A 120,922-nucleotide genomic window follows, 5' to 3' on the forward strand; every position below is an offset into this window, starting at 1 on the left:
CTCCTGCCTCGGCCTCCCAAGTAGCTGGGATTACAGGCATGCACCACCACGCCCAGCTAATTTTTGTATTTTTAGTAGAGACAAGGTTTCTCCATGTTGGTCAGGCTAGTCTCAAACTCCTGGCCTCAGGCAATCTGCCCTCCTCAGCCTCCCACAGTGCTGAGATTACAAGGGTGAGTTACCGTGCCCAGCTCTGGCTCTGGTTCTGATGGTGCACAGCCAGTTGTGCCCACATTGGTAGCAGCAGGAGTGGAATCTGGGTTTGATGCTATGGCTTGATCATGAAGTGATTTTTATCAGGGGCAGCAGATAGGGTTTCTGAAATCTGATTCCCCTAGTCGTCTTTTCTGGGTGAATGTGTTTGTCCAAGGATTCTGGGATTTCTTGGTGTTTCAGAATACAGGGTTGAAGAAGTTGTTTAGAGTCTCTATGACTGTTAGAGTTCTCTGTTATATGTGTTTCCATGTTGACATTAGTAGGGGTTCTTTTCATTCCAAGCTCAGAGCTTTCTTCCTCATCCCTAAGTTCTGGCTTTTAAAGTTATTATGGTTCAAATAGCTATTGATAGCTGCAAAGATAAAATTCTTATAGCTAAGATCAGCTATAGGAAAACCAGCTTTAATTAACTTCTCTAAATAATTAAATGATGCTTGGTGCAGTGGCTCATGCTTGTAATCCCAGCACTTTGGGAGGCCAAGGCAGGAGGATCACTTGAGCTCAAGAGTTCAAGACGAGCCTGGGTAACATAGTGAGATTCTGTGTCTACAAAAAAAAAATTTTTTTTAATTATCCAAGCAGGGTGGTGTGCACCTGTAATCCTAGTTACTCGGAAGGCTGAATTGGGAGGATCACTTGAGCCTGGGAGGTTGAGGCTGCTATGAACGATGATCGTGCCACTGCACTCTGGCCAGGCATCAGAGAGAGGCCCTATCTCAAAAATCGATTAGGCCAGCTGCGATGGCTCACTTTTGTCAGCCTAGCACTTTGGGAGGCTGAGGTAGGTTGAGCACTTGAGGCCAGGAGTAGTTCAAGACTAGCCTGGCCAACATGGCAAAACCCTGTCTCTACCAAAAATATCAAAAAAATAAAAAATAAAAAATTAGCCAAGCATGGTGGTGTACACCTGTAATCCTGGCTATTCAAGGAGCTGAGATATGAGAATTGCTTGGGCCTGGGAGGTGGAGGCTGCAGTGAGCCAGGATCACACTATGGAACTCCAACCTGGGTGTCAGAGCAAGACTCTATCTCAAAAAAAAGTTCATTAATTAATCAATAAAATGATTCATAAATAATGTCTCTTCAGAAATTTTTATATGAGGTTAAAAAGGGAGCATTCTTGCAAGGATAGGGACATAAAAAGAGAGAGATTGTGCTGCTAAATTCAGAAGATCTCCAAATTACTCAGATTTCAATAGTGATATTTCTTCCAAAAAGACCTAATGGGGCTTAATTAAATGTCTTATATGTCGTTTATCTCAAATGTTGTCTCTAGGTGTAAATATCCTTGTCAGTTGGTGACATTCTTACCCATAAAGATAAAATTAAGGCCCTGGAGATTTGTTAATGTCCCACTCTCTCATATAAATCAATTGTACATTATACCTTAATAAATGACTCCATTATCCTCCGTCGTTGCTGATTAACAAGAACCATTTAATTTTATTATGCATGGATGATATTTCCTTTTCCTTCCATATACTAAAGGTTCCTGCTACAAGCTAAAGATCAGGAATTCCATATTCTGCAAGGAATAATAAAAGAACATCAATAAAGAACTAAACTTGGCAATCTCAACTACTGATACCTCTGGACATAAACACCCATGGGTACAGGCTTCTCTCTATAAGCTGGCATTGGACCTGTTAGACTGAAGCAAGGGACTGACTCAGATTTCCTAGAGTGGTTTTGGTCTAGGTTCTAGAATAAGGGTCTGCAAACTGGCTGTCAGTTTTTTTTTAAATAAAGTTTTATTGGAACATAGTCATGCTCTTTGGGTCAATATTCTCCATGGCTGCTTTCCTGCTGTAAGGGCTGTGTTGAGTAGTTGCATACAGAATGAGAGCAACTGATCAGAAAGCATACAATTTTATAGAACAAAGTTTGGTCTACCTAACCCAAGACCAACAAAACAAAAATGAATTACTTAAGACTAAGTGGAACAAGAATTGATTTTATTATGATTGATATTTTAATGAACATAAGAAAAACTCTCATTCTCAATTTAATAACGTATTATACTTATACAAACTGGAATAAGTCACTCTTCTTAAAAAGATATATATATATATATATATATATATATATATATATTTAATTTACTTATTTATTTATTTTTGAGACAGAGTCTCACTCTGTTGCCATGCTGGAGTGCAATGGCACCATCTCAGCTCACGGCAGCCTCCAACTCCCTGGTTCAAGTGATTCTCCTGCCTCAGCCTCCCAAGTAGCTGGGATTACAGGCATGTGCCACCACGTCTGGCTAGTTTTTGTATTTTTAGTAAAGACAGGGTTTCACCATGTTGGCCAGGATGGTCTCGATCTCCTGAACTCATGATCTGCCCGCCTCGGCCCCTCAAAGTGCTGGGATTACAGGCGTGAGCCACTGCACTCAGCCAATATATTTTATTTGACCAAATATATCCACAATATTAACATTACAACATGTAATCAATCTAAAAATTATTAATGAGATAGCTAACCTTTTTTTTTTAACCTATGTCTTCAAATCCAGTGTTTGTTTTTATACTTACAGCATATGGAAACACTCTTGAAATGTCACTTTGTCTCAATTGAACTTTCAAATTAAAAAAAAATCCCATAGGAAATCTTAATATAGATTATAAACTAATATATCATGAGGACCCATTTTAAAAGAAGGAAAAAAAAAAAACCCTGTATTTCCTGGCAGGCTAGGAATAGTAACAAATACGGAAATCTTAAAGAAAATAGCACTGATATAATACTTCACAGATAAAAGTAATTTTTTCCCAGCCCTAGGGGCTTTACAAAGCCTTCAAACAGCAGTTCACTGTACAGCCTGATCAGATTATAATGACCTGTATCGACTGGCCTTGTCTAGAGAACAGCACTCATAACTCCCTTCTTACAATCTTGTGTTCTATGTTTGGGGGTCTTAGGCCTCAGAAGCAGGCCTTAGACAATATAAATATACTCGAATCTTTCCCCTTCTCTGGTCACAAAGAAATCCCCTGACTTACCTTGTTGGATCATAGGTCCTCAGACTCCTGTTTCAAGAAAGAGCCTGCCCGGTTCCTTGGAGGAAGGAATGCTGCATAAAGAGGCCAATAAGAATCTGAACAGACAGGCTTTGCTGGATTTCCCTATTTCGTCTGCTAGTACTAGACCACACCCTTCTCATCCAGCCACATTTCTACATGGTTGTCAATCATAACTACCCAATGAAGTCTCCATAAAGGCCCATGAGGACGGGACAGAGCACTTCCAGGTAGATGAGCAGGTGGGAGGTTCCTGGAGAGCAGCACACCCAGGGAGGGCATGGACACTCCGAGCCCCTCCCACTACCTCACCCTGTGCGTCTCTGCATCTGTACTTTGTAATACCTTCTTTTTGAGATGGAGTCTTGCTTTGTTGCCCAAGCTAGAGTGCAATGGCATGATCTCAGCTCACTGCAATCTCCGCCTCGCAGGTTCAAGCAATTCTCCTGCCTCAGCCTCCTGAGTAGCTGGGACTACAGGTGCCCGCCACCAGGCCTGGCTAACTTTTGTATTTTTAGTAGAGATGGGGTTTCACCATATTAGCCAGGCTGGTCTTGAACTCCTGACTTAGTGAAACGCCAGCCTCCACCTCTCAAAGTTCTAGCATTACAGGCATTAGCCACCATGCCCGGCCTGTAATATCCTTTATAATGCACCAGCAAATGTGTTTCCCTGAATTTGGTGAACTGCTCTAGCAAATTAATCAAACCTAAAGAGGTGAGTGTCGGAACCCCAACTTGTAGCTGGTCGGTCAAAAGTTCCAGAGGCCCAGACTTGTGGTAGGTGCCTGAAGGGCAGGCAGTCTTGTAGGACTGAGCCCTCGGCCTGTGGGATCTGCAGGCCGAGAGCATCAGAACTGAACTGGAGGACACTCAGAAGGTGTCCACGGCCAATGCTTGCTTGCTGACGGGGAGAGACCCACACACATTTGGTGACGGAAGTCTCCTGTGTTGGTGGTGGTCATTGTGTTGAATGAGAGAACGGAAGCAGAGCTTGTGTTTTTTCCTCTCATCAGTGCTTTTACAAGTTCCTTTACTTTTTTTTTTTTTTCTGAGACGGAGTTTCACTCTTGTTACCCAGGCTGGAGTGCAATGGCGCGATCTCGGCTCACCACAACCTCTGCCTCCTGGGTTCAGGCAATTCTCCTGCCTCAGCCTCCTGAGTAGCTGGGATTACAGGCACACGCCACCATGCCCAGCTAATTTTTTGTATTTTTCGTAGAGACGGGGTTTCACGATGTTGACCAGGATGGTCTCGATCTCTCGACCTCGTGATCCACCCGCCTCGGCCTCCCAAAGTGCTGGGATTACAGGCGTGAGCCACCGCGCCCGGCTAAGTTCCTTTACTTTTTATGATCAAATATCCTATGTTATAAATTTGAGGGGGAAAATCGTAACCAAACGAATTAATACAACTTATCCACTTCTAAATGGAATGAATGCTTATGATCATGTAGATTATTTATATAGATTCAACGAGAATCTGTCCTTTTTCTTACCAGAAAATAATTGGACATTGACCATGCCAAAATTTCATTTAATTAGGTATGCGTTAAAGAAGAAAATTATCCAATGCCCCTTGTTAAAGTATGTAAGGAAGTCTTTATTCAAGATCATCATGATAGGTACAGAAACCAGGGCAGTAGGGTCTTGCAGTCGCAGAGTGGGGATTGGGCTCAACTCTGAATACAGCGTGGCCAAGAGGAACTCAGTGGCTAAGGGCCAGGGGGTCAGTGGATAGAAATTACCAAGAGGAAACAAGAGTAAGGGGGATTCTGGCTAAACAGACCTAGCAGAATTCTTGCTGCAGACAGGCCAGGGTGATCAGACATCCTCTGGGGCATGGTGGAGGACAAGGAACCTGGTCAGATGTCAAGGGTGATCAGACGTTGAGGGTCAGGGGTTCTTGCTAAATTGACTTAGCAGGGCTCTTTGCTCAAGTTGGATTTTACAAGGATGTGCGCAGATGGGCCTACGAGAAGATTCAGAGCTCAACTGAAATTTGGCCAAGCAAAGAATTTTTGTTACATGATAAGCCACTGTTAAGGAATAAAAATACATTTTACATGTGAAAATGACACCTATGAAGTCCTCTAGAAAACTCTGGTATGGCTTTAGAGCTGATGATATTCCAGCCTTAGAGGTAGTTAAAAAAAAAAAAAACCTACATTTCCTGGCAATCTAGGAATATTAACACATATGGGAATCTTAGAGAAAAGGCGCTGATAGAACACTTCACACATAAAAGTATTTCTTCCCAGCCCTAGGGGCTTTACAAAGCCTCCAGATAGAAGCTAACTGTAAAGCCTTAATACCATGTGGCTCTGGTTTTGCTAGCCATACAAAAAGAAAGTATTTATTTATTCATCAACACTTCCTGTTATGCCAATAGAAATAAATTTTGGTCAAATAAAACAAAATATTGATTTGATGATGCTGCATCAGGAAGTTATTAAGCAACATATATGGTTAAACCCATGCCTCACTGGCAAGGACTTACCCACAAGGAAGGAAAAACCACAGAAGCAAAACCCAGCTCTTCACTCTGCTGGCTTCATTCGTGACCAAGTACCACTGAGGGGTAGGGATGGGGATAATTTGCGTCTGTAGATAAGCCAAAAATAACAAGTTATCCTAACTGGTTTAGGACTCCAAAATAATAAGCCTTGACTATTTCCCATAAATTTGGATTCCCGGCTGGGTGTGGTGGCACCTGCCTATAATCCCAGCGCTTTGGGAGGCTAAGTCAGGAGGATGGCTTGAGCTCAGGAGTTCAAGGCTGCAGTGAGCTGAAATCACGCCACTGCACTCCAACCTGGGTGACAGACTGAAACCTTGTCTCAAAAAAAAAAAAAATTGAATTTCCCCCAAAAAACGATTTCATCCCTGATTTTTGCTATGCTCATAAGTGAAGATGTGTTGTAAAAATGATGCTGATCTCCATCAAACGTGATAACCTTGACTTATTTTTTCCCCCCTTCAAATACCTGTTGCATTTTGTATTTCACGAGCCAGTCTTTCTGAAGTCTGACTCGCTTCTGCTTTTCACAAGCAACTGTTTTCCTCTCTAAGTGTTTCTGCTTCTAGGTCTTTGACAGCTTCTACTGTGTGCCAGCGCCACCACTGAGCTGAGGATTTGGAGATGATTTGAATTCCTGCCTGGCAGAAGTCCATCATCTGGAGGAAGAGACTACCCGTAAAAGAGAGAGTTCTCCTCAGGTGTTTGGTGGGGTATCAACACCACCTCTGTTTGCTCTGACACGCCATGAAAAACGAAGGAATCCTCAAAACCACTGTGCCCAAGGAGCCAGCCCAGGTCCCAAGAACTTGTTGTCTGAGTGGTGGTAATGTCCATCTTCTGGCTCCTGATCCAGCTTCATCTTGTACCTCCCTCGAGCTCCTTCCCTCTAATTTCATGCCCCAACCCCTCTTGAATTCTTCTGGTTCCCAGAACATAACAGCCTCTTCCTGTCCTGGTTTTTTTGCACGCTTTTTTTGGAGGGTGGGGGACGGAGACCTACCCTTCCTTTGTAATACATTACTTGCTATTCTTTGTTTAGTGTCCATCTTCTTTGCCAGACTGCATGCTTCATGAGGACAGGGACTGCCTCTCTGTTCCCACTCAGCTTTCTGCCCCTACTGTCTACCTCAGTGCAAGGCAACTAGTCCAGTATAATTGCTTAATAAGCACTGGTGGAGCACTATCAATGTACTGTGGTGCCTTGGGAAATTTAGTCAGGACGCTAGTTTTGTGGTTTCATGGCACCTCCTGAGTCCATTCTTCGCAGAGTAACAAGAACTACTGGATGAGATGAAATGTTGAGAACATCAGAGTTTAAACTCAAAATACAAGAGTATGAAGTTATGTACCATTTGAGATCATTAGTTCATTCATTCATTCAGTGAGTATTTTACTGAGCATCTACTATGTCTCAAGCACTGGGGATAGCTACAAAGGTGGATAAAATGACCGAGCCCTTGCCTTTACTGAGTTTATAGTCTAGTAACGGAGGTAACAATAAAACTTCCACTCCGACACACAACATATAAAATTACAAGTGAGTCAGGTATTAAGGAGAGAGGTACAAAGTGCTGGGACAGCTCGATAGCGGGTTTTCTGTCACCTGTAGACTGTCTTTTCTGCAGACAAGGTGCCTGCTGAGCTGCAATCTAAAGAATGAGGTGGTAGAAGGGCAGTGGCAGGCATTAGTTCTCCACTGTTGCCTGCATTTCCTGCACAGCTTATGGGCAGAGGCACAGCTGCTTTCTTCTAGGTAATCTTTTTAGTGATGTTTGTACAACAAACGGCCTTGGAAGATAGAAATCGTGTTCCTCTCCAGAGCAAAAGGCAGATTCGTTTACTGTCCAGTAATAAAGATAATGTCTCCCTTATCCTGGGCTGGCCAAGGTGAGGAGGGCTTGCTACTCATCAGGAAAGATTTGGTTCCTTAAACTAGGGATTCCTCTGCTGTGACATAACTCATGGCATTCATAGCATCCACCTGGGCTCCTCCCACATCGCCCTTGTGGAACTTGGGGGCTAAGGGGAACTGACTCAAACATGAAGTTCCTTCTGCTTGCTGTGCCATAGATAATAAAGTCCTTTGTCTCTGACTTAGGAGTCTCGTGTCTTCTGCCAACATCCATGAAACTGTAGCTGAAAGCATTAGTTTGCAAGTAGCATACAATCTCAGATCTTTCATAGTTATTTACAGGCAAGTGGATGGCATATACAAAGGCCCTGTGGTGGGAGGCAGTAGAGCAAATGTAAGGATCTAAAAGAAGACATACATGCATGGGTGGGATACAGGGAGTGCGGAAGTCATGGCCTGAGATGAGGCTGGGAGGTGGCGAGCCATGGGACCCTTGGCCAATCCTGCTGACGTGTATCTTGGCCATTTGTTGTAACAATGCTGCCTTCATACAGAAAATGTAGAATTAATAAGCTGAGCTTGACGGAGCATAAGGAAGGCTTGGGCCAATCTAAGCCTACGAAATAATTTGTAACAAAGGAAAAGAGTGAAAATAGAAGGTGTTTTCTTAACATCCTGTGCTCTGTGATGAAAAATTTTGCATTCTCATGCCCCTTCATAATATCACTGCTAGAAATTAGAAGTTGCCCTCTCAGTGCCCCAAATGAACAAGATGAAGCTCTCATTCACTATCATTGCTGTCAATCATCTTGGGCACAAAAGGAGAGAGTCACCTTAAAAAGGAGAAGTCGACCAGATTCAATGGCTCACGTCTGCAATCCCAGCACTCTGGGAGGCAGCAGCAGGCAGATCACGAGGTCAGGAGATCGAAACCATCCTGGCCAACATGGTGAAACCCCCATCTCTACTAAAAATACAAAAATTAGCCAAGCGTGGTGGCACGTGCCTGTAATCCCAAGTATTCAGGAGGCTGAGGCAGGAGAATTGCTTGAACCCGGGAGTGGGAGGTTGCAGTGAGCTGAGGTTGTGCCGTTGCACTCCAGCCTGGCAACACAGCCAGACTCCATCTCAAAAAAAAAAAAAAAAAAAAAAATTATGCTCCTTTAGTATTCACCGAGCATGATTCTGGACAATTTGTCCACCCCTTTTACAATGAAAGGAAGGGACTGGTTGTGTTTTAGGGAAAGAGAAAGGGAGAGATGGAGAGAAGAGGGAGCAAGGAGAGAGACTTCACCAAGAGAGGGCTGCAAAACCGGCCTGGACAAGTCTGATTATAACCTAACATTAGTGAAAAATAAAGGAACTTTCTTGAGAAGCCCTTGGACCCATGCTGGCTCTTGGAGTTCTGAACTTTCTGCTCACTGCCTATTAATTAATGTTAAGCCTGCAGAGAATGGAGTTGTCCTGGATATTTAGCCAAAAAAAAAAAAAAGATCCACAAACAAGGACTTAATCAGGCAGAGAGCCTTGTTAAGGAGTTTTGTTCTTGTCCTAGGAGTGATGAGAGATCACTGAGGGATTCAGAGAGGGGCCGTATCCTCAGGCTTGGGTTCCAGTGCCTCCCTGAGAGAGCCGGGGATCCGATGGATCTGAGATGCTCCGTGGAGATGCTCTGTGCCGGGGATCCGATGGATCTGAGATGCTCCGTGGAGATGCTCTGTGCCGGGGATCAGATGGATCTGAGACGCTCCGTGGAGATGCTCTGTGCCGCTGCACTGCAGGGCCTGTATTTCCTCCACGGAGCCTCATGGCAGCACCGGGCTTGCAAAATATCTATCTCACTCATCTTTACGGGAATTTCAAAATGGAAACAAAATAGCACCAGGGCTTAAAGCATTCTTGGGAATTTTCCCTTCCTCTCCCGGCTTTCCCTCTAAATAATTAGCACATAATTTGCTTTTTAAAAAAAAAAAAAAAAGCAGACACGGACCCAAAAGGGAGCCGTCAGTTTTGGGCTCTTTCCTTTCCTTCCTCCCAGGGCTCTCTGGCCATTACCCAGCCTGAAGACAGACAAAGCATGAGCGGGGTGGGGTCGGTCAGGCAGGGCGATGCTGAGCCTGGGAAGAAAACAATAGCGTTGTTTAGGGCACTATGGCTTATGTAACTCAATTGTGCCCAGTTTCACCCTGGCCAGGGGCCTGGAGTGAAGGCTGAAGATGCAAAAGTAGAAGCTGCCAGAAAAGCCAGGAAACCGCTGGCAAGAAGCACCAGTGGTGGCGTGCAGGAGCGGGAGCGAGGCCTGGAAATGCGGCTGAGTCACATTCCCGGAAGCCCCCCATCATTACCCCGGTGGCTCTTCTGCTGGCAGGTGCCTCATGAAGACCTAACCCAAAGTTTCAAAACTCCGCGGTTTCTCAATCCTCCTCTAGTAAACCACAGGACTCCTCTCCCCTCCTCGTCCCTCCGCCCCCGCCTCCGCTTGCCAGCCATGTGATTCCTTCATTGACACATAGCTCAGTTCCCATAAAAGGGCTGGTTTGGGGCCGTGGGGGAGTGGAGTGGGACAGGTATAAAAAGGAAGTACAGGGCCTGGGGAAGAGGCCCTGTCTAGGTAGCTGGCACCAGGAGCCGTGGGCAAGGCAAGAGGCCACACGCTGCCCCGCTCTGCTGCAGCCAGAATGGGTGTGAAGGTGGCTCAAACAGGTATCTGGGCTGGCTGAGGTCAATCCATCAGAGTTGTGGGTTTTCAGGCCCAGAGAGCCCGCAGAGCCATCCACCTGCTGGGTGGGGGACTAAGGGAGTGGGGAGATGGAGTGGGGGAAGCAGAGCCAGGGGAGGGACTAAGGCTGCAACCAGGAGGGGCGGGGTGGGAGTTGGGGGGGCGGGGTTCTCAGTTGCTTTGGGGAGGGAGCACGGTGGAAGGGTAGGAGGTATTTGCCGGCGTCTGACTCTGGGTTTCTCTTCAGGCTTCGTGGTCCTGCTACTGCTCCAATGCTGTAAGTAATCCCGCCACCCCGACTTGAAGTCCAGAGGCGTGGCGAGGGCACAGGCCTCCACGTGGAGGAGGTCTTAGCTCCAGGGAAACGCTTTTCCAGTTTCTTCTGTACTTCCCATGGCTTGGAAATATTCACATTTGCTCAACTGGAGGGAGGAGTATATGGATATTTATTATACTATAACCTTCGGTATGTGTGAAAATTCTCAAAATGAGAAACTTTAAAAGGTCCTGCTTCAGTGAAGGCTTTGACTAACACCCGTGGGAGCCGCTAGCACAGTAGCGCCCAGTAGCTGCATGGATGAGTGACGCCCACATTGTTTACAGCAGGAGAAATTAGAATTAGAGGCGAGGAAGAACTTCCTGGTCCGTTGTGATATTGTGCCCCAGCATGGGGACACGCTGAGGGAGTGCAGGGCTGCCATTCTGGGTGGATTACAAGTCAGAGGCACTCCCCCCTGGAGGCAGAGAAAGGTGGGCCAGAATCCCTCATGGATGAAGGACCCCACTGCAGGTCCCTAAAGGTTCCAGCCTAAAAGTCAGGGCCATCTGTGACACCAGCTGTCTTGGGCCTTCCCCTCCCACAAAGCCACTGCCTCCAGGAAGCCTGCTGTCTTATTCACCAGCTCCCGCCCTTCCCACACACAATGCCGTGGTTTTAGCCTGTAGTGTGTTCATCCCCCACATGTGATCTTTTCTAAGCATTTTCAGAATAGGCCTTATTTTCACCAGACAGGGAACTCCCCAGAGGCAGGGGGACCTGAACCAGCTCCTTCCATTTAAGAATTCTGACTTTGGGCCAGACGCGGTGGCTCACTCCTGTAATCCCAACACTTTGGGAGGCTGAGGCAGGTGGATCATGAGGTCAGGAGTCCGAGACCAGCCTGGCCAACATGGTGAAACCCCGTCTGTACCAAAAATGCAAAAATTAGCCAGGTGTAGTAGCGGGCACCTGTAATCCCAGCTACTCAGGAGGCTGAGGCAGGAGAATCGCTTGAACCCAGGAGGCAGAAGTTGCAGTGAGCTGAGATCACGCACCTGCACTCCAGCCTGGGCAACCATAGCAAGACTTCATCTCAAAAACAAAAAGAATTCTGACTTTGCTCATAATCTGCACCCCACTCCTCCCCACTCACCCCCACACCCCATTGGCACTCAGCTCTGGGCTCAGCCTGAGGTCTCTGGCCGAAGCCCAGCCCAGGCCCCACCCCAGACTTCTCCTTCAGGCTCTGCATACAAACTGGTCTGCTACTACACCAGCTGGTCCCAGTACCGGGAAGGCGATGGGAGCTGCTTCCCAGATGCCATTGACCGCTCCCTCTGTACTCACGTCATCTACAGCTTTGCCAACATAAGCAACGATCACATCGACACCTGGGAGTGGAACGATGTCACGCTCTACGACATGCTCAACACTCTCAAGAACAGGTCGGCCAGGGCTGCCAGGAGATGAGGGACCAGCTGGGCTTGTCCCAGGGCAGGGCAACCTACCCAGGAGGATGGGCGAGGGCACACTGTACTCACCTATGGTTGGAGAATGAGAAGGGTTTGGCTTACACGGGCGGAGGTGATGACAGCAGGTGCTGGACAGTATTAGGGCTGATGACAGACTGTAGATGGAAGCGCAGCTGAGCCCTTCTGGGAAAGGGGAACCCTCTCCTCCCTCTAAGGTGCTCTCCAGGGAGCACGAAAATGTCCATGACTCTACTCTGCCACACCTTGTCTTCTCCACTGGGGAAAACAAAAATGGACAGCAGACCTCAGAGTAACTCCCATGAAGCCTGTGACCCCTCAGAGATCACCTCTATGAATCTCTAGGGATTCCCATGTTGTCCTATGGGGGGACATCCACAGCCTAGCCCAGCCTCACCCAAAGCGGGAAACCTACTATGGCCCCCCAGACATGGGGCCACCCAGTGTCCTGACAACCTCATTCCACCCCTGCCCTCCCCACCTCCCTGTGCCCCACAGGAACCCCAACCTGAAGACCCTCCTGTCAGTTGGAGGATGGAACTTTGGCTCTCAAAGGTAGGACCCTGTCCCCAGGGGCAGGACTGCAGAGGATGATGACAGAGGAGTGAGGAGCTTGGATCTCCCCCACCCACTGTATGGTCCAGGGGCTCCAGACTGGTTAGGTACGAGGCCTAACTGGTTGTCAGGGGCCTGCCTCATGTGTAGCAAAGAAAGCAGAACCCAGAGAGGGAGAGGGACTTGCCAAGAGTCACACAGCAAGTTCACAGTGGATCCCCTGATTCCCTACCGATGCTGCATTTACCACCTCACAGGCCCAGAAATACAGGACTTCTGGGGCTACTGCCATTAGGATTGGAAAGAGAGAGATGGAAACCACTGGGGAAATGGAGGAGTGGGGGGAGCCTGGCAGGAGTCTTTGGGTTAGGTGGGGTTGTAGCAGGGCTTGAAATGGGGGTGGGTATGGCCATCGTTGGCACCCACATGCTGGGTGCTCTCTCTGTGTCCTGCACCCTGTCTCCCCATGATTCCACATCATCCTTACAACAGCACGATGAGCTGTTATAATTGTCCCCATTTTACAGATGATGAAACTGAGTCTCAGGTATAACCTTTCACAGTGACTGGTTAGTTAGTGATAGAGCGGGCTCAGAAACCAGGAATGCCTGGCCCTAAAGCCCGCACAGGACTGGAGGCGGCCCCTATCCCAGTCAGACGCCCAGCTCTGCAGGCCCTGGAAACCCCACCAGAGGGCCAAAGCACCTAGCATATCTGTGCCCAGCACACTACGGGGGTGATTTTGATCCTAGATTTTCCAAGATCGCCTCCAACACCCAGAGTCGCCGGACTTTCATCAAGTCGGTGCCGCCATTTCTGCGCTCCCATGGATTTGATGGGCTGGACCTTGCCTGGCTCTACCCTGGACGGAGAGACAAGCAGCATTTTACTACCCTAATCAAGGTGCTGGGCAGGTCAGGGACAGGGAGGGACATGGGGAGGCACGAGGGAATGGAGTGGGCTATTCCCTCCCATGGAGAGGAGGGACCAGCTGGGTCCACCCTACTCACCTATGGTTGGAGAACTAGAGGAGCCCGGCTGCTCTAATTGAAGCTGACTTCAGCTGGGTCCTCCTGAGGACTGGTAAAGAGGGACTTCAGTGGCCTTGCTACAGTGTCCTGGGACCCTGTGCCCTGAAGATCTCCCACAGCAAGGAAGGCTTCTTGTGACCATGGTGGACGGTGGGTGTGGGATTCCAGGAGGTGGAAGGTTATGACTGAGTGTGGCACCCACTCATCACTACCCACTTAGTGGAACAGCCGTTGTCCACCCTTCCATCCCACACTAATACCACCCACACCCAGCGTGCCCTGTGTCCGGAGGCACTCAGCTCCGCCTGGGGGCAGCCCAACCATCTCCAGTTACTGGGGGCAGGAGAGTCTAAACAAATTGTTCACGATACCACTAGAAATCACTTTCACTTTGGGATTTCAAGTACCAGCTAGAACAAAGCACAAACTGAAAGGCAAATGTCTCCCAAAGTCACCTGCGGGCTGACAGGGGTCACTCACTTTCCCAAGCTCCCTCCAGGAGCGAGTCCCCACCCCAGGACAGCGAGTCATTGAGTGCTGATGGGTGTGCATGGGATTGGGGACAAGATTGGTCAGTTTCTTAGGAAAAGGATGGGTGACCTGAGGATGGGACTACTGATGAGCCACTTTATCCCTTCCAGCAGGCCCCAGGCAGGTTGGGGATCACAGCAAATGGGGTGCACAGAGACTTGGGCCCCCCTCTTATGCCACCTGGGACCCTTTCTCTCACCTCCCTGTCTCCCATCCAGGAAATGAAGGCCGAATTTGCAAAGGAAGCCCAGCAAGGGAAAGAGCAGCTCCTGCTTAGTGCAGCACTGTCTGCGGGGAAGGTCACCATTGACAGCAGCTATGACATTGCCAGGATATCCCAGTGAGTCCCCTGCCTAGGCAGCTCCCCAGAACCTCGGCCAGCACTCCTGCTTCTCTGCCGCCCCCAGCCCTAGCACTCCATGTAGATGCAGGACACTGGGCTTCCAGTCCCAGTTCTTCCAAAGCCTCAGTTTCCCCATCTGTCAAATGGGGCATTACAATCCTTGCCCTTCCTTTGTCATTTGGGCTGTTATTGACCAGTTGAGAGAGTTGCTATTATAGATTTTTGTTTTTTTTTTTTTTTTTTTTTTTGACACAGTTTCGTTCTTGTTGTCCAGGCTGGAGTGCAATGGCGTGATCTCGGCTCACTGCAACCTCCGCCTTCAGGGTTCAAGCGACTTTCTGGCCTCCACTTTCCGAGTAGCTGGGATTACAGGCATGTGCCACCAAGCCTGGCTAATTTTGTATTTTTAGTAGAGACGAGGTTTCCCCATGTTGGTCAGGCTGGTCTCAAACTCCTGACCTCAGGTGATCCACCCGCCTCGACCTCCCAAAGTGCTGAGATTACAGGCCTAAGCCACCGCACCCAGCCACTATCAAAGTATTTTAGAAAGGGAAGTAGAAAATGTTATACAAACCCTCCACCATTGCGAGGTATTTTCTCCATGCCAGGCTGAGCAGAGTGCTGGGCCTGGAGAGGCCGTACAGCAGCACGACTCCCTGTCATTTCTAGAGTGCTGGGGAGTCCTCAAGGCTCTCTCACACGCACAGGCACCCACCTTTCCTGCTGTCCCCATGCCTCATCCTCACCCCGCCTCCGTGCCTGTGAGAAACAAGGAACAGCCAAGCACCCTCATCTCTCCCAAGCACAGAGCCCTGGGTCTTGGGAAACGCAGGAGTAAGGAACAGAGACTCTTCAAAATGACTTTAGAGCTTTCTTTAGGATCCCAGGGAGGTCTAAACTCAGTACTTCATCAAATGGATTCTTTAGAGGGTGGGAAACAGGTGGCTGTCAATCATTTGCCCCATACATCTGAAGCTCGTATTGATGCAGTCCACCCCCGTGGGCTCACCGGTGCGGTGTGCAAAACCTCCTCCCACCCCAGTGCCTCTAAGGCTCAGGTCATCCTTTGGCCCCACTCTTTCCCCACCAGGCTGTGTCTGTTGACGCTACTTTTAATCTGCTTTCAGTAAAATAAGCATGGCAGGAGTGGTGGAGGTAAGGTGGGATGGAGGCAGCTCTCAAATGTACGCTGGGCATCACAGAAAACCCCATTCTTGACTGAAGTGCCCTTGTGGGACCCTGAGCCCGCACCCTGGAGTGGCACAGGGAGCTGTGCCAGCAATGGGGACCATGATCACTGGGGACTGCTGGAGTTCAGGCTAGTGGCCCGTTTGCTTCCCGTGTTCATGCACTGCTGGAGCCTTACATGGGAGCCCAAAAGCTTTTCTATGAATAATTTCCTGCCTCACCCTCCACCCACTTCCTCCTCAGACACCTGGATTTCATCAGCATCATGACCTATGACTTTCACGGAGCCTGGCGTGGGACCACAGGCCATCACAGTCCCCTTTTCCGAGGCCAGGTGGATGCAAGTCCTGACAGATTCAGCAACACTGTGAGTTCCCAGAGGAGGGAGGGCCAGGAGGGGCCGCAAGGCCTGCCGCCTGCCAGCGCTCACACTCCAACCCCTCTACTCCTCGGTATAATCCTGCAAGAGGGGGTTATGACGCCCATTCCACAAATAAGAAAACTGAGGCCCAAAGTCTGGGCCTGCTCCGTGGCTCTGGGAATGTGGCCTGGAGGGTAAATTGAGTAAAGGCAGCGGGGGCAGAATGGAGAGAGGCTGGGAGCTGAGGAGGCAGGAGTCACTGCCACCAGAGCCATCACCCCACCCGATTTCTGCATCTGTCAAATAGTAATAATCCCTTCCTATGCCTAAAAGGATTTTTTTTTTTTTGAGAATGAAACTATAAAATTCATGTTAAAGTGACGTGACCAGTGCCCGGAGGGACAGAGGATCCCCAGTGCACCGTGCGCCTCTAACCCCTGTCAAGACAGCAGTAGGAACTGCTCAACCTTCTGCACCTGCGCGCTAACTGCTCACGTTGTTCCCACCCCGCCCGGCCCAGGACTATGCTGTGGGGTACATGCTGAGGCTGGGGGCTCCTGCCAGTAAGCTGGTGATGGGCATCCCCACCTTCGGGAAGAGCTTCACTCTGGCCTCTTCTGAAACCGGTATTGGAGCCCCAGTCTCGGGACCAGGACTTCCAGGCCATTTCACCAAGGAGGCAGGGACCCTTGCCTACTACGAGGTAATGGAGTTGGGGGAGAAGGTAAATCCCCCCCACAACACCGGCAGCCCTGGGGAAGGTGATTACCCACCGCGTTCTTGCCTTTTCTCCTTTGGGAATAAAGAAAATGTCCATTTGCCCCAGCATGCCTGAGGAAGCGGATGGGAGAGGTTGGGACAGTTGCTGCTGGAAGTCTCCAGCAGGCACGGGCACCACTAGGCCCCGGGGATATCCCTCCAGTGATGGAGCTGAGGTCTTCCTTCCAGCCCAGGAAAGAGCAGGGGCCAAGAGGCAGACTTTTTGTATCAGTCCAGCGTCCGTTGCTCTGTGTGGCCTTGGGCCTGTCCTCAGTGCCAAGCAGTAGGCTTCACAGCTCTGTTTAAATGGGGGCAGCTAAGCAGGGCCGAGGCAGCCACAACCTCTGGGACATCTGTTTCCGTTTTATGTAAACTTGTGTGTCGCATGCAGCCTGCAGACCCCGGAGGGAGTGAGGCCTCAGGATGGAGCAGGAGCTAAGAGAGATTTGGAGAGTGACCTCTCCTGGTGACTGCAAGGTCTCTGCCTGACTCCCCACACCACCCTTCCCCTGTTACCTGCTCAGATCTGTGACTTCCTCCGCGGAGCCACAGTCCATAGAATCCTCGGCCAGCAGGTGCCCTATGCCACCAAGGGCAACCAGTGGGTAGGATATGACGACCAGGAAAGCGTCAAAAGCAAGGTAGGCTTTCCCAAGGCCACACCTCAAGACCAAGAGGAGGAGGGAGGCCCCGCTCCCAGCAGCCACATCCCCGTCCCTCGCGCGGAGGGCTGGGCTGGGCTCACAGAGCACATGCGCCCCTACACACTCTGGCCCAGGGAACCCAGCCCTGCTCCTCTGGGCCTTCCCTGCCAGGTGCAGTACCTGAAGGACAGGCAGCTGGCGGGCGCCATGGTGTGGGCCCTGGACCTGGATGACTTCCAGGGCTCCTTCTGCGGCCAGGATCTGCGCTTCCCTCTCATCAATGCCATCAAGGACGCCCTCGCTGCAACTTAACCCTCTGTTCTTCTGCACACAGCAGGGGGCCAAGGATGCCCTGTCCCCTTCTAGCTCCTGCTGGCCAGGAGCCTGATCACCTGCCCTGCTGAGTCCCAGGCTGAGCCTCAGTCTCCTTCCCTTGGAGCCTATGCAGAGGGCCACAACACTCAGCCCTGGTGGGCAGAGGTACAGATGGGTCTGTGGGGATAGTGAGGCATCGCAATGTGAGACTCAGGATTAGTATGAACTTGTTGATTAATGGAAATACTTGCAGACTCCCAAGTCTGGCAAAGGAATTTCTTCAACTCCCTGCCCCTGAGCCCTCCTTATCAAAGGACAGTTATTTTGGCAAGCTCTATCACCAAGTAGCCAAACATCCTACAAGACGCGGTGACCATACTAATTATACCCTCTGCAAAGCCCAGCTTGAAACCTTCACTTAGGAACGGAATCGTATCCCCTGTCCTACTTCCCCTTCCTAATTCTGCAGCTGCTCAATAAAGTACAAGAGCTTAACAGAGTGTTAGTGCTACCTTTGGTCTATCTTTGTGGACCCACTAAGCCCACTGAGCTCACCTCCCCCATCTCTTCTGGATTCCTTCCTCTGAGGCTTGGGACCCCTGAGCTTGCAGAGATGAGGCCACCATGTCCTCTGCCTAGGCACACAGAGCCCCAGTGGGAAGCCAGCGTCCTCAGATTCACCCACTTTGGACTTAGCCCAAGCATGGCTGATTGCCTTCCAAATAGTAAAGTCATTGCCATGCAGACTTCTAAATTAAATTCCTTGTTGAAAGAAACTTTCTTCTGTTTCCTGAAGGCTAACAAGCACTGAGAAAGAAGCCCTCTCACCCCAACACTCCATCTCTTCTGACCTAGGAGAAGGTGGTGGGAGCTCATCACAGGATCAGGTTAGAGAACCCTGAACCCTGGACCCTCAGGGCCAGCAGGAAATGCAGATGTCATCTCACGCATCCTTCCTGCCTCCCGGGGCTGGAGTCCCTGCAGAGTGCTTGAGAGAAGGCCCTCTAGCCTCCCCCGGCTCCCAGTGAGGGGCAGCTCGTTACCTTGGCGGCAGCCCATTCCGTGCCTGGCCTGAAGTCTGTCGACGATCCTAGTGCTGGGCTTAGCCCTTTGTTCTCCTCATCCCTCCATTACCATTCATCCCTCAACCCATTCAGAGATCAAAGCACCTCTGCTCAAGCTGGCCTGAGACAGGAGGTTGGGAGGATGTGATGGGGTGGCTCAGAATAGACAGCTTTCCAGCCTTTATGAGGTGGTGATGTTCTCATCAGGCTTCTGTTGAATTCCCAGGGCCCCAGGAATGCCTTTATCCAAAGAGAGTCCAGATACACACCCCAAAACTAAAGAGAATTGATTTGTGGATTCTCTGATGTTTGGATTATCTGTGACTTGGGATAATCACAGGCTAGCCTGACGGTTTGTAACTCTGGTTTGAGGTGGAGGGAAGGAGGAAATATCTGAAATCTGAACCAGCTGGAGCTGGACAGATGCTACTGATTCCAAGGTCACAGCCCTGCTGAAGGCAAAGAAAGCAAGGGCTCAGCAAGGTGTGGGGTTGGGGGTGGGAGGGGCACACCTGGCGTTTCACCTCTGGCTGGTGGGGCCAAGCATTCCCTAATCCCTGCTACTGCCCACCACCCCCCAACAAGGATCTTTGAAACCCCAGGGCTGCAAGCCCTCGTGGACAGCCAACCCCCCTCCTCTAGGGCCACCCTTCCCCCAACCTGGGACAGGCTCTCCAGGGCTGACTCAGGGTCCTGCTAGGTTAGTCACATTCACTTATAGCTGCAGAGTCAGAGGCCAAGGATGGAGATCGGGTCTCTCGGACCTGCTCCCTGCCTGGCAAGGCACTGAGTCACCTAGCAAAGGACAAGGACATCCAGGCAGGGCCAGATCCAGAGGCTCCCAGGTTCTGCACTGCGACTCTCCAGCACAGACAGCAGGGTTGAGAGGCAGCCACATGCTGGTGTCCCCTGTCCCCAGGAAAGGGGAGAGCATGCATGTGCTGGGGGCCCTGAATAAGTCACGTGTACCTATTTTTAAACTGTGAATATATCTTACATGCTAAAGAGTGCACAAATGTATTTGTTTAATTTGAAGAATGACTGCGTAGTAAGTACCTGTACAAACCACCACCCAGGTCGAGAAAGGAAACCTCATTAGCAGCCCTGCAGCTGCCGCGATCACATACACCCCTCTTCCTCCAGCTCGAGGCAACTGCCATCCCAACTTCTGCACTGATGCTGGCCTCAGCTTCCTTTCTGGCCTCACCACCTACAGGTGCACCTTGAAGAAGAGAGCCTGGTGCTGACTGCGTTTGGATTTAATGAGACGTGCCATTTCTATGAGCCTTGCTCCTCTGCTCGTCCTCGGGGCTGTGAGTAGCTGAAGCTGCTCATTTGACCTCATGTTTTGCTTTATAGTTGCATAAACACTCCACAGTTATTTATCCATCCCACTGTTGCGGGACAGCTGTTTTCCCCACGTTTCAACAATTACAAATAACGCTACCATGAACCTTCTTCTCCGTGTCTCCACGGGCACGTGTGGGTATTACATGAGCAGCACGGCTGGGTCACGGAGTGGGCGCCTCATCCATTTTACTAGGCACTAGTAAAGCTTCCACGCTTTCCAGGGTGACTACTGCAATACCAGCAGCAACAGTTCGTAACGCTGTCACTCCTTCCTGACACATGGTGTTTTCTGGCTTTCCAGTGATTCCCAGCCTTAACATTTTATTGAATAAACAAATCAATGACTAGAAATTTGCCCCTATCTGCCTCCTTTTGCACACTGAGAATGCCCATGCCCACAGGCTTCTTGGAAGAGTCTAGAAGCTCCAGGATGCTCTCCTCCACTAGGGCATCTTCACAATCTGCCATGAGGGCACCACACCTGGAAGGGCAAGGGGTTCTCTGTAATAGGTAGAAAACGGAGGCCCACAGCAGGCACAAGGGAGACCGGCTTCTTATCGGCTGCCCAACAGAGACAGGAGCCAGGGTGCTTAGACCCCCTTCCTGGGGTTCCAGTGCTGGAGGACCGGCCTCTGAGCAGCCCCATCCTCAGCATCTCAATTGTCTCCCTCTCTAGGACCCTCAGCCTCATACAGCACAGGCAAGAGTCCCTGGGAACTGTGGGAGCCAGGGGAGTTGGACTCCAGAGGCAAAGCTGGGAGCACTCACAAGGAAAACTGTCCCAAACCGTCAGGGCCCCAGCACCCTGTCTGAGACATTCCGGGCACAAGTGGCCCCATAGAAGCCAGACACACAGAGCCTGAGCTGGGCTTATTCTCCAGTTAGAACCTCTTCCTCCCTTTGCCCTGACACCTGGCACGGGGCCCCCTCGATGTCCCATCTCACCCATCTGCACCCTCCCCCAGCTGGGCACCAGCACCCTGGCTGTTGAGGGCCAGTCAGGGTGATGGATGAGGGAATGACTCCTCAAGGGGCCCTTGTGGTTCCTCCCCCAGAGCTATTCCTGGCCTGGGCGCCTCTCCACCCTCCAGTCCTCCTGCTTGACCTGACCCCACAGCTGGGAATCGTTGGCTGGGGGTGGGGCAGCCCCTGACTATATAAGCCTGGACCTAGGTGTCCCCAGGCACCCTAGAGGCCCAGGTCCCCCCACTGCTGACCCCTGCACCCTCCAGCCTGACCCCCCAGCCAGTCCAGCAATGACGGGAAAAAACACCTCCGAGGACCCTGCCTGCAGTCCAGAGGAGACCACATCGGAATCTGCCAAGGTGCCCGCTGCAGAGCCTCCCGGAGAAGTGGCAGCATCAGAGTCCATCGGGGAAGAGCAGGTGCCCAAGCCACAGGCCCCTGCCCCTCAGACCCCTGCAGCCCCCGCAGCCACTAAGCCTGTGCCCCCAAGTGAAGGTGACTGGAGCGGGGGCAGGGGGAGGAGGGAGGCAGGCATGTCCGGGGTGGAGGAGAGCTCTGGGCCATGAACCTCTTCATCTCACCAGATGTCCCCAGTGCCCCACTGCTGCTGACACTGGAGGATGTGAGCAGCAGTTCCGTGACTGTGAGCTGGGAGCCCCCAGAGAGGCTAGGGAAGCTGGGCCTCCAGGGCTATGTGCTGGAGCTCTGCAGAGAGGGAGGTGAGTGCTGGACTAAGTCCTACGGACACCCAGGGAGGTTTTCACGGAGGGCTGCAGGGTAAGCGCTCAGGCCCTGTGGTTGGTCAGTCTGGGAGAGATACAGAAGGAGGGGACGCAAGCAGTGGCCTCCCCAGCTCCCCACCTAACCTTTCTTGCAAGGTGCTTTAGCCTCAGTCCTCCCCTCGCTCCCCTCCCAGAGCTGATCAGGTTTCAGTCTGTTAATGGCAGTGAGTCATTTGAGCAAGAAAGGGTAGGTGGCGGGGTGGGGTGGGGGGGTGGGTTGAGGGGCTCCCTTGTCCTCAGCTCCAAGGAGCCTCTGAATAAGAGAAGGGTAAGGGGACACTGGATGGTCCTCTGGCAAGAAGGGAAGGAGGTGCTAAGTCTCAGAGGACCTCACAGTGCAGGAAGTGGAGAGGGAGGAGCTGGAGGGGGGGGATGCTAGTGTAAGAGGCAGTGAGGAGAAAGAGGGAATGGGGTGGGGGGAGCTGGCCACTTACCTGCTCCCACTGTCTCCCTCCATGGCCCAAGTCCAACCTGGCCTCTGCCTCTGCCCCTACCTTGCTGAGAGACTTTGCAAGTGTGTCCAACCCTCTCTGGGCTTCAGCAACCTCATCTCTGGCCACAGTTTCAGGGCTCTAACATCAGGTGTCTTTAGGATGCCATTTGACAAGGAGTCAGGGAAGGCAACCAAGGGGAAAATAAAGCCCGGAGAGGGAGGCTGACTTCCCCAGATCACAAGTAGGAAAAGAAGCCCCACGGAGAGGGTGCTTGCGGCCACACCGCCAAGACCTCACACTCTCTCCACGCCTCAGCCTCAGAGTGGGTGCCTGTGAATGCCCGGCCCATGATGGTGACCCAGCAGACTGTGCGGAACCTCGCTCTGGGAGACAAGTTCCTCCTGCGTGTGTCTGCCGTGAGTTCCGCAGGGGCTGGCCCGCCGGCCGTGCTGGACCAGCCCATCCACATCCGAGAGAACATCGGTAAAGCCCATCCTGGCCTTGTGCTCCCCAGCCCTTCCCAGACACCTTATCTAATGGAGAAACTGAGGTCAGCAGGCAGAGGGAACCAGGCAGTCATCTCCCCCGTCGCACGCTCACATGCACAAGCCACACCCTATCACCGTCTTGCCTTAAGAAAACTCCAGGTTCCTCAGCAGCAAGGAGCCTCTGGAGGTCTAAGAAGCCATTGCCCTGAGTGGTCCAGCCCCAACACCTTGAGGAAGGGGCTTACTGATGCTCAGAAACAAAACGTCAAGTTCCCTGGGTCACCTGCTCAGTGCTAAGAGTCCATCTGAGCTTTTTCCCATCTACTCTTAAACCCTCCAGTCATTTTCTGCCCATTTCCTGTGGGCTGGGTTCCAGATTCTCTCAAAGGTTTTGGAACAGAGAGAAGGCCCTGCTTGCCCCTTCTTCCACCAAGGCCCTAGTGGCAAGAAAAAGAGTGTCTGTTAAAGGTCCACGAAGACTTCTCTATCGCAGAGGGTGCACCTCACTGGGGCCTAGCAGGTCAGCTGCCATCCCCATTGCTAATATTTCTATTTGCAAGGTGCATTAGCCTCAATCCTCCTCTCGCTCCTCTCCCAGAGCTGATCGGGTTTCAGTCTGTTAATGGCAGTGAGTCATTTGGTCCGATCTGAGGTCTTTGGAGACAGCAGAGTCCCCCAGGGTGAGGAGAGACATGGGCAGGCAGGTGGCCTGAAGCCTTCTCCACCTTCCTTCTTGTTCCTCCACCAGGGGATGGATGGTTCCCAGAGGAAGCTACACAGAGCCCTGTAGTTCTAGACGAGGCCTCCAGAAGGAGAGGGCATCCACAGGAGGGGTCAAGACTGGATTCACAAGGAAATGCTCAGCTCTGAGGCCTGAGAGACATGGAGTTAGGGAGCTGAGATTCATAGACTATTGCAACCAAGCCGATCCCAAGGAGCCCAGGGCCTCCTTTGAGGTCACCCAGCCTTTTACTGGCAGTTCCAGGGTCTGATGCCAACACAGGACCGCTCATGCCCCACTGCACTGCAAGGCGTCATCTCTGATGGCACCCAAAACCCAAGGACATTCCCAGCCTTTGGCTCTGGGTAACATGTGGCCCTACCTGGCAGCTGCAGTATGGCCGTGTTTACTTAGAGGTGCCAGGAAGCCCTCTTGGTTGGGAGGGTGCTGGGCCTTCCCCAGGGAACCAGGGAGCTCAGACTCTGAGAGGCGCCCCTGAGGCCCAGCGTTAACGGAGCCAGCCAGACTCAGCACCCACTTCTCCACTCAAATTCCTCTGGCAGGAGAGAAGGGGATTTCCTGAAGAGAAGAGGGAGAGGAGGCCATGAGCAAGCGGGGAACAGCCAGGCTCTTCCTGGGCAGGGCAGGGTGGGGGCAGTGTCCAGGATGCCTGGCTGCTCAGCTGTCCCTCCTCAGCCACCTGGAGCTGCCAAGCATTCCTGGCCCCCTGCAGCTGTCCCTAGAGCATTCCATGCCTGAGCTCTCAGAGCCAAGTGCCTGCTCAGCTAATCCTCCGAGACACCGTGTTCCTTCTCACTGTCTCATCCTCCTCCGCCCGGCATGCCACCAACCAACTGTGGCCACCTGTTTGCTGCAGAGGGGCTTCAGTCATGGCCCCAACGCCCGCCCCGGGGGACAGGGGTGGTGGCCACTGCAGCTTCCCTTAGAAGCCCAGGGGCTTCCGTGGTTGCCCCTGACCAGAAGAGGGTCAGAAGGTCATTCCTTAGCATAGCAGGCACCTGAAATAGGACTTCAGGAAGAACTTCCTAGCTCTGAGACTAACAATTATGGGAGAGGGACAGAGGAAGAAGTGGGTATACCTGTCTGGGCTTCATTTAGGAAGGGAAAGATCCTAAGCCTCTCAATAGGGCCTGGAGACAGAGGAATGGGCAAACACGGGTTCAAAAGGGCTTTTCTGAAAGTCCTGGGCTTGCGGAGGGTGGGTGGGGGTATTAGAACAGGGAGGCAGCAGTTGCCTCCCCTTCCTAGAAGTGCAGCCTGACAGGTGCAGCACCGGCTCCCCAGCAGGGGGAGACAGAGAGTCAGCTGGGGTCCATCTGGTGCTTGGGAATGCCTGGGCTGCAGGGCAAATCCCGTCCTGGCAGAGTCGAGGTGCCAAGGGAGCGCCCGGGATGCTTACCAGTTCACACCTTGGAGGAGCTGACCTCCTGAAACCTCCTGCTCCCTTACAGGATTTGGGCCCTAGACCTCAGGAGTGAGAGCTTCTTCACCCTTCCCACAAGGAGGGAGCCCATGGCAGCCAGACCACACCCAGGACCCTCCTCCCAGCCAGCATCCCTCACCAGCTGTCCCCTGCCCCACCGTAGAAACCCCAACCAGCCACCCCACTGCACTGCTAAGCCCAGACCCTTGCTTTGATCCAGAGGCCCCCAAGATCCGTGTCCCCCGACACCTCCGTCAGACCTACATCCGCCAGGTGGGAGAGACAGTCAACCTGCAAATCCCCTTCCAGGTGAGTATTCTCCCGAACAACAATAAGAGCCTGAGTGGGAACCAGGGCCCCCACGTAAGGGGAGCCTGGGAAATAGCAGGATCTCCACGGGTCCCCCTGGGACCCAGCAAGAGGGGCTCATCCTCCTGCAATCATGCACATGACTCGGGGGTGATTCTCAGACTGGGGATGGGCTGGTGGGCCCCCAGGGTGGGCTGGACACCTGGAGGATGTGGCTCCAGCCTCTGCTGCCCTTCCTGAGAAGGGCCAATGGAGCAGGCTCCCCGGGGCACAGCTCCAGAGACTACTGGAGTTAAGGGGGGTGTGGGGACACTGGCACCTCCCTACACTCACCCTAGGGGCTCCTCCCTGCCAGGGAAAGCCTAAGCCTCAGGCCACATGGACCCACAATGGCCATGCCCTGGACAGCCAGCGGGTGAACGTGCGTACCGGGGACCAGGACTCCATCCTCTTCATTCGCTCGGCCCAGCGCTCCGACTCTGGCCGCTATGAGCTCACCGTGCGCCTGGAAGACCTGGAGGCCAAGGCAGCCATTGACATCCTGGTGATTGGTACGGGGCCAGGGGAACAGGGCTGCCTCATGGGAGAACCAGAGCCCCCGATCTTGCACCCCAGAGCTGATGGCTGATGGCAGCAGGCCAAGGGAGTGTGGCAGGAGCCAAATCTTGGGTGTGGGGGCTCTGTAGCTGGCCTGGCCCCCACGCTCACTTCCCCTTGCACCCTGGGCCTGCAGAGAAACCTGGACCCCCCAGCAGCATCCGGCTCCTGGATGTCTGGGGCTGCAACGCTGCTCTTCAGTGGACACCACCCCAGGACACAGGCAACACGGAGCTCCTGGGCTACACGGTGCAGAAGGCAGACAAAAAGACAGGGGTGAGGCTGGCTGGGACAGAGCGGGGTCGGGGTACGAAGTGGTCAAGGTGGCGGGGAAGGCCCATCCCACAGAGTCTAGGGACAGAGTCTAGGGACAAAATTTAGGGACCGAATTCTGGTCTGCCCACTGCTAACCTGATGACCTAGGGGGCCCTTAGCAAGACTCTTCCTCTCTGGATCTCAGATGCCTCCTAAAGAGTGCGAGGAGGGCTGGCCTGGGCCATCTGCAGCCTTTCAAGCTCTGGAGCCCGCTTCCCAAATCTTAATGTGTGCATGAGTCACCAGGGGAGCTTGCTAAGAGGCAGAGTCTGACTCACTAGGTCCAGGGTGGGGGCTGAGAGCCTGCATTTCGAAGAAGTTTCCAGGTGATGCTGAAATTGCACATCTGTGGGCCATACTTTGCCATGAAGGCTCTAGGAGTCTCTGAGGATCCTACAGAGGTCACCTGAGTGACCCAGGGGCCCCTTCTCCCAGTTCAATGTCCCTGAGTCCCAAAGCTGGATAGTTCAGCATCCCAGGGTTGGGGGCATGGAATGAGTTCCCATGAAGAGAGGGCTTCAGGGTAAGCAGGGAGGGCAAGAACAGGGGTGAGAAACGAGGGTGACACCCGGGGACCCGCAGCAATGGTTCACAGTGCTGGAGCGCTACCACCCGACCACCTGCACCGTCTCCGACCTCATCATCGGCAACTCATACTCCTTCCGGGTCTTCTCAGAAAACCTGTGTGGGCTGAGCACCTCCGCCGCCGTCACCAGGGAGCTCGCCCACATCCAGAAGGCAGGTGGGTTTGGGCCAGGTCTGGCTGTGCTGACTCTCCCTGTCCCTGCCTCTTCCTCAGCGTCTTCTCCACATCCCTCTCTCTGGGCTTCTCCTGGGCGTCTGCCCCTGGAACACCCGCTGTCCCCTGACTCCACAGCTATGCATGCACACGCATGGAGTGGCTGCAACGCAGTGAATGTGGTTGGTTGACTTTAACAAACACATCAGAGCAAATCCACACAAATGAAAGATGCTCCTTGGGAGGCCGTGTACTTATTGCAAAGATGCTTGTGGCTGCCAGCATCACAGCAGCCATCAAGTCTCAGGCAGTGAGTGTCCCAAGAGAATCTAGAGGGTGACCTGTGCATGGCTGAGTAGTGTACTAAAACGGGTGAGTTTGCTAAAACAGGCCTTCCAACCCCCATACACACCACATAGATGGACAAGAGAGATAAGAGTATTTACTGTCTCCAAACAGGCACTGACCCTCTTGCGTCAAATCCTAAACCCAGGCCCTTTTCCCTGTCCCCTGTCTGCCCCGAGGCCCTCCGCGACCCACCGTCTGTGTGGGTTCCAGAAGGCAAACTTTATTTAACAGCAGCTTGAGCTGCACAGAATTAGGAAGAAATGTTTGCTTAAAAAAGGAAAGCCGGTCAAGTCTCCAAAGACAAACGCAAAGGAAACGTGGTGACTGAGTTGTGAGCCTCCACCTTCTGCCAAGACGGTCTCATCGCTCTGGTTTTTCCTCCTCTTCTCTGCTCACCACCCTGACCCACCCAGCCTCAGTCTCCGCCTTCTCTGCCTCTTTGGGATTGTCCAAGTTGCTGTAAATAAGTCATGACTTGCTATAGATCTAGGATCACAGTCAGTCCTAACAGGTCTCCTTCACTCCTGGAAGCTCAGACTCACCCGACTTTCTCCCCTGAACCCAGATATTGCCGCCAAACCGAAAGGGTTTATTGAGCGAGACTTCTCAGAAGCCCCCTCATTCACCCAGCCCCTGGCTGACCACACCTCCACCCCTGGCTACAGCACACAGCTGTTCTGCAGCGTCCGAGCTTCACCCAAGGTGAGGGGCCAGGCCCTGCTGTGCCCTGGGCTGGTGGCAGCAGGTGGGAACAGCAGGGCTGAGGAATCCTCCGGGCATCCGCACCTAAGCCTGGGGATGGCCTATAAGAGTCCCGCCCCAGTCCACACCTCCCCAGCTCTCTTCTGACCATGCCTCCCAGCCCAAGATCATCTGGATGAAAAATAAGATGGAGATCCAGGGCAACCCCAAATACCGCGCTGTCTCTGAGCAAGGCGTCTGCACCCTGGAGATCCGGAAACCCAGCCCCTTTGATTCCGGGGTCTACACCTGCAAGGCCATCAATGTGCTGGGGGAGGCATCTGTGGACTGCCGGCTAGAGGTCAAAGGTGAGAGTTTGAGGCTGAGAGAACAGGAGTCAGCACCTCTCTGGAGGCAGCAGAGAGCTTAAAATCAAGGCAGAAGAGAAGGGGTAGTAAGATCGAGGTCAGGCCGATTACTTTCCAAGCGGGAGTGTGGGCAGGTGTAGGGGAGGGCGGGCAGGTGTAGGAGAGGGAGGGAAGGTGTAGGGGAGGGTGAGCAGGTGTAGGGGAGGGCGGGCAGGTGTAGGAGAGGGAGGGCAGGTGTAGGGGAGGGCAGGCAGGTGTAGGGGAGGGCGAGCAGGTGTAAGGGAGGGACTGTAACCATGAACCTTCTCAGTTCCCCGACACTTCCCCCAAGCTCTAACTGCAGCATCTCTTCCAGCCTCAGCCACGCACTGAAGAGCCACAGGAGGAGGCTGTGATGAGGAGCCAGGTAAATGGCCAGACCCACCCCCTCTGCTGCCTCTGCCGGTGGCACAGAAGCAGAGAGGAGGCCGGCAACAGGGGCTGGGGGTGAGAAGGGAAGGTGGCAGTCAGCTCTGGGGACAAACTTGTGGACACAGGCAACTAGCACACATCTCCAGACTCGCAGTGACATTGCAGGGCCAGGCGATGCTGGTGTGGCCTGGAAGGGGGCGACTCCGTGGGCCGCCACATGATCAGAGTCTACTCCCAGCTCTGAGTGACCTTCCACAAGGGTGTTCTCTTTGGACACATTTCCTCATCAGAAAAGTGGGGATAACCACCTTCCCCTGCCTTCCCTCCGCTGGTGGTTCTGAGGCTCTGCATAAGTATGGAAGTATCTAGAACTGCGGTGGGCAGAGCTCAGACCTGGGCCTGAGGAGGGAGGCCTGGTGAGGAAGAGGGTGCTGCTCCCCTCCCCTCTCTGCACCTCTCTGGCCTGCAGCCAAGCTCACACCAGGGCCTCAGGAAGCACATCCTCCTCCAGATCCCCCAGGCCCACCATCGAACTCCAGAGACACTCAAGACCCCGGCTTCCATAGCGACGGCTGAAGGAACTGCCCCTGGTACCTGCTGGCCCCTCTCTCCCAGAGGCTGGTGTCCAGAACTCAGGAGTGGGCCTGGTAGGCCCCGGGCCAGGCTACCTGGGCTCAAGGGGTCCCGGAGGGTGCAGAGATGGGAGTGCTCTGGGTGGATCGGAGCCGCACTGGGTGAGAAGCACTTGAATAAAGATGTGTGGTGTCACAATGCGGGGCCTCTGTGCCAGTGAGCGACATCATCTAGGGGGAGGCGCTGCATCACCAGGAGGGGGTGTCTGAATCTGTCACCACGAGGGGAGTCTCCAGATATGTCACCGTGAGGAAGACGCCAGCGGGAGGGTGAGGTCTCAGGATGTCATGGGTCTGTGTGTGGGTGGGTCGGGGGGGGGGGTGGTTCTGGACATGTGAATTTCCCGGATCTCGCTTCCTGATCAGGGTTTGCTACCCCAAGTGCGTAGCTATGGAAACAGACACACCCTCTCTGGAACCCTCCTTGCCGGAACGCCTCCACATGCCCCCGTCACAGCTCCTCCCAGCTCCAGCCATTGCTTCCCCTCTGCTAAGGGTGTCCTGTTGCTCTCAACAGCGGTGGGGGTGGGTGCCCAGCAATGTGCGCTCCACAGGGTTCACAGTTTTTTTTTATTAGTCACGTGGGCTTCCCTTGGGAGCCAGGGCATACCCCATTTCCAACAGAGGGAAGGGCCTGGAAGCAAGGCCTGGGGTTGACACTCATGTTCAAAACCCGTCAACTCGATGGCCATCTCCCCTCCCCCGCCTCGTCCCTCTACGCAGGGACTCCAGGCTTGGCAGGGCATGGGTTGGTCCTTCCCCCAATCCCTAAAGTCCTAGACCCCCTACACCTGCAACAGAGCTTCTGAAGCCCCTGAAAATGCAGCTAAATACTAGGGGTATTGACAGATTCGCATGACAGCAAGACCATCCCCACACTCTCAGGAGCTGGCTATACTCCCCAGGAGGGCCACAGTTCACCCCGTCCCCAGGCAGGCAGGGTGCTCCCAAGAGTTGACATGTCTAGGGTTCTCCTCTCCATCAGGCCCAGAAGCAGCAGAGATGGGGTCACTTAGGAGAGTCCAGGCCTGGCATCGGGTGGCCAGTGGCACTGGTGGCCCAGATCACACTCCAGGCTCCTCCCTGGAAAGCTCAGGGCAAGAAGGAAGGCTCAGAGCTGCCACCTCCTGGCGGTTTGAGGCCAGCACCTACTGCACCAAGCTCGCTCCCCAGGGCGCGGAGTCTGCACTCCAGAAAATACCAGAAATGATTTCTGAATTGCTTGAACCCAGGAGGTGGAGGTTGCAGTGAGCTGAGATCGAGCCATTGCACTCCAGCCTGGGCAACAAGAGCAAAACTCCATCTCAAAAAAAAAAAAAAAAAAAAGAAAAGAAAGAAATGATTTCTGAACCTACCCTTTCTGCCTCTCCCACACACAATCCCGGGTAGACCCAGGGCAAGGACAGCAGGCACCCTAGCACCTGGTATGGCCTGGGGCCCAGAGTCCTCAGAGGCGGGAATGGAAGCTCCTTGATTTCTGTCTGTTAGCTGGCTTCTGGCTACCCTCTGCTACAGAACAGGAGAGACAGCCAGGCCAGTGCATCCCCCACCTCTCTTCTCCCATCTGTCTCAGAAGGGATGCTCTCCTCTCCTTAAGCTGGGCCTGGGGCTGCACCACCAACACCAAAGCAAGCAGACCCACTGCCTCACTGCAGAAGCCCAAGCACCTTTTCCCAGCCCAGGTGGCTCCTCTGCAGTCTCGGCCTCCCCAAGACCTGCCCAGGCCTGAAGCGCTGGACTGCTCGTGGGATGGTAAGGCAGGTGGGGCTCAGAACACTCTCACCTCTAGACACCCGGTCCCTTCACAGGATCCTTGCCCTCCCAAGCCTCCTGCAGGGCCCAGAGGTATAGGGTAGTTAACTCCTAGTGGAGGGATCATGCTCTGTGGGTATCTCTTCAGAGCCTTCCCAATGCCCCCCACCCACAGCCCAGCTGGGGCAGGCTCAGGGAGACCCCTGGGACAGCGAGCAGGGGAAGACTGGACTGAGACCCCGCTGGATGTGGGCTGGTGAGAGCAGAAGGCGGGGTCTAGTCATCAGGCCTCTCTTCTGGGAGATCCTCGTCAATGGGGGGTGTGGGCTGGCAGCGGAAATGATCATTCCAAATCTTAAGGAAGGTGACCCGGAACTTCTGGATGCGGAAGGCGTAGACGATGGGGTTCATGGCCGAGTTGCCGTGCGTGAGGAAGATGGCAATGTAGGTGAGGATACTGGGCTTGTGGCAGGACGGGCAGAAGAGGGTGATACAGTTGAGGATGTGCAAAGGCAGCCAGCTGAGGGCGAAGAGGAAGAGGATGAGGGCCAGGGACTTGGCGATCTTCAGCTCCTTCCCATAGTACTTCTGCGGGTCGCCGGAGGAGGCCGACACCTTCTTGTTGAGCTGCTTGCGGATCAGGTAGAAGACCTCCAGGTAGATGAGGACCATGAGGAGCAGCGGGGGCAGCACCCACACGAAGAAGTTGAAGTAGACCATGTACTCCATGCTGATGACCTTCTCGAACTCGCACTTGATCACGGGCTCCCCGACGCTGCTGTTGGCCGCCCAGGCCCGCTCCACCGCACTCAGATTGTTCCAGCCAAACATAGGGGTCAACCCCACCACGAAAGAGAGGATCCAGCAGCCGGCGATGGCCACCGCTGCCCTCCGGGGGGTCACCACCATTTTGTACCTGGGAGAGAGGAGGGCAGAGTGTCAGGATCTGCCTCCCAGCTGCCTCGAAGGGCCCCTCTGAGGCACACCTGGCCTCCAGGGGCCTCTAAGAGGAGCTCCCTCCCCATCCAGGGCCCGGTGAGCGGGGAGGTGTGTGTCTTTTGCTCGAAGGTTGAGTCTTCAGGATCTAAGATTTAGTGCTTGCCATGCATTGGCTCATTCTCCTGTGAAGAGAGGAAATCCTGATTAATGACAAAGTAGTAATAGAAAATCACAAAGGACCTCCTTTAGAAATGTCAGGGAAATGACCACAGTAAAAATTGCTCCCATGCACTCAGCACGCTCTCCCTGGTTATCTCGCCATTGCTTCATGACTGCCTGCATTGCATAGGAAGGCGCTGGCAGAATGCGGACTGCCCAACTGACAGATGAGGAAACTGAGGTTCAAAGTAGTCATAGGATCTGCCCAAGGCCACATGGAAGGTGGCAGTGCTGTCCTGTGCTTCCTAAAACAGGTCTAAACACTGACCAAAACAGCCAGGTAATTAACAAACCATCTATCCCTTCTCTTGGGCCAGTGAACACAACTGTCATTTCAAAAAATCTTTCACACAATTCCCCTTCTTTGGGCCTTGCCCATACTCCCCGGCAGTGCCTCACCTCCCACCTCCGTATCAACTTCCTGTTTCCCCTCCTGATCACTGTGTAGCACGTACCTCCTAAGGGCTTGATCTCAAGAACCAGCTCTGCATTCCCAAGCTAACTGGAAATGATGCTCAGGAAAGAAAACTGACATTCACTGAGCATCTACTACATGCCGGATACTTTCACTCATTCACTCATGCATTTACGCACGCATACCTGGATGCATTCATTCAGCGCCAGCACCTAAGAGAAGCAGACTCCCCTGCCTCATTTGCCGAGTGCCTTTTGTGCTAGGCATTGCTCTCTGTGCTAAGATAAAAGATCCCCACTTTTACATATCTCACATTTTGGGTGAAGAGACACATAACACAGAAGCAAGAAAATAAACAAGACAACTACAGATCATTTTATGTCCTTTAAAGGAAACAGGCTGTGTCAAGGGACAGAGCTTTCTAACTTTTTTCACATCACAAAGAAGATGGAAACATCTGGATGACAAGGCTGCTCGTGAGCCACAAGGGTTGGGCGTTTTCATATCTCAGGGGTTCCCACTTCCCTTTAAACCAACCTAGCCAGCAGCCATCGCGGCTTCTGCCTGCACACTGGCCTTGGAGACAGTGCCAAGGGCTGGGTCTCACCCAGCTCCGTGCTGAGGAGCCAGCTGAACAGCAGCAGCTTGCCCAGTTGTTATTTTCCAATGCAGCTTCTGAAATTGATGGAGCACCCGCTGGAGCACATAAACAGCTCCTGAGACCCAGAAGTATGAAGGGAGAGGCTGCCGACTGCTTCCTTCTGCCCCAGGACGCAGAATCTACAGCCTTCTCCTGCATGATGATGATGCTTAAAGGCTCTCTCCCCCTGGACAATGCTTCTCCTAGACCCTTTACCATCTATCAAAGCTCACCTGCTCTGTGAAGGCTATGTGGATAGGAAGGGGGACAATTTGCAGAGTGGGAGGAACCAGATGCCCCCTCTCCACCCCACCTACAAGACGAGGACTAGAAGAGACCTTTGGAATCTCATTTTCCATCCCTTCATCGTCCCAGTGAAGAAACTGAGTAGATGACTCCAACACCTTTCGAGCAGTTCCCCTCCCCCACTCTGTGATCATAGGATCCTTGGCCCCAAACCAAGGGGCCTTGAGAGGTAACCAGTTCACTTATGCCTCTGAGGTTTTCTTAGATACAATCCTCACTCTCTTGCTGCAATTGAAGCCCATTCCCTCCTCTGTATCCTCAGCAGAATGGCCAGGCCTGGTACAGACACTGGGAGTCAGAAGACCCAGATTTGGGCAGCCAGTCTGCAACTTGTGAGATCAGTTTCTCCTCTGTAAAGGAGACCTACTTCAGAGGGAGCGGATCAAATGAGATACTATGTGTGCGAGTGCTCTGTAAACACCCGACCAGCATTCCTTTGCCTGAGCCCTTCTTACCCCTCCATGCTCCTAGACAGATGCCCATCTGAAAAACTCCAGTATCTCTAGACGATCAGCAAACACAGCCTAAGGGCTATTTAAACATCTCACTCACGTCTTGTTCCTGACCATCTCCAGGTGTTCCCCATGTGTCCTTTCAGGTACGGTGGAAAAAGTTCTGGGCGTTAGTATACAGGGAAAGACCAAAGGAACGTCAGTCATTCTGAAGGCTAAGGGATGCTGTCTGAGCAGCCACACAGCAGAGAGTGAGGCCGGGTCCCCGGGTGAACCTCAGCAAGGAAAGAGAGCTGCCACTGCAGAAAGAAGGATGGGGCCAGGTGTCCTCCCTACCCCCACCACCCATCTCATCTGCCATTTATACCACATTTATCATTTACAAATGCCTTTCTCAGTCCTGTCTCAGGTAATCCCCCTAACCGCTGCTGTGGTGAGCACAGCAGATGAGGGAATCCCCATTTCACAGATTGGAAGCTGGGGGTCTCCTGACTCCAAGCCCAGCTCTCCTTCAGGGTACCAGGCTGACGGTGGGTTGTTGAGATGCAGATGACTGGCAGGTTGAAAATATCCCTTGCCTAAGAGATTAAAAATGGGAACTTCTAGACCCTGCCCAAGGAGGGCACCACCCAGAGTCAGTGGGGTGGGCCAGGTGACCTCCGGTGCTGCCGTCCAGCCTGTGGATTGGGAGATCCAGCCCAGGACCCATATCTGGGCAGTGATGATCTGTGGAGGAGAGAAGGAGGAGGTGACTTAGCTAGAGAGGTGCCTCCCTCCCCTCTTCTTTCCTCACTCCTCACCCTGCAGAGCGCCTAGAGCCCCCAGGGTTAAAGCTTTCCTGGGGCTCCTCCAGGACCCAGTCCCAATAGACCCTGCAGCTTAGGGTATCAGTTCTCATCTGTTTTTCTTGCTATTTTCTCCCTGGTGGGAAAGGGCTGGACCCAAGATCTTGGCTGAGGTGGAGCAGGCTCTCACAGGAAGGGCCACCTCCCGGGGCCAGGGGAGAACCTCACTTCTCCTTATATGTGGGAAAGGAGGCAGAAACTGCAAGTTCCGGGGCATGCATGGGGTGGGGGTGTGTGGAAGGTGCCTCTAACTCTGGGGAATGCCCCTCCCAAGTCCACAGTATCCCCGAGGGCTGTGTGGGAGCTAAGCAGGGAGGTGCTGCTCTTGGGAGTGTGCAGCTCAGGCAGACACTAACAGGGGGGGTCAACAGAACGGAGACAGGAAAACCAATGGGGCACCATTCACAGGCCACCAGGGCAAACAGGGCCTTAAAGACAGCCCTGAGGGAACCAGGGAGAGCCCCACCACCTCCAGAAACTCCCTCAAAGTGCACAAAATCCCACAAGGATGAGACGTTCCTTTGAGTTAAGAGTTGCCTTCTCTGTGTGCTATTTTATTTATTTATTTTACTGAGACAGGGGTCCCCCTACATTTGCCCAGGCTGGTCTGAAACACCTGTGCTCAAGCAATTCTCCCACCTTGACCTCCTAAAGTTCTGGAATGGCAGATAGGAGCCACCACGCCCACCTGTGTGTTGTTTTTAAAAGCTGAGATAACATGAACTGTGTAGTATGAATCCGTTTATTAGTCGGAACTTATAGATGATGGTCACATGAGAAGACTGAGTGCCCAGAGCAATGGGCTACAGAGACCTTGGGAGGGAAAGGGATGGCTTGAGGAGAGAAATGGAAGGGGTTCCCGCTGAGCCCCTCAGTATTGTCAAGATCTGGTGGTTGAACAGAAAAGGATTTCATATCATAGCTGCAGCAAGACCGTCAATGTGGTTTATAGGTGGAAATGAGGAAACAAAGTCTACAAATCCTGCATCCAACTAGGACAAGGCAGAGAAAGCCATTGGCTCTTCCCAGGACACCCTGGCAGGGCTGCCATAAGACGGGTGGGAGATTCTGGAGGCTAACTGAGGCAGGAGCTCAAAAATAATAGTTATCTGATCAATAATAACAACAAAAATGCTGGTAAGTACTAACATGTATTTGTATGTGTTGGGCACTGGTTATTTATTTATTTATTTAAGAGGTAGAGTCTCACTCTGTCTCCTAGACTGGAGTGCAGTGGTGCAATCACAGCTAACTGTAACCTCAAACTCCTGGGCTCAAGGGATCCTTCCACCTCAGCCTCCTGAGTAGCTGGGACAAGTGTGTGCCACCATGCCCAGCTATTTTAAAATGTTTCTGTAGAGATGGGGGTCTCACTATGTTGCCCAGGCTGATCGCAAACTCCAGGACTTAAGTGATCCTCCTGCCTTGGCCTTCCAAAGTGCTGCGATTACAGGCATGCGCCACTGTGCCTAGCTCTGGGCCCTGACTTTGTAGACATGGTTTTATTGGTACTTCAGCATAACCTTATCAGTTAGATACCACAGGTTGATAATCCCTAATCCCAAATGCTCCAAAATTCAACACTATCTGAATGTCAACAAGACACTCAAAGAAAATGTTCTTTGAGCATTTCAGATTTCCAGCTTAGGGATGCTCAACCAGTGAGTATAAGGCAAATATTCCAAAATTTAAAAAAATCCAAATGTTGGAAACACTTCTGGTTCTACACATTTTGGATACGGGATACTCAACCTGTATCATTATTTTCATTTCCTAATTGCAGTAACTGAGACTTGGAGAGATTAGAAAACATGTCCAAGGCCACGCTGCCAGGAAAAAGCAGGAAAAGAATTTCTGAGACTCCAGTATGTCCAAGCGCAAAGCCCACGTTGGATCCAGCTGTGCCACTATGGGAGATGGAGCTCACGTGGGGATGGGAGAGGAGAAGCTTGGGGCAGAAGAAGGGAGCCGTGGCTAGGACCCGGAAGGCAAGCCTCCCCTGCTCCAGGCAAACCTCCCTGGACTAAGTAGTCATGAGGATGCCATCATACCTGGCCTGGGAGCCTCACTCCTCCCACAAAGTCTGACCTCTTTCTGAGCCACCAGATTGACCTGTTCACATGCATGCACTGCCTAGGTGTTTAGTGGGTGTCTTGTTCCTGCTGGGGGCAACCAGGTGGTTGAGACTTACCCTTTTCTTTATTAAAGGGGTATTCATTGAGCACGTATCAGGTGCCAGGTTCTAGGTGTTGGGGTTCAGGAATATAGATGAGAATAGACTCTCACGAAAGTATCATTCTATAGACAGAGAAACAGGCAGTAGACATGCAAACAAATAAGCCAGATCGTATTAGAGAGTGAAAAGACCGAACAAGCGAAATAAGCAGGATACCCCAGGAGCAAGTGAGGGGCAGGGCATGCTGCTGATCTGGGGTAAGTAGGCAGGGCAGCCTCTCTGAGGATGAGACAACGAGCCGAGAACCAAAGGACCATGAACAAACCAGCCAGGGAAAGATCTGAGACAGAGCCTTCTAGGCAGAAGTTACCATGGGGGAGAGGTCCTGAGGCCAGAGTGGGTTTAAGGGCTGATGTGAAGAGCCTCAGGGGTGAAGGCCCGAGAGGGGCCAGCTCAGTCAGAGAAGAGATCTAGGGTGAGAGGGCTGAAGCAAGTGTCTGGGGTTTACTCTAAGTACACGGGGAAGCCATTTTAAGCAAAGGAATAATATAATTGAATTTCTGCTTGTAAAAGATAACTCAGGCTGCTGTGTGAAGAATGTGTCACATCAGGGAATGAGGAAAGGCAAGAAAACCAGCAGGAGGCTATTTTAGCCATCCAGGCAGAGGAGGGTGGGATGCTATAGCTGGCGGCATGGAAATTGAGGAGAAGCATATGGCTTTGAGATGTACTTAGGAACAGGGCCAACGGGACCTGCGGCTGAGTTTGGATCTTTCCGTGGTTTGAATGTGTCCCCCAAAGCTCATGTGTTGGAAACTTAATCTCCAATGCAGCAATGTTGAAAGGTGGGACCTTTCAGTGGTAATTAGACCCTGAGAGCTCTGCCCTCTTGAATGGATTAACGACATCATTGCAGAAGTGTGTTCATCACCACAGGAGTGGAGTCTTTATAAAAGATGAGTTTGGCCACCTTCGTTTCTCTATCTTGAGAGTGTGCTCTTTTGTCCTTTCACCCTTCTGTTACGGGATGAGCAAGAAGAAAGGCCCTTGTCAGATGCAGACCCTCAATCCTGGACTTCTCAGCTTCCGGAAACGTGAGCGGAGTAAACTTTTTTTTTTTTTTTTAATAAATTACCCAGCTTCAGGTATTCTGTTACAGCAGCACAAAATGGGCTAAGACAGAAAATTGGCACCAGAAGTGGGGTTGTTTCCATAACAAATACCTGAAAATGTGGAAGCAGCTTTAGAACTGGGTAACAGGTATAGGGCGGAAGAGTTTGGAGGAGCAGGTTAAAAAAAGCCTAGTCTGCCATAAATGAAGCATTAAGGGTGATTCTGGTGAGAGCTCAGGAGACAAGAACTGTAGGAAGCAGCTGAATCGTTTTAGGGGTGACTTGAATGGCGGTGATCAGAATGCTAGCGGAAATTTGGAAAGTAAAGAAATTTGGATGAGGTCTCGATGGAAACAAGGAACAAGATACTGAAAACTGGAGTAAAGGTCATCCTTGTTACCCAGTTGTAAAGAACTTGGTGGAATGGTGTCTGTCTGTGTCCCAGCCCTTTGTGGAAGGCAGAACTTTAGAGCAACTAACTGGGATATCTAGCGGAAGAAATATCTAAGCAACAAAACATTCAAGGTGCTACATGGTTTCTTTTTGCCACGTATAGCAAAATGAAGGAAGATAGAGATGATTTAAAGATGAAACATCATTAAAAAGGAAGAAGAATGGAAAGGTTTGGAAAACTCTGTCTGGCCATGTAAAGAATTAAAAAGTGTGTTCAGAAGAGAAGACTAAGGATGTGACCAAAGCACCATTTGCTAAAGAGAATAATATGGAGAGAAGGAAGCCAGGTTCTATTCATCAGGATGACAGGAGTATGACCACACAGGCATTTCAGAGATCTTCAAGGCAGGCGAGGACCTTTACAGCAAGGTCTCCAGTAACACACAGGTGCGACCCTGGCATTTGCTGCCCAGGGCCACCTCAGGACTCTGCTCCACCACAGTGCTCCTTGGCAGCCCCAGCCATGACTCAAGCAGGCCCCAATGTAGCTCATGCGGCTGCTCCGGAGAGCACAGTGGTAGGCAGGTCTTAGCAGTGTCCACATGGTGCTGACTCTGCAGGTACCCACAGTGTGGGAGCTGCGGGGTCATGCTGGCCTCCATCTAGATTTCAAAGGATATCATGGACAGCCTGGAGGCCCCGGCAGAAACTTGTCCCAGGGACAGAGCCACCACAGAGAGTCCCCACCAGGGCAATGCCACTGTACAGACCCCGGCACTGTAGGGTCCACTAGCATGCAAGTCCTGCATGGGAGAGCTGCAGGCATGAGACTCCAATCCATGAGAGCTGAGCATGAGCTGAGCCCAGCAGAGCCTATATGTCCAGGAGTTGGTACATGGAATAAAAGGCTGTTCTAGCATCTTAAGATTTAATGTTGTCTGCCTTATTGGGTTTTAGACCTACCTGGGTCCTGTTACTGCTTTCTTCTTGACTACTCCTCTCCTTTGGAATGGGGATACCTTTCTTATTCTTGTCCCACCATGGTATTTTGGAAGCATGTAACTTATTTTGATTTCATAGGCTCATGACTCAAGGGAAATTTGTCTTAGGATGAATCCTACCTTGAGCCTCACCCATATCTGATTTAGATGGGACTCTTGAGTTGATGCTAGAACTAGTTAAGACTTCAGGGACTACTGGGATGGAATAAATGTATTTCGCATGCGAGAAGGACATGAATTTTGAAGGCCCAGGCAGAATGCCATGGTTTGAATGTGCCCCTCAAAGCTCATACATTGGAAACAATCCCCATTGCAACAGTGTAGAGATGTGGGACCTTTAAGAGGTAATTAGGTCATGAGGCTCTGCCCACAGGAATGGATTAAAGCCAATACTGCAGAAGTAGGTTCGTTACCACAGAAGCGGGGTCCTTGTGAAGGATGCGTTCAGCTCTTGCCTGTGTGATGCCTTCCACATGTTATGAGGTAGAAAGAAGGTCCTTATCAGACATGCCCCTCTAATCTTGGACTTCTCAGCCTCCAGAACTGTGAGCCAAATAAATTTCCATTCATTATGAATTACCTAGTCTGTGGTATTCTATTATAGCAGCAGAAAACGAAGTAAGACAGATGTCCAGGTGAAAGAAAGAAGCATCAAGATGACTCTAATTTTTATCCTGACCACTGAGCAGAGGATGCCGTCATTCCCCCAGTCTCCATGACCCTTCTCTCCCTGAAGAACCCATCCCCTTACCTTGAAGTCCACGTCAGTCTCCCTGCACTCCACTCCACTCTCACCATGCTACTGGACACTCCTTTGTGTACATATCTGGGGTACTCTCCCACTTGAGAGCCTTTGCACTTCCTGTTCACCTCCTGAAATGTCTGGGAAGGCTCATTCTCCATTCATTCAGGTCTTTACTCAGATGGTAGGTCCTAAGGGAAGATTCCTGACTCTCCTGAAAAATAGTCTCTATTACTCAATCCTCTTGCCACATTTAATTTTCTTGATAGGGCTTATCACTTCCTGACCCTCTCCCTCCTCCCTCCCTCTCACTGCCTCTCTTTTCCCCTCCCTCCCCATCTATCTATCTATGCATTTGTTATCAGTTTCTCTCTGGTACTCCAGTAGAATGTAAGCCCCATTAGAACAGAACCTTTATTTAGCACATTTACCACGGCATCCCCAGTACCTACATCAGCTCAATAACTATTTGTTGATTGAATGAATAAAGAACATGTAAAAGCGGATTAATGAAACCATACATCCACTTATTCAGAAATGGCTGCTTGAGGACCTGCCATGTGAGTACATCTCAGGGAACAAGTGATAAGGATTAAAATGGTAGGTGCTCAATTAGAGACAGTCAGATTAGAAAGGCACAACCCTAGCCCTGGAGGCAATTACAATGCCCCGATGAGGAAAATCATCCCCTGGTTCACTCCCTGCTGTCTGGGAAATGTAGGCGATCCACTGCTGAATCAGACAACTCCTGGTCCTCCGCCTAGGTCCTGTGACATAAGGCTGCTATGACAAGGGCCTCTTATGAAAAGTATGAGCAACTGCCACCGGGCCACCAGCCAACCACCAACACGTCCACAGTGGCTTGGAGTCCCAGCATTGCCTGCATGCTGTGAGACCAGCAGAGACTTCCTTGGCCAGAACTCACCTCCCCAGAGTCTCTTAACCTGCATCCCAGAGAAGCAGGTCTTCATCTCATGCTAATGCCCTAGCTCCTCATTGGTCCTTTGTCTCATGAATCGTCATTTTCATGGATGAGTTCACTTCTAGTTGGAGACCTGACTGTGTATAACGGGGTGGCCTCTCCCTGCCTACACCCTCAGAGGGCACTCCTTCTGGACGCCACTGGTGACTGATTGTTAGGCTGACTCAGAGAACATAAACAATAAGCCACTTTAGGAAGAGCTCAGTCCAAGCACAGTGGCTCATGTCTGTAATCCCAGCACTTTGGGAGGTCAAGGCAGGTGGATCACTTGAGGTCAGGAGTTCGAGACCACCCTGGCCAACATGGTGAAACCCTATCTCTACTAAAAATACAAAAATTAGCTAAGCGTTGTGGTGTGTGTCTGTGGTCCCAGCTACTCGGGAGGCTGAGGCAGGAGAATCGCTTGAACCCGGGAGATAGAAGGTGTAGTGAGCCGAGATCGCGCCACTGCACTCCAGCCTGGGTGACAGAGTGGGACTCCATCTCAAAAAAATTAAAAAAAAAAAAAAAAAAAAAGAATAGGAAGAGCTCAGATGCCATCAGATGGTGAGCACACCGTAAGCCGGGACACATTTGACAGAGAACAAAGAAGGAAGAGAGGGTGGACACAGAGGTCCTATAGAATTCTCTTCGGTGAACGCAGAACAGCCAAACTGAGAAACATGCCAAGAAGCCAGCCACCACTGCAGGGGTGAGACTGGGATGTGCTGGTTCTGAAGCTGCCTGTCCTTGTCTCTCTCTCCTGGCCCTGCCCCACTTTGTATCACCATGGGGCTGACCGCTGCAGGCCACATTTCCCAAGCCCTGGGGCCATCTGGGTCCGCAGGAAATACTGCAGTGCTGGAGTAATGGGGACGAGGGAAAGCTGTACACCTCCCTGTCCCAGGCGTGCGCTGGGCAGTGGTCATGACTCCTCCGTGGCTCCACCGCACACCCGACAAGCCCACCATGGGTGCAGCTTCTACCAGCCAACTGCAGCCCCTGGGCTGCAGGATCTCCACCTCCTCACTTTGCTGTTCTGCCTCGGGGTGGCTTCCCATGGTTGCTAATCTCTGGGTCACCTCATACTCCTTGTTTGCTGTCTCAGCTGCTTCCTCACCATTCCTGGTATAAGGCCCTCAGCTGTAAACACCTAAAATGATTTCTGTGTTCCTGGTTAGACTCAGATGGTTCCGGACTGAAGCTGCATCAGGACGAACTGAGCACAGTCATCCCTAAGAACCCGCCGCGAAAGGTACAGGTATGAGTGAGTCACCCAACTCTTACATACGCCTTCACTCAGAGGAGAGGGAACCCACATTTGGGTTTGGAAAATGCTCAGCATGGCTTTGCCTGAGGACAGGGCGACACAGTGTCCTGTCAACTGCTGAGACCGGAGCGGGGTCCTCGGGCCTGGCCATCCCTGTTTCTCATCAACTGCTCCTCGTGGAAGCACTGAACGTGGGCCGCAGGGAGGTGGATGGCCGGTGGGGTGGGGCGCAGAGGTCCGAATCTTTCCGCAGTCCTGCAGTTTGGACAGTCAGGTACCGAATCCTCCCTCTTCCCTTCCCTCGCGCTGGGCTTGGGGGCAGTGCCAGTTCGTAGCTTTGGTCCACTCCTTCCCACCTCCTCTCTTATCAAGGATCTCAGCCACTTGTAACTGGAAACTTAGATCTCAAGAGCAGGGAAGTAAGGCTTTCAGACTATTAAACTACTTCCTGCAAAGAAATTCTTCCTCCCCAAGGAGAACAGGAAACCAGATATAATCAAAGGTGCTGGGCACACTCCAGGGGCCAAATATTTAACAGTAACATTGCCCAGGGGAGTCTGCTTCAGGGGACCCAGGGAGGAGGCAGGATGTCGAGCCTGAGAATCCTGCCTTGAATCCTGCTGTCAGGGGCTCTGTGGCATCACCCACCATCTAGAACATCAGTGCCCACCAATCCCCAACAGGGGCTCAGGACAACACCCCAGGGCCAGACTGCAGGGCTACAGGGAGGAGGGCAGACACTCTGCGTCTTGAAAGAAAAGAGCTGGATAAATTGATTAGCTCATTAGTGTAATGGGCCTTGGAAATCACTCCTGGTCACTTGCTGAGGACAAATAACTCCACAGCCTGGTGGGAAAAACAATGAGGTTCTTGTGTGTGACTCAGTAACACCCTCTATCCTGAGCAACCTCCCCCACTGTCTGTCTTTGGATTCAGAGTCCCTTTCTGAGCACCGGACATGAGCAGAATAAACATAGCTCCCAACCCGAAGGAGCTCTCAGTCCACAGGAGAGGCCCAGCCCCTGAGCAAAGGGAGCCCCAGTCTGATGAGAGCAGCATGCACTGCAACACACAGGGCAGAGCTCCCCGCCAGCCCCCAGACTCAAAGGTTGGGTGGATGATTGACAGCACAAACTCCGCCCAGACCTGTCTGCCTGTGGAGATCTCTTCTTTCTCTATCTGGGTGGGCGTTCTCATCCCAACAAACAGAAGTTTGGATTTGCTCAGCGGTTCTGATCCAGAGGAGGCTTCAGAGGGCAGGGTGTAAAGAGGGAGGCTTTCAGATTTGGAGGAGTCACGTTTCCAAAGTATATTTGCCTCTGATCCCCATCCCCTTCTCCTAGTCCAGGGCATATCCCAGGGAATATTTCCCGGAAGCCAGAAAGTCAAGGTATTGCACTTGGAGACAATGCCCTAGGTGATTTCACAATGCAGCCACTTCTTCCCCTTCCAAAGTCAGGTACAGCCCCCACATCCCAGTGAGGGGGTGGTCCTTGAAGAGGAGGGGGTCTGACCTGGACGGTAAACTCAGGAAAACTGGACCCAGACCTCAGCCTTTCCAGTTTCTGTCTGCACTGAGATGTGATTCTCTCCATCTCTCAGAGTAAGACCAGGTTGGCAGAAGGACTTAGGTCACTGGCCCCACCTGCTATGGGTGACTGTTTCTGACTCATCCTGTGGGACAGGAAAAAAAAAAAAAAAAAACATCCCAGTCATTAAGTCTGCATTCAGACTTAATGACCTGTGAGTAGCTGGTGCAGTGAGGCCTCACTGGGATGACCAGAGTACTAAAAGGAGCAAAATTCCTTTTCCATCAAAGTGGAAAGGCCCGCTGTGTGGGGGAAGGGAGCTAATGGGCGTATCCGGCTTCCCATAGGCCGCTCGTGTCTTTGCAGACTGTGGTCACTTAGGAGAGCAGCAGAGAGTCCTCCAGCCCAGCTGGCATATGGGGAGGGCCCAGGCAGGAGGGAGCCAGGAAACAGCAGAATTTTGCAGGCTCAGGGGAGCAGAGGGGGCCCATGCTGGACCCCCAAAGGAGGGCAGCCCTCCCTTGGAATACATCATTGTGGTAGGAATTTGGAGACCCCGTTCTGGTCCAGGCTCTGCCAGGAGTGAGCTGGTCTTGGGGGAAATCCTTTCCCTTTGGGGCATCTGTGTCCTTGTCTGGATGATGAGGGTTTGAACGAGATCTTTTTCAGGCTCTAGCAGGTCACGGTTCCCTTCTTCTGGAATAGGTCAATCATCTTCTGTGGAGAGCTGAGCTCAGCGCTAGCAGAAGGGAGGGAAGGGCACTGAGCACTGAACTCCTCATGGGGAGAAGGAGCCCAGGGGCAGTGGTGAGGGGCACCCACACCTCCCCCGAAGGCAGTCCCTCCTGAAAGGATCCTCTAGCTCTCTTTGTGTCCCATGGAGGGGGAAGACTGGGGGCAAAATGGAATGTAAAGATAAATAAATATTTATTGAGTGGAATGAATGAATGAATGCGTGAATGAATGAATGAATGAAGTGTGCTGTGGAGTGAGATCCGACTTCAAACTGTGACTCCATCGTTAACAGCTTGTGGTCTTGAGCAAGTAACAATTCTTTGAGCCTTGGTTTTGTCCTGGGCACAGTGGGAGGAGAAGGCTGGCTTGGCAGGCCCCCTGTGAGAATGAGGCTGGCGCAGTATAACTTATCTGGACACTCACCGAACAGTAGCACCAGGTGCCCATTTCTATCTCTACCAGGAGCACACCCCTGATTCTACTGGAATACACAGTCAGCCCTTGAAGAGATACAAAACAGGTCGCGAGGACATAGATAAAAAAAAAAGTACTTCTGTTTCACTTTGAAAGGCCAGTCACATGGCTTCCATATCTATTTTACAGCCAGCTCTCCCACCTAACTCAACCTTGGTACAGAAAGGGTCTGTGTTCTCTGATCCATCTGACGAAAGTGTCTGAGTCTGGGGTAGGGGTTGGGAACCTGCTCAGCCCAGCACTAAACCCTGCCCAGGGTCCTGGAGAAGCCATGTCCCCTGGAGAAACCCAGCAAAGCTCCACTAGGGAAGTGGTCAGGGAGGATACTGGAGATGTGGGAGGCGGACTCAGGGGGAGCCGACGCCATTCCTCCTACCTCTCTTCGGAGCATCTCTCGGCCTGTCTGGAACCACGGGGTACAGGACATCTGAATGAAGGCCTGTTACCACCAAGGGACTGTAACCCGACCCCCCACTGGAATGATCCCATGCAGACTCCAGATCAGACCAAAGGCAGCAGCTGGGGTTGGGACGTAGAAAGCAGGTTGGATGCCTGCGGAGAGCCTGGAGTGACAAGAGGAGGTGCCTCTCCCAGACCTTCTTGGCCAGGGAGACGGATGCTGTGCTCTGAGGAGGCAGCTGCCCTCACTGAGCTTGGGCTGTCAGGGCTCCCTAAAGCTCACAGCACCTAGCCCCGTGCTTTGGAAAAGATTCAACAGACAGCAGGTAGCAGGAGGACAGAGAGGACACAGAGAGCTCACCACCTTGGAAATCTTTCCAAAGAAAGAGTCCACCCCCACACTCAGCTCTCCATTCCATAGCTTGTGCTTCCACATGAGAAAGTCCTTCCCAGAGTCTAACTTCAGTGCTTCCTGCTGCATCAGAACTCAAGGAGATACTACTCTTAGGACCTGGAAGAAGTGCAGTCATATTCTCCTGGCCTTTCTCTCCACCTTGTATCCAGGCCAGGGGGTACAGAGCCCAAATAACAGCAGGAAGGACGCTGGGACCCAGTAGTTTTCCATTGTCCCTCCTTGGCATCTCCTGGTGCTGTTTGTCCTGTGTCCCTCCACATGCACACTCAGCAGCCCGCAGTGCACAGAGTCCCTACAGAAGCCACAGGCCAGGCCCAATCCAGGAACCAGCCTTCCCCAGCCAGCAGCCACCCAGGCCAAGGCAGCAGCAGACGGAAGAGTTTAGCAGCAGCTACGGCCCTCCCGCCCCACTGCATGCACTCAGGGTCTTCTGCCCCAGCTCCAGTGGAAGGTGGGGTCACCCAGGCTCACCTGCACCCACCAGGTGAGAGAGATCCCCCTCTCCCGAACAACATGCAGCAGAAGTTTGAGGTGAGGTCTCCTGGATCATCTGGGAGCTGGCTCCCTTCTCTTTCCCATGTGGGACAATCAGAAAAATCCTTTTCTTCTCCCAGAGCACATAACTGCAAGTACCTGGAGAGCAGAGACTGAGTCTGGTTCCAAATCATCTTCCTAGCATCTATCACAGTACCTGGCACACAGTAAGTACTCAGTAATATTTGGGGAAGGAAATGGAATCGTATAAAATGCTCGATTAAAACCAGAGAGGCAGAAGAGGAGGGAAAAAAGAAACAAAGAACAAACATGACTAGAAAACAGTCGCAAACGTGGCAGAGATTAAGCCAACTATTGTAATAATCACCTTAAATGTGAAGAAAGTCGGGGGAATTGGTCAGAGGAAGCCCTTCTGAGCCTACTTCTCATCTCGGCGACAGCATCCCTCCCGGCAGGCAGCAGAGCCCTGCTCCCCACCGTCACAGCTGAGGGGCCTTCGGCAGAAGGCTCAGGGTCTCCACTCGAAGGTCCCGCCTCAACCACCCAGCCCCAGTGTCTCAGTCACTTAATTAGGTGGTCCTCGCAGGAGTCTAGCACACTTCCTCCCACCGTGAGACCAGCTCCTGTCCTCACTCCCTGGCCTGGGTGGAGGTGGGGAACAGCCTGTCCTCCTCCCCTGGGACCTAGTCTGTGCCCCTGCCATTTGTACGGGTAAGACAGAGCAGTGCGTTAGCTGCTGGCAGCATCCCAGGGCAGGAGCCTGGCAGGCAGCTTCTCCGAGGGTTGATCAATAAACTCATTTTCCGTCATTTCTTCCACTTCTGCAAAGTCCTATAAATCACGCCGATCTGCCACGACCCTGGATGGAGGAAACTCATGATGCGTGTGGGGGAGGAGGAAGCTTATCAAATCAAAGCCTTTTTTTTTTCCATCCACCATTCACGAAAACTTCAAGGTGCTGTGCTCAGAGCTGGAAAAAGAAAATGCGGGCCAGGCGCAGTGGCTCACGCCTATAATCCTAGCACTTTGTGAGGCCAAGGTGGGTGGATTACCTGAGGTCAAGAGTTCAAGACCAGCCTGGGCAATATGATGAAATCCCATCCCTACTAAAAATACAAATATTAGCCGGGCATGGTGGCATGCACCTGTAGTCCCAGCTACTCGGGAGGCTGAGGCAGGGGAATAATTTGAACTGGGGAGGCGGAGGTTGCAGTGAGCCAAGATTGTGCCACTGCACTCCAGCCTGGGCAACAGAGCAAAAACTCTGTCCCCACCAAAAAAGAAAAAAAAAGGAAAGGCAGAGAGCCAGCAGTAATGGGCCTTGGGGAACTCCACCAGGCAAGAATCAGGCAGGACATTCACTGCAGCCAGGGGAGGGGTGGACACAGGAACAGTAGCACAGAGGGCATGTGGGAGAACAGGTACAGGCTGGCTTCCCTCACCCAGCTGAAACACCGACAGTCTGGGACGTTTGGAAGGTCCAACCCCAGGGCCTCCAACTTCCAATTCCACAAAAGCCTGACCACTCACACCGCTCTTTCCCCTCCCAACCTCCTCGGCTGGGGCCCACTGTCTCCAGCAGAGCACATTGGCTGGTTGGGGGTGGGGCAAGGCTCAGGGTGACAAAACACTGACAGGGTCTTGACAGCGTTAGAGGACCTGGATTGGAATCAGACTCAGACCTGCTGTTAGCAAATCATGCCACCTCTCAGAACCTTAGGCTTCTCATCCATAGGATGAAGCCCATGTCTGCTCCTCCCGTGATGTCGGAGCTACCATTTAGCACTGACCTTTTGCATACAGCTCTCCTCTGCTCTTCATCCTAGGAGGAAGGGATCCATCCCCATAGATGAGACTGGCAACTTGCCCACGGTCATACAGCTAGTGGCCAGAATCGCCATTGCAGCCTAGGTCAGCTGCTTCCAAAGCATGTATTTTTGTGGTTTGTTTGTTTTTTGAGACAGGGTCTCATTGTCACCCAGGTAGAGTGCAGTGACGTGATCTCAGCTCACCGCAACCTCCGCTACCCCAGTTCAAGTGATTCTCCTGCCTCGGCCTCCTGAGTAGCTGTGCACCACCACACCTGGCTCATTTTTGTATTTTTAGTCGAGATGGGTTTCATCGCGTCAGCCAGGCTGGTCTCGAACTCCTGACCTCAAGTGATCCACCTGTCTCAGCCTCCCAAAGAGCTGGGAGTACAAGCATGAGCCACCATGCCTTTTGTTTGTTTATTTCATGGAATTTTATTTATTTTTACTGAAAAATATGAATTGTATATATTTATGGGGTACAATGTAATGCTTCAATACCTTTATACATTGTGGAGTGAGCAAATCCAGCTTTCAAAATTGCCATAAGAGTGGATTTTAAATCAATGTTTTGTGCTTCATGCACTGCCATTCCCATGAGACTGTGAAGAAATTGAGGACAGAGACTGTGGTTTTATATTCCCCGGTATCCTTCATTGTCGGAGCTTCTCAAACTGTAATGTGCATATGAATCGCCTGGGGTCCTTTCAAAATGCAGATGATGAGTCAGACAATCTGGGCCGGGGACTGAGACTCTGCATTTCTAACAAGCTTCCCGGAGATGCCAAGGCTGCTGGTCCCTGACCATGCTTTGAGTAGCAAGGCCCAGTGGCACTCAGCCCAATATCGGGCACAAAAGGAGCTCTCCCAACCCTTGTTTGGGGAAGAGGGTGATTGAGGAAGCCCAGAAAAAGAAAGGCATTATTTTGTATCATGCAGGAAATAGGACCGCAAATCCCTGCAGAGTCCCTCACAGATGCACCAGTGTGACCAGTTTCTCTTAATGGATAGCCAAGTGCCCTGGCATGAGGAAAGAAAAGACCAGGAACCAGGATGGGAGAAGAGAGGGGAAGGAGGCTCCCTGCTTCCGCAAAACAATAGTGACCCATTCATCACAGCACCCCTGGCAAGGCACTTCCAAACCAATGATCCCGCGTGCTGCACAGCCCAGCTTGTGAGCTAAGAAGAGCAGGTTCTGTTGCTGCCACTTTACAGGTGGGAAAATTGAAGCCCAGGAAGGTTTAGTGTATGCCTACGGCTACAATTTGGATGGTTAGTGTTTCAGCTGAGACTGAGCCCAGGCTCCTCTGGGCCCTGTGTTCTTTGCACAAAGCACTCTACCTATGGGATGGTGGCAGAGAGGGTCTCCCAGCCCTTCATCGTACCCCACTCCCAGGGCCTGCTGGGCTGTTTCTCCAGCCCATCTCCTCCATTCTCACCTCTGTGGACCACGTGGGATGACTTCTGCTGCCATGACGCTAGCAGCACCTCCTGAGGTAGCTCCCCTGCCCTTGCGGGTGAGGCAGCAGTGCAAATGAGCACACACAGACTCAGGCCGGGAGAAAGCAGGCGGGACCCACAGAAACCCAGGCAACAGGCCGGATCAGGACAGGCTTGTGCCCACAGCACGCTCCATCTCAGAAATCTCAGCCCTCTTAGCTTGGCCAGTGGATTCTCTGTTATCTGCAAGATCTTATATTCTCTCTCTCTCTCTTTTTTTTTTTTTTTTGACAGGATCTCACTGTCACCCCGGCTATAGTGCAGTGGCACTCACGGCTCACTGCAGCCTCAGCCTCCCAGGCTCAGGCCATCTTCTTGCCTCACTCTCCCAAGTAGCTGGGACCACAGGGTCACGCCAACACACCTGACTAATTTTAAAATTATTTTAAGAGATGGGGTCTCCCTACGTTGCCCAAGGTAGGCTCAAGTGATCCTCCCACCTTGGCCTCCTAAAGTATTGGGATTACAGGCACGAGCCACCACCCCTGTCCAAGATCTTATATTCTGTCTTCCCCTCAGCCTAGAAACTCCCTGAAGACAGTGGAGAAGGGAAGTGAAGTGATGGTGATACCAGCTGTGTAAGACTAAATAAAATTAAATCTGCTACCAAAGAAGTCACTTGGTGCCACCCCAGACACTGAGGAGATGCCCAACACAGAGGCATCCCTCCTCCACCAGGCTGCAAGTCTTCCTTCCTTGGGAACTTCTAGTGCCTGGCAGCCCCCTGGGCTCCCAGAGGAGCTGGAAGCAGGAAGGGAGGTGCCCATCTGACATTTCAGAGGCAGCTGCCCCAGGCACCGTACCCAGAGCAGTGGCAGGACACACCCTGACCTGAGTGCAGGGCTTTATATGCCTCCTAACACTGCCACAGCCGCTTCCCCAAGGCTGGCCTTGCCAACTTCAGGCCTTGGCAGGCTTATAAAGGAACTCCTCAAGCCACACTGTCCACCCCAACCACAACAGAGACAGACAGACACACCCACCACTGTCCATCCATCCTCCTCCCACCAAACAGCAGTAAAACAGAAACGAGCCCTGGTACTGGAGAGAGATGGTAGTGACACATTGGATGCAGTTCTCTCAACAATCCAGTGACGCTCATATTAGTTCCACTTCACAGATGTACAGGCCGAGGCTCAGAGAAAATAGCCACAGGCACACAGCAAGCAGGTGGCAGAGCCGGGACTGAGAGACTTGCTCGGACAGCCGGACTACAAAGCCTATCGTGTCCCTCCAGGCTGCACTCCGGGTTCTGCACCTCTCAGCACCCCTTCCCTTCTGTCAGCCCCTGCACACACCACTCACAGGAGGCCAGACCCGCCTCAGCATCCCTGAGAAGTCAGGCGGGGGCTGCCATCCCCATTTACTAATGAGGGTGCAGGTCAGAGGGAAAGGTGGCCTCCAAGTGGGCACCATGGCAGCCCAGGCCGAGTTCAGGCGTCCTGCCTCCCAGCCCCAAGTCTCCCCTGCGCCGGGCAGATGGGGGGATCACTTCGCTCCATCTGGACTCCACACTCCCTTTCCTCGTCTCCCACCAGCCTCTCTTCTTAGCCTGTCTGGGCCTTGGAGTTGTGGAGAATGATAAAAGAAAAGGATTTGACATCAAGGCTGCCTCTTATGCACGCTGGCTTTTATAAATCTGGTGGGGGGGTGGGGGAAGCTCCCTGGTCCTTGATTCTCTTCCTTTGAACATTTTTTCTTCAAGTCTTGACTGTGGACTGAATTCAAGCTCCTGAGCACACAAGATAGACAGTCATGCCTTGGGGATGGCAGGGAGGGAACCTGCAGCGGTTGAACGTGCAGGCTGGCGCTGGGCTTTAACCCTCCAGCATGGTCGGCACCAGGCCCTCTGCACAGGCGGTGAGTGTGAGTCGGTGTCTCCCACAGCTGAAGTCCACACAGACAGGGACGGGACATTCTCTAGCCCCCACGCTTCCTGTCAGGGCGCCCCTCCACAGGCACACTCAGAGCCAACTCACCCCTGAACAATGAAGCCATTCTCTCTCCTGCTCCAAGAGCACTGCCTCACAGAGAGCTCCACAGTAGGGACTGGAATGGTGCCCATTCTATAAACTGAGACCTGCAGAGGTAAGTGATTTGCTCAAGGTCACCCAGCAGTAAGCACTGGAGCCAAGGCTCAAGAACAGATTTTTTCATTCATGCATTCAATTTTTCACTTAACAGGTCTGGTAATACTTAGCTGTGTGGCTGGTACCTAGTAGTTTAATTTCTCTGAGCCTCAGCTCCCTTGTGGAAAATGGGGATATATTTTACTATTAGTATAAAATACTATTTGGCCCTCTTTATTTATGTACTAACTTTTAAGTATTTTTTTGTGATGGAGTCTTGCTCTATACCCAGTCTGGAGTGCAGTGGCGTGATCTCAGCTCACTGCAACCTCTACCTCCCAGTTCAAGTGATTCTCCAGCCTTAGTCTCCCAGGTAGCTGGGACTACAGGTGTGTGCTACCATACCCAGCTAATTTTTGTATTTTTAGTAGAGAAGGGGTTTCATCATGTTGGCCAGGATGGTCTTGATCTCTTGACCTCGTGATCCGCCTGCCTTGGCCTCCCAAAGTGCTGGGATTACAGTGTGAGCCACCGCACCCGTCCTTGGGCCTCCTTATAGAACTGTGCAAGGATTTCAGTAAGATAATCCATATAAAGTATTTAGCACAGGGCCTAGCAATCCTAGGCACATAAGTGTCACTACTATTACCATTCATTCAGTGCTTCATTGATACTGAAACAGCAGAAACTATCCATCACTGTGGGTATAGAGATAAATAGGTTTGGACCCCACCTTCAAATTGCTCACAGGCCAGTGCAATTTGATAAGGGTCATGTTAAAGGGGAACACAGGGAGCTGTGGGAACATGCAGGCAAAACAAGGAAGGTTTCCTGGAGGAGGTGTTATCTGAGCTGAGTATTAAAGACTGAGTAGAAATTAGACAAGAGAAGGGAACAGCTGTGTGTGTGTGTGTGTGTGTGTATGTGTGTGTGTGTAAGAGGTGGTCTTGATGTCAAATCCCTCTCTTTTATCATTCTCTATAACTCCTAGACAGGTTAAGAAGAGACTGGCAGGGAGACACAGAAAGTGAGTGTTGAGTCACAGGTGGAAGAAGGTACGGGGCTGAGCCTCCAGGCTGGAGAGGTGGCCTTGCACTGTGTGCCTGCGTGTGGGCCAGGCCTGCTCAGGCCTCCTGCTACCGTGGCAGTTGGAAACGTGTCTGTCTCTCTACTGACTGTGAGTCTGTGCCCATGAGGACAGACTTATGCCTCAGAAAATGCTTGTTGACTTGAACATGTAAACAGTGTTCTACATCAAGAAAGATTAATGGGTGGGGCACAAGCAGGAAACAGATTAGCTTGGCTCAGACTCTTGTCTGGACCATGGAGAATGAGGGACTGGGGGCAGGGGCTGCATGGAAGTGAGCAAGCAGAATTGAATGAAATATCTAAAAGCCAAGAATATTATTTTTTGACTTAAAAATAAAGATAAAAAGCTATAACCCCCTCTACACACACACACACACACACACACACACAAACACACACACATACACACACACACACAAACACACAGAGACACACAGGTGTGCATATGTGAATACACACACCTCGCTAAGAACCCGAAGCCACTGTGGCATCCTGTCATGATTAAAGGTGGTGGCGGAGGGGGGCTCATGCCTTCACACCTGACTGTGCCATCCAAATTTCATGTGTTGAAAAGTTAGCCCTCAAATTCTTATGCTGAAGGCATTTGGAGGTGGGGTTCTTTGGAAGGTAATTAGTATTAAATAAGGTCATCAAGGTGAGGTCACCCTGACAGAACTGGTGGCTTCATAAGAAGAGGAAGAGAGAGCTGAGCTGGCAGGCTCTTGCTCTCTCACCATGTGATGGCCTCCACCATGATGCAGCCAGGAAACCCTCACCAGACCCCAGCACCATGCTCTTGGACTTCCCAGCCTCCAGAACCATGAGCCACATAAACTTTATTTCTTTATAACTCACCCAGTCTGCAGTATTCTGTTACAGCAACAGAAAACAGACTAAGACAACACCCCTCATTCTAAGCTGCTGGTCCCTGAGCCCTGACACAGCCGCTCTGAATGTGGTTTCCATCATTGTCATCAAGGCCACTCTATCAGCTTTCCCAGTTATGGCCCCAGGAGACCATAATGGTGGGTGGGGGTGTTGTGTTTACAGAAGACGGGGCATTGTGGCAGGTGTGTATGTGCTGGGCACAGCCTGCTGAGGCCCCAAACACACTGAACGGTTTCCTCCCTAGAGTCAATTTACAGAGCTGCCAGCCCCCAGGGGAGCCCTCACTCCAGCTCCCTCAGAGCCAGCTCCCCACCAGGAGCTGCACAGGACAAGGCCTCGGGGAGTTGGGGGGATCCGGAGGAGCTATTCACGCCCTGGAAGCAGAGTCCTGCCAACACCTTTCTCCGCATACAAACAGGCAGCATGGGGACAGCAGGGAGCCCAGGTGAGAGTCAGGAGGCCAGGATACTCACACCCTAACCTGCTGTACAAGCTCCAGTGAGCCCCTTCACCCCTCTGTGCACCCCGCCCTCTGAACTCTTAGGGATGTTTTAATTCAATAACCCTTCATTCTCCATTACCTGCGTTTGCCTTCTGTAGGTGAATGTGAAATATCCAAATGACTTCTTCCCAACCTGGCTACTCAGTCTCCCCCACGAAGGTATCCTTCCTCCATTGGCGCATTCCCTCATTTCTTCACTCCACGGATGTTGATTAAGCCACCCACTAAGTGCCAGCCAGACACTTGCTAGGTGCTGGCTACGATGGGCAGGAGAGTTGGCTGGTACCACACCTGGCCCTCATAGTACACGCAAATCATTTTGACACTGACCTGAACCCACAGGGATCACAGCAGTCACATAACATCAAGTGGTAAATGAACAACAAGTTTTGGACTATTTAACAATAGTAAGAGCCTCGCTTACAGGAGTGTCTACTATGTGGCAGCCTCACAGCAATCCTAGGAAGGCGGTATTATGAAATTTACAGAAGAGGAAATGGAAGAAGCTCAGAAAGGTTGAGCAACTTATCCAAGACAACACATTCTAAGTGCCTGAAGTAGGATTTTTACTCCAGTTTGACAGCCTGGGGAGACTTACCCTTCAGTTCACTAGAGTGTCTCTGTAAAGCAGTGGGAGAAAGATGTTTCTTGGAAACGAGAATCATTAAAAACGTTAGGCCTGGCGTGGTGGCTCATGCCTGTAATCCCAGCACTTTGGGAGGCCAAGGCGGGCAGATCACTTGAGGCCAGGAGTTTGAGACCAGCCTGGATGACATGATGAAATCCCGTCTCTACTAAAAACACAAAAAAAATTGGCTGTGTGTGGTGGTTCGAGCCTGTAATCCCAGCTACTCAAGAGGCTGAGGTGGGAGAATCTCTTGAACCCGGGCGGCAGAGGTTGCAGCGAGCCAAGATCGCACCGCTGCACTCCAGCCTGGGCAACAAAGTGAAACAAACAAACAAACAAAAAGCCAAGAAAATTCCAGATTAGGAGCTTCTTCAAACATACCTTCCCCTCTTTCCCCCAGGAGAATCACTGGTAAGTTACCATTCCAGCAGGGTGGGTGTGCATCGGAACCCTCAGTTCTGTTGTGGTAGAGGAAAAGAGCTGAGAACCAGCTCTTGCCATGTCGAAGTCTCAGCCCCTGCTCTCCCAGGGGTGGGGAGCTGAGAATTGGAAACCCGCAGCCACTAAGAGCAGGGTGCATGGTGAGAGCTGGGAGGTCTGGCTCTCACCACCCACGCCAACGCTGCCAACTGCAGTGCAAAGTGTTCTCAGCTACATGAGGCAAAAGGAGATGACTTCTGCATGGAGGAGCTGACAGGGCTGCCACGAGCAGGCCAGGACGACTGGGACACAGCGTGCCCCCATGCCAGCCCTGGGGCTCCCCCATCCCACCTGCTCTGCCATCAGGGCTGGGCTAGAGCTGGCACCTGGCGATGCCTGCTTATTGATTGACCAGGTTCTCTGCTGCATTGGCAGAAATGGGACCACTCCATGCTCTACAGCAGCCATGAGAGGACCCTGATTGTGGGTTAGGGTGGGCAACCACCGTGCAGGGGTTAGCACAATCCACACTGCAGACCACTGGCTGGGCTCCAGCAATGATGCTGGGAAGTGAGACTCTGGAGGCACAGAGGCCAGGATTCTCCCAACAATTACTGGGGAGGGGCAGGGGCCTGGGGTAGGGATAGGCGGCCTCAATGTCCCAGAAGCTACTGAGCCACATTCTGAAGGAAACTAGCCAGAGATCTCCCCAACTCTGCTGCCTCCTTCTGGAAGCTACAGGGAGCCCGAAGCCTCATGTTCCTCCTGCTGTGGTCCCAGCCTGAGAAAGCACCAGCTTCCTGAGAGGTAAGGTGGGAAGAGAGCAGCTGGAGTGGCTGAAGGCACCTGGGAATGTCTAGATTGCTGGGTGTTTACAAGACCCTTCCATCAGGTTGTGTGAGGCAAGAGGGAACCCCTCCACCTGACCACGCCAGGGGAGGGGAGCTGGGGAGTGGTGAGAGAGAAGATACCAGTGGCCCTGCCATCACAGTGCTGCCACTTGGATACCTAATAGGATCTGAATCGTCCTACAATGTCTTCTTCTTCCCAACCCTTCCCCATCCCCAGAAACAGCACCGCCATCCACCCAGTGGCTTAAGCCATAAACCTGGACCATCATGTTGGATTCCTTCTCCCACGTCGTACCTCAACCCATTTCCATTTGGTTCCAGCTCTAACATCCCTGAAGTCTTTCCAGTTCTGTCCATCTCCATGGCCTCCTCCACTCCCTGCCTGCCCCAAGCCCTGCCTGCTGCCCCCTAATCCTAACTGGGCCCCGCATGTCCTCTCTAACCCTACTCCAACCCATCCTCCACAGAGCAGGCAGTGACCCTCTTATGTTAGTGTGATGAATTACACTGATTGATTTTTTTCAAATGTTAAGCCACCCTTGTCTAGATGCAATAAACCTTTTGGGTGGTAATATATTAGCCTTTTTATATCACTGGATTTGATTTGCTAATATTTTCTCAAGGACTTTTAACCTTTTAAAAATGGAATTTAAATTATGTCATTCCCTTATTAAACCACTCAGAGGCTTCATAGCACACCTAGAAAAAAATCCAAACTCTTGACCATGAACCACAAGGCCTCCAAGGCCTTACTGAAGTCCTCGAACCCTTGTGGGTCTCTGGACATCAACATGGGGTTTTGGATAACCCAACCAGGGCCTGCCACAGAGAATACCAGAATGGCTCCCTTCCCGTTCACAAATTGCAGTCGAAGCCACCTGCCTGCTGATGTGTCTATGGGCTCTCACCCACTGCTAGCCTCCAAGTTCCATGAGGGCAGGGACCAGGGCCCTTCTTGCCCATGGTAAGGTCCTTCATCTCATCATGAATCTGGCATTCTGGGTCAATGAAGGAATAAACTGTCTGCCTCCTCCATGCCTGTGCCCATGCAGCTGAACGTGGCCAGTGAGAAACACAACCATGCTGCTGAGCTGCACTTCAAATTCATTACTGCAAACTTAAGGGGGCCCTTCATGCTGCCCCCAATTATACTAGACTTCCTGAGCCCAGTCACTCTTCCACTTCCTAGAGAATTATTTCACACTTGCTGCTCTCTCCAACACCTCCTACTGCATCCTCATTCTCAGCTGGTGACCTTGCTTCCCAATTCACTAAGAAAATGGAAAGAATCAGGAGAGAGCTTCACCTGCCAGCATCTGTGTCCACAGACGCCACATGTTGCCACAGAAGAGCCTCCAGGATCCCATCTAAAGCCAGTCTCTACACGTATGCCCCACTAACCTAAACCAGGACATCACATTAGAAATTCTCTCTTTTGTTTCATCACCAGTGTTTCACTCTCTGCTGGACCATTTCAGTCAGCACACAAATGCTCTAACCTCCCTTCTGTCTTAAAAAACAACACAGTGGGTCAGGCGCAGTGGCTCACGCCTGTAATCCCAACACGTTGGGAGGCCAAGACATGCAGATCACTTGAGGTCAGGAGTTCAAGACCAGCCTGGCCAACTTGGTAAAACTCGGTCTTCACTAAAAATACAAATATCAGCCAGGGATGGTGGCACACACCTGTGATCCCAGCTACTTGGGAGGCTGAGATGGGAGGATCGCTTGAACAAGAGGAGGCTACAGTGAGCCAAGGTTGCACCACTGCCCTCCAGCCTGGACGACAGAGTGAGACTCTGCCTCAAAAAAATAAAAATAAAAAATAAATAACAGAGTAAGACAGCTCGTTTCCGTTTCCCCTGACAGCTACTGCCCCATTCCTTTGCTCTCTTTGCAACAAAATTCCTCAAGAGTACTCGATACCAGCTGCCTTCAACCACAGTCCTCTTTGCTCTTGAGCCTTCTGCAATCAGGCTTTGCCCCTTTCACTCCTCTGCCATTGCCCTTGTCAAGGTCACCAGGGGCCTTGCAAAATCCAGTGGTAATTCTCAGTCTGTATCTCGGTACACGCATTTGTCAACCCTCCCCGGTAGACCGTCTACATTTGGTTCCAGGGTACCACACCTTTGGCTCTGAGTTTTCTTCCTGTGTATGGAGTTCTCCTTCGGTCTCCTTTGCTGGTGCCTCCTCTTTTCCCACCTTCTCCATGCTCGGTTCTTGGCCTTCTTCTCTTCTGTATCTGCACTGTCTCTCTTGGGGATCTCATCCAGCCTCATGGATTGAAACACATCTATACACCATGGCGTTTACACTTACAACCGCCAGCCCAGGCCTCTCATTCTTGTATAGCCAACCACCCGCTCCACATTCCTCTCAGATGTCTGTTGGACATGCCAAAGTCAGCAAGTCTAATTCTGAACTCCCTTGCTTACTTCTACCACCTGCAGCCTTTCCCACCTTAGATGATGCCAACCCCATCCTCACAGTTGCTTAGAAGTAAAAGTCTGATCATATCGACTTTTCTTTCTCACATCTAATCTATAAGAAAATTCCCACATCCAAAACTTAGGCAAATTCTTTGGCTCTTTCTTTTTTTTCAAAATACATCATGAATGTAAACAAATCATGGTACATTCATACAATGCAATTCTAACAGCAATGACGGGGAAAACCCTACTCAATAACAGGGATGAATCTTAGCAAGAATTTTGAGCTTCAGCAGCCAGGCACAAAAGGGTACAAACTGCTTGACTCCACTTGTAAAAGGTCAAGAACAGGCAAAATCAATCTATAAGGATAAAGTTCAAAAATAGAGGTTGCCTTTTGGAGGGTACCGACTGAGGGGAGCCTTGTACAATGCTGGAAGTGTCCTAAATACTGACCAGGGTAGTGGTATGTGGGTATATACATATGCGGAATTTTATAGAGCTGAACGCAAGATTTATGCACTTTACTGAATAAAAATTTTACTTTGATACAAAGTAAATTAAAAGTTAAAATTTTTAAATGCACATCCAGAATTAACCACTTCTCACCACCTCCGCTGCTATTCAGATTCGAGCCACCTCCACCTTCCCTCACCTGAGTTACTGCAATCGCTCCTGACTACTCCCATTTGCACCCCTGCCCCTTAAGCACATTCTCAACACAGCAATGAAAGTGATCCTTTAAAGCCTAAGTCAGATCATGTCATGTCTCTGCTCTAAATCCCACAGTGGCTCCCCATTTCCCTCAGGGTAAAAGCCATTGTCTTTCCAGTGGCCTCCACGCTATACCCGGGCCAGTGGCCCATTATCTCTGATCACTTGCCCCCTTTATCGCTCTGTCCCAGCCCCACAGGCCTCTTTGCTAGTCCCTAAACACTTCAAGTACATTCCTATGCTAGGGCTCCATTCTAGTTCTTTCAGGGGAAAGGATGGTGTGCCCTCCCTATATCTGCATGGCATGGCGTCTCCCCTCACCTCCAGGGTTTTGGTCAAATGGTGCCTTCTCAATGAAGCCTCATGGACCACATTATTAAAAGTGCAACCCTTTCTCCCAGCCCCACTCTGGGCTGCTGCATTTCCATTCCCATTGACCTTGCCCCTTTTTTCTTTTTTCAGTGGCACATTCTACCTTCTAACACTCTACATGATGCAGGTATTGCATTTATTATTTAGCATCTGATCTCCAGTTCATTAGAATTCAGTCTCCATGAGGATCTCGTTTTATTAATTTAAGTATCCCAATAGACCCTAGCTCATATGAGGCATTCAATAATTATTTGTTGAATAAATGAACAAATGAATGAATGAATGAATGAATGAATGAATAAGTAGGTCTATCTGTCCCAGGGCCCTGTGTGGGGACAAGTCAGCTGCCCTCCTCTCTCAAAGGAGAAGCAAGAGGCAAGAAGGTAATTTCAAGAGACTCTCCTACACAGCCTGGCTGCATGGAATGAGTGCAGAGTAGGATCCAGCTGCCCAGCCCAGCTCTGCAAGGAGTCAGCTGCCAGTCTCCTGCCACCCGCATTCCCACCACAGGCGGGGTGGAAGTTTCTCCTTGGCCACCTTGGTCTGTGGGAATCCATCATCTCAGCAGCGACTACGAGCCGTCAGACAGAGGTAGAGACCAGATCGGCCTGCCCATCTTTGTATCCCTAGGCCTGGCAAGGGCCTGACACATAGCACGTGCTCAAAGCACACTTAGGAAATAGATAAATGGATGTTGCCAGACCCTCAGCCCCACACCTCTCCGCTTTCTGCTGGAGAATAAACTGCCAGGGTAAGGAGCAAAGCAGGAGAAGGTACCCCCCACATCCTTTCCCTTGGGGTCAGGGAAGCCCCTTGCCAGCTGTCTCCATCTCCCTGCCCACCTTCAAGCCAATATTTCTAAGAGGATGTGAATACCAAGACACACCCACCTGCTTCTCCTTTTCCTTATCCCCACGACCATCTGCCAGGCTTTTCTTTGTACTGTAGCAGCTGATAGTTCCCTCTGGGGTTGAATTAAAAAGACTGAGGCTAAAGGAGTGATTCATGCCACCCAAGGAGCCGTGTCTCTCCACTTCCTTCCTCTCTGCTCTATGTATCTGTGCCCACCTGCCGAATGAGGCCAACCAAGAAGCATGCCACCCTAAGTCCTCTCCCAGGGGCACTGTTTCCTCACCAACAGGATGCCAAGGCCTTCAGAAAAGAGACCGGGCAAGAAGGACTTGACTTGGGGCCCATGCAGTCCTGCCCAACCTAGCCCAGAGGGGCAAGTGGGCTGAAGAATGCCAAGTGCCCCCCTGGGGATTTGCAGGGTGGGTGAAATTGGGGAGGGAGAGGAGAGAGTTGGAGTAAAGGGAGTTGGGAAATATTTAACCTCACAAGACAGTCCCTCCAGATAGCAGCTACGCTATCTACTGGGCAACGCAGCCCAGGTTCTGACTTGGCTCTGACCTTATAAACAGTGTGAATCATTAAAGTGTTTTGGGGTTTGTTTTTATAATTCCAACTTTTTTTTTTTTTTAGACAGAGTCTTGCTCTGTTGCCCAGGCTGGAATGCAGTGGTGTAATCTCGGCTCACTGGAACCTCTGCCTCCTGGGTTCATGCAGTTCCCCTGCCTCAGCCTCCCAAGTAGCTGGCATTACAGGCATGCACCACCACGTCCAGCTAATTTTTGTATTTTTAGTAGAGATGGGTTTCAGCATGTTGCTCAAGATGGTCTCAAAACTCCTGACCTCCGACTCCCAAAGTGTTGGGATTATAGACGTGAGCCACTGCACCCAGCCTCAACTTTTATTTTAATAGATTGAGGGGTAGGTGTGCAGGTTTGTTACACAGTAAAGTGTTTTTCATACTACAAATCAGAAATAATTGAAGTAGCCAGTGATATAAGAATGTATAAATAAAATCTGATATTCAAATATTCATTTATTCAAAAAAGCTTTCTGCATGCCTGCTCTGTGTCAGGCATGGGGAAATGGGGGTTTGTAAGCAGATGTGGTCCTGGCCTTTGGAAACTTACCAAGCCCGGAAAGAACGACATCGAATAGAAATCCGCCCATGTGATAAGTGGTGAATTTGGAAGGAGACGCTGACTCAACCCTAGTTGCTAATAGAGGAAACTAACCTGGTTCAGGTGGAATGGCCATTTTAGCTGAGACCCAAAAGATGAGTAATAATACAATCCAACATTATACCACCATAGAAATCCTTACAAAATCATTTTAGTTGACACGGGGAAATGCTTATAATGTTAAGTGAATAAAATAGGATATAAAACCATGTATATATAGATGTTCTCAATATGTAAAAATAATATATCTATTTATATATGTGTGTGTGGAGCATTTTTCTGGAACTACTAAAATGTTAACAGTAGTTCTCTGTAGGTGGTAGAGTTACTGGTGATTTTACCATCTTTCTTCTTCCTTCCATTTTTCACAATCAACATGGATTGCTTTTATGCTCAGAAACAAATAGCAAATTTCCGGATGCGGCCCCTACAGCTCCGCCCCTGGGTAGAAGGCATCCTGGCCGTTCTCCAGCTTCCACGCGGGGCTGACACCTTGCAGGTTGCTCCTCATGCACTCAGAGACTTCCAGGAAGCCAGCCGCTGCCAGCTGGGGGAAGCTTTCACACTTGAAAGGAGTCCAGACGCCTCTTCAACGAAAGGCCATGTTCCCCCTGGGCCCAGCAAGCTGCTCTGCCTAACCCACCTGAAGGCCATACCTAATTCAGAGAAACTATCTTTTCAATCACAAAGCAACTTCCCTCTAAGCCTGCCACGGATCTGCTGACTTAACCCACTGAGGCTGTGTTTTTCTTTTCTGTTCCTTCAGGGGCGGGTGATTGCAGAGAGCTCTCTGCTCAAGCTTTTTACATGCAAGGCGGGGAAGCAAGCATCCAGATGGGAGGAGGAGAGAACTCCCAGCCAAGTGATCTTGCGTAAGCTCCTCCTCTCCCCAGCCTCGGTTTCCTCTTCAGTCCGCAAGTGTGAAAGTTTGGGCTTCAGGGCTTCCTCGAACTCCTCTTCCCTCTCAGACACCCTAGGCTATGACTAATCCAGCCTTAGACACAGGTTCTGAAGACGGCCTACCTCTCTGAAAGTACATGGCATGACCTGAGATCAACTGTTCTGGGACCCAGAAGCCGCAGACAGTTACCTGCGAGGGCGTGACGGCACACAAGTCACTTTAGGGCTGTCAAGAAAAGCCCAGGCTAGCCACAGTGGGGAGGGCTAAACTGATGCCTAAAAGCGAACGTGCCCTAATTTATAAGATTTCTTTCCCGCTCCAGCTCTGGCTCAGCACGCCAAGCTCCTCCAATCCTTGCTGTGCTTCCCCGGGTCAGCAGCCCAGTGGGGCAAGCTTCCAGCTGTGGACAGAGGCAGGACTGCCAGGGGCTCGACTGCCCACTGGAGTGAAGGTGGAAGGAGGGGAAGGTGCTGGGCGGGGGCTGAGCAGAGTGCAGAGGCCATTGGCAAACATCAGAGGAGAAAAATCACCCTACTGACAGCTTCATGGAAACGCCTCGAAAAATCCTACAGCTTCTTGGGCTGATGCAAGATACACATGGGCTTACTGGTTAAAGGTGTCTGTCAGGCCTAGAGTCAAATCCTGCTTCTGCTTCTGCCCCTGCCAAGCTGTTTGGGCAAGTTACTGAAGCTCCCCAAGCCTCAGCCCTCAATTTAGCTAAAGAATTGTCTATTGAGAGGCCAGGCACAGTGGCTCATGCCTGTATTCCCAGTACTTTGGGAAGCCAAGGTGGGTGGATCACCTGAGGTCAAGAGTTCAAGACCAGCCTGCCGACATGGTAAAACCCTGTCTCTACAAAAAATACAAAAAATGAGCTGGGCTTGGTGGCACACACCTCTAATCTAGCTACTCAGGAGGCTGAGGCAGGAAAATCGCTTGAACCCGGGAGTTGGAGGTTGCAGTGAGCTGAGATCATGCCACTGCACTCCAACCTGAGCAACAGAGCAAGACTCTGTCTCAAATGAAAAAAGAAAAGAATTGCCTATAGAATGGGGGTAACAATAAGCTCTACTAGTGAGAGACTGTGAACGTTGAATGAGGTAAAGTATATTAAAAACATAGCATTGTTCCTAGTGCACACTCACTAGGAGCTAAAACACACAACACAACACAACACGACACAATACAACCCTCCCGCGATCCCAACATAGCACTGGCAGGAGTCAGAATAAGAAAAACCACAGAATCATTGCTGCAAGGAACCTCAGAGAACTCAAATCCAACCCCTTCATCTATTTCTTTTTATGTATTTATTTATATTGAGACAGAGTCTTGCTCTGTTGCCCAGGCTGAAGTACAGTGGCGTGATCTCAGCTCAGTGCAATATCTGCCTCCCAGATCCAAGCGATCCTCCTGCCTCAGCCTCCCAAGTAGCTGATATTACAGGTGTGTGCCACCACACCCAGCTATTTATTTTTATTTTTTTATTTTTAGTAGAGATGGAGTTTCACCATGTTGTCCAGGCTGATCTTGAACTCCTAGTCTCAAATGATCCACCCATCTTGGCCTCCCAAAGTGCTGGAATTATAGGCATGAGCCACCATGCCCCACCTCCAACCCCTTCATTTAACAGATGGTGAAGGGGAAAGGCTCAGAGAGGCTGAATAACTTATCAAAGGTTGCACAGCTAATTAGTAACAGAGCAAGGTTCAAACTCAGGTCTGCTTGACTCGCAGACACCCACCACCCCTCCACTCTACTCCACCCAAGTTGGCCATGGACAGCCCCTTTGCTAGGGTCCCCTTCCCACAGAGAGGTTTGGTCAGGGAACCCTCTGTTAGCACCCTTCCCTACAACTAGCCCCCAGGAGTAGCACCAAACTGCCAGAGTGCCACCAAGAAAGCTCCAGGTGAGGGGGCAGGGGGCAAATGATAGAGATTCCCTAGAACTAGTAGCTGAAGGGAATAGAGTTTCAATTACCAAGTATTTGGAGGCACTATGCAAATAGCATGCAAAGCATATGCAAATGACCACAGGTTACTGACGAATCAACAATTTGAGCTTTAAAAAAAAAGTTTGTAACTAGATCATATTTTATGGTGTGAATCTCTTTTCTCTCTTGATTTTCTGCCAAGTAGAAAGAAATAAAATTTGTGGTTGACTGATCAAACCATGCCCCACTTAGTGAGGGCCAGCAGACACCTGTATCTGGGTGCCCCAGACACGCCTCACCAATGGTTGATCAGTATGACTCTGTCTGCCCAGCACCACATCTATCTTTGACTGGTATGTCAGGGCAGAAGCCTGGTGCCCAGGGACCCCTGGCCAAGAGGGGTTTCATAGACCTAGCAGACTGCTGACTCCAGCCACATAGAGGGGACCAGAGCATAGTGTTCCTCTTGCAGGGTACTTGGGCAGTGACATGCAGGAGCCCAGAGTGGCCCAACACCTCAGCCAGGATCCCTGTTTGAGAAATGAGGCCCCAGCAGCCTTTCTATAACTCAAGAGAAAGGCTCCTCTCCATGGGCAGGACACTCCTGGGCACTGCTGGTGTGTGGCTGTCAAGGAGCCACACTGAGCCGGTGGGGGCATCTGTGATCAGGGCCCTGAGGCAGAAGCGGGGACAGGTCTAGTCCACAGCAAGAAAGTGAGAGGTTAGACTTCTGGAAGGCCTGCTTGGGGCTCAGCTGTATGTGCTCCGGAAACCCGGACAATTCAGTCAATGCTGAGGGTGTGTGATGTGCCGGACACTAAGCTGGGCATTCTGAAGAATTTACAGAAACTGGTAAGAGGTGGTTACTGCCTTGAGGCATCAACACTCCACTAGAAGAGTAGAGACATGTATAGATACAACTTAACAGCTCTTTGGCACCTCCTTGGAGACATGTCATGTATGTGTTTGTGTGTGTATTTCTTCGTGTGTGTGTGTTGACACCAAATGACACCTAAGAGCCTGAGTGGTGGGAGTAGGGCTTGCCTATCCAGCCGCACTTGAGCTACATGTTAATCGTGACAATAGAACTACAAATAAGACCTCCCTATGGCTCGCATATAATATATAAGGCATAATATTAATACAAGTGTTTCGTGTATACGAGTTCATTACATCCTTCCAGTAACCGTAGGGAGTAGGTACTATTATTAATATTCCCTTTTATAAATAAGGAAATTGAAGCTTAAAGCAGCTAAATAAGTGACTTTCCCAAGGTTGCACAGCTAGAAATTCCCAAAAAGGATTTGAACTCAGGCCCATGGCAGCCTCTGTGCAGGCCCCCGCCTTCCCCCTCAGAGGACAGCTGCCCAGGACCCCAGCTCCAAGGCCACAGAGGTGCCTCCCAAAGGAATAAGCCTGCTGTTCCCACCAGCACAGCCATTCCAGCCCCACAGGGCAAGTAGGGCACATTCTGTCACAGCAAAGCGGGACCTTTGGCTCGTGTTGGCACCCACTCGGCAGACAGGATTTCTCCAGCAGCCTTCCTACAGCTAGCTGCACATCTGCATGGGTTTCCAAATGTGGCAACACTTTGTTATAACGGCTGGCTCAGAGGCCCTGCTCTTCTAATGCACTGAGACCAGCTTTATCTCTGCAGCCCAGCAGCAACCTGGGACAAATGGCAGCATGTAGGCCCCTCAGTGGATGAGCCTATGGGGTTTCTGGTTGCGTTCCCTTCTTCACCCCATCTGCCCTGGGAAACCTGGAGGGCGGAGGAGGTAGACCGGGCAGAGACTGGCATCAAGCTGCTGGGCATGGGGGAATCAGGAAGGAAGGCAGATGATTAGATCACACTTCTCTCCCAGTGAGCTTCAAGAAGACCCTCTGAGTCTTAGTTTCCCCTTTAAAAGCTCCTGCTCCATGTCCCTCACAGCAGCATGATGATAACCAGAAAAATTCATGCATGAAGAAAGGCTTTGAAAAGTTAAACGTGCACAAATGTAACACAAAGGGAGAAACATGGGTGCCCAGGCCTGCTTGGGCAAGGGGCCAAGTGAGGTAAGAGGCCCTACATCCCAGAGAAGCTATGCCAGGGATAGCAGGTACTGGACACGGCCAGAGCATCCCCAGAGAACAGGAATCTACGGGGGGCAAGAAGTCAAAGAGGGGGCAAACATGCCTCATAAGAGCATCCCAGCAGGGCCAATCCCTGGAAATATGCCCAGGCACTCGCTGGTGCTTGGTAGCCCAAGGCACTGCCTGGTGATGAGATTATGGCCTGACAGCTCCAAGCAGGAAGCCCCAGCATGGCCTGGACACCCACACTGAGGACTGCATCACCAGGCCACCCATCTCAGTGCTGCCTCAGAGCAGCATAAGCACCTCTGCTGTGACCAGCGAAGACATGGTTTTGCAACAGAACAGGAATATTAAGAGTAGGCACCAGCATTTTTTTTTCTTCCTCCTGTCTATAACAGAAATCCCACAAGTGGGAGTGAGGCAAAGGTATTCAGAGCGTTGGGTTCAGCAGGAAAACCTTGGAAGGTATAGCTAGCTCGCACAGATACCTGGTGAACAAGAGAGCCAAAGCGTGCCTTCAGGAACCCTTGCAGGGGCTGGCTGGAGAAGCAGCACTCCTGCCCATTGTGCCCCCCTCAGAATGTCCTCACCCCACCTTAACTCTCTTCTCTGCCTCATCCTCTTCCCTGGGACTGGCAGAGCTCAGCTCATTCCTACCCAGCACTCACTGTGACCCTGTCTTGGTGGCCTCTCCAAGTCTGCCACCTCCGCCCCAGGCCTGACAGGCAGCCTTAGGTTCCTTGGCCGCAGGAGCGTCAGCTCTGAGGTCACGGGCACTGGCAAGTTCACAGCCCAGTCCTCCAGCCACCCATCCCCCTCCCATTTCTCTGACACTGCAGAGCAGAGCACAGGAAGCCTGAGTGAGGACTGGAGCACAATGGCCCAAAGAACATCTGGCTTACTTGGGGTCTTATGCTCTACCTTTTATCCTTTCTAGATGGCCCTCAAGCCAGCCATCATGCGGTGCTGCCAGTACCTTCAGCGGCTGTGGACTCACCGGAGAGGGATCTTGACCCGGAGGTAGCGGTCCACGGCAATTGCCAGCAAAGCCAGGATGGAGCTCTGGGTGAGGATGAGGACTGGACAGGCAACCATGAGGCAGGTGTGGAAGTAGGTCTGTGGCCCAATGTTGATGAGGATGGCGAGGGGGATGACCAGGGCACCCACGGCCACATCAGCCACCGCCAGCGACACGATGAAGCAGAAGGTAGCATCCCGCAGCGCCTGGTTCACCTTCACCGCCCAGATCACCAGCACGTTCCCGGGCACAGAGACCAGGGCAATGAGCACCTCGATGCCGATGTAGGCGGCCTGGAAGGCTGAGATGGAGGGCGGCATGGCGGGAACAGGCTGGGAACATCAGCAGACGGGCACCAAAGGGCACGAGGCAAGCACCTGTGTGGTCAGGGAAGCCTGGGATGGGGAGGCCGGTCTGGGAGGGCAGGGAGCCCAGGCTGCCCTGGAACTCCAGGTAACCCGCGGAGACGTGTCCCACTTGGCACATGCAGCTCCTGCCCAGGCTGGAGGGGCACCCGGCCCTTTCTCTGCCTAATCTTTGTCCCTTCCCTTTATCATCCCCACAGGTTCCATTCAGCAACTTAAAATAGCAGCGCTCACTCCTCCACTGGCTTTTTTATCAGGTGTGAGGCAGCTCCCAGCGCGCGCGCGCGCGCACACACACACACATACACACACACACACACACACACACACACACACACACACACACACACGGGTCTCCCATGCCTGGCTCTGCCCACCCCTGTGCACAGGATGCAGGGAGCTCACCATCCTGCCTGTTGGCCGGCAGGGGTCCCAGAGGCAGTGCCCAAAGTTCCGGGCAGCAGAGCTCGTGGCCGCGCGCGGTAGGGCTGGGCTGGGTTCTGGACACCGCGCGGCAGCTCGTAGTCCTCCGGCTCCCGCCGCAGCGCTCCCAGCCCGGCCTTTCAAGCAATCACATGGTGCGGCAGAGACTCACCCCGGACGCTTTTAAAGAGGTAGCGCCCCTGTTTCGCACCTGGGACTGGGGTGGCAGACGTGGGTCTAGGGACTGAGCCCAGGACCAGACTGGGGCGTCGCTCCCTATAACCCGTCGTGCGCGCACCTGTCCTGAGGCCACCCACTTGAGACGCGTCTGGTGCCTGGATCTTAGCAGTCCCCTGGTCCCGCTCCAGCTCCGTCGGGGACCCTTGCCCATGGCCTGCCTCAAGGGGGCATTCTGGTCTCTTCTTTCAGCTCTCTCCTGCACCCACCTTGGGGAGCCCAAGGGACGAACCGAGGCTCAGACTTACCCAAGGTCACCAAAGCTGGCAGAGCTCCCGGCTACCTGAGCTGTTCTGTCCAAGTGCCCCCACGCCTCGACGCCTTCAGCAGCCGCTCGCTCCAGGGATTCCTGGGGAAGCCAAGGCCGGCCTGTAAGGTCTAGAGGAATGGTAGTTGGCTGGGACTCGACACGGGCGCCGGCGCCTCTGTCGCCCCCGGCGCGGGAGCTGAGTGACAATCGGGCTCCGCACACCGGGAGGGGGCGGGGGCGGCGGCGGCACTCGCGGGCCCCTCCCTCCTCATCCTTCGTCTCCTCCCCCACCCCCTCCTCTTAACAAAGGAAGTGAGACTGAGTGAGAAAAGCTGGAAAAATGTGAGCTTTTCGAAGGGCCTGGTGTGTGCGCCCAGCCTCAGGACTGGACAGAGGCGCAGCCTTCCTGTGTCCATTCTCTCCCGTCTCAATGCAGGGCTCCTGGGAGCCCTGGTCTGGCCTCCAGCAATCCCTCACCCCTCACGGCAAAGCATCTCTTCTGCAGGACTTCACAATGCCCCCTGTGGGACCTCCCAAAGCAGTCACTTGGTAGCCCTGGCACCCTCCCCCAATCCTAAAACCCCGCTCTCTCCATGAAACCAGTCCCTGCATCTTCTCATCCCATATTGTTTTGCAGACTCTACCCTGAGTCATTATATTCTTTCTCATCCGTCTTTCAGAACTGCCTTTTAGTCTATTAGCAATTTCCATTTTGCAGATGAGGACGCTGAGGCTCGGGAAGTGACCTAGCCTCCCGGGATCGGATTGCCTGTCAGTGTCACCCGCTCTGCGCTCCTGTTCCTTCCTCCTCCCTCTTCGTAGCACAGTGCTAAGCCATAAGGCATCCAGTTCAATCTCCTCATGTTATCGATAAAGAAGCAGGCTCAGGGAAGGAAGGGACTTCCGAAAGGTCACAGGGCAAATCCTAACGGGACCAAAATACAAAACCCAGGCTCCCGACTCTCTCCACTGTCCAGACTCCTCCCCTGGCCACCGTCTGCTAGTTTCGGTTTAGGCAGTCCACTGATACTAACTAAAGACCAGACCCTGGAAACAGATGAATGCCTCATAGAGATCCTAACCTGAGAAATCCTTGTTTGTAGGTATTGGGCAAGGGTCCTAGGGGAGCAAAGAGAGTCAGGTTGGGGACCCCAATGTTATCCAGCCACAACCCAACCCGGCCTCTGGAGGCTCTTCCCCCTCATTGGATCACAGAATGCAAGGAAAAGGGTTCTGCCCAGAGGAGGTGAGTACGTTGCTTCTGCTGGGGGCTGCGCTGAATCACCCTGAGGAATGAGGTGAGACCTGGAACCCGGGTAGCTGGGAGGCGGGGAGGAAGGGCAGCTGAGTCTTCTGAGGAGGAGGGAAAAGTCCTCTGTAGGAAAAGATAACTTTCATTTCTGCCTTTAGGGGGAGCAAGGAATCAGTGCCTCAGACAACAAAATTACATTCCTTCCCTAGAAGCTACTTGGAGAAATTAGGAAGTGTAAACTCTCCTTCCTCCTCATCCCCCTCCACTTCCCCTGCTGACTTTATCAACACACCCAGCAGCACCTGACATTCTGCCCGCTTCTCCTGCCAGCCAGACGTGAAGGTCTTTTCCATCGTCCCCTCTCTGTCCTTCCCTTGGCTTAAGCGATTTCTGGCTCAAGGCTTTCTCTCTCAGTTTACACTCAGCTTCCCAACGGTCACTCATCTAGATGTCAGAAGAGCCTGCGAAGACCCAGATGGACCCAGCTTGGGGACAGGGGTGGGTGAGTGGGGTCTCCCCCTCTAACCATGGGCAGCATCTTCAGCTCTGAAGGGCACCTGAACACCCCCCCACCCACACACACACATACACTCCCTCCTCCAATTTGTCTTACGACAGGTTGCTGACATGTAGTGGATGCATTTGCGTAATGCGTGTAGGTACTTTGTTTCTCGGTTCTGGGCAAAATAAGCCAAAATTTTCTTCCCCTCTCTTCTCCATCCTTCCACCCCTGCCTGTTCCCAGGCCTCAGGGATTAGACCAGCCTATTTGACAGCAGAACTGGGCAAGGCAGGGTCTATTCCAGAGGGCTGCCTTGGGAGAAGCACATGGTCTCCTCAGTCCTCTGGCTTGAAACGGAGGTGGGAGGGTTGGTTCTGGGCCCACCTGTGCAGCAGGGCCATTTGATGTGGTGAAAAGAGCATTTGATCAAGAGTCAGAAGAGCTGGAGCTTGCTTCTAGTCTCTACTCTGCCACTCACTGACTGTGTGACCTCAAGCAGGTCATTTTTCCTCTCCTGGACTCAGTTTACCCATCTGACACCAACAGCTGGTAAGTCCATTCCAAAGCGGGAGAGATGGGCTGAGCTGGAGACCACAGAACTCGGTCCTTCCACCTGGAAACCTTCTAAGTCCCGCTCCCCCATGGTGGGCAGATATCAGGGCTGAGAGGAGGGGAAGTTTGTGATGGAGGCAAGCAGAGGGAGAGGCGAGGTCACAGGTCTATGACCAGGAGAGGACAATGAGGAAGGCTGTAGGCAAACAGGTGGAGCCAGAACTCTCTGGCTTTCACAATGTGTCCAGGACCTTTTGACAATGACCCTCCCCACACCAGGGTCCCTCACACACTGCAACCATGCAACCCTCCAAGCTTCACCTGTCTTCAACAGCTGAGCCTTGGCTTCCCCACCTGTAACAGCGGTGTAGGAATACACCTTGGGGTAGGATGGTTATGAGACCACAATGAGCTGGCTTTTGGAAAGCACCTAGCACTGAAATTTTATCAAAAAGGCAAGCAGGCAGCACCAGGCCAGTGAGGGGTAGGTGTGGAAAGGGAAAGAGAAAGAGTGCGAAATCATGAAATTTGCCCTGCGCAGCCAGGGAGGCTCATATTGGTACCAAATCCCACGGGTACCAAGTTGAGGTGCCCTGCAAGGTGCCCAATGCAAAGCTTCTATTTTACATGTGACTCCAGGGGTGAGATAATGCCACAGTAAGTGTAAAGATCCCCCAGGGTCCTGCTGCCTCTTGGTCTTACTTCTTTCCTTCCTAAGCCCCTATCATGGGTTTCTCCACTGGCCCCTTGCACCCGCAGCCTCCTCACTGTGGCCAGCGGTGGGTGGGGGAGATGGAGGGCTGCAGGGGAGGGACTCCTGGGTGAGGGGAACTTTGCTGAGCAGCCCTGCTCTCTTCTCCCTGGAACTCTCCAAACTGGACTAGACTCCCCAGATCAGGAAGGACTGCCCACGGAGGATGAAGTATCCCAGAACACCTCTCGGGAGCCCAGAAAGGAAAGCAAAAGGTAGGGGCTGTCAAAGCCTTGGCTCAGCCCTGTGGGGAGAGCTTGGGAATTGAAGGAGGTTTTAGAATTTTCCTCTGTCCTTTCCAGCAGGCAGAAGGATATTTTGGTCCCTGTCTTCTTTTTCCAGCATTACTCTGCCCCGTGTGTGCACAAGAACTGTTGGATACGAGCAGGCAGTTGGGACAAAAAGATTTCTGGGTGTCAGGAAAGACCTTAGCCCTTCCTTTGAGGGCCCATAACCATGCCTGTCTGCCCCTGCAGTGACTTCCTGAAAGTCCCTTCCTCTCCTCTTCTACCACCCTCCTGCTGCTCAAATTCGTAGTCTGAGTCTCTCTGCTTCCTTCTCCCTTCTTCCAGCTGACTTCTCCCCAGTCAGGGCTTTTCTGGGCCAGATACTGCGCCTACGAGAAGAACACAGCCTGCCTGTTTCCCTGTGTGTTTGTGAGGGGGAGGCGGGCATGGGGTAGGTCAAGGCCATTTAGTTCCTGTTCCTCCAGACAGCATGGAATTTTTCCTACCTCCTAAAGCAAGGCTGTCATTCACGTTTCTTTCCTAACCTCATCACCATTCGTTCATTTATTCTGTTGGGTAAACATTTCTTGAGCCCCTTTTATATATCATGTGGTGAGTTGAGCACTGGAGGCAGAGGTGTCAAAAAGCCTCAGTATCTCCTACAGTCTCCAGAGAGTTCACACGCAGGTAGGGACAGCACGAAGGACCCCCAATACACAGTCCCTCCAGCGAGGATCAGGACATGTTTTCTGGGTCTTGATACACCGAGGACCCCATAGAGCTCCACAGAGGAGCCTCAAGTCTTCGGAGGCTGGTAAGGAGGGTAAGGTCTTGGGGGCTCTGTTTTAGATGAGGCAGCTTTTGTTATTTCATATATGGGTTCCTGGTATAAGACTTTCTTTGAACGTAAGATTTTATTAGCTTTGTGGCTCAAAAGAAAAAAAAAAAAAGTGAAAATCTGAGCTTTAACCCAAACCCTCCAGATAAGGAAACTGAGATCCACAGAAGGAATGAACTTGGCCATACCCACAGAGCCATCAGAAGCAGGGCTTTGTGCCCGAGAGGGTCCCGGAGCCTCCTTTTGAACCCGGTTCCCACCTATCCCTCAGGGAATCCCTGGAGAATCCCTTGAGCACCAGTGCTTGAATCTCAGAACCTCATCAGTGAGGGTTCTGGGCTTTCACACCCTCCCCACCTTACAGCAGAGGGAGGCGGTGTTAGGTGGACACACATGTATATAATTATAAAAGCCCCTCACAAGTGCACAGAAGTTTCATGATTATAAAAAGAATTCTGTTCAAGCTCATTCTTGTTGCTATAATAAAAACACAGAAATTCCCACAGCCAGTATTCCATTGAATGCTCACTACACACCAGGGAGATGGCAAAGCAGGTATTATTAGTCCCTGGTCACATGAGAGAGGTTCAAGAGAAGCCGTGTGGCAGAAACTGACACCAGAACCCGGACCGTCCAAGGCCTGAGCCAGGTGTGGTGTGTTTTACTCATGAAGGTGTGTGTGATGCTCAGGAGGCGATTGGAACTGCTGGCCAATGGGTCTGAAAGGGCTTCCTCAAGGAGGAGAATCTCAGGCAGCCCCATCCATCATTTATTTCTTTGGCAGTTGTGGAGGACTTACTATGAAGACGCCCCCCAGGAAACGCAAGCATGGGGGATGCAAGCCCGGCTGGGTCGATCTCTGCCCAGAATCAGCTGGAGCTCCCGGTGGTGTGTCCCAGGGGTCCTGAACATGAGAGGACCATACTGGCTGGCAGGGGCTGGGGAGGATTCTGGAGAAAGCAACACATAGCCTGGGCATTGGAGGAGGCGCCGGATGCTCTGTGCTTGCAGAGGCGGGCTGGTGGCCAGGAGGAGGACTTGGTGAGCAGAGAGGGGACGAACAGCCTGAGCAAGGGGCGTGGGAAATTGCGAGGCATGTTGTGGGCGAGACCAAGGGCTTGACATGCCCCAGGCTGAGCAGCAGAGTGACAACTAGGGGCCACGTTGCTGAGGCCCCCAGGGCAGGCTGAAAGGACTGTAGTGGGTGATGCACCCACTTATAGGCCTCACCCACAGCAAGCCTCCGCCCAGCCCCAGATCTGCCCTGTAGCACTGAGTGACGCCCGACCATCCCCCACATCTCCCTGAGCCTCAGTTCTCTTATACATAAAAGAAGAACGTTACCTCTTTGACTTCATGTGAAAGTACTTTTTAGGTTGTAAATTACTAGACAAATATACAGTCTTCTCTGTTGGTAATGGGAAGCTTTTGAGGATTTTTGAGGATTTTCTGAAGGATCTGAAAGATGCTGTCGGAAGATCATCCGAGACGCCGTGCAGAGTAGAGGAGAGGGTGAGAGCAGGCAGACCTCCCAGAGGCGGCAATCGTGGTCAAAGATGATGAAAAGCTAAACCTAAGAGGAAGCAGTGGGAACAGAGACGAAGATGGACAGGAAAGATGTCTCACGGGGGGACTTCCGGGCACAGCGGCAGGGGGACCGAGGAGGAAAAGATGACTTGATTTCAAGCTGGGTTCCCAGGGAAATGCTGACAAGGATGAGAGCGATTTGATGGAGAGGCTGGCTGGGGGGACGGGGTGGGATACGAAGTCCACTCCCGGACAGGTTGGGGTAGCTGTGCCCATGGGAAGGGTCCAGCAAGCTTCTGGAAATGGCCAAGAGATCATCGAAGCTGGAGCTGAGTCATCGGAATGGAGGTGACAGTCAAGGTCCTGGGAGAGATGAGGTCACCCAGGAGAGGGTCAGAGAAGAGGTTGGGGAGAAGCTGGGCTGTGCCCGCAGTAATCTAGAGGGAGGGCAGCCGGAGGGAGGAGCAGGCTACCAGGCATTTCAGGAAGCAGGGGTGCTGAGTGGTTCAGGGCTGAGGGCTGAAGGGCAGCTGTGACAGGTCTGAGAGGGGATGTGACTGGATCTGGTGAAAAGAAGGGTGTGCAGACCTCAAAGAAGCTTCAAGGGGTGGGAGAGTCGGAGCGCCTCTCAAGGGTTGACGCTGGAGCAGGCAGGCAAACTGGAGGCCGTGGGTGCAGACAAGTCTAGTTTGAAAGAGCTTGGCAGGGAGGAGAACAAAAGATGGATGGTGAGCTGCAGAAGAGAGGGGTCAAAAAGAGGTTGGTTTTAGACGGGGAGCTCTGAGCATGCTCCCAGCCTGAGGGATGGGAGCAGTGGGAAGGAAGAGATGAATCAGAGGAAAATGAGGCTGAGCACAGACCCCAAGGAGCACAGACCCCCAAAATGAGGCTGAGCAGTTAATGACAGCTGGCTGGGCACGGAGCTCTGGGTGTCCCCAGACCTGGAAGTATCTAGCTCCTCACCAGCTCCAAGCCCTCCCCCACCGCCACTGAGTCCTGAGGTGGGGGTCCCAGATCTTCAGCCACAACCTGGCCCTTCCCTGAAGCCCCTCCACTCCCCCACCTGACACAAGGTCAGCAGCTGGCCAGCCACGCTGCAGCTCCATTAAAGACTCAACCTTATCACAGCACCACTCCTCCTACGACAGCCTGTGGCCCAGCCCCTACCGCTAACCCTAGCCCACGGGGCACCAGTCACGGATTTCTTGGCTTCTCTGGTTCTGTCTGCAGCCAAAGAGGTGCCTCTGGGCAATCCACCTGCCACCCCTCCACTGTCTGGAAGATCTGCCATGTGACAGACTCCTAAGTGTTCATGCTGCCCCGTGCAGCCCTCGCCATCCCAGCCAGCACATGCACCCGCTTCCTGGACTCCCCCAACACCTCCTTCAAGGGGTTCCCCTCCCTAAGCAGAAGAGGAAATTGAGGCAGTGGAGATTATGTGATGCCTGTTGGAGGTTAGGCAGCCTGGTATCTGATGTCCTAATGCCTCTCCTTCTCCTCCCTACTCATCAGGAGGTGTCAAATACCCCCACTACCTTCTGCGTGTTCCAGAAGGGAGAAGGCTGTCAAGACTGGAGAAAGAAGGAAGGATGGGCAGAAGTAAAGTTGCCAGATTAAATTCAGGACACCCAATTAAAAAAGGTTAACAGCTTTATTGAGATACAATTCACATATTATAAAGTTCACCCATTTAAGGTGTACAATTCAATGGTTTGAGTTATTTATGGACTTGTGAAACCATCACCATCATTTAATTTTAGAACATTTTCATCACCTCTCCTCCAAAAAAGCTTTGCACCCATCAGTAGTCACTTCCCAACCCTTCCCCCGACCACCCAGCCCTAGGCAACCACTAATTCACTTTCAGCCTCTGTGGATTTGCTGATTCAGGACATTTCATCTAAATGGAATCACACGGTACATGAAATACATGAATCTGGCTACTTTCACTTAGTGGCATGTATCCATACTTCATTCCTTTTTAGGGCTGAATAATATTCCACCCTGTGGATATGCCACATTTTGTTTCCCCATTCTTCAGTTGATGGACACTGAGATTGCTCCACTTTCAGGCTATTGTGAATGAATAATGCTGTTATGAACATTCACGTACAAGTTGTTCGTTTTTTGTTTGTTTGTTTTCTTTTGTTTCGTTTAAGGTGAAGTTTTCCTCTTGTTGCCCAGGCTGGAGTGCAATGGTACAATCTCGGCTCACTGCAACCTCCACCTCCTAGGTTCAAGTGATTCTCCTGCCTCAGCCTCCCGAGTAGCTGCGATTACAGCTGTGCGCCACCACACTCGGCTAATTTTTTGTATTTTTAGTAGAGACAGGGTTTCATAGTGTTGGCCAGGCTGGTCTCAAACTCCTGACCTCAGGTGATCCACCTGCCTCAGTCTCCCAAAGTGCTGGGATTACAGGCGTGAGCCACTGCTCCCGGCCCATGTACAAGTTTTTGTGTGAGGATGTTTTCATTTTTCTTGGGTAGATACAGACTGACGGAAAGGTAGAACACATGCCTGGCCCTTTCTCACATTTATCCCCCGCATCATCACCCCACCTGGGTGGAAAGCTATTATGGTCCCCTTTGACAGATTAAAACACTGAGGTTGAGGGAGAGCCCTGAGCCACTAAGTGCTGGAGCTGAAACCTGAGCTCAGGCCTCCTGATTTCCACTCCAGGGTTCTTTTCAGTGCATCACAATGGCCCACTCAGAGAGTCTGCAGTCCGCGGAGGGACCCCGGGACCCCTGGGAGCCCTGAGAGCCTGAAGGAGAGCCCACCATGCACACATTCTCTTCTCTGAGTGAAGCCCCTCCCAGCAGCAATGGAAGGTAGGCGTGGGAACACCAGGCATTCACTCATTATACTGAGAAATCAGAACTGATCACACAGGCCTGGCCACTGATTCTGGCTTCAGCCCATTCCCTCAGCTGCAGTCTATCCTGGCCCCAATTCCCTGATGTTAAGCGGAACTCAAAGTGCTAGTCTAGAGCCATTCCCTTCAGAGAGCAGTGGGCATGGAAACGGACTTGCACTAAGTGCATTTTCCTCAGGTAAGAGTAAAGAGCTAGTGGATGGCCTGGGCTCCCTGCTCCTCTGTGGGGTCATCCCAAAGTCCTACATTCCAGATCAGAAAAACAAACAGCAGCTTCTAGAGGTGTCCACTCTACAGTCAAAAGCCACTCACTCCACCCGGCTCATCAGGTGGGATGGGAGACAGAGGCGCCCTTCACTTCCTGAGCTTTTCTATTTCAACCACTATCCCTGGCCCAAGCTGGACAGACTTCCTCCAGAGCTTAAAACAGCTCCCAGTGCACAGAGCTCAAGAAACATCTACTGAGTGTTCAATGTTCAGAATAATACACTTGAATAGTGCAAGAAGGAAGTCACAACGCCTTATGGTTTAGAACCCATTTACCTCTCATAGCATTGCCAGTGAACCCAGTATAACCATTTTCTGGTTTCGCAGAGGAGGAAACTGAGGCTGGGGGCGGGGCGGGCGGGGCGGGCGCGGGGAGGGTGGATCTGCTGAGCAGAGGGACCCGGAGCCCGAAGCAGCCGCCCAGCTTGGGGCTGTTGTCTGGGGCTCGGGGTCCCTCTGCTGGCCACACAGAAGCCTGGGCGTGGGCGAGGAGCTGGGCAGGGCCAGACCCCAGTCCCCAGCCTGAGTGAGCTCCCGGCCCCGCAGCGCTGCGTGCTGGGTTCTCTCGAGGCAGGGAGGAGGAGGAGGAGGAGCCATAGCCGGGCTCAGGATTAGAGAGCACTGGCGGAGCACTGCGCAAGGCTTCAGGTGAGACGCTTCACCGGGCATCATGGACCAGAACAGAGGGAACAGGCAGCACCTCAACTCCCCACCTGCCCGAGCCTCTCCCGAGCTCACCTGCAGAAAGGCCAGAGCGGACGGCGCCTTTGAAGGCCCGGCAGACCCGCCCCCTTGGAGGGAAGAGACAAATTCAGTCTCCTGAAATCCAGTCCAAAGTGCTTTGTTCCCACAGCGCGGCTTCCTCCCGTTTCCAGGCAAATCTCCTAAGCCACCCGCAAGAGAACAGATCCCTCCTCTTCGGAGAGGGATCTCACCAGAGCAAAGGATTTTCCAGTTTCTTTCTTTCTTTTTTTTTTTTTTTTTTTTTTTTTGAGGAGATTCACTCTTGTCACCCAGGCTGAAGTGCAATGTCGCGGTCAGAGCTCACTGCATCCTCCGCCTCCCCGGCTCAAGCGATTCTCCTGCCTCAGCCTCCCAAGTAGCTAGTATTACGGGTGCCCACCACCATGCCCGGCTAATTTTCTATTTTTAGTAGAGATGGGGTTTCACCATGTTGGCCAGGCTGGTCTTGAACTCCTGACCTCAGGTGATCTGCCCCCCTGCGCCTCCCAAAATGCTAGGATTACAGGCGTGAGCCACCGCACCCAGCCTTCCAATTTTCTCTAGCTTCACCCCCTTCATCTAGCTGCTCTCAATTCCCACAGTGAGGAAGTCTAACTTAGACCTACCACCACTTCCAGAAGTCACCCCTTGTTGCCGGACAGCTGGCGCTCTACTGGGCATAAAACCGTCTGTTAATTCAATACTCCTCAAAGGTTTTAAGTTTAGTCTCTAATGCCAAACAAATTTGGCATTAAATCTTACTTATATCTCTTCTTAGTGTGTGACTTTGTGCACGTTACTGAAGTAAAAAGCCTCAGTTTTCTCATCTGTAAAACATAAATTATAATACTTTCCTAATGGGCTGTTGGGAGGATTCAGTGATACATTACACAGTTAATAGCACTGTGCCTTGCATATGGTGAGTGTTTGGCAAATGTCAACAATGAACGTTACTATTGTCATAGATTTCTTTTTTAACCTTTCCTACCCTAACACTTAACTAAAGAGAGAATGGGGGGAGGGGTACCTAGGCAGGTAGGAGTGCTGGAGAAAAAAGGTGCAGAGGGCCCCATCACAAGCTCGAGTCCTCTCCAACCTGGTAACCTACTTGCGTTTCCACCCCCTCTCTGCAAGGGGACGGGTGGCAGCTGCTTTCCTCCCCTGCCCATGCCCTGACAGTGCCAAAGGGCTGGCACAGCTGCTGCAGTGGCCCAAATGCCTCGGGTTAGGGCTAAGGAGGGGACAGCTGGGGATAAGGGAGAAGTATGAGGAGGCAGAGCAGGGGAGCACCCTTCTCTACCTTTATGTCCACTCACCCTGTGGCTTCCTGAGCCTCTCAGGTCAGCCAGGGACCTCTGACCTCATTCCTACCCAGCGTGAGGGAATTCTCCCTCTTTCCCTCTCTTGTCCTCTGACCTCTAGTGCCTCCTCCTCCATGGCTGGACCCACCCAACCTCCCAGACCCCTTGCCCGACTCCCTCCCCCACCCACGTGCTGCCCAGCTGTCGCTGCCCCTGAGCTGGCACTCCACCCACCTGCACCACTCATGCCAGCATTCACACTCTGACCCCAGAAGCTCCACCTGTTCCCCTCGGTCTGAGCAGCAGGGCTGTGTGGCCCCATCTGTTGTCTTCCATCCAGGATTCAGTGCAAGACACTACACTTTAACTCCCCCGCAACTTCCACCTGCCAGGAGGGGGCGGGAAGGACTGGCTGAGATGTCTGATTTGAGGGGCTCTTTATCTCTGGAAGAGCAGGCCTTGTTCTCCCCTGCCCCAGACCCACCAGCCACTGTCCCAAAAGACCAACATTACAACTGAAAAAGCAGAAAGCCCACTCTTTCCAAAGGACATCTGCATATTTAATAGCATTCTCCTATTACATTTCACTTATTGATGGCCAGCCCCTAAATCGGAAGCTGGTCAGTGTAAGATGGTAAGCAGAAAGACACAACAGTGGCAACATTCTCAGTGAATGTTTCATTATACAATATGTGAATGCTCTTTTCTTGACAAAAATGTGAAACCACTGCAGTTCAAGCTCAAATTCCATTTGACCAGTTCCCCAAATCAAGACCCTTTCATCTAAACACAGAGGTTACCATTGCTACCAGTTTGATCTGTATAGTGCCAGGAATTTTTCTGTGTATTTGCATAAGTGTGTGAGTGTGTGTGTGTGTATGTGTATATATTTATATTTTTTCATACAAGTGTGTTCATATTACATATAAATAAGAGTATGTCTATACCCCTATACAAACATTTATATTTGCAAATATACATATTCAAAAAATACGTAGTGCTATCATGGGTTTGGGTTTTGCTATTTTTTACATGAATTGTAAAGTACAAACATTCTGCAACTAAATTCACTTCAAAAGTCTTATCTAGTCAGTACCTATATTTCTGCAATCTTTAAATGACACGTAATTCCAGCACAGACACGTCATGGTTTGATTAGCCATTTCCCTATTGATAGACATTGGTTTCTCATCTTCTCCCATTACAAATAACGTGTCCTGTCGCAGATTTAGCCCTCTCCGATTTGTTCTTACCTGATCCCACCTGGTCCCGTGCTCCTACCTCTTGTGAACAGAAAGATTTTTCACCTAACTCTTTTTAAGGACACAAATGTAACAAAAGTGTCCTTGGGAGCATTTTGTTACAGATTTTTAGTGATATTTTTTTCAGAACCCTAGGTCCCACTAGGATGATTTCTGTGCCCACTCAGAAGCAGATTATTGCTCTAGGAGAATGAGCTGTGGCCAAGGAGGTAGAAGGAGATACAAGGAAAAAAACGTGAAGAGAGAAAAAAAGTGGAGAAAAAAAGGGGGGAACAGAAGGAGCAAGAAAGAGAAAGAGGTAAAAGAACATGCTTACCCATTACAGCACTCTCCGCAACAGGGAAGAACTGGAACTGGCCAGCAGAAAGCAAACAGTTAAGTAAAACTCGGCATATCCATTCAATGGAATATTACTCAGCCATTAAAATGATAATTGTGAAGACTGTGTGGGAGTATGGAAAATGCTTCTGATATTGTTACCAAGTAGACTACAAAATGAAAACTACATTAGGATGACAACTATGCAAAATGATGCGGGCATACAGAGATGGGAAGGGAATACAGGCCAATGAAACCAATCTGATTTGTTGGAGTAGCGGAACTGCGGGTGCACTATTATTTTCTTGCTTCTGTTAATATTCCTATAATATCGTTTGTGCAATATACGATTAATGCTAAAGTGAAGCAGCAGGGGAAAGAAGGCAGGAAAGGAAAGTGAATAAAAGAGAAAGAGGGAAAAGAGGAAGGGAGAAAGAGCATGAAGGAAGAAATGAGAGGAGAGGGTTGAAGAAGGGAGACAGGAAGAGGGAGGCTGGAGTCAAGCCCACGTTTGAGGGCTGTGCTGTCTTCAGCAGACGTGTCCGTCACAGTGTCGATGCAGGCTTTTCTTCCAGACCCTTTGGATCAACAACAGTTTTCACTGTTCATAGAAGATGAAGTCTCCCTCCTTCTTCCCGCTAGTATTCTTTGAAGCCTGCCAAGGAGCCAGAGATACCAAGCTCAGGCTTGCGCTCTTCAGGGACTGAGAGTCTAGTCAGGTGGGGAGAGATGGAGACATTGATACTTGAGCAAATTTTTACAGCCAGCCAACGAACGCTCAAATAGAGATCTTATCCTCTAAAGGTGAAGGCTGTAGAATCCCAGAAGGCTTCACAGAGTAAAGGACATTTGAGCTGAGGCTCAAAGGATGGACAGGAGATTTCCATGCAACGAAAAGGCGGCAGCAGCATCCTAGGTAAAGGCACACGTGCAAAAGAACTGGGGCTAAGCTAAACACACGCCCATACCATGTACACTGCCATTCACAGGGCTCAGGAGGCAAGAGATGATGTCTTGACTTTATCCCCAGGGCACTGAGAAGCACTGAAGGGTTTAATCAGCGCAAAAGCACACTCTGATTTGTCCTTTAGAGAGATAACTCTTGAGACAATGAGGAAAGTGAGTAGGGCAAAGCAGAGAGAGGGAATATCAGTTAGGAGGTTCCTGCAAGAGTTCTGCTGAGAAAGAGTAGGACACTTTGTTGGGCAGTCAGTGGGGTGGGGGAAGAAGGATAATTCAAGAAATTCTTAGGTAGAAATGACAGAACTTCATTCATTCCTTCAGCCAATGTCTTTTGAGGACCTGCTACAGAATTGGGTATTCAGAGATCAAAGATGGTCTATGTCCTAACAAGGAAGATAGATGGTTACAGATCAATGTGAAAAGAGCTATAGTTGAGATAAGCCAGTGAGACTGCAGCCATGAGATCAGGAATGGAGGGAGGAAGGTCTCCTATGACTTCTAAGTTTCTGCCTCCCATGGTGATTGGAAAGCGGAGCCATCCTCTGAGACAGGAGGCACAGAGTACGGCCATGTCTAGGACATGTCTAGAGGCAGATGGTAATTTTTATTTGGGCCTCTCACTCTTCCTTTGCTCCTGACCCATTCAAAAAAGGCAAATGCAGCTTTAAGAGTTTGTTGCCTTCCCGACAGAACGAATTACATGAAAAGCACCTGGAATAGTGCCTGGCACATGGTAAATGCTCAATAAATATTAACAAAGAAAACAAGAACAAATTCAGAAATGCAAAGCAAGATTCATACTTATGAACGTGCCCCTCTCCCTTCCTGTATGAGAAGAGGGAGGAACATGTGACTGCTGGCCCTGAAAGGCAGGCCACAGGAGACTCCACAAAACTAGAACTGAACCACCTAAAAAGAGCTTGTTAAAAACAGCGTGACTATAAACACGCAAAAACGGAGCTTACTGCTGGCAGATGGGACACCTTCGGTGAGGGGAGAGATGGGGGAAGAGGGGTCTCAGCAGTTTCTTCCCATGCAAGGAATTGGCACTGTATTATTCATTTGAAGTGTATATACTGTGCACTTTGCAAATCACGTTCATTGCATTATATCATAAAGGAAGCCACCAAAATTGCGAAGTTTTTTTTGTTTTTTGTTTTTTGGGTTTTTTTTTTTTTTTTTTTTTTTTTTTTTTTTTGTCCTCATGCTTCAACTACTGTGTTTACTGAAATTTTGGAAAATGAAGCAGAGTGTGGAAACATTGTTTATGTTGATGCTGTTGGGTGGTGAAGTCATGGAAACTTGTTAGAAATATTTACTGAACTCCTTCAGATGAAGGACCATGGAGAATTAAAAGGCTTTGAAGGACCCGATTCATCAGACCTTAGGTCTTACTGATGTGACAAGACTTGTAAACACACTAATCTTGCTTGAAACATAGTTGTTGCCCGTGTTGAACTTCAGCTGCCCACGTGGACTAGGTGACTGACCACTGGAACCTGCTTTCATTTCTTATTGCTTGATTATTCTGAGCACAATAAAATCACTAATCATAAAGAAATGCAGGCCAGGCACGGTGGCTCATGCCTGTAATCACATGCTTTGGGAAGCCAAGGCAGGAAGATCACTTGAGGCCAGGAGTTCAAGACCAGCCTGAGCAACACAGTGAGACCTTGTCTCTACAAAAAAAAAATTAAAAATTAGCTGGGCCCAGTGGTGTGTGCTTGTAGTTCCAGCTACTTGGGAGCCTGAGGCAGAAGGATCTCTTGAACCCAGGAATTCAAGGCTGCAGTAAGCTACAATTATGCCACTGCCACTGCATCCCGCCTAGGTGACAGAGTGAGACTCTGTCAAAAAAAAAAAAAAAAGAAAGAAAGAAAGAAAGAAATTTAAAAAAAAGAAGAAGAAAATAAATGCAATGAATACAATGCCATTTGATGGACATAAAGTCATATTTTAGGATAAATCCTCAGGTTTTGGTAAGTTTGAATCTTGCTCTAAGTTTCTTTATGTTTACCTTTTCAAAGTTAACCTCTATGTTCCAAGCACATTCCAGGTGTTTCACACGTACTGATGAATCAAGACTCACTACAAACCTGTGGGATAGTTTCTAGTATTATTCCCATTTCCCAAGTGAGAAAAGTTAGGCACAGAGAAGATGCAATGACTTTTAAGGAGGGGAGCCTAGACTCCAAGTCTGGTAGTCTGGCTTGAGGGCTCCACTTCGTGTATAAACTGAAGAATGTATTTACAATAAGTAACCAGGCATTCTCCCCATCAGTAGGGCCTCATTTCCATAGAACTTATTAAGCTGAAAATGAATTATGCTTTCCAAGAAGACTCAAGTTTTCCTAGAATTTCAGAAAGCACTGGATAAATCTCAGAGCCCAAAATGTCCCATGGTATGGTCTGACACTGGGAATGTTTGGTCCATTTTCTTTTTTTTTCATGAAGGGACTGAGATCAGCGCTGAGAACCATCACAGTGATGAAAATCTGGGGCACGGACTGAGATGTACCCTGTCTAAGCACACTCCATGGCTCCATTTGTTCAATACCTGTCCTTGTGGACTTCACTGATGTTCTCAAAATCGACCCACATCTAGCATGGGCCAGTAGGAGTGCCTGCTTACATAAATTTTGTTAATTCAGCTGCTTTTGTACTGCTGAATTAACAAACCATAAATTTGTTCAGCCAGCTTCGGTATTGTTATTACTTTTTAAACATTATAGGTATAGTGGAGTGAGTAGTTTACCAATTAGTCCTCTCAGTAAAGACAACAACAAATATTCAAACAAAACATTTAAAACCTCTTTGTAAATGATAAACTGGAAAGGAATGAAAGGTAAATTTGGAAGCCTAAAACCATGAGAAGAAGGCACCCAGAGAGGTAAGCCTCGTACTGATGTCGACATTTACATTGAGCTTCAATTTCCACAAACCAAGCGGCTTATCAACATGGGAAGTCCAATAGGACCACACCCCCAGCATCAACCCATAAACTTGAAACCCAAAGGCTAAAACTCAGTCTAATGGTGAATTCAAAATAAATCAGTGCCCCACCTGCCTGCCGTAAACCTGACACTGAACAGAAGGGAGAGAAACAACTCCCCTGAAAATTAACAACTACCAGCTAGCCCTTACGTGGCCTTGCTGTACAAATTCACACTATCTTGGTGGTTCTAAAAACCTAAACCCAATAATTTACTTTCTTGTGATCCAGGGCTGACAGTTCCCGCAGGTGCCTGGCTGACGCATATGAAAGGGTCTCTTGGAGGAAAGGAAAATATCTTCAAGCCACGCCCCAGAGAATTTCCAGAGATATACTTTGTTTTTTTTGTTTTGTTTTTTTTTAATTTCAATTTTCAAGGTACTGGTGCAGGTTCGTTATAAAGGTATATTGCGTGATGCTGAGGTTTCGGCTTCTATTGATCTCATCACCAAGACAGTGAACAAAATACCCAATAGAAAGGTTTTCAGGGCCGGGGGCGGTGGCTCAAGCCTGTAATCCCAGCACTTTGGGAGGCCAAGGCCGGTGGATCACAAGGTCGAGAGATTGAGACCATCTTGGTCAACATGGTGAAACCCCGTTTCTACTAAAAATACAAAAAATTAGCTGGGCATGGTGGCATGTGCCTGTAATCCCAGCTACCCAGGAGGCTGAGGCAGGAGAATTGCTTGAACCCAGGAGGCGGAGGTTGCGGTGAGCCGAGATCGCGCCATTGCACTCCAGCCTGGGTAACAAGAGCGAAACTCCGTCTCAAAAAAGAAAGAAAAGAAAGGTTTTCAGTTCTTGCCCGTCTTCCTCCTCCTCTCCTTGTGGAGTCCCTAGTGTCTGCTGTTCCCATCTTTACATAAATGTGTACCCAAGATTTAGCTCTCACTTACAAGTGAGAACAGAGAAGAGGCAGTATTTGGTTTTCTGTTCCTGAGTTAATTTGCTTAAGATCATGGCCTCCACCTGAATCCATGTTGCTGCAAAGGACATGATTTCTTTTTATGACTGTGTAGTATTCCATGGTGTATATGTACCATATTTTCTTTATCCAGTGTGTAGTATTCTATGGTGTATATGTACCATATTTTCTTTATCCAGTCTCCTGTTGATGAGCACCTAGGTTGATTCTCTGTCTTTGCTGTTGTGAATAGTGCTATGATGAACACAAGTGCATGTGTCTTTTTGGTACAATTATTTTCCTTTGGGTATATTCTCAGTAATGGGATTCCTGAGTTGAATGGTAGTTTTATTTTTAGTTCTTTGAGAAATCTCCAAACTGCTTTCCACAGTGGCTGAACTAATTTACCTTCCCACCAACAGTGTATAAGCTTTCCCTTTTCTCCACAGCCTCACCAATATCTGTTATTTTTTGACATTTTAATACTAATTATTCTGACTGGTGTGAGGTGGTATCTCTTTGTGGTTTTGACTTGCATTTCTCTGATGATCAGTGATGCTGAGCTTTTTTTCATATGCTTGCTGGCTGCACATATGTCTTCTTTTGAAAAGTACCTGTTCATGTTTTACCCACTTTTTAATGGGGTTATTTGGGTCTTTTCTTGTTGATTTGTTTAAGTTCCTTATAGAACTTAGCACTTTGTTAGATGCATAGTTTGTGAATGTTTTCTCCCATTCTGTAGGCTGTTTTCTCTGTTGATGGTTTCTTTTGCTGTGCACAAGCTTTTTTAAGTTTAATTATGTCCCACCTGTCAATTTTTTGTTTAGTTTCAATTGCTTTTGAGGACTTAGTCATATTCTTTGTCACTGGTGATGTGCAGAAGGGTAGTTCTTAGGCTTTCTTCTAGGATATTTATATTTTGAGGTCTTATATTTAAGTATCTAATCCATCCTGAGTTTTGTATATGGTGATACATAGGGGTCCAGTTTCATTTTTCTGCATATCATTAGCCAGTTTTCCCAGCACCATTTATTAAATAGGGAGTCCTTTCCCCGTCTCTTCTTTTTGTTGACTTTGTCTAAGATCAATTGGTTGTAGGCTGTGCAGATTTATTTCTGGGTTCTGTATTCTGTTCTGTTCGTGTATGTGTCTATTTTTGTATCTATTTTTGTACCAATACAATGCTGTTTTGCTTACTTGTAGCCTCGTAGTATAGTTTGAAGTTAGGTAATGTGATGCCTCTGGCTTTTTTTTTTTTCTTTTGCTTAGGATTTCTTTGGCTATTCAGGCTCTTTTTGCTTCCATATGAATTTTAGAATAGTTTATTTTAATTCTGTGAAAAAAATTTGCAATCTGACAGGAATAGCGTTAAATTTGTAGATTGCTTTGGGTGGTATGGACATTTATATAATATCGACTTTTTCAGTTCATGAACATGGGATGTTTTTCCATTTGTTTATGTCATCTATGATCTCTTTCAGCAGTGTTTTGTAGTTCTTCTTGTAGATATCTTTCACTTCCTTGTTTAGATAGATCCCATGGGGCATATGCATGGCTATTGTTGCATTCTTGATTTGGCTCTCAGCTTGAACATTATTGGTGTATAGAAATGCTACTGATTTTGTATATTGATTTTGTATCCTGAAAGTTTCCTGAAGCTGCTTATCAGGTATCAGAGTCTTCTGGCACAGTCTTTAGGGTTTTCTAGGTGTAGAATCATATCATCAATAAAGAGAGAGAGTTTGACTTCCTCTCTTCCTATTTGGACGCCTTTTATTTCTTTCTTTTGCCTGATCGGTCAGGCTAGGATTTCCTGGACTATGTCAAATAGGAGTGGTGAGAGGGGGGCATCCTTGTCATGTTCCAGTTCTTAAAGGGAATGCTTCCAGCTTTTGTCCATTCAGTATAATTTTGGCTATGGGTTTGGTATAGATGGCTCTTATTATTTTGAGGTATGTTACTTCGATGACTACTTTGTTGAGGGTTTTTATCATAAAGGGATGTTTAATTTTATTTATTTATTTGTTTATTTATTTATTTATTTTTTGAGATGGAGTCTCAGTCTGTTGCCAGGCTGGAATGCAGTGGTGAGATCTCAGCTCACTGCAACCTCCACTTCCTGGGTTCAGCGATTCTCCTGCCTCAGCCTCCTAAGTAGCTGGGACTACAAGCATGTGACATTATGCCCAGCTAATTTTAAAGTTTTCAGTGGACACAGGGTTTCACCATGTTGGCCAGGATGGTCTCGATCTCTTGACCTCATGATCTGCCCGCCTCAGCCTCCCAAAGTGCTGGGATTATAGGCATGAGCCACCTTGCCTGGCCAAAGATGTTGGATTTTATCAAAAGCTTTTTCTGCATCTGTTGAGGTGATCATATGGTTTTTGTTTTGAATTTTGTTTAGGTGGTGAATCGCATTTATTGATTTGCATCTGTTGAACCAACCTTGTATCCCAGGAATAAAGCCTACTTGGTTGTAGCAAATTAACTTTTTGATGTACTGCCAAATTCAGTTTGCTAGTATTTTGTTGAGCATTTTTGCATCTATATTCATCAGGAATATTTGTCTGTAGTTCTCTTTTTCATTGTGTCTTGCCAGACTTTGGTATCAGGATGATACCACTTTCATGGAACGAATTCGGGAGAAATCCCTCCTTCTTGATTTTTTGAAAGAGTTTCAGTGAATTGCTACCAGCACTTCTTTATATGTCTGGTAGAATTTGGCTGTGAATCCATCTGGTCTAGGTCTTTTTTTGGTTGGTAAGTTTTTATTACTGATTCAACTTTGGAACTCCTTGTTGGTCTGTTTAGGGTTTCTATTTTTTCCTGATTCAATCTTGGTTGGTTGTGTGTTTCCAGGAATTTATCCAATTCTTCTAGATTTTCTAGTTTGTGCACGGAGGGGTTCATAAAAGTCTCTGAGAGTCTTTGTATTTCTTACAGACATAGCTTTGAGAAATATGAGTTTGCAGTTGAAAAAAAAAAATCACTAAACACAAGACAATGAGACACTGTGAGGGACAGCCCATGGAGAAAAAAACAGAGAGCACTATGTTTCACAAGACAGGGTAATTTTGCCCTCCAGGTGACATTTTTGGTTGTCAGCTGGGGGAGAGGGGGAGAGTAGTGCCACTGGCAACTAGTGGGTGGAGGCCAGGGATGCTGCTAAGCATCCTACAATGCACAGACCTACAACAAAAATGTATCAAAAAAAATCAAAGATAGTGGAATAAAGCAATTAAAAGACAATTAATAAGACATGAAACAATAGGATCAAACTGCCCAAAGTTAGTTTTTTGAAAAGTCTAATACAATCTATAAAATTCTGGCAAGATTGATCAAGTAAAAAGCAGAAAAAATGACTCTAAAATATTAAGAATTGAAAGGGGGGACAAAATTATGTTGGCTGCAAGGATTTTTTAAAAATAAGATAATATTAAGAAAAACTTTTGTCCCAAAAATTTTGAAAAACTAGATGAAACGGAAAAATTTTTAGAAAAATAAAGCCTACTAAAACTAAGTCAACAAGAACGAAACCTGAATAGTCTTATAACCAGTAAAGAAATCAAATTAGTAGCTCTAGTAAAAATTCAAGAAACATAAGTCCAGTCTTACAAAAACTCCAGAAGTCTTAGAGAAAAAATTCCAACTCATTTTATGAACATAGCAGAACCTTGATGCCAAAACCAGATCAAAAAAAGTATGAGAACAGAATTTTACAAGATATTCTACTCATGAATATAGGTGCAAAGGCTAAACAAAATATTAGTGAACCAGATGCCACAGCATCACATCATGACCAAGATGGGCTTATTCCAGGAATAAAAGTTGCTTTATCATTTAAAAAAAAAATCAATTGATGTAATTCACCACATTAATAGATTAAAGGAAAGAAACCGTATCACTTGCTGCAGAAAAAAGTATTTGATTAAAAATCCATTCATGACAGAAACTCTCAGCAAACTAGGGACAGAAAGACATTGATAAAATATTGCTTTTAAGAACTCACAGCAAACATACTTAATAGCAAATCCTTGACTATCTTCCCTATAAGATCAGGAACAAGAAGAGAATGTACATTACTACCACATCCACTTGGAAGTTCCAAGCTAAACACAGAAGGAGGAACACAAATAAAGCGCGGTGGTGGGGGTGGAGGATGGGGGGAAAGTTATAAGTATTGATAAAGAGGAACCAAAATTGTTATTGTTCATGGATAAGATTATCTATGTGGCAAACCCTAAGGAATCCTCAGATAAAGGAGTAGAATAATAGAAGCACTTGACAAGGTTACTTGTCAAAATCAATACACAAAAATCAATTTTACTATATGAATTTCATTTTCATAAACCAGTAAAAACAGAAACAGATAGAAAATGTAACTATTAAAACTATGGTCTTTCAAAATAACATGAAACTGTAAAGTAGGAATATTTCTAACAAAAGATTTGCAAGACTTTTATGGTGAAATGCACAGAACTATTGAGAAGCATTAAAGAATTATTTCATGTAGGAAACACTTGTGCAGAACCCACAATATGTCAAGTGGTTCTAATGCTGTACTAACCTATTAAATCCTCATAACCACCCCTATGAGAAAGGCACTATACTATAATCATCCCATTTACAGATAAGCAAATGAGAAACTATCCCAAGGTTACAAATCTACTGAGTGACAGAACTGGAATTTGACCCCAGGAAGCTTAGCTACAGAATCCATGCTCTTAATCTTGTATTATGTTGCCTCTTATAATGAGTTAAATAAATAGAGACATCCTATTTACAGTTTGAAATATATAAAATTACAAAGATGTCAGTTATCTTCAAAATTATAAAGATGTCAATTCTCCCCTACATTAATCTGTAGTTTCAATGCAATTTCAATTAAAATCCCAGGTGTTCAGGTGCAACATCTTTCTAGATTTTGAGATTCATGCAGCACAGGGGGCAAATCCGATCACTACCATGGCCCATGTTGAAGTCAAGAACTAGACCACCCCTTTATTAAGCCCCTAATATATTCCGGTCACTGCACTAGAAACTGGGATACAGTGAGGAACAAGACACACAGCTTCCCTCAAATAACTGAAATCATACAGAGTATGTCCTTTGACCACAGAGAAACTAAGCAAAATACCGGTAACAAAAGATAACTTGAATATCACCAAATGTTTGGAAATTAAACGACATACTTCTAAATCACCCACAGAGGAAATAATTCACAATGGAAATTAGAAAATATTGTGATCTAAATGGTTATAAAGACCCAAGATATCAAAACATGTGAGACACAACTAAAGGCGTTCTTAGAAGGAAATTCATATTCATATATTAGAAATAAAGCCTTAGTACATACAATAGAAATAAAGCATGAATATCAATAATCAAAGCATCCATCTCAAGAACCTTAAAGAAGGGCAAGGTAAACCCAAAGAAAATGCAAGACAGAGCATAATAAAAATAAGAGCATGAATCAATGAAGCAGTTGAAAACAAAACAAAAAAAAAAAGCACAGAATAAAAAAGCAACAAAGCCAAAAGTTGATTCTTCTTAAAGACTAATCAAAAACTCTTCAAAGACAAAATGGAGAAAACATATATTTCAACATCAGGAGTTAAAAAAAGAACCATCATTACAAATCAGATCCTACACAAATGTTAAAAATGTAAGGGGACGTTATGAACAACTGCCAATACATTTGAAATTTTTCACAAAATGGAAAAATTCTTGAAATATACAAGTTACTAAAATTAACACTAAGATAACTAGAACTTAGTATGAACTAAGATAAATAGAACTTCATTAGATAAATAGAACTTCCTATTTCTAATGAAGAAATTAATCTGTAATTTTAAAATTTCCTTTTTTTTTTTTTTTTTTTTTTTTTTTTTTTTGAGACAGAGTTTCACTCTTGTTACCCAGGCTGGAGTGCAATGGCGCGATCTCGGCTCACCACAACCTGCACCTTCTGGGTTCAAGCAATTCTCCTGCCTCAGCCTCCCTAGTAGCTGGGGCTACAGGCGCGCACCAGCATGCCCAGCTAATTTTTGTATTTTTAGTAGAGACAGGGTTTCACCTTGTTGACCAGGATGGTCTCGATCTCTTGACCTCCTGATCCACCCTCCTCGGCCTCCCAAAGTGCTGGGATTACAGGCGTGAGCCACCGCGCCCGGCCATTTTAAAATTTCCTAACTCTAGGACTACATGGATTTCCAGGCGAACTCTTCCAAGTAGTTAATGAAGAACTGGGCATAAATCTTAAACAAAGTCCAAGATAACAGAAGAAGAAGAACACTCCCCAATTTGTTTTATGAGGTTAGTATTTATAAATGTGATACTAAAACCTGACACAACTTTGTAAGAAAGGAAAATTATGCATTAGTCTCCTTCATGAACATCGTTGAAAGTCTAAACATATTAGCTAATCAAATGCAATGATATAAAAAATATATGTATAAATGACTTGACATTGAAAAGCTAATCAATGTAATTCACCATATTATAGAACAAAGAAAGGAAAAGAATGAATGATCTCAATAGATGCAGAAAAACGCATTCAATGCCCCTTTATAGTAAAACACTTTGAAAACTAGGAGTAGAAAGAAACTCCATTAATCTGATTTTTTAAAGTATTTTTAAAATGACATCAAATATCAAGCTTAGTAGTAAAATATATAAAGATTTCCCTCTTTGAAAGCAGGAATAAGGATGTCTGCTACTATGATTTAAATTCAACATTACACTAGAGACATAGCCAGTGCAATAAGGCAGTACAAAATTAAAATGAGTAAGAAATGTAAGACCAAAAATCCATCATTATTGGGGTATAACATGACTGTGATTATAAAAAGTCCAAAAGAACTTATATATCTAAACTATTAAACCTTAGAAGTGCATTTACCAAGGTCACTGGATATAAGGCTAATATTGAGAAGTCATTGTATCCCTATACACTAGCAATACACAATTTTAAAATAAAAAACTTAGAGCCTATATATATATATGTATATATATACATATATATATATATCAGCATTAAAAAATCATATACCTAGGAATAAATCTAGCGAAAGATATTAAAATTCTTTACAATCAAGACTACAGGGCATTACTGAGAGATATTATCAAAAAAAATCTAAACACATGGAGAAATACACCAATCTCATGGATTAAAAGACTCCATATGGTGAAGATGTTCTAGGGGTTTTTTGTTGTTGTTGTTTACTTGGTTGGTTTTTTGGTAGAAATTGGCAAGCCGGTTCTAAATGAAGGAGACAATCTTTAAGAACAAAACACTGGTGCGAGGGTAAATGGGAAAGAATGTAGTCCAGAAATGCATATATATAGTTACTTAATTTACAACAAAGATATCATCACATTGCAGTGGGGAAACAATCATCTTTTCAATAAATCATATGATGTCAGTTGAACATCCATATGATGGGAAAAAAATAAACGTTTATTCTTCAACCTCAAACCACACACAAAATTTAGCTCCAGGCATATGAAAACCTACATATGAAACATAAAACAGTAAAACTTCTGGGAGAACACAGAAAAACAGTATTTGTGTGACCTTACAATGAGCAAAGATTTCAACAGGAACACACAGCATTAACCCTAAAAGAGATTGACAAACTAGACTTCATTAAAATAAACAATTTCTGTTCACCAAAAGACATGCTTAGAGAGTGAAAAGGCAAACCAGATGGGTAAAAGACAGTAACACACACACACAAACACACATCACATTACAAAAGACTACCAAAGACTACCATTGAGCGTATCTGAAGAACTTCTGCAATCAATGAGAAAACGAGAAATGATCCAATAGAAAAATGGCCAAACGACTTGAACAGGAATTTCACAAATGAAGTAATCTGAGTGACAAGTAAACATTTGAAAAAAATGTTCAACCTCTTTAGTCATCAGGAATATTTAACTTTTATTTTATTTATTTTTTGAGACCGTCGCCTAGGTTGGAGTGCAATAGCGTGATCTCAGCTCACTGCAACCTCCGCCTCCCAGTTTCAAGTGGTTCTCCTGCCTTGGCCTCCTGAGTAGCTGGGATTACACATGTGCACCACCACACCTGGCTAATTTTTGTATTTTTAGTAGAGACAGGGTTTCACCAGGTTGGTCAGGCTGGTCTCAAACTTCTGACCTTGTGCTCCACCCACCTCCCAAAGTGCGGGGCTTTGGCTTCCCAAAGTGCTGGGATTACAGGCGTGAGCCACCGCACCCAGCGGAATATTTAACCTTTAACATGAGAGATACCATTTTATTCTCTCCAGATAAACAATTGTAAAAATTAAGTCTGACAACACCACTATTCATGGAAGTATAAGTTTGTGCAACCACTTTAGAAAAGAATTTTTACATTATTTAGCAACATTTAAGATGCATACACTCTGTGACTCAGCAATTTCATTTTTATATATTATATATACCCTAGAGCAACTTTTCCATCTAGGAAATCAGGAGCCATGAAGTAGAATAGTCATTGCAGCATAGTATGTAGTACTACCACACTGGGGAAAAATACTTTCCACTGGTAATAAAATTGAGGAATAGTTGCGGTTTATTTATACAATGGAATTCTACACTACAATGAAAATAAAATGATCGCAATGTACACAACACAGATGAAAGAAGTTTGTCACAAAAGAAGACATAGACTTTGACTCCATTAACAAAATATTTAAAACCATATAAAATCAAATGACATATCATTTAAGGATAGAAATAAACAATGATAAATCTATAAAGAAAAGAAAGGAAATTAGAAGCATGAAATTAATAATGACTTAGCTCAGCTCAGGGAAGAAATGGGTAAGATTATTCTAAGAAAATGCTGCCAGGTTCTCCTTCTTGAACTGGATTGGCAAAGATATGAATGTTGTTGGATTATTTTACATATCATGATTTGTAAATATCTCCTATTTAGTAAAATTTGGTACGACAATTATAACTTTATGGATATCAGATAATCTGGCTCAGGATGGAAAAACACATGGCTGCTTCTGTACTAGAATTAATTACCCAGCCGACCATCAGTCATTGGCATTGTCTCTAGGAAGCCCCTGATGACATGCTCTTCCTAAGAAGAGGGAAGGTCCTGGCCATTCTGTTTATATAGTGTTAGTCAATTTGGGCTGCCATAACAAAATATCATAGGATGGGTGGCTTTAGCACAGAAATTTATTTTCTCACAGTTCTGGAGGCCAGAACGGAAATCAGTGTGCCAGCATGGTCCAGCCGTGGTTAGGGCTTTCTTCCTGAGAAGACAGATGGCTGCCTTCTCCCTGTGCACTCATCTGCCATTTTCTTGGTGTATGCATGGCTGGTAGGTGCAGACAGACACAGAGGGAGAGAGTGCCTGTGCATGTAAGCTCATTAGGGCACTGATCCAATCATGAAGGCCCCACACTAACGACCTCATGTCACCCTAATTACCTCCCAAAGGCCTCATTTCCAAATACCATCACGCTGGGGGTTAGGGCTTCAGCACATGAATTTGGGGAACACAAGCATTTAGTCCATAACATATAGCCACCCAGAGTAGCTAGTTATCACTTTGGCAGGTTGAGAGGGGCTGAGGCCATAGGACTTGTCAAGAGTATATTTCCTTAGAGGGTGGAAATGAGAGTGAGAAAAGAGCTCAAGGATTCTCCCCTCCTCCCCCCAGCAAGGTTGAGGACCTGCTTGGCTTTGAAACTTGGAAGCCCCTCTGCTGAGCGTGGTGCCTGCATCTAGTCCCCTCATGTTTTCTGTGCACACTTCATCCGCCTGGCAGCTGCTGGCCCTGTCCAGCCCATGGCTCAGGAGGGAGCACACCATTTCTGTGCAATTTCTTGCAATGGGCACTTCCTTCTAAGAGAACTGTTCCCCAGAGAGTTCCTCGACATCTGCAGTGATGAAGAGTCCACGCACAGGCTTGAGGGTGGGGGAGGCAGCACAAAAGAGAAGAAGCTTTAAATTCTAAAGTAGAGAAAACAAAACTCCTGCCAGAAGCAGGGGAAGATGGAGAAGGAGGCAGGGATCTAGGAAGCTTCTGCTTTGGTCTCAGTATTGGGGTTTCATAGCACAGATGGCCAGGGTTATTTATAACTTGCAACAGACAGAGTTGAGATCCGTGAAATGCAAGAGGCTTGGCTGACAATGACTGGGGCCAGCTAGAGACTGAGACCACCACAAGGCCTCCTAGAATGTAGGACTTTGTTTTAGGGATGGGGATACCACCATGGAAAGGTTATGGAGCCCAAGCCCCCTCCTCCAGTCTAGATGAGAAGTTCTCCAGAGAACCACTGCTTTTAGGAATAATCATGGTCCCATTAATAATAATAAATAATAGCTAACATTTTATTAGCTGACCGGGTGCCAAGCGGTAAGCTAAGTGGGTTATTATTCTCATTTCCAAAATGAAAAAACTGAGGCTTAGTGAGGGTGAAGAACCAACCTAAGGACTCATATCCATAAGTAGTGAAGCTCTCTGCCTGCTCTGTATGGGAAGGAGGAGAGGCCAAGGGGCTAATGTTTCCCACTATGTCACATCAGCTCTTTGCCACCCAACAGAGGCAAGATCACTAGGGGTAGAAAGTTGGACAAGGAGCTTTGATTGGGGGGCAGTGACAGAGATCTGGAAGGATCTGGGGGTTGGCAGGCCCAGGAGAGGTCTAGAAGGGAGGCTCTGGACAACGTGTGTGTGTGTGTGTGTGTGTGTGTGTGTGTGTGTGTGCGCGCACGTCTGTACACCTAAGTGATCACCTAGGTAAAGATGTTGTGATTATATGTAGAAGATATTAAATGAATATTTCCCGGCTCTTGGAGAAAAGGCAGGCAGGCTGCTAAAGTCCAATGTGGCTTACTCCATTATGCCATCTGTCACCTTAGGCAAGGACTTCCTCCTCCCTACTTCTCAGTTTCTCCTCTTTAAAATGAGACAGTTGTCCTAAGATTCTTCCTAGCTCTGATAATTTGTGCATCTGTGATTTCACTGTGGTTAGCACATGTGGAGAGAAGAGAGGCTGGATGTCAAAGGTCAAAGGCTGGCTACCAACCACCAAGGCTGATAGCCAAGCCCTGGCAAGGACAGCCAGCAAGATCAAAGCAAAAGGAAAACCAGTCAGGAGCCACCGTCTGTTCCCCAGCTCGAGCCCAGGAGCAGCATGTGCAGGGAGCGAGGCGCCACAAGCACAACAGATCCTGCCAACACCCACTCCCAAGGCTCCAGGCACGGGTGCCAGGCACCCCCACCAATGGGTGGATGGAATGCTCAGAAATTCACAACTCCAGGAGCGAGGCTGTCTGTCTCAGGATAAACAAAACTCCAGGCAACTTGATGCAGCTCACCTACTCCTCTGGCTGCAACAACCCTTTTGAAGGTCAAGTCATCCAGCCCCCTGATGCAGTCTACAGTTCTATGACCCTCCGAATGACATCCTTTTTTTTCCCCAAGGACCAAAGGGTCAGTAATTCACCCCAGGTCATAGATCATGCAACTATTCAGAGGATTCAGATCCCTGAACTCTCACTCTGTGCCACAGAAGGGACTTGCTTCTATGACATGGACTTTATAGCTTAGTTTCCCTAATCAATGAGTATGTACTGAACATCCACAACATGCACTTGCTAAATGTCTACTGTATACACCCTCTAAAGAGTTGTCATCAAAGTTGTCAAGGTCAATCTTACCGGTTGTAGACCTTAGTGGAGAAGACTGTCCACTGACTTTCGAGTGAGCCATTAGCACCATAGCAAATTTCTTAACCACGTGATATGGTTTGGCTCTGTGTCCCCACCCAAATCTTATGTCGAATTGTAATCCCCACATGTTGAAGGTAGGGCGTGGTGGGAGGTGACTGGATCATGGCGGGAAGTTTCTTTTTTTCTTTTTTCTTTTTTTTTTTTTGAGGCGGAGTTTCGCTCTTGTTACCCAGGCTGGAGTGCCATGGCGTGATCTCGGCTCACCACAACCTCCGCCTCCTGGGTTCAAGCAATTCTCCTGCCTCAGCCTCCCGAGTAGCTGGGACTACAGGCGTGCGCCACCATGCCCAGCTAATTTTTGTAATTTTTTTTTTTTTTTTTTTTAGTAGAGACAGGGTTTCACCATGTTGACCAGGATGGTCTCGATCCCTTGACCTCGTGATCCACCCGCCTCGGCCTCCCAAAGTGCTGGGATTACAGGCGTGAGCCACCGCGCCCGGCCTGGGGGCAGCTTCTAATGGGTTAGCAACATTCCCTAGTGCTCTCTCGTGATAGAGTTCTTACAAGATCAAGTTGTTTTTGGTTTTTTTCATATTTGGGGGGTTTTTTTGAGACGGAGTCTCACTCTGTTGCCCAGGCTGGAGTGCAGCAGTATGATCTCGGCTCACTGCAGCCTCCCCCTCCTGGGTTCAAGCAATTGTTCTGCCTCAACTTCCCAAGTAGCTGGGATTATAGGCGCCCACCACCACGCCCAGCTAATTTTTGTTATTTTTAGTAGAGACAGAATTTCGCCATGTTGGCCAGGCTGATCTCAAACTTCTGACCTCATGATCTACCTACCTCAGCCTCCCGAAGTGCTGGGATTACAGGCATGATCCACTGTGTCCAGCAGAGATCTGGTTATCTAAAAGTGTGTAGCACTTTCCCCCACCCTCCTGCTGCCATGTGAAGAAGATACTTGCTTCCCCTTCACTTTCCACCATAATTATAAGTTTCCTGAGGCCTCCCAGTCATGCTTCCTGTTAAGCCTGCAGAATTGTGAGTCTATTAAACCTCTTTTCTTCATAAATTACCCAGTTTCAGGTACTTCCTTATAGCAGTGTGAAAACGGACTAATACACCATGACTGCCGGTCTGAAAACTGGTAATAATACCTAGCTCATAGATTCATTTTAGGGACTAAATAGTTAATGTGCCTAATGCATTTATCTTGTTTACAGTAAACAAGAAGGTCCTAAATGATGATGCAGCTGCTGATGATGGCATGGTGATGATGACCACACTGTCCCCCTGAAGCAGTCCTACTCTGGGCCCAGGTATTGGTATTTCCCTGACCATCCAATCCCTACCAGGTGACATTACATGAAGAATGCAGCTGGCTCTAGGTTCAAGAATCACACACGCACACACACACACACACACACAGAGACACACACAAAACACTGCTCCTTGCCCTTGGACCAGGAAGTGTGAGAGCTCACAAGTCAACAAAGAAACAGCTTTCAGAAATCTAGTAACAGCCAAGATGAGGTCTGTGTTGTGGCAGCAGCCCTACTGAAAGACCAGGGTAGGAGGACCCCGAATCAGGGAAGGACAGGTTCCTGAGCTCCTATCCCAGGCCGGCCCCCTGAACCACCTTGCAATGCCCCTACATCTCTACCTGTATGCTCAGGAAAGCAAATCACAGGTGAGGTGAGCCACAGCTAGAAACCTGAAATCAGGGCTTTGTCTCCACTGTGGGGGAGCCAAGATGGAGTGAGGATGTGAAACAAGTGAATCACCAAATGTCTGGCTGCATGGACTCCTTCAGTGGTGTGAGGACACGAGGCTTGGCACTCTAGAAATGGAAACAGCTGCTGATAAAAATCCCTGTGCCTGGGAAGCAAGTCCACCCAACCCTACCCCTACGACCAGGAAGCCATCTGCTTTCAGAGACAGAAAAGCAAATGGGTCCTGACTTGGGCTGGCCCAAGCCCCCCCCAGAAAGGGGAATGCAGACAGGCAGTGTGGCTCAGGGAAAACACTTTAGGCACCAGGGTCTGGAGGGTGGAACACAGCGTTCCCATGGCCCGCTATGCAGGGAACGCAGCAGATGGAACTGCACTGACTCCAGGGAAACATTTGGTTCCTTGTCTCACACCAACTCACTGGAGGGGTGGTAAGGAAGGCCTGGGGATAGACAAATAGAAGAGAAGGTCAGGGAAAGGCAAGGAAACCAAGCCAGGAAGCTGTGCAGAAATTTCTTCGGATCCTTCCGGAGTCCCTGAGCAGGTGGTGACAAAATGCCAACACTGAAAAGAACTTTCTAGAACACTAAATCAAATTCCCTTATTTTACATGCCAGGAAACAGGTCCCTAGGAAAGTCAGCACTGTGCAGTGGAAAAAGACTGTAGAGTCACGGAGATGGGAACTTCATAGCTGTGTGATTTGGTGTAAGTTTCTTAACCTCTCTGATCCTCATATTTGTCCTTTGTAAAATAGAAACCTGTTGGCCAGGCGCGATGGCTCAAGCCTGTAATCCCAGCACTTTGGGAGGCCGAGGTGGGTGGATCACGAGGTCAAGGGATCGAGACCATTCTGGTCAACATGGTGAAACCCCGTCTCTACTAAAAATACAAAAAATTAGCTGGGCATGGTGGCGCGTGCCTGTAATCCCAGCTACTCAGGAGGCTGAGGCAGGAGAATTGCCTGAACCCAGGAGGCGGAGGTTGTGGTGAGCCGAGATTGCACCATTGCACTCCAGCCTGGGTAACAAGAGCGAAATTCCGCCTCAAAAAAAAAAAAAATATATATATATATATATATATATAACCCTGTCATCTCCACGGACATGTCGTGGGAAGGGAGTGAGGTACTCAGCACATAGCAGAGGCTCAACAAATACCCGCTTCCAATTCTCAAAGTCACACAGGGGTTAACGGCAGAGCTGGAACTAGAATCCAACGTCCCAACTTTCCACACTCCTTACTCCAGTTACGGAAAAAGAGTCAAAGAAAAGACATGCCTGTGACGTGCCACTGGGGGTGGGGTAGGGAGAGGGCGATGCGGTGTTAAAGGGATTTTCTCATGACCAAAGCATAGGCATGCATTACCAAGGGTTCCATTTTGGGAGCTTATTCAACTGTGTGTCTGAGATGGATTAAAGTCTGGGAATGAACTAAATGTCATTTTGATGACCTGGTCAGCCCACAGATGGTAGAATGCAATTTACCAGAGGCAGGGCTGGTTATGCCACTCCCTAAACTCCCCCAAAGAAAGGAAATGAACGTGCATTCTTTCACTCAACTAACATTCATTGAGCGCACAATGTGACCTGAGAATAAGGTTTTCTTATTATCATTTTTGCCCACGAGGAAACGAATGTTTGCCAGTTCCATCCACAGGACAGAGCTTCCCGGGCCTCTCCCAGAACATCCTCGCTGCCCAGAGCTCCAGTGCGCTTCCCATATTCACAGTCCTGTTCTGAGAACTGAGAAACAGGCAAACAAAGAAAATTTCAGAGCCTGAGAGGCAGATACAGTCCCTGTCTAATGGTGGAGACACAATCCCTGACCTCAGGGAGCAGCCATTCTTTAGGGGAGATGCAGCCCCAGTCTGCCAGAGAGCTCCCAGGATAATAGAGTGATTGAAGAAACACTACTTCTGCTCTCAGGAAGCTCCCAGTCTGATGGAGAAGACAAGAACAAAAGCATGTAAATTAACAACAGAGCCAGGCATGGTGGCTCGTGCCTATAATCCCATCACTTTGAGAGGCTGAGGTGAAAGAACTGCTTGAGCCAGGATTTTGAGACCAGCCTGGGCAACATAGTGTGGCTCCATCTCTACAAAAAAACAAAACACAAAAATTAGCTGGGAATGATGGCATGCAGCCTGTAGTCCCAGCTGCTCCAGAGGCTGAGGAAGGATGATCACGTGAACACAGGAGGTTGAGGCTGTAGTGAGCCATGACTGCACCACCTCACTCCAGCCTAAGCAACAGAGTGAGGCCCTGTCTCATCATCATAATAATAGAACTAATGCTAATTGAGTACCAGGCACTTTGTAAATATGAAAAAAAAAATCAATCTATACAACAACACATCCCATTTTTTTCCTTATTAAACAGATGAAGAAACAGAGGTTGCCATGGTCTGAATGTATCCCCCAAAGTTCATGCATTGGAAACTTAATCATCAATGCAACAATATTGAGAGGTGGGGCCTAACAAGAGGTGACTGTGTGATGAGAGCTCTGCACTCATGAATGGATTAATGTCATTATCTTGGGAGTGGGTGAGTTATCATGAGAGTGGGTTGTTATCAAAACAAGTCTGGCCCTCCTCTTGCTCTTGCCCTCTCTTGCCCTTCCACCTTTCACCAGCACAAAGGCCCTTGCAAGATACTGGTGCTATGTTCCTGGACTTCCCAGCCCCCAGAACCATGAGCTGAGTAAGTTTCTGTCTATAATAAATTACCCAGTGTGTGGTATCCTGTTACAGCAGCATAAAGACTAAGACAGAGGCACCAACGGGTAAAATGACTTACCTAAGATTACAAAGCTATCAGTGATCATTCCAGGATTTAAAATCCAGGAAGTTGGCTTCAAAGATCTCTTAAGTAAACGAGAAAGATAAAGTGAACACTGGGCAGTAGCCAGATACTCTGGCTACTGGTGGACTCCAGGTGGGCCAGCAACACTTGGTTTGGTCTGAGAAAGCTGCCTGAAGAGAAAAGAAGAACAGTGTTTCAGGTCTTTTCAACATCTGGACCTGGATCCACACCTTTCTGGGTGAGGGTCCAGAAAGCCCTGGATCACAAAGCAGGCCTGATAAGATCAGGATGGGGGAGCAAGAAGTAAGAGCAGTGAGGATGAGACTTGTAGAGGAAGAAGGCCTTGTGAGGTGTCTGGATCAAGCACCCAGGAAAAGCCAGTGGGCCTGCCAAGGAAAGAGCTCATGGGGGACACAGGAGGCTCCCAACAGAAGAATGTGGGTGGGGAAGAACATGAGAGAACATGCAGTGGGAGAGTTTCCATGGGGAAGGCTCTTGAGCACCAAGCCTAGGGGTGAGATTATGGACAGGGAGTTGGCAAGGAGGCAAGCAGCATCAACAGCACGTTCCCTTCACCCCTCAGGCCCAACAGTGTACTCTCTGCACAGCTCTCTTCCGGGTGCCCATCTTGAATGCTGTAACTAGTTTCCTGTGGAATAACACACTGATTGTGAGTTGGGCTTTGGCATGAGACAGATCTGGGTTTCTGTTCCTGGTTTTACAACCTACCAGCTGCCTCTCTGAGCTCTGGGGGCTCATCTGCAAAACAGTGATCATTGTAATTACCTTGTGGCATTATTGCGAGGATTAAATGTGACACAATTTATGTAGCACTTAACTCAGGGCTTTATTTTTACCTAGCTCAGTAAGTAATAACCCATGGGTTATATAGAATTTTTATTTCCATATATTTGGGGATTTTCCAGAAACTTCCATTGATTTCTAATTTAATTCCACTGTGATTAGAGCACATACTCTTTATTATCAATACTTGAAATTTTATTGAGAATTATTTTATAGCCCAGTGTATGATCTTGGCAAATGTTTTATGTGTCCTTGAAAAAATGAGTATTCAGCTATTATTGAGTGGAATAGCCTACAAATGTCAACTGATAAAATTGATAAGAGTTAAGTTTTCTATTTCCATAATGGCTTCATCTACTTGTTCTATGAATTACTAAGAGAGGAGCATTGATATTGACATCGACATCTCTAACTAAAATTTTGGATAAATTTATTATAAATAGACAAAATAAAGATTGTCTAATTCTCCTTTCAGTTTTGCTCTGTGGATGTTGAAGGTCTGTTGTGAGGTATACATAAATGAAGGATTAATGTCTTATTGATAAACTGACCCATTTATCATTATGTAATGTGTCTCTTTATCCCTGGAAATATTCCTTCTTCTGAAATATACTTTTTCTAATATTAACATAGGTACTCCAGATTTCTTATGATAAGTTTTTGCATGGCATACATTTTTCCATCCTTGAACTCTTAGCTGTATTTTTTGTGTCAAATTAGTTTCTTGTAGACAGCCAATTGTTGGATCTTGCTTTGAAATCCACTCTACTTATGTTTAATGCAGTTATAGATACGGTTAGGTTTAGATCTACCATCTTGCTAATAGTTTTCAAATTGTCTCATCTTCTCTTTGTTCTTTTTCTTGCGTCTTTTCCTGTATTCTTCTAGATGAACTGAGTTCCAATTTATACCTAGCATTGGCTGATTAGCTACAAGTCTGTTTTGTTTTTTAGTAATTGCTCTAGTGTTAATAATGTGCATCTTTAATTTATCACGGTCTACCTTCAAATAATATTATACCACTTCTTATATAATGTGAGAAACTCACAACAGTATACTTCTAGTACCCATCTCCCATTCTTCATCCTATTGTTGTCACACATTTTATCTTATTTATGCTATAAACCCCACAACACATTATTATTTTTGCTTTAAGTAGGCAACTATCTTTAAAAGAAATTTTAAAATCGGGGGAACAGTCTTTTTATACTTACTCGTAAGTTCACCACTTCTGATGCTCTTCATTCCTTTACGTATGTTACATTCCCATCTTATATCATTTTCCTTCTGTGTAAAAAACTTCCTTTGACATTTCTTATAGTGAAGAATGGCTGGTGATGAATTCTACCAGCATACTGTTGTCTGAAACAGTTATTTCACCTTCATTCTTGAAATGCATTTTCATTGGATACAAAATTCTTGGTTGACACTTTGGCACTTTAATGATGTTGCTCCATTGCCTTCTGGCCTTCATTGTATCTGATGAGAAATTGACAGTTTTCCTATCTGTTCCTCTACACATAATGTGCCTCTTTTTCTTTGGCTGCTTTAAAATTTTTCTCATCACTGGCTTTCAGCAATTTGATGATGTGCCTTGGTATGGTTTTCTTCGTGTTTATTCTTTGGGGGACTTATTGAATTAACTAGATCTGCGAGTTTACAGTTTTTATTAGATTTGGAGATTTTTTTAGCCATTATTTCTTCAATAGAAGAAACAGGCTTTTTTGCCCTTTTCGGGAATTTCAATTACACATGTTAGTCCACTTGGTATGATATTATCCCACAGGTCTGAAGGTCTTTTTTTTTTTGATATTTTTTTGCTGTATCCCATTTTGGGTAGTTTCTATTGCTTTGTACTCAGAGTCAGCAAACTTTTTGTGCAATGTCTAATCTGCTATTGATCTAATATTGACTAAGTCCTCCAAAATGCATATGTTGAAGGCCTAACTCCCAATGTAATGGCATTTAGAGATGGGGCCTTTGGGGGATAACTGGATGATGAGGGAGGGGTCCTGGTCTCATGGGACTGGTGTCCTTATAAAAGATACCATAGACCCTGAAATAGATCTCTCTCTCTCTCTTGCTCTCTCTCTCTCTAATCCCCCACCCCCACCTCCATCCGCAAACCAGGGAAAGCCATGTAAGCATGAGGGCATGAAAGTAGCCATCTGCAAGCCAGAAGGAGAGCCCTCACCAAAATATGACCATGGTGGCACCCTAATCTCAGACCTCTAGTCTCCAGAGCTGTGAGAATATAAAAGTCTATAGTTTAAACTACCCAGCCTTAAGTATTTTGTTATGGTAGCCTGAGCAGACTAATATATAATACTATCCAGTGAAAGTTTGATTCCTTTTTATATCTTCTAATTCTCTCTTAAGCTCATGTTTTTCTTTAAATCCTTGAGCATACTGAACAAATTTATAATAACTATTTTAATAAACGTATCTCCTAAGTCTTTTTTTTTTTAAGATAGGTTCTCACTCTATCTGGGCTGGAGGGGCGGTGGCACAATCACAGCTCACTGTAGCCTCAACCTCCCAGACTCAGCCTCAGCCTCCCAAGTAGCTGGGACTACAGGCATGTATCAGCATGCCTGGCTAATTTTTTTGTAGTTTTTATAGAGTTTCACCAAGTATCACCATGTTGCCCAGGCTGGTCTCAAACTTCTGTGCTCAAGTGATCTGCCCACCTCTGCCTCCCCAAGTGCTGAAATTACAGCTGTGAGCCCTTGTGTCCAGACCCCTATCTGCTAATTCTATCACATTCCTATAATTTCTGGGTCTATATCAATTAATTGATTTTTCTCCTGATTATGAGTAACATTTTTTCCTGCTTCCTTACTGTCTGCTAATTTTTGATTGGATGACTGTGAATTTTACATACCTGAGTATTATATTTTGTTATAATCCTTTAAAAAGAATTGGACTTTGTTTTGGAAGGCAGTTAAATTAATCTGATGCTTTTGCAACTTGTTCAAAGCTTTTTGAAGGCAAATCTAGAATAGTCTTTATTTTATTACTAAGGTGTGACCCTTTTGTGATCTCAGTTAAATGTCCCATGTCTTCAATGAGGCCTCTCATTTTGGCTAGTGGAATTGAAAACATTTTCGGCCCTATGTGAATCTAAGAATTGTTTGGGTCTTTTTTGTTTTGTTTTGTTTTGTTGAGACATGGCCTCACTCTGCCACCCAGGCTGGGTGCAGTGGTATGATCACAGCTCACTGCAGCCTCAACCTCTTGGGCTCAAGCAATCCTCCCACCTCAGTCTCGAGAGTAGCTGGGACAACAGGCACTCTCCTGCAGTCCTGGGTAATCATGCTCACCTAATTTAAAAAAATTATTTTTAGAGACAGAACCTCTTCATGTTGCCCAGGCTGGTCTCTAACTCCTGGACTCAAGTGATCCTCCCCAGGTGGCCTCAAAGTGTTGAGATTACAAACCTGAACCACCATGCCTGGTCTAGGAATTGTTGAGATGAGGAAGACAGCAGGGATTGTTGGACTTGTAGAACAATTAGATGTGGAAGGATAAGAAAGGAAGAGCCATGACTGGGTGGGTGGTGGCATTTGTCACCAGTGAGGGGGATACTGGAATGGGGAGTGAGTGAGTGGCTTCTATAGCAGATAAATTAAATTTTAGGAGTCTGCAAGACATGGAAGTAGAGAAGTCTACTAGCACCTTGGACATGAGATCCAGCTCAGGGAAGACGCAGAGGTTAGAATAGACTTGGGAGTAATTAACATATAACATAAACACATAATTCAATAGATAAAATTCAAGCATTTATACACATGGTAGTTAAAAGTAGGTGAAAGAATGAGATTACAAAGGGAGACTGTAGAAAAACAGACTAAAAATTAAAAATCCCTCTTAAAGGGTGGGCAGGGGTGAGATGCATGAAAAGAACAAAGAGCAGAGGAGAGAGCCAGCAAAGAGAGGAGGAGAAATGGTGAGAAAAGTCAGAGACAAACCAGGAGAGGACGGGGTCATGGAAGCTAAGTGAGCAGAGAGTTTCAAGGGGAGCATGGTCAACATTGTCAAATGACACAGACCAATCAAGTAAAATGAAAACTGAGAAGTATCGGCAGGATGGCACCTGGTGAGGGTCTCTTTGATTTTGGGAGGAGTCATTTTTGTAGCTTAGGGAAAGTAGAAGCCAATACATAGACAAGCAAATGGGAAGTGACAGGTGGAAAGGTAAGTGTAGCCTCCGTTTTCTAGAAACGTGGTGAAGAAGGAAAGGTTAGTTTTCGAGCCATAGCTGAGGAGGCTCCATGGAAATGAGGATTTTTGGTTTTTTGATAGGAGAGACTACACCATATTTATGGGCTCATAGGAAAGGCCAGCAGACAGGAACAGTGGAATGAAGTCCTCAGAGGAGACAAGAGTAATGGGCTCAATAGCACTGGGAGGGTTTCCCAAGACTCTACAGTTAGCAGGCAGCAAAGTTACTTACGATTGATAGGGAAGACATTATTCATCACTGCATTTTAAAGATTAAAAAAATGAAGCCCACAGTGGGAAGAGAATTGCCTCAAACCCTACAGCTTGGGACTTTACAGAAGAGCTGCGGCTCCCCCCGCCCCCCAGGCACACGACCTTCTACCCCAGAAGATTCCCTCTGTATCAGTGCAGAGCCTTGGCCACACCTGCAGAAACCTAGGAAATGTTGGATGTCTGAGTCCCAGAGAGGAGAATGCAGGGAGGGTCATTGGGCACATTCAGGGAAGGGGTGGCTGTCCGGAGAGAGATTGAGGAGGAGAAGACAGAGCTGGGAGGAAAGCAAAGACATCTCCACCCAGGCAGCAGCTGCTTGCAAATATGTCACAACTTGTCAAAGAGGCAGAAATAGATGCAGTCCAGGGAACAGAGGGGGTGGTGGCATCCTAGGGCTTCTGAATCCAGAGGGCAGATTTGGGGGGGAGGGGGGTAGAAGGGAGTAGCAGTGAAGGGGACAGCCAGGAGGAGCAAATCCAGAGGTAATTACGATAAATATATGCCAAACAGATCTAAGTAGGTAGAAATGGGTCCAGAGAACCATCTGGCTACCTTTCGGGGAGGTGAAACATGGGAGCAGAAGTGGAGATGGGAAAAGGATAAAATATCTCTAGGAAACCTGCCCTCTCTGATCCTCTGAGTCTACTCTTCAGGGCGAAACCTGGTTCAGACAACACTCAAAACAGTCCTCCATGGGCACTTCCTCCAGATGCACATGCTAAGTCAGAAAAAAAAAAAAAAAAGAAAAGAAAAAAAAAAAAAACCAGCATCCTAACCAGTCAGTCCAGCATCTTGGTTTACGGGTGGGGAAACTGAGAACCAGAGAGGAGACAGGACAGCAACATGCCCTAACTCCATATCCAGGGCTCCTTCTTCTACTTCCCCTCCGCATCCTGATAGTACTTATCCTAACCAGGAGCTGAAGACCTGAAGGCCCTGTTCCCATAGGAACGTAGGATACTTGTAAGAAATCCATGCCCATATTTCCAAAGGCCCCACCAGAGCCAGGTTCCCAGTTCACACTGCTGAGCCCAGTTCTGGTTATTTTTAAAACCAGCTCTCGGCTTCGTCTCCACCAATCACCTCCCCTTGACCCTCACCCACTCTCCTCGGACCCAACCCCTTCCACCTCCGGGTCTGCATCTTCCCACACCCTAAAGCCAGAAATTCTTGAAGAATGATCCTAGCTCTGAGCTTCAGATTCCGGGCAGGGACGGGATTTCCCAGTGGTCATCCAATGCTCCGTCCTCCATGGAAACAACGTGTGGCTGCAGAGGCCTGGTGGAGGGGGACCCTCCCTTCCTCCTCACATCTCAATCCTGGTCCCATCTGCCTCCAAATCTCCCCTGTCTCAATCCCCAGGCCTCTGCCTGGCACCGCCAGCCCACACTCTCTCTCACACCTCTCCTGTATATTCTTTTCATCTCTCCAGCAGTACCTCTCCTGATGTTTCTCTAAACCCTCCATTCAAACTCTCCAGCCCCTCACTGTCTGCCTACCTGTGGCCCCAGGCCCACCGGGAAATGACCTGCTCACTTGCTGTACTCTTCCTCACCTGCCAGCCTCAGCGGGGGAGAGGAGGCTCCGGGATTCAGAACAGGCACCCTTCACACTTCTGACACTCATCCTCTGTACCCTTGGGCAAATCACTACCTTTTTCTGGGCCTCCGTTTCCCCATGTGTGGAGGAAGAAGGTGGACTAGTGGATTCTGGACTGCCTTGCAGCTCTGACATTCTGTGATTCTGTGATCTGTTCTCATCCTGCTGCAAAGCTACTGCCCCACAAATAATCAATGCCGATTTGCATGTAATGTTTATGCATCTATGTCCTGTTGAAATACACATGCATTTACCACCCCCTACCTCATCCTCATCAATAGTACCCACAGACCCATAGGAAAATACATGGTGGCACCTGTTTGGAGTAGCCAGAGGCCCCCACCCTTCCAGACTCCTTCTTGCTTTCTATTCCCAAGCACATGAGATTCTAGAATGGAAATTTTGCTTTGATTTTAGCCGAGCACCTGGGCAGCCCAGGTCAGCCCACCTGCAATGTCAGCAGGAACTGGAAGATGCGGAAGGCCAGAGAGCTGTGACTGGGCGTGCAGCAGAAGGGGTAGTAAGGAGCAGGGAGCAGGTGAAGGGGATTTCTGAGCATTTTGAAATCCATCCGCTGCCATGCAAATGACATCAGCTCAGCATGCAAATAGACAGAATCAAGTTGAGACAGTCAGGGTGGGGGAGCCAACAGTGTGGCTGAGGAGCCCCAGTAGGGGAATAAGGGCTTCCTCTGGAGGGCGCAGGACTGCTAAAGGAGGAGGCTCCCATCAGGGCAGGGGGGCCCTGTGTGCCCAAGCCAGAAGGGGTGGGGATTAGGGGGACGCCCTGCTGTCAGGGTGGAGCTGATGGATTGCCGCTGGTGGTGGAGCACAAAGGCTGTTCTGTGCTTGGCACCAATGTGTTCCCATCCATCAGAGGGCAGCTTGCGGGGGTGGAAGGGTGTTCAGGGGGAGGAGGACCAAGCCTCGAGATGAGGCGTCTCCACAGCTCGGCTCTAAGAGAAGAACAAGATGGGTAAACGGCCAATCCCCCTGTCATGGTGTGGAGAGGTCAAAGACACCTGGGTCACTCTATCAGCTCAGTCCTAGGAGGGTCCGTGCCCCGCAGCTGGACCCTGACATGGTCCCCGCCCCACTCTACTCAGACATACACAAATACGCACACAGACAGATTCACGGAAACCAGGCACACACCGTCACCCTAACCTCCCGGCTCTGCCCTCATGTTTGGTCAGAGGCAAACATGTCCAGACACAAGGCCAAACGCATGCAGACAGAGTTTCTGCAGACAAGCACCGAGTCTAGTCACTGCTCTTGCCCTGGGTCAGGTCCCAGATGGGGGACTGACATGGAGTGGGTGCTCAGTCAAAGGTGCTAAATACAAGGTACTTGATGGAAAAAAGTGAATGAATGAATAAACACACCCGGGGTGGAGCCAGGTTCTGCCTCCTCCATTCCTGCTGCTAGGGTCCCCTGCAGGGCACTCAGAAGTAGAAGAAAACACAAAGCAGGAAAAGGGAGTAACATTTGCCAGGTGTATGCAGGTGCCAAGTGCCCTGTCATTGAATACAACCATCCCCTACTTCGTGCACGCTCACCACCCTTTGCTAGCAGGAAACACGCGCCTTCTCCCAGTCGAATCCATCCTCCTACCTCTGAGCGAGCTGTTCAGACCTTCATCATCTCACTCCTGGACAACTGTCATGCTGTTCTCTGTGGTCTACTTGCCTCAGCTCTCAAGTCCTTCCCTGCCCAGCTGGGCACCCTCCCCGCTGTGCGAGTTCATCTCCAATCACCCCCTTGCCTGAACCCCGAGCTCCATACAAACCAGCCTGCCCAATGTCCTCCTGCCCTGCTCCCTCTTCTCATCCAAATCCTGCCAGTTCTCCAAGACCTGGCCCAGCACGCTCCCCAAGCCTTCCACAGAGGCCCAGCCGGCAGCAGTTTTGCTGTCCCCAAAATTCCCAGAACGCTTTTGCAGAACCTACTGGTTTGCCATTGCTCACAGCCCCCATGTTCGCTGCGAAATGAACACTGCTCTCCGTTGTCTTGTAATCCAGGTTTCACATGTCAGCCCATGCTCACCAACTAGACAGTAAGGTCTGGAAACCAGCTCTGCCTCCATCTTATAGGAAGAAGACACATTATTTCAAGGTAAGTCACACTGGATCCTAGAATGAGATGCACTATGGGAGTGTCTATAGCAGCTTCAACATGACTTCTTTTCATAGGGCTCACAGGATTGGAGTGCAAACCGAGGCATGTTTTTTTTTTTTTCTTTTTTCTTTGTTTGGCAGAGGATGTGTTGGAAATGGAGACTCTTCTTCAGCCCAGCTGGTCAGGGGAAAGCAAGGTTTAGAACCCACAGTGCCTATGCATGCTACTTTCTATCATGCCGGTAAGGCCAAGGACAGAATTAAGACCTCACAGCTCCCCCTCAACATGCTCAGGGTTCTTTTCTTGCCCAGCCATGTTCCCGCCTTCCCTCTGCTTCCTATCCCAAAAGCCCATCAGAATCCTCCTGGCTCCTTTGCTGGGAATAATGACGAGAAGGAACTCTGGTTCGTCACATGCCATGCAGGTCTCCCCTTCCCTGTGAAGTCTTATCCTCCCTCCATTGTCCTTGCCACTGGCTTGAACTCATCAGTTTGACCTGTCATCGGATGAGGAGTACGACAGATCAGATTTAGATTATGGGGTCCTAGGGGGAAAAAAACTGGGAACAAAGGGTAAAAGACACAGGGAGCAGATGGCAGCTCAAAGTTGCACACCAGTGGAACGAGCTGTCTCCTGACATGAGTGAGAAGCTGACAGTGGCCACCTGGGAGGGGATTCGGGCATCAGGGGCTGGGTAGAAAGAGGTGACCACCGTTGTCTACTAGATGGTAAGGTCGAGGGCAGGGACCCTGTCTGGGGTGTCCCTATAATTCCCAGCCCTAAGACTGAGCCCTGTTCATGCTGTTGTCTGAAGTCTGCCCACTGCATTGGAAGGAATTTGTCTTCTCAGACCCTGAGGCACCTACTGAGAGGTGATCATGGCCTGAGAGGCCTGAAGATTAAATAGTCCCTGCTCCACCTGACATTTGAGACCTGCATGTTACTTGTAAAATGGATGCCTTGGACAGGAAGAGGCAGAACAACCAAGCCCGGTGGTCGAGGAGAGAGGAGATTTAAACTGAGTTAGAAGGGCTCTGTTTTTTCTCCTTTCCCACCCCCATCCACAGTAATGAGTCAGGAAAATTCTGGTGCTGGAAAAAGAGTTGAGGAGGTAACACAGAAGGACAGATCAATGGTCCAGAGTGAGACAGGGAGGAGACAGGGAGCTTAGTAATCTTGACCTTGACGCTCCGGGGAAGGTGGCAACGTGTAGGCTGTAAATTCTAATCCCTGTTCTGACCACGGCTGCTGTATTAAAGAGAAGATTTCTCTTGACCCCTGGCAAGAAAACCAAAACCCAAATAATTTCTCTTGCCTCAATTTACCCCCTGCCATCACATGAGACCTAAGAGAACATACAGGTCAAAGCCGCTTGGGAACCCCGAAAGTGGAATTCATTAGCTACTCTGAGTCGCGATCCTTCTTATCCCTGGATACTGAGTGCCCGTGGATACCCAGAATCTGAAGCAGTCCCATTCTTTTCGAGGGGAGGTCTTTAAAAGAGTCTCATCCGACGGATGTAGTGTAATGAAGGTGCTGTCAGGAAGCAGGGAGATGAGTAAGTTGACTCTTAGGGTCCCTTCCAGCCTAAGCCTACCTTTCCTTGTTCCCTCCTCCCCCTATACCCACCAGCTTCTTTGAGACTAGCAAGGAGACAGCGGGCAGGCCGCCCAGCTAGGAGTAATTGAAAGGAGCAGATGAGAGGGGAATGTGTCCTCCTCCAGCGCCCCTTGCCCCACCGGGGCTGCTGAGAAATGAAAACTAATCAAATTACACCCGACGGCCTCCCAACCCGTGCACAGGAGCCCGCCTGGGCCAGGGGCAGGCTGGCTGGGTGGGGTGGGGGCCGTGGGGAGAGGGAAGGGGAATCACATGTAATCCACTGTAAACGTCTTGATGTGCAGCAACAGCTTAGAGGGGGCTCAGGTTTCTGTGGCGTTGGCTATATTTATCTCTGGTTCCATGCCAGCGGGGAGGGTTTAAATGGCACCCAGCAGTTGGCGTGAGGGGCTGCAGGAGCTTGGGGGCTGGTGGCAGGAACAAGCCTTTTCCGACCCCATGGAGCTGTATGAGACATCCCCCTATTTCTACCAGGAACCCCGCTTCTATGACGGGGAAAACTACCTGCCTGGCCACCTCCAGGGCTTCGAGCCACCAGGCTACGAGCGGACAGAGCTCAGCCTGAGCCCCGAGGCCCGAGGGCCTCTCGAGGACAAGGGGCTGGGGACCCCCGAACACTGCCCCGGCCAGTGCCTGCCGTGGGCATGTAAGGTGTGTAAGAGGAAGTCGGTGTCCGTGGACCGGCGGCGGGCGGCCACGCTGAGGGAGAAGCGCAGGCTCAAGAAGGTGAACGAGGCCTTCGAGGCCCTGAAGAGGAGCACCCTGCTCAACCCCAACCAGCGGCTGCCCAAGGTGGAGATCCTGCGCAGCGCCATCCAGTACATCGAGCGCCTGCAGGCGCTGCTCAGCTCCCTCAACCAGGAGGAGCGAGACCTCCGCTACCGGCGCGGGGGCGGGCCCCAACCGGGGGTAAGTGGCCATCTCACCCTCCTGCCCCAGGGGGAGGGGGCCAGAGGGAGGCACCTGGACAGCCTCAAGACCCCGACGGGGGCTCAGAGGGTTGAAGCAGGTGCCGGACAGGACTGGGGGCTGCAGGAGCCCTTCCCTGATCAGAGCTGGGCTGTCCAGCTGACCTCCTGTGTCCTGTGTGCTTTCCCAACGAGATGAAGGCCGTGGGGAGGAAGTACACAGAAGGGCTGGGAGTGGGGGGCACAGGACTAAAGGAAGGATCGGGAGCAAGGCCACAGCCAGCCCGGGTGAGGGTGAGGATTAACCCCAGTGCCTGAGTCAGAGCCTAAAAGGCCAGGCCAAGTTCGCCAGCGAAGACTGCCTTGCCCCCGGTCCCAGCCCCATCCTGGGTGTGGCTGAGCAGAGAGAAAACCCACTCAGTCTCACCGAACTCCAGCAGGCCTGTGCAGAGTGACTCTCAGTGGGCCAGTCTGTTCCCATCACGCTTATCCCCGGGGTGAGGAGAACCAGGGACCCCTTTAAGCTGGTGTCCTCTGAGGGCAGAACCACCACCCAGGGTGGAGGCCAGGAAGGCCTGGAAGCAGGGCCTTTGGGGAGTGGAGGAGCTAGCTGGCTGCAAGGATTCCAGGGTTGGGGATGGCCTACACTGGAAGGCCACAGCCTGTGGCCCACCTTCTGACCCCACCACAGGTGCTCCTGCCCACCGGGACTAGGCAGAGAGACACATCAAAGAATGGCTGTGCCCCGACCTTGGGCCTTCGCCCTGTCTTGCAGGTGCCCAGTGAATGCAGCTCTCACAGCGCCTCCTGCAGTCCAGAGTGGGGCAGCGCACTGGAGTTCGGCACCAACCCTGGGGGTAAGTGAGGGCAAACTTGGCTCCAATCCCTCAGTCCCTCCCTGGGCCAGGTTCGCCCCTCTTACCTTATTCCTTGCTCTGGTCCTCTTCCTTGGGTCTCTGCAGAGACCTACGGACTCCAGGGCCTAAAGGGTGGGCTGGGAGGTTCTGTGTGCCCCTGTAGTCTTGACCAGCAAAGGAGTGATGGTGGCTCCTGCAGCTCCCCAGCTGGCGCCTGGTGGCTGACCTTCTCCACAGAGAGGACAATGTCCCCGCCCCAGGGGTCCCTGCGAAGTGCTGAGTCAGTGCTACAAAACTGGGCCCAGCAAAGGGCAGGTCCAGTCTCTGAGGAGCTCCATCCTGCTCCAACTGGAGTGGCTGCTTCCAAATCCTACCTCACTAGGGGATTTCAGGAGTGCGCGCGCACACACACACACACACATACACACACACACACACACACACACACACACACACACACACAGCGTGGGGAAAGGCGGGGACTAGGGAGTAGAACTCCCGAGCTTTGTCACCCATCTGTCCTGAAAAACTTGTGTCACCCCAAGTGTCCCATCCCCCATTCCCCCATTCTGGGCCTCAAGAACCCCCACTCCTCATTCAGTTACCACCCTCCCACCTCCCCTTACAGATCATCTGCTCACGGCTGACCCTACAGATGCCCACAACCTGCACTCCCTCACCTCCATCGTGGACAGCATCACAGTGGAAGATGTGTCTGTGGCCTTCCCAGATGAAACCATGCCCAACTGAGACTGTCTGCCAGACCGGGCATCCTTGTGAGCCCCCCAAGCTGGCCACAGATGCCACTGCTTCTACAGCAGGGGCCTCCTAAGCCAGGGCACCCTGATGCTAGGAAGCCAGTTCTGGGGTGCCGTAGGCCAGACTATCCCCTTCCTCATCCATGTAAGGTTAACCCACCCCCCAGCAAGGGAATGGATGCCCTCATTCAGCTGCCTCCTTGGAGGAGAGGGCATCCCCTTTCCAGGGAGGTAAAGCAGGGGACCAGAGCACCCCCTCGTGTATGCCTCAGCTCAGGGGGCAAACTCAGGAGCTTCCTTTTTATCATAACGCAGCCTCTAATTCCAGCCCCCAAATGAAACCGTTTGAGAGACAAAGGCAGTGTCCTGACCTGGACAAGCTGTGCACGTCTCCTGTTCTGGTCTCTTCCCGATGCCAGTGGCTGGGCTGGGCCTGCCCTGAATTGAGAGAGAAGAAAGGGAGAGGAACAATCCTCTGTTCCCAAGTCCCTGGGGGGGCCAAGCTTTTGCAGTGAATATTGGGAACCTTCCAGTGGTTTTATGTCCTGTTTTGTTTTGTTTTGTGTGTTGTTTGTAAAGCTGCCATCTGACCAAGGTCTCCTGTGCTGAAGTTGCTGGGGACAGGCAGGGAAAGGGGGTTGGGGGCTCTTGGGGTGATTTCTTTTGTTAACTAAGCATCGTGTGGTTTTGCCATTGTTTTGTATTTTTTTTTTTTTTTTTTTTGCTAACTTATTTGGATTTCCTTTTTTAAAAAACGAATAAAGACTGGTTGCCAGAAGAGTGTCGGTGCTGATGCAGAGGGAGGGAAATGACTGCCAGCCCTGCCCCTCCCACAGAGCAGGGAGGGCCATGACTGACATCCCCCTTCCCACTGAGCAGTCCAGACACAACCTAGTGGGCAGGGCTCCCCAGCGCTGAGGGCCTCGCCTTGCTGGTGGTCACTAGGCCCTGGGGCCCCTGATCTTTTTACCATGCCAAAGGAAGTCAGGCATGTCTGGACCTCGGTCTAGGGGGAGATCAGATTCCACAGACATCCTTGTGGACACGGAGGACAACTGGGTGGGCACTCCATTGCACTATACCTCACAGCCATTGCTCACAGGTTGCTGTGCTCTGTGTCATATCCCAAAATGTCCTCTGGTTTCAGTTAACTGAGCACCTAATATGCCCAGTGCTCAGCCCACAGCCAGGGTGCAGAGGTAGAATTTGTGGTTTCCCTTCCCTAGTCCCCACCTGTGCCCTGGCGTCACAATACCAGGAGCCCTGTAGAGGAGTAGGAGGTGAGCAAGGGAGTGAGGTCAGACGCTGTAATTTCCTTGTGGGCCAAATAGCATGTCCCCTCCCCACTCTCCTCCATTCCCTCCAGGCAGAAGGGGATTCTGGTTCCTGCTTACAGCGCCCAGCATGAAGGAGATTCGGCTCAGGGAGGGTAAAGGGGTCCACAAAGAACAATCGAAGAGAAGCTGGGGTCCTCTTCATTTGGGTTGCTATTTGGCAAAGATTAGCTTCCTGAGTGTAGAAGGTGGATGGGAAATTGAGAACAAAGATTTTTGGAGAGACATTACATAGGGATTAACTGGGGAGTTCACAGGAGCTAGAATTCAAATGGAACGTGAACATCTACTGGAAACTTTATTAATTCCAACTGCTTGGGGCTAAGTTAATCTGGTTCGTTGCAAATTATAAGTATCAGAATCATTACAGAAGCAGGGATTCAGAGCATGGTATACTCCAGCCCTACTTAATTCTTTGGGGCCCTTGACAATGGTCTTAACCCAGTGTTGCCAGAGGCTCTAGCCACTACCCTGCTCTTGCTCTGGACTCAGCTGGGCCATCTCTCCCACACCCACCCTCCTGACCTTACTGCTGGAGAGGAGAGTTAACACTGTGTCCCTCGAGGTTCTCCAGAAACTCTGCCTAAGGAAAAGAATCAGAAGGAACCTCTGGAGGCTCACAGAACTCAGGTGAGGGTGCGGAAGGGCCTCCCCCACTGCCTGCCTACCCCAAACCAGTCAGGCAGGGCTTATTGGGAATTGAAAATTGGCCTACTCTACTCCCATTGGTGGGATTTTCTTCTTTTCAAACTGGTGTCACTGAGTTTAGTCTTTCCCCTCGGAAGAGCTGGAGAGGAAGACCAAGGTCATTTCCATGACTCTTAGCCCTGATTCACTGCCCTTGGGAATAAGGAGGGCAACTGGGCTGGCTGCAATTCCTTGACTCTGGAATCTATTCACTGTTTTATTACCCTCCAAAAATACTCAGGACACATTCATGGAGGATCTCCTCCCCTCAGGTTCATTTCCTCTGCCCCCGGCACCTCCCACGCTCGTAGGGTGGAAACAACCCTGTCACGTGCAGCTGTGACCTGCCCATCCCTTGCCCTCCTTCTGACTGGCCAAGGAAGGCACTCCGCTCTGCTGAAGGACAGGCTCTGGGGTTGCTGGAAATATTTTTTTAAATCAACTCCTCTTCAGTTATCTTGACAATTCGACAGTGAGGTTCGCGTTCATGAAGAATGAACAGTCCTCAGCAGTGATACTGGATGCAGTGGATCCCTACCGTTGTGGCACGTGGACACTGTCTAATTACTTTCTCACGTCTTTAAGTCCTTAAGGGAAAATAATTCGCTAGAATTCCACAGGTTCGAATGGCAAACTCTGCAAAGCAGGAGCCCAGCCTCATTATTTTCACAGAATAAACAATTGTTATCAAAGCACGGGGACTTCCGTAAATTAGCAAATGCTTAATCCTCACAACAGAATTACAGAGAAGACTCCAATTAATGAATAATGAGTTAGAGTTCTTTTGGGAGATTAGCTCAAATTTGTTCTATAGTTGGAAGCACCTACAATAAATCAAACTGGGTTAATCAAATGGTGCCTAATAATGGACTTTAGGGAATCCACTAGAATGAAAAGATAAATATTACTTAAAATTGGCATACTAATTGTTGGTGTGGAAATAGGAACTTCTTGGAGCGCTTAGATAATTGGTGTGAATTGAAGAATGCTTACAGTACTACTTGTGGCACCCTGATGAGCATTCTTAGGTATCTAACCTCTCAGAGTAATTGATTTGGTAGACTGGGAAACCTTCTTAAGTGCTGCAGGTGTAGACGGGGTGGATCAGCTGGAGAGGGAAGCGGCGGAGGGTGAGAGGAAAGGATACCCCTCAGCTCAGGTATCTGCTTCCTGGGCAAAACGCCATCCCAACAAGTTCCATAGGCTTCCCCGGGGCTTCTGGACCCCAGGCGGGGACAGAATAGCCTGAAGGTGAGACTGGAAGACTTCAGGCTGAACTGGGACCTTGCCTAAGGAAGTTCAACCGAGGCTTGAGTGGGAACTCCAATCACAGCCCCTCCACAGTTCTAGCTGCGCCTCATCCCCTCAGCCACAGGTCCCCCTTCGGGTCTGGGTTCCCTGTCCCTCACTGCCTGGAGCATTCCTAGAGGGAGGAAAGGAAACCGTTCCAGGAAAGAGACCTAGCTTCTTCTTCGCTACAAATGCGGACGGAACCATGATGTCCAGTTCTCACCTCAAGCCCAGCATGTCCAAAATCAAAATCAAACTCCTATTTCCACATAAGTCCACCCGTCTATATCCCCTGCCCCAGTGGGAGGCAGCACAGGGAAGCCATAGTTATTCCTAGTTCCCTCCAGTGAAGAACTCATTCCCAGAGCCAGCCAGCCAGCTCATCAATTTTACCTTTGATCCTGAAGAGAGTAGCAAGGGACCCCCAGAGGCCAGAACCTTCCCTCACCTGTTTGCCCTCACTGGGCTGTGTCCAGGGTGCCTTGTCCCACTCCCTCCCCTCACCTGTGCCCATGGATGCTGCCATCCTTGCTCCATCAGTGTTTGGGGCCCCATCAGCCTTAAAGAGGACACAAGGATGCCTGGTGCACTGTGCTGCATGAAGGGGGTTCACCAGTCCAGGAAGCAGAAGAAATACAGCCCCGTGAAGATTCATACAGCCCCGTGAAGATTCATGTGGCCAAAGACCACATGAGTTGTACACACCAAGGAGTCAGGGAAAGGGGGCTGGGTATCTGGGAAAGGCTTGCTGAGGCACAGGGGCTTAAGTTGACTTAAAAAAGAAGCAAGCAACATTTGATAAGCATTCCTTTCCTCATGCTACTCTGAATGAAAAATAAATAAAAGATAAACACTCCTGGCACTGGGTCAGGACTTTTAACGTACATATTATAGTTAAGGACAAGGCACTGGAGTCAGGAAGACCTAGGTTTGAACCCACATCTGTCTCTTACCAGCTGTATCATCTCAGCCTTAAAATGTCCTGTTCTATAAAATGCTGAGAATATATCAGAGTTGTGAGGATTAATGGGTTAATCTATTTACTGTGCTTAGAACAGCATCTGGCAAACAATAGTACTCAGTGATTTTTAGCTTTTACTAATATTAATCCTTATACAACCCTCTGAGAGAAGGCTGGTGCATTGATTCATTCGAGGATATGCAGAGATCAACAAGACCGCCCTAAAGGACGGAACTCGCAGCCCAGCATGGGACGCAATCGCTGCCCAGCCTGCGCAGTGTGCAGTGTTGGAAGAGCAAAGCATTGCTGATTATCTAGCTCTGCTGGGGAGGGGAGGTGATGCCTCCCCAGTGATGCTTGAAGTGGTCTTGAAGGCTCAAAACTGCAAAGGTAAGGACAGAAGCAACTGTGCTGCCTTCTGGTGATGGGGCTGGGCGGACACCATGTTTCTGAGCTGGGCGGACACCATGTTTCTGAGTTGGGCGGACACTATGTTTCTGAGTTGGGCGGACACCATGTTTCTGAGTTGGGCGGACACCATGTTTCTGAGCTGGGAAGACTGGAGCCTGGTGGGAGGAGAAAAGGCTGAGGAGGCAAGTCATGAATGGCTTCTTAGGCCACAGTGAGGAGGAGCTGCGACTCTGATCTAGAGGTGCTGGGAGCTGCTGAAAGTAGGAACAGTAGAGTGATGTGAGCAGGTGGCATTCAGGAGAAGGAACTCCAGGAGCAGCGGGAAAGAGTGACAGCCTGGCCAGATGAGCAAGATGGAGGAA

General features: G+C 49.6%; 4 protein-coding genes and 1 long non-coding RNA gene across 9 annotated transcripts; 4 read left to right on the plus strand and 1 right to left on the minus strand.

Moving 5' to 3' along the window:
- The first annotated feature begins 10,156 nt into the window (after positions 1-10,156).
- Positions 10,157-18,302, plus strand: CHI3L1 (chitinase 3 like 1). 2 transcript variants are annotated; one of them, XM_003938296.3, is made up of 10 exons: positions 10,158-10,311; positions 10,575-10,604; positions 11,830-12,031; positions 12,575-12,631; positions 13,384-13,534; positions 14,412-14,533; positions 15,968-16,091; positions 16,606-16,788; positions 17,369-17,485; positions 17,660-18,302. In XM_003938296.3, the coding sequence occupies exons 1-10, from the start codon at positions 10,287-10,289 to the stop codon at positions 17,798-17,800; spliced, it is 1,152 nt and encodes a 383-aa protein (XP_003938345.1). In that variant the 5' UTR covers positions 10,158-10,286; the 3' UTR covers positions 17,801-18,302. The 2 variants fall into 2 exon arrangements, with proteins under 2 accessions (XP_010347201.1, XP_003938345.1); XM_010348899.2 differs by lacking the exon at positions 17,660-18,302 and having other exon boundaries at positions 10,157-10,311; positions 17,236-17,460.
- Positions 18,303-18,598: 296 nt separating this feature from the next.
- On the plus strand, positions 18,599-29,716 carry MYBPH (myosin binding protein H). The gene is made up of 12 exons (XM_039466949.2): positions 18,599-18,690; positions 20,084-21,678; positions 21,768-21,902; positions 22,715-22,882; positions 25,273-25,361; positions 25,717-25,912; positions 26,095-26,234; positions 26,856-27,015; positions 27,926-28,062; positions 28,223-28,409; positions 28,765-28,815; positions 29,332-29,716. The coding sequence occupies exons 2-11, from the start codon at positions 21,474-21,476 to the stop codon at positions 28,779-28,781; spliced, it is 1,434 nt and encodes a 477-aa protein (XP_039322883.1). The 5' UTR covers positions 18,599-18,690; positions 20,084-21,473; the 3' UTR covers positions 28,782-28,815; positions 29,332-29,716.
- Positions 29,717-30,003: 287 nt separating this feature from the next.
- Positions 30,004-68,273, minus strand: ADORA1 (adenosine A1 receptor). 3 transcript variants are annotated; one of them, XM_039466946.2, is made up of 2 exons: positions 67,933-68,273; positions 30,004-32,120 (listed from the first exon to the last, which is right to left on the minus strand). In XM_039466946.2, the coding sequence occupies exons 1-2, from the start codon at positions 68,271-68,273 to the stop codon at positions 31,481-31,483; spliced, it is 981 nt and encodes a 326-aa protein (XP_039322880.2). In that variant the 3' UTR covers positions 30,004-31,480. The 3 variants fall into 3 exon arrangements, with proteins under 3 accessions (XP_039322880.2, XP_039322882.1, XP_074241112.1); XM_039466948.2 differs by lacking the exon at positions 67,933-68,273 and adding an exon at positions 67,857-67,926; XM_074385011.1 differs by lacking the exon at positions 67,933-68,273 and adding an exon at positions 67,857-67,909 and having other exon boundaries at positions 30,004-32,325.
- On the plus strand, positions 67,752-76,584 carry LOC104652922 (uncharacterized). Of its 2 annotated transcripts, none has more exons than XR_012513513.1 (5): positions 67,752-67,795; positions 67,873-68,575; positions 68,746-68,932; positions 69,171-72,499; positions 74,134-74,701. It is a non-coding gene; the product is annotated as an uncharacterized LOC104652922 (long non-coding RNA). The 2 variants fall into 2 exon arrangements; XR_012513512.1 differs by lacking the exon at positions 67,752-67,795 and adding an exon at positions 76,389-76,584 and having other exon boundaries at positions 68,325-68,575; positions 74,134-74,390.
- A 37,140-nt stretch (positions 76,585-113,724) lies between these two features.
- On the plus strand, positions 113,725-117,758 carry MYOG (myogenin). The gene is made up of 3 exons (XM_003938300.4): positions 113,725-114,263; positions 115,038-115,119; positions 115,748-117,758. Exons 1-3 carry the CDS (start codon positions 113,793-113,795, stop codon positions 115,867-115,869), a joined length of 675 nt encoding a protein of 224 aa, XP_003938349.1. The 5' UTR covers positions 113,725-113,792; the 3' UTR covers positions 115,870-117,758.
- The last annotated feature ends 3,164 nt before the right edge of the window (positions 117,759-120,922 follow it).

Source organism: Saimiri boliviensis, chromosome 14 (genome assembly GCF_048565385.1).
Source record: "Saimiri boliviensis isolate mSaiBol1 chromosome 14, mSaiBol1.pri, whole genome shotgun sequence".
NCBI classification, from domain to species: Eukaryota; Metazoa; Chordata; class Mammalia; order Primates; family Cebidae; genus Saimiri; species Saimiri boliviensis.

Bases quoted from the DNA above. Each gene is read 5' to 3' on its own strand.
- CHI3L1 (XM_003938296.3), top strand. From the start codon at position 10,287: ATGGGTGTGAAGGTGGCTCAAACAG. The intron at 16,092-16,605 runs GTGAGTTCCCAG...CGCCCGGCCCAG, and splicing joins CTGACAGATTCAGCAACACT to GACTATGCTGTGGGGTACAT. The intron at 16,789-17,368 runs GTAATGGAGTTG...TTACCTGCTCAG, and splicing joins GGACCCTTGCCTACTACGAG to ATCTGTGACTTCCTCCGCGG.
- MYOG (XM_003938300.4), top strand. From the start codon at position 113,793: ATGGAGCTGTATGAGACATCCCCCTATTTCTACCAGGAACCCCGCTTC. The intron at 114,264-115,037 runs GTAAGTGGCCAT...CCTGTCTTGCAG, and splicing joins GGGGCGGGCCCCAACCGGGG to GTGCCCAGTGAATGCAGCTC. The intron at 115,120-115,747 runs GTAAGTGAGGGC...CTCCCCTTACAG, and splicing joins GTTCGGCACCAACCCTGGGG to ATCATCTGCTCACGGCTGAC.
- ADORA1 (XM_039466946.2), bottom strand. From the start codon at position 68,273: ATGCCGCCCTCCATCTCAGCCTTCCAGGCCGCCTACATCGGCATCGAG. The intron at 32,121-67,932 runs GTGAGTCCACAG...CCTCTCTCCCAG, and splicing joins CGGGTCAAGATCCCTCTCCG to GTACAAAATGGTGGTGACCC.
- MYBPH (XM_039466949.2), top strand. From the start codon at position 21,474: ATGACGGGAAAAAACACCTCCGAGGACCCTGCCTGCAGTCCAGAGGAG. The intron at 22,883-25,272 runs GTAAAGCCCATC...GCTTTGATCCAG, and splicing joins CCACATCCGAGAGAACATCG to AGGCCCCCAAGATCCGTGTC. The intron at 28,063-28,222 runs GTGAGGGGCCAG...CATGCCTCCCAG, and splicing joins GCGTCCGAGCTTCACCCAAG to CCCAAGATCATCTGGATGAA.